General features: G+C 35.9%; 3 protein-coding genes across 14 annotated transcripts in view; 2 read left to right on the top strand and 1 right to left on the bottom strand.

The window, feature by feature from the left end:
- Positions 1–11,522, top strand: part of LOC144967386 (mannosyl-oligosaccharide 1,2-alpha-mannosidase IA-like) — a 25,423-nt gene extending 13,901 nt beyond the window's left edge. The window contains exons 9-11 of the mRNA XM_078904519.1: positions 1–12; positions 7,550–7,722; positions 8,736–11,522. The exon at positions 1–12 is cut by the window's left edge and continues 93 nt beyond it. Of these exons, the coding sequence (XP_078760645.1) occupies positions 1–12; positions 7,550–7,722; positions 8,736–8,969 (419 nt within the window). The 3' untranslated portion in view covers positions 8,970–11,522. The remainder of the gene's footprint in view (positions 13–7,549; positions 7,723–8,735) is intronic.
- A 19,468-nt stretch (positions 11,523–30,990) lies between these two features.
- LOC144967385 (uncharacterized) lies at positions 30,991–87,553 on the bottom strand. Its single transcript, XM_078904517.1, has 13 exons — positions 87,444–87,553; positions 80,324–80,582; positions 79,431–79,546; positions 48,597–48,732; positions 48,097–48,258; positions 46,648–46,832; positions 45,060–45,219; positions 42,911–43,045; positions 39,096–39,347; positions 37,082–37,247; positions 35,735–35,953; positions 33,530–33,726; positions 30,991–33,207 (listed from the first exon to the last, which is right to left on the bottom strand). The coding sequence occupies exons 2-13, from the start codon at positions 80,483–80,485 to the stop codon at positions 32,848–32,850; spliced, it is 2,250 nt and encodes a 749-aa protein (XP_078760643.1). The 5' UTR covers positions 80,486–80,582; positions 87,444–87,553; the 3' UTR covers positions 30,991–32,847.
- On the top strand, positions 60,872–139,618 carry LOC144967384 (uncharacterized). 12 transcript variants are annotated; one of them, XR_013644380.1, is made up of 11 exons: positions 61,446–61,533; positions 78,680–78,780; positions 79,179–79,314; positions 95,691–95,852; positions 101,793–103,823; positions 107,685–107,860; positions 110,648–110,678; positions 115,291–115,401; positions 123,592–123,780; positions 129,428–130,016; positions 137,864–139,618. XR_013644380.1 is itself a non-coding variant. In XM_078904514.1 (10 exons), exons 5-10 carry the CDS (start codon positions 101,834–101,836, stop codon positions 138,124–138,126), a joined length of 2,760 nt encoding a protein of 919 aa, XP_078760640.1. In that variant the 5' UTR covers positions 61,446–61,533; positions 78,680–78,780; positions 79,179–79,314; positions 95,691–95,852; positions 101,793–101,833; the 3' UTR covers positions 138,127–139,618. The 12 variants fall into 12 exon arrangements, 5 of the variants coding, with proteins under 5 accessions (XP_078760640.1, XP_078760638.1, XP_078760639.1 ...); XR_013644379.1 differs by having other exon boundaries at positions 129,342–130,016; positions 137,864–139,269; XR_013644376.1 differs by lacking the exon at positions 95,691–95,852 and having other exon boundaries at positions 60,872–61,533; positions 129,342–130,016.
- The last annotated feature ends 4,561 nt before the right edge of the window (positions 139,619–144,179 follow it).

Here is a 144,179-nt window from a genome sequence, read left to right as displayed (position 1 = left end):
ATCGACAGACAGGTAAATGGCAATAATGATAAAACGCAATTAGTATTGTATCGTAATGCCCCTCCTGCGCAATCAGACTGTTAACACTTTACAAATGGGAGTGACTAACATCCTGCATTAAGATTATACATCAGCGTGCAGCCCTGTGTCTTGTGCTATAAAACAAGTTCCTTGGTTTACAATCCAACTTTGGGCTGCACAGAGTTGAATCATTGGAAAAGGCTCTTTATTCACAATCTCTCACCACACTCAGTTGTAAAATGAGTACTTGGTCGGTAGCTGTGTTATCTGTTTTGAAAAAAAAAATTGTAACTTCTCACAGGCATTCTGTCTGGAACTTCATGTTAAGTGTTGCTGTTGGCTTGGGAGCCCTTGTAAAGTGATTTGCTATTTACATATTTCACTATATAATAGCTCAAGGTTTGTTTTTATTTTGTGTGTGTGTGTGTGTGTGTGTGTGTGTGTGTGTGTGTTTGTAATGTATTCCATCAGAATAAATTCAATAAATAAGCTTTATCATGTAAATGAATCTTGTTTTTAAAAAAAAATTAAAATGAGAGATGATAGAATAAATTTTAAATGTAAATGATAGAAGTATTCATCTTATAAATATTATTATTAAGTACTGAAAGACAAGAATAAATTTTAAATGTAAATGATAGAAGTATTCATCTTATAAATATTATTATTAAGTACTGAAAGACGATAGAAGTAAGTTAGTTTTTAGAGTTTATTATTATAAATTGTTATATAAAATTAAGTCTGTTGCAAGTAAGAAGAAAAGTCTAATTAAAACATTTTCAGTCTCTTACTAAATGTGCGATAGTACGATAAAAGGTGGTGGATTGTTGCACAGACTGTTTTTAAGATATTAGCAATAACCAGGGATGCCACTTTTCCGGTTTTAGCCGGAAATCCCGGTTTTTTTACCACCAGCCGGTTTTAATCCGGAACCTCCGGTTTTTGTCTGTCGTCACTATTCAAAAAAAAAAAAAATTAATTAATTAAAGAAGAAAAAAATCGCGAATCGACATTTGAGCCGGAGCTTTTTCACCGGGTGAATAATTTGGGCTGTCACCGCCGGTCGAATATTTGGGCACCTAAATGGTAGTTTATCTCCGCCCATCCCCATCACAATTCCTCCTTTTAAAAAAAAAAAATTTGATAAATAAACAGTGAGTTTGAGAGTTTCTTAGAAATTTTCCGCTGAATTTGCCGTGTCAAACATTTTCCTCAAACCACAAAATCACCATTATGTCTTATGTCATATTTTGACACCTGTGCAATAGTCTCGTGAAATTTAGTGACGGTCCCGTTTTTATGACGTCGGGCCAGACTGAATGGCACCAGATGTCACAATTGACACAGACGACCAGTGGTGTTCTTTGATTAGCTAGTTGATAGTTGAAGGGGAAGGGGAGGGACAAATTTCTCTCTCTCTCTCTCTCTCTCTCTCTCTCTCTCTCTCTCTCTCTCTCTCTCTCTCTCTCTCTCTCTCTCTCTCCTCTCTCCTCTCTCTTCTCTCTCTCTCCTCTCTCTCTCTCTCTCTCTCTTCTCTCTCTCTCTTATATATATATATTATATATATATATTTATATATATTATATTATTTATTATATATATATATTATATATATATATATATATATTTATATATATATATATATATATATATATATATATATATATTCGCAACCATCCGTTCAATCATCTGGTTATACAGAGATAATACATTAGCCTAGAATAAAGCAATGGTGATTGGCTTAGTTTATTCTTCTTTCTTTTTACCTTTTGACTATGGCTTTAAATTTGTGAGATTCTTGGGTTGTATTTATAAGCCGAATAACCATTAGGTTTCGGTAAAAAATAAAAGATATTGTAGCCTGCTTATCTTTTATTTGAATAGCATTGTAGGCCTTTAACATGTGGAAAGGACAATTCGTTAAATGTTTACAAAAAGTAAATTTATGTTTAATGATAAGAATGGAATTATACTAGTAATAGTAATATATTACATAATACCAATACAAAACTATGTTCCTGTTATTTTTACACTTTGCTTGCGTTTGACCGATAGACGGAGACATTTTCCTCCTTTTTGACAAATTGCTATTATTATCACTGAATTAAAAAACACTCACCAAAACCACTACATCATCTCTACCACCACTACTATTACAACCACCACCACATCATCATCCCTACCAACACTACTACTACAAATAACACCACATCATCCCTACCACCAGTACTACTACAACTACCGCCACATCATCATTCCTACCACAACTATTACAACCACCACCACACAATTTTCTCTAAAAGACCACCACTACTACAACCACCACCACATCATCATCCCTAGAACCACTACTACTAAAACCACCATCAGATCATCATCTCTAAGACCAATACTACTACAACAATCACCACACATCATCATCCCTACCACCACTACTACTACAACCACCACCACATCATCATCCCTACTACAACCACCAAATGTAATTACAATTTAAACTTTTGAAATTCTCCGAGTCGTATCAGAAATTGCTGGAGTCGTATCATAAATTGCTGCTAGTGCTAGACAAATTTTGGATCGCATCTCAATGAATTTGAGTGAAGTTCAAATTTATAGGTTATGGTTGCATGGGTGGGTCATGATCTTCACAATGAAAAACTTTCTCCTTTTATGTGACCAGTCATTCTCACCCCTGATAGCTATTGATATTAATTTGTCTATATTTTGTTTTCAGCACCTTATTTTATCAATTTGAAAACTGTTAACTCTCCTTTCTTTTGTGTGTGATTTGCTCTCAGTTGCAATAATAAGTACTGAAACAATATTCCAAATTTGATATTTTTCAAATCCCTACAAAGCCCTTGACGTTGATTTGTATCTCGTCCGCGCAAGTTTTCAGGCTTTTTTTAATTTTCCTGGTGGCATCCCTGAATAACGTTTTAGATAACCGTATCTTTTTCTTAAACATACAGTGTTCTGAAATACTTGTATCTGTTCATTTGAAGGCTGGTTTTCCAAAACTCCTTAAGTCCATTTTTCTGAGATTTTTGTCCATGAGAAAAATTGAAATGTAAATTATATTTTAAGCATCAAATTACACAAGAATTCCCTGAGATTTGAGTGAATTTAAAGTTTAAATCTGATAAAATAATAGACCGAATGACAATATTTAGGGGAAATAAAATCCTTGATATCTCAAAATGGGAAAAACCAAGTTAGAGAGTTTTGGAAAACCACTCTTCACACAGTGTCCAAATTGCGATACTTTAATACCGCGGCCTCCCCACAGCCCTACCGCGGTTAAGCGATGCCAGATGTGCCAGGTGATGACTCACCCAGTTTCGGCAAGAAAACGAACGACGCGCTTGCTGGACATGCATGTTATAGTAATTGTATGCAATCAACAGTTGGGCATTCCCGTTAAATCAAAACATGCCATTGAAAGCATGTAGGGTGGAAACTGTTAGTAATGATGTATGGTTATGACATGAGAAGTTTCATTAGTCTATGAATGATGGAATGATAGTTGGAACGAAACAAATGTCGGTCATTTTTTAAACTGATTATCATTAAGACTTTTCAATTAAAGTGTCGATTACAAGACAATGAATCCGTGGACATCTGATTTTTTTGTTTAAATTACTCTTAAAACTATTACAATTATAACTCACCCTCAATTTCTCTTGCGAAGTTCATAGTTAATCCAAAAAATGCTCTTAAAGTAGTTATCTATATCCCATTACTGAATTTTTTGAAAGTCTGCATAGAGGTTTACTGAAGCTAGTTTCACAATAATCTTGGAATTGTCAATCTTATAAAATCTTATTTTGTACAAATAATTTTCAATAATCCAAATATGAAATTTTAATCATAATAATTAACTTTATCAAAATGTGCGTATCAGTTTGTTTGTTTTATTTTAAAAGATAATTGAGAATTTCCCTTATTACTTTTTTTTTCGCTTTCTTTGGTGACTTTCCTTGGTTGCGTAGTCGTGGTGATGTATGGAGAATATTTGCTTCCATGATGAGCTTGATTTTTTTAGTGTCACTTTTAACACCACACATTCTTTTGTCCAATTTTCCTATGATTTGGTGACTGGCTTCAGTGCCTTGCTCTCCATGGAGCCCAAGACCAAACCCAAATCTGGCCATGAATGGAACGCAATGGTGCTCCAGTATGTGTTGTTTTGGAATGATCATGTTTGTGAAGTGTGTTCTAAAAAAGTGGAGATAATTATCGATGTTTTCTTGTGTCTTGTGTAACTGGGTTCTGTCTATAGGCTTGGAATGCGAAATGTTATCATGGACAATTTGGTATAGGGTGTTCAGTTGTGTGAATTTAGCTTTGATTTCCCCAGCCAAGTCAATTGTTAATAAATTGCATGTGTGTTTGCATGTTTCTTCCACAACAGCTTCTAATAAGGCCCCTCTGACTTCCGCAGTCAAATACTTGTGACAGTGGTTGCCGACAAAGGCCCGACTATGATAGGCTTGGGGTGTTATCTTGTGTCTGGCTAAAATCGCATCCAGACTCGAGCAGATTGGGCCAGATCTTGAACTGAGGGTTTCAAATCCTAATGCATTATAACTTCTTTTCAATTTTTGTACGATAGTTCGAATCTATGTCTGTCCCTTTCTGTACGACTAAGGATCAAGCATGTTTTTGTGTCTTTCAGTTGTTTTTTCAAATCCCTTCTATGATGCCAATTCTTTCCAAATATTTTCAAACTTTTCCCTCTTTGCGATAGATGCCTGTTATCATCCATGATAATTCTCATGTCTAACTTGTCTACTGCCTGTTTTAAAAGTCTATGGTGCTTGATGACTATCCCTAACATTATGTGAAGGTATGGAGGTACTGCGTGTGTAAGTTCAATGTTTATCAATGGCCATCTCAAGCAATTGTTGAACTTGGGTGCGTGTTTTTTATCTCCATTATGCTTCTCCATCAAGCATGAGGCGTCTTCCTTTATCCCTTCTAGTGTTCTTTGTGGAAATGGGGTTTCTGCTCTTGAACTAAAATATCGTTTTGGCTGTGTACACCACAGACATGGAAAGGTGCCTTGGGGACCTGACAGACCGTACACTTTGGTCAGAAACTCATAATCACCATTGATGAAAATAACAGTAGTTTTACCTCTCCATCTTAAATTGTTCTGAATGTCATTGATCTGGGGCTCTATCTTCTCCATCATTAGTTCTATATTTCCGTAACTGTCCTTGACATATGCCAGTCCTATCACTACGGTATTTGTTGTTGTGTTTGGTTTGCCTACATTCAAAAGCTGCATGGTCAATTTGAATGAGTCCTTTCAGTGGTCCCCACCAAACTTAACCCACACTTCATCACCTGGGATGGTGTCACTGTGTGATGAAATGAGATCTTTACTATTGTATGAATCTAAAAGACCCTCTAACAAAGTACTGATATCATTGACGAAGGCAAATGGTTTTTCGTTTGTCAAGTCTTCGTCTCCAATAAAATTCATGCTTTCCACGGTCACCATATTCCCCGTTATTTCTTTTGATGCACTTCGACTGGCTCCTTCATTTTCCATCTTTATTCCCCTTCCTTTCAGAAACTTTCGTTGTTTCCTGACTTGTCTCCAGGATAATTCCATGCATTCCTTCATTGCCAAAGTGTCATCATGGGGAATGAATGCTTTGTCCTTGATGCCAGCACGCTCAGCGATAATCCGCCTCTTTTTGATGGGTAATTTCTTTAATTCAGATGTCGTCTGTACATTTATAGACTCATCATTCTCACCGGCAACGACATTTCTGATCCTTTCCAAAAGCTTGACACGTTTTCTTTTGGTCGGTGTCTTTGCCTTCTCACTTTCTTTTCGAGGCACACTGACTTGCACTACGGAAAAGCTCCCCACTCTTTGTTTGAACGTGGCAACAGGATTCGTTTTAAACATTGCTTTTAATACTTTCAAAGCTATTTTCTTTTCAGCTTCAGTGATATTGTCCTCTTCATGCTTACGTTTTCTCGGCAATGTATTGATTTCATCGGACTTTTGAGGTGTCATAGCGGTTGCAGCATCACTTGTCTTTTTCGATGGAGTAGAAGATTGAAAGGCCTCCAAATAGTGGCTTGTTCGTTCAAGTATCGACTGCATGAAGGCTGACACTCAAATTCTAATATTTCCTCATATTGTGATGGCTCACGGTGATCTTCCTCTAATGTAGATTCCTCATGGCTTGACTGGGTCATTTCCATAGAGTCATTGGATACTATCGTATCGTCTGACTTTTTAAAGCGTCCATCCAGTGATAAAGTGTGACTACAGACCACACAGTCATCGATAATTGTGTTTGGATTAAAGGGGCACCATAGTGTTCCATTTTGTCTCGCAATGTCAATAGCTCGTTGGCGCAATGACTCAGAGCAGCGTTTTTTAACTGATCTGACTAAATCAATACATTTTCTACAAATATTTTTAGGATGTCTATCTTCACAGTCACCAGTCACATCTACACCAAAAACAAGATAAATATTTTCTCTATGTCCCACACACAAAAAATTTTTCGTCCCAACTTTTTTTCTTTTGTTGATAAGGAGAATCGTGCACAAATCCTACACAGTCTATCTAGGTGGTTTAAATGAACATCCCGTGAATGCTCCATTATATGTAGTTTTTTATGTCTCTTATTTATGTAACCTGATATTTTGGAAGGAATAAACAAATAATAAATCATTTCTGTATGATAACTTCCATTAAAACGCTTAACACATTGTAGATAAAAATGGCAATAAATAGATTTTTTTCTTAACCGCAGGCCCCCTACCCACCTCCCCCGAGAACACATTGAGATAATACATTTGAGCACAAATGTGAATATTTAACATTTATCCCTAAATCGCTCATATCGCGAACTTATTCTAAAACTTATACTAAAGACAAAGACTTCAGAATAGGGAATCACGAAAAAAAATAAAACTTCATGGATCCAAACCAGAGTTTTAATTAAATTAATCACATCACTCACATCAAATTTGATATCATTCCAAGAGCGATAAGCAGTCGTATTTTAACTAATATTATTTTCCAACTTGAAAACCAAGAAACAATAAACATTACACAGAAACAAATCTGAACGTGGTGATAACATGAATAATGAAAATAAAATGAATCGTTCTGAAGGTTTGGTGGGGGAAGGGGGAAAAAGAGGGGTTTTCAAAGCAAATAATTGCATCACAGTGATGCACCACACGCGCATGCCACGCCAACGTCCGGCTTGCATACCTATCGTGTCACGGTCAATTACGTTTTTCCCGAGAGCAAGGGTATCGGGTATCAGGTGGTCAGCCTGATGTGAGGCGATTGAAGTAGCGCTCAGAGTAGAAAATATGACGCTGTGTTCAATTTGTACAAACGAGGGATTTCAATTTGATCTCTATTTGACAGGCCATCGCACAATTGTCAAAACATTGTGGTTTTTAATTGATTATGATTTGTTTGTTTTTTGTTTTTGTTTTTTTACTGTGTTAATTGTTTGCATAATTTATTCTCTAACAGCCACAGGTCTGGGCCCAGAGGCTTTCCGGTTTGAAGGTGGCAGAGACGCCAGGGCATCCCGTCATAATGAGAAATACTACATCCTTCGTCCTGAGGTCATTGAGGGCTGGTTTTACATGTGGAGAATCACCAAGAAACAAAAATACCGAGACTGGGCTTGGGATATGGTTATGGTAAGGCCTTTAATCTACAGACATGATGACTCTAAAATATATGTCTTGAATAGCTGGATATTTGTTCTCAATACTGATTTTCCCAATGTTTGATTATTTTTTCTGGTTATTGTTAACTTTTGCAATCCCATATTATCGTCATCATTCATTTCTCTGATTTTCAAAATTAATTTTCCCTATTTTTGTATTTGTAAAGTTGACAAGTCTGAATGTGACACTGTGTGAATCAGATAGTGGATAGTACACTAGTGTTAGATAAAGATCTGAAAGGTTATAGATTGTGTATAACTACGTGTCAGTTGAGGAAGGCAGAGTTTTTTCGTGGCTGATTTTTCCTTATATTTTTGTTTATGCTTTATTGTTGTATCATACAAAACTGTGTACGAAACTGTTGGTGGCTGCTGGTAGGGTCTTCTAATCTATTTTTCTGTTTCTTGATCATGGAATTCCCTGACATGTTGAACTAAAAACAGTAACATTTTTGAAATGTTCAAAATATGAATCTCAAAATTGAATTTTTAGAAGGGCATGTCCCAGAGTGTTTATTAATATTTTCATTCCAGAACAACATATTATCTCATATGCAACATCTGATTTTAAACATTTTAATGGAGTTGAGCTGGGGGTTTCGACTACCAAAGCTAGTCCCAATAGCTCAGTTGGCAGAACACTCGTTCACCCTCAAAGACATTGGTATCGATTCCATGTTGAGTTAAGATTGTTTTTCTTATCCCCCTGTCCAAACAGCAGTAAATGGGTAGCTAGGTCTGTTAGATCTGATGGAAAGTACTTTTTGATAGATGTTTTCTACCTAAAGGATAGCAAGCATTTGCTATAGTCCATTTAACATCACAGAAACTGGGATTAACTTCAGCTCCTTGGGCCTTTTGGTTTTGTTGGACTTTTTAAAACCGATAACATTGTACATGGTACATTTATAACTACTTTCTCTTTAACTGTAATTTCTAAATGGAATCTTATTTGAATGATGTTTTCATTTTCTTGTATTTCAGTCCCTAGAGAAGCATTGCCGTACAGACAGTGGTTACACCGGTATCCGAGATGTGTACAGTCCTGACCCCAGCAAGGACGATGTGCAACAGAGCTTCTTCCTGGCTGAGACACTCAAGTATTTGTACCTGATTTTCTCAGAGGATTCCCTTATTCCCCTGGATAAATGGGTTCTCAACACAGAGGCACATCCTTTACCCATCCATGGCACCAATCCGGCAGCTGCAGAACCTTGAGGAAAGTTTCAACACAACTGATATAGTTTGATTCATAACGCCTTTTTTTTCATTTCGGCCAGAAAACTTTCACTTAAATAAAGTAATAAAAATAATATAATTCCCTGTATCCATTCCCGCCCAAGGGGAAATTTGTCTTTAGGGTCTATTCCAAGGAAAGACTGGAATAACCCAGGCATCAGCCACAGTGTAACATGGTGACTTGCTCAAGGCCACACAATGCGGTGTGTAGTTGAACTTTGGGTGAGAGGCAAAGACCACACTGCTGAGCCATGCTACCCCTTTATATGTTGGTTGACTAAAATAATCACAAACTTATTGAGAATGTTAAAATCTAACGCTTCAAACGTGTCTCAGGTTTAAGAATTTTGTGTCAAGTTTGTGGTCGTTCTTAATCAATCATTTCATAGAATGAAAGTTTTCTTGCCAAAATGTTAAAAGCTGTTTTGTTAGTGTATTTCAAACAGTTGCCATGCGTTCTTGCTGTAGGTGCGGAGTCCCTGTCAGTGTACTGTATGTATGGTTGGGGTCAGGTTGTGATCAAGTCAATGCTAAGCTATTTGACTGTAAAATTAATGAATGGATATGAACATAACAGCTTTAAAAATGAACAAAATATATAACAAAGAACTTATTGTCTCAAACCCTTATTATTTTTTTCGCCAACAACAAAAAGAATTTGAAAATTATTACAATGAGTGGACGACGTGCTGGGAAAGCTGTGCATTTATATTTCTAGAATTTTAGTATTCTGTCATCATTAATATTGCTTTTGATGTTGGCTTGAAAAGGGGTTTCATTCAGTGTGAAACGTCCTTTGTTATATATTTTGTGTGTGTGTTTTAATGGTGATTTATTCATTTTGCTGAGAGATGTTAGTAATTTAAGGATTAATTAATTTATTATTTATTGATTGACGCTAGTAGACAGAAGGACTGACAATGTCACACATCATTGGAATGGCCTTTTGTATTGACAAATAATACATTGTTGTGTCAAAGGTCAAAAGATGAGGAATAGACACTGGTGCAAGTAGAAATACGAAAGAAAATAAAAGTTGTGTTTGATACAATGCCTGACTAAGCAAATAGAAAAAAAAATTAAGGCCCCCACCCCCTACCAAAAAAAATTATCTTTTAAATAGGATATTTGAGATTCCAATCCGGGAAATATAGTTAATTAATCTTTTTCTTTTTTTTAAATTGTCGCTATTTTGTCAGGCACTTTATCATAGACAACTTTTTTTCTATATTGTTTTGCCTAAGGTCTAATGTTGCCATTCATTATGGATAATGTAAATACCATTCCTAGTAATTAGCATGTGAGTGTGTGTGTGTGTGTGTGTGTGTGTGTGTGTGTGTGTCTGAGCTTGTTTTGAGAAGGGTTTTTAAAATTTAGTTTTGTGGAAGGCTTTAAAATTGTATTAGGTGAGTTGTGTCATTACTACTTGCCTGTTTCACATTTACACGTAACATGCTGTGAAAGGATATATACCAATATTAAGTTATTTCGATAAACTACGGAAGGATTTGATTATCATTAGTTTTTTCTGGATTAAATAATGATAGATGATTTAAAAAACCAGGGACCTGACACAATAATTAAAACAGAAATGGCTATTTATGTTGTCCACAGGTTTTCAAATCCCTCTAGAGCTTATTTATGCTTTTCTTTTGGTGCCAGATTATCAGTTTTTGGAGGAGTTTTCATTATTTTAACCCCTAGATATTGATAAAAGCTAAAAAATATTTACAGCTTTTCAAAATAACGTCTTCACTTTTAAAAGTGTTTGTCAAATCTTATCAAAAAGATACTTTCGCATACAAGGTTGTAACAAAATGTCATGTTTGTAACATTTGACCTCCCTCTTCTACTTCCTAAAGTTAAACATGTGTGGACAAGGTTCCTCTTCATCCACATTTTTATGGCAATTTGAGAAGCTGTAAATGCTATTATCCATTTTTTGTCAGGGCTTCAATTTTGAGGTCTTTTGTGAAACTGAAAGTTGATCTATTTTTTTTCCTATAATTCTGTTAATTACTTAATATAGATTTTCTTTTTTTTGTTGTATTTTTTTTTTTTTTTTTTAAATATTTGTGTTGAATTTTACAAACATATTTTGTTGTAGCCTTGTACTGGTATGGGCATCATCATTTCGGTATTCATCCTACACAGCTGTTGTTATTTGTGTCAACATTTTTGGGTTCGTTATAGACACCATTTGCCTCTCACCATTCCACCCAAGTAGATTTTTTATCATCTTCATCATCATCATTGTCATCTTCATCATCATTGTCGTCTCCATCATCATCATTGTCATCTTCATCATCATTATCATCATATCTCTGTTTTCAGTTATTTTAGGTGATTCTGGCAGACCCCACTTGTGTAATGAGTCTGTATTGTGACAAAAGAGAGTCTGCTATATCAGCCACCCACTGTCATTCTTTGTAAGATTTCCACTTAGGTTGCTCCTCACCCAAAACTTTACATCTTTTTCTTAACCTTAGGGTTTCTTTTCCAGCCCATTCAGACTTTCAAAAAAAAACAAAATCAAAACAACTTGAGTATTTATATAGCACAATATCTACTTAACATGCTCAGACCTCTTTACAACCAGTCCTTGAACAATAGCAACACTTAACATGTAGACCAAGACATAACTCCTGTTAGGGATATTACTTTTCATTTTTGTCAACAGAAACAATGCTGTTAATGGTCAAGTACTTACTTATTTTACACCTGAGTACAGTGAGTGAATGCGGGGGAAGAGTTGTTTTTTCAAGGACTCAACAATGCACCGCTCAAGAGTGGGACTTGAACCCTTGGACTTACCAGTCTGAAGGCGAGTGTCATATTACAAGACCACATGGCCTTTCAAACCTTATGGGATGGAGAACTTACGAGAGTTGTTTGCTCTGGATGGGTGATTTTGACTCCACATAGTGGGCAGGGAGGTACTAATGTGTCTTCTATACCCCTATATCTGTTTTCCAACATGCTTTCTACCTTTGTTTTGGAATGAGATTACTTTGTTTTATCCTGACCCTGGACGATGTCCTTGGCTGGGAGGGAAACAGTCAAATGCGTAGTTATCGTTTTGGGATATGAATATTTTTCCTTTTAAATCATCCCTCTGTTATGTACTGTAATTGTTTTTTTTTTATGAACATATGAATTGTAAACATTTGAGTGTATTCCTCTTCGTGGGTTCTTGTGCTTGTATCTGGATGAGACTTATAGTATACCGATAGTGTGCTCTTGGAATCTACATCTGTTCCCTATTTAAAACTGGTCCCTTTTGTCTTACTTTTTATCTTGTCCTTTTATTTGTAAATCTAGAATGATTTAACTATCCAATTTTCTTCCTTTTTACTGGCGCTGATTTGGGATAAATGTCTTGCATGTGCCATAAAACCTTAAAAACAAAGGTTGTTAGCTTGACCTAAATCTTTTGACTGTTTTAATATCTTCCTTATTTTTTTTGTGCTGAAATGACTTTAAAATGTTCTCTAGCTTTGGATGGAACCTTCCTGTATTTCATAACAGCCAGAGGAGCAGTGGATGGTACACAATACATTAAGATTCATAACCTGTCGGATAGGGGCCCCTCTACACAAATAGGGAATGGCAGATTCGCTCAATTGTTTTGCATTGCATAGAAGCATTAGCATACAAACAGCATCTAGTTTATACCCAAGTCAAAGTGTTAGGCTGCTAGAAGATGTGGACTGTAAAGAATAATAAACTAAAATGAATATAACAGCTTTAAAAAAAAAAGAACGAAATACCTAAAAACGGAACGTTTCGGGCTCAAAATCCTTCTTTAGCCAACAAAAAAAAATATATAGATAAAAAAGACATACATAAATACATTACTAAATCCAAATAGATGACAGAGATATTTTGTAGGTCTTCTCTGTAGAAAAATCTTGGAAAGTAAACCAAGATTTTTCTACAGAGTAGACCTACAAAATTTCTCTGCCGTCTATCTGGAATTTAGTAATGTATTTATGTCTTTATTGTTTTTGTGTTGTTGGCTGAAGAAGGGTTTTGAGCCCGAAATGTTCTGTGTTTAGTATATTGTTCTATTTTGAAGCTGTTATATTCATTTTTGTTTATTACTAGTTATACCCATTAGGTTGATATGAATGGAGGGAAGTTCTGATACTGTCCAACAATGGAGAGTAGATTTTCTTCTTTTTTTTTTCTGAGTGGATGGATTGGACGTGGCTATGTGGTGTAACTATCAGTTACTGCTGCTGTTTGAAGTCAACGATAACATGATATATGGTTATAAATGTTTGGATTATTACTGTTATCATTGTAATAGTTGTTATTGTTATTATTATTATTATTATTATTATTATTATTATTATTATTATTATCATTATCATTAATATCATTATTATTATTATTATATGATTATTTCCATGGCAACTGTGATGTAGGGGTCCATAGTAGACATCTAGTTTGTAAATACAGGATACTACATAACATATCATGGATTGTATCCTTGTGGTCGTTGTTGTTGTTGATGATGTTGTTTTATTTATAGCTTGTTTTCATGAAGCATTTACTTTGCCGATCCCTGCCATGGAAAATAGTCATTATGTAACCATGGGCCCAAGTGTGGATGTACTTGAATGTTTTTGTGTGAGTGAGTGGGTCCATGGGCATTTTATATATATATTCCAACAATGCAAAATCCCGTATGTCACTGACTTAGTGGTAGCAGTGTCATTAAGATTTTGCCCCCAAGTTTTGCTTGGGAATCGAAGATCGATACGAGCAATTCCAAATGCACACAAATTACACTGACAAATTCTATGTGTACATATTCATGTTAGATACACACCAGTCAGCAATCACTATTTTAGTTTAAAACATGGATTTTTATATTATTAAATTCTTGCCATTAAACTGGGTTGCAATTTTCTGTGTATTTACTTAATTCAGTAAGTTACGAAACTTCCGTATTTTTTTTTTTCCAATGACTGGATGGACCAGGGCCGAACGCTCTTCCTTACGGATGTGTAACCGATTAGAAAATGAACCTCTATCCATCCAGTAAGCAACAGGATACAAGTTTTAAAGTAATATCACTCTTTACCTATTGCTATTATTTAATTATAACCTCATTTTATTGAAAATAAGTACGGGTTGTCTGTTGACTGGATTCAAGTGTTCAGAAAGAGGTTGTCAGTGTGTTTGTTTAAAAGTTTCTTAACTCACTCAATCCTAGAGATTTTTGCTGCGTTTTAAAATTGGAAAAAAAAATTGTATTAAAAATGAACATGTACATAGAAAGTTATTTCAACTACCATTAACATGTAAAAATTAAAATCATTAGCTTGATACTATGCCTATTACTTGTCTCGTAAAAATATAATAAATAGGCATGGGTTAAAAGTAACCCGGGTAAACTACGGATATAGTCTGTGTTAGGGTTGAGTGAGTTAAATTTTTTGCCCCCTGAATCTGTATTCCTGATTAAAAGGTACCTTTTTGTAACCAAATATATAAAGGTGTCAAATTAGATATTCTGACTACTATCTCTTACTCCCTAGGCAAAGAGCAAATGACTGCTGTATCTCAATGTATGATTAATTCATGGTGTCTAGATTATTTTTGTGTGTTTGGATTTGAATTTTTAAACCATAATTTAAGAGTAATATTGATGAAAATACCTCGTTTACTTTACCCAAAAGAAAAACTGAGATTTGTTTCGACTGATCCTGAATGTAGTAACTTTTCATTTAATCCACAGTTTTTTTAACCTTTAACAGAATGGGTATGGTTAAACATGTAGCTGACATTACATTGTATCCACTAAGATAGCAGTAGTAACTGCGATGTAGCGTCTCAGACTTAGATTAAGCTCTGTTTCAGCTATCTTGACATTATCAGTAAGACATCACGTCAGGTTAAAGCAAGATCAAGAGCCGTCTAATAAATTGTTAAAATTCTGATATCCTTGGTTGATGTGGAAAAGCTTGTTTGATAGATTTAGTGTAAAGAAAATACAGAAAATAATTGTTGTATTTTGCCTGTGGCTAGCTGTGCATATATGCACGGTCAGTTGCAATGGGATTAAAATGAGTGACAAATGATGATTTTAAAAAAAGATAATGTGATAGCTTTGTTGATTATTTTATTATTATTGTGTGGCTATTGTGGTCCATTGCTATGTCTTTTATTGATATAAATCAAATTTGTTACCTACTTAGAATGTAACATATTATGCATTACATAATGTAGCATATAGGAGTCACTTATTGATCAAATAACCTTGTTACTCGTGGCTGATAACCTCACAAAATGATTCTGGTGTCGATTTAATTGAGAATGAGACCAGTCATCAGTAAGAAGTCATTAGCCTGTACTTAATTTATCACTTTAGATTCCCATAGAGGACATACCATGAAAGATGTGTTGATTGACTATTTATTTGTAAGACATGTTTTATTCAGTGCTGTTACAAGGCTGCTGTAAAATGGCAAATCACTTTTCTTTTCAATTTTTGACCACATAACTCCAATTTGAAGCAAAAGATGTCTGAAGAAGTAAACTAATATAATGCTATAGAAGTTACTGGGTGTGGTTGCCGACCTCCCATAGTGGGCAGGCAGGTAGGTACTTGCTGTCTCTTCTATCCCCCTGTATCTGTTTTCCAATTGCTTTCTGTCTTTGTCTTGGAATGAGATTACTTAGTTTTGTCCTGACCCTGGCCGGAGTCCTTGGTTGGGAGGGAAACAGTTGAATGTATAGTTATAGTTTTGGGAGATGATATTTTTTTCCTTGTAAATCATCTCTCTCTTATGTACTGTTATTTTTTTATTTTAAACTTATGATTTGTAAACATTTGAGTGTATTCCTCTTAGTTGGATCTTGTGCTAGTGTGTGGGTGAGACTTTTAGGTGATCTCAAACTAAGTACACTGATAGTGTGCTCTTAGAATCTACATCTGTTCCCTATTTGAACCGTTTCCCCTTTGTCTTACTTTTTCCTCAAGTCCTTTTAATTGTACTTGTCATCTAGAATGTTCTTACTATCCAATTTTCTTCCTTATTACTGGCGCTGATGTGACCTAAATGTGTTGCAAGCACCGTAAAACACTTTAAAACAAACAAACAAACAAAGAAGTAAACTATATAATGCTATAGAATTTGCAAAATTAAAGTATATCCTTCCAATTAATTACAAAAACAAGCAAATTGGATATCATGTTTAATTTATCAATATATGAAGTAAAAGTTTTCTGGACAAAAAGATAAGAAAGATTATTGACAGAGCTGCCAACTCAGGCATCTTCCTTGGATTTACCTGGAATTTTTAGGGGCCTTGAATAGAGCCCTTTTTTAATTAATTTTTTGTAATTGATGATTTAACGATATTAACACAAGTAATCTAGCTAACCTTAGTCTTAAAATGCTGTTATTCATTTTATAACAACTCATAATCATAATACGTAACTACTGATACAAAATAATTTTAGGTGTTGATTTTCCTATTTCTTGAGACTGGGCAATTTGAATAGTTTTTTTGTTTTTTTCCTTTGTTGTTTCCATGAAAATGCGTGCATATGACTTTGGGAAATCCTGATTTTTAAGTTAAAATTTTGATTTTATTTTGGTCTAACCCTGTTTTATTTATACTATGGGTTGGCAGCTCTGTAGAGTCAGTGTAGCAGACCTGCCTACTATTATGAAAAATTCATAGAATTACGAAATTTTTGCTCCAATTTTTAGAACTTCATGAGCAAACCTCAAAGTCATTAAAGCCTATTCAAAATGAAAGCTGTTGCCAGACTACATAATTTTAAGGATTTTGAAGTGTAATTTAATCTTTGTGAGGGTAGATTGTTGACTTTTCAAATTAAGTATAGCGACTGCAAGTTTTGATAATAATAATAATAATACATGGCATTTGTATCGTACATTTTCATCACTGTGTGATGCTCAATGCACGTTACAAATAAATATACAAAATTTACATGTATAAACTGTATACCACAATTGTATCAATAGTAGCAGTGTATATGATATTGTATCAATATCATGAAAATGTAATGGTACTTACTTACTTACTTATCCGAACCAGCGACCACCTGAGCTCTAGCCCTTCAGTCTTGTGCCATGGCGTAGAATTAGACGTCGTTTGTAAATGAAACGGTAAAAAGGTAGTGCTTTTACAATGATTTCAAACTATCAATAGATTTTGCTTTTCTTATCCTTCTGGAGCAAGTCATTGCCACACAAGGGGTTGGGTGGGGTTCCTACCTCCCATAGCGGGCAGGGAGGTACTTGCAGTGTCTTCTATCCCTTCTTATGTTTTCCAATTGCTTTCTGTCTTTGTCTTGGAATGAGATTGCTTGGTTTTGTCCTGACCTTGGTCGGAGTCCTGAGCTGAGAGGGAAACAGTCGAATGTATAATTATAGTTTTGGGAGATGATATTTTTTTCCTTGTAAATCATCTCTCTGTTATGCATTGTATTATGTTTAGTTTACATATTATATTATATAATTAGTAAACATTTGAGTGTATTCCTTTTAGTTGGGACCCGTGCTTGTGTCTGGATGAGACTGTTTGGTGATCTCAAACTAAGTACTTTGACGGTGTTCTCTTGGAATCTACATCTGTTCCCTATTTGAACCAGTTCCTCTTTGTCTTACCTTTTCTTTTGTGCTTTAATTGTAATTCTAGAACTTTTTACTATCCCATTTTCTTCCTTTTTACTGGCGCTGATATGACCTTAATGTGTTGCAAGCGCCGTAAAACCCTTAAAAACAAAACAAAAACAAACACAAGGGGCCTAGTGTGGGTAAAGGAATGGCTGCCATAAAATTAATAATTATAATTATTTCTAAGAGTAAGCTTCGTTTTATCTCCTAAAATTATGATTTTTTAAATTTTCTAGTGGGCAGGTCTGATGTCGGGCAGAATCCGACTCTGTTTGTTTACATGTTATTGATGATTTAATTGTTCTTAAGGTATTCAAAATCAATTGATCTCATACTTTAAAACAAAATGTTTGCCAATAATTCATTTTCTTTGGCAGCAAAAGAAATAGGATTATTATATGATGTGATTTGGGTGTTTTGATTTTAAAGAGCGGTTTATTAAATACAATCGCAAATGCATTATATTTATATGTGATTGATTGTATAAATGATACATCTTGTGTAATAATGCATTGTAATGTTTGATTGTATGTGTCATATGTGTTGTAAAATGTGATGGTAACTTAACTTGATGTGTATTATTATTATGTGTCAGTGCAATGCAGTTTGAAAACAGTGACAAGTAAATGTGTTGTAATTGATATGTTGTGATATGTGTGTGTGTGTGTGTGTGTGTGTGTGTGTGTGTGTGTGTGTGATACCTTGTAAAGGTTGTACCAGGGATGATTCATTCCATCTCTCACGGACTATGAAGAAAGTTGCCTTTAAAGTATTCAGATGGTTCGAATCAATGATTTAAACAAAAAAAATAATGGATGATACGGTCAGGGACTCAGGGACTGAAGCCCTCTTGATTACAATAGTATATGATAGGAAAATTGCTCACAGTTAGTTTCCTCTAATCCAGATACATTTCAGTTTCAGGGAAAATCTTACTGGTTGAGAGACATCATGGCAAAGATCTTCACATTGCTCACACTGAATTTGATACAAACCAAATGACATGGGGAAAATTGGAAAAGACCACATTTTTAGACCTCATTTCGACATGAACTCAAAAGTAAATATAGAATTCTGAGCATTAGGTGGAAACAATTGATTTAAGGGTGGTTGTCGGGTTGGGTTACATGATCCTCTATCGCCAACATGGGAGGTCACTCTTGCTAAATTTTCCTTTATATGTGTCTTTCTGTATTAGTGTCCGGATTTCACGGCAGTTTCCGTTTTCTTTCCACACCGAAGTAGCTATTCCTGTCTCCAAGAAGAAGCCCACTGAATTGATACAATAAAGGCTCTATACACTTGCAAAGGAAAGGGGAGAGATAAGAGAGATATTTATTTTTTTTTTGCTTGTTCATTTGCAAGGTTTGGCATCTCTGATGTATACTTTTTTTAATCTATAGTTGGCACCCCTACCATAGCCCTGAGAGATCGATGCTAGATCATCTCTAGTATTCAGACCAGTAAAATATACAATGTGAATTAAAGGTGCGAGTTGTATAAATCTATTTTTATTATGTAACTGTCATCGTAATTATATTATGATTATAAGATTTAAATAATATAATTTTTACTTTTTCTTGAGAAATATTTTAATGTGTATTTGCCTATTATTATTTGTTTTGAATTTACAGTCATTATAATCTGACTGGTGTATTCAGTTACAGTTGTATTTAATTTTGGTTTTATAACCACTATAGTGCGCTACTGATCTGAGAGATGGTTCAGTTTTTAAAGATATCCTTAGTGAGAGCTCTTTACCTCAACTGTCTTTTCTCTCCTCTTATATCTTTCCTGACCTCCCATGGTGGTCAGGGAGGCATGTACTATGTTTCTATCTATCTGTTTTCCAACATGCTTTCTGTCTTTGTCTTAGAATGAGATTACTTGGTTTTATCCTGACCCTGGCTGGGAGGGAAACAGTTAAATGTATAGTTTTGGGAGATTATATTTTTTGTCTTGTAAATCACCTCTCTGTTATGCATTGTATTATTTTTTTTTTTACATATGTATGATTTGTAAAGATTTGAGTTTGTTCCTCTAAGTGGGGAACTCTGGGCAGGGTCTTTGACCTCCCATGGTGGGCAGGTCACGCTGTGTATTCTATCCCTTTATCTCTGTTTTCCGAGTTGCGTTCTGTCTTTGTCTTGGAATGGGATTACTTAGTTTTGTCCCAGTCCTTGACTGGGAGGCAAACAGTTAAATGTATAGTTATAGTTTTGGGAGATGATATTTTTTTCCTTGTAAGTCACTCGTGTTATGTATTGTTAGTTATATATTATGTAAACATTTGAGTGTGTACATCTTAGTGGGATGTGCTGGTGTCTGGGTGAGACTTTAAGGTGATCTCAAACGAAGTACATTGATGGTATGCTCTTGGAATCTACATCTGTTCCCTATTTGAACTAAATCCCTTTTGTCTTACTTTATCTTGGGTGCCTGACCTCCCATAGCGGGCAGGGAGGTACATACTGTGTCTTCTATCCCCTTATATCTGTTATCCAACATGCTTTCTGTCTTTGTCTCGGAATGAGATCACTTGGTTTTGTCCTGGCACTGGCCGGAATCCTGGCTGGGAGGAAAACAGTCAAATGCATAGTTATTGTTTTGGGAGATGATATTTTTTTCCTTGTAAATCATCTCTCTGTTATGTATTATTATTTTTATTTTGAATGTATAATGTAAGCATTTGAGTGTGTTCCTCTTTGTTGGATTTTGTGCTTGTGTCTGGATGAGACTTGTAGGTGATTTCAAACTAAGTACATTGGTGGTATGCTCTTGGAATCTACATCTGATCCCTATTTGTTCTCAATTCCCCTTTGTCTTACTTTTTCTTGGGTGCTTTAATTGTAATTCTAGAACTTTTTACTATCCCATTTTCTTCCTTTTTACTGGCGCTGATATAACCTAAATGTGTTGCAAGCGCCGTAAAACCCTTAAAAACAAACAAACATATCTTGGGTGCTTTGATTGTAAATCTAGAATATTTTGACTGTTCCATTTTCTTCTTTTTACTGGCGCTGAAACGACCAAAATGTATTGCAAACGTTGTAAAAACCTTTAAAAAAAAACTAAAAACATAAGTAGGGATCTGTTCTTTTGTCAGGATGAGACATTTAGGTGATCTCAAACTTAGTACACTGATATTGTGCTCTTGGAATCTACATCTGTTCCCCATTTGAACTAATTTCCCTTTGTCACCCTTTTTCTTGGGTGCTTAAATTATATTCTAGAACTTTTTACTATCCCATATTCTTCCTTTTTACTGACGCTGATGTGACCTAAACGTGTTGCAAGCACTGTAAAACCCTAAAAAAACAAACAATCCTCTTATATCAGTCACCTTTTTTTTACCCCCAGGCCTTAGGCAAGGATCCTTTCCGAAGTTTGAAATATTCAGATATATCTTTCTGTTGGAAGTGACATTTTTTGTTTGTTTTGTGCTCTTCTTGTTAATCATTTCTTCATCATTACAAAGGTAATTATTAGCCAATAATATTTCGGACCTTCCACTAATCTGATTTAATTATTGTAGATACGCATGTCTTTTTATTCTTTAAACTTATTTTTTTTGGAGCTGAAATTTGTCGGATTCGGATTTTTTGACTCCAGGTTTGGATTTATAAAATTAACAATTAATAAGAACCATTGGTGAAATTATTCATAATTTTGTAAGAAATTAACATGTGATCAAATTGAAATACATAACATTAATTCTAAATTATTTTGAATTGATAAATTATGGTTGGAAGGTCATATTTTCTGGATTATTTTAAATTTTGGTTACATCAAAAAAATGACATAAATAAACATCTAAAATCAGGAAATCCGTTGATTTCGGAAGAGAAATCACCATATTATACCTTTGAAGGGTCATTTTCTCATGGCCTGTATTTTGAAGTCTTGGAAAATAATGAAGTCAGCTGCTGATCTGATTCCTGTAGATCTGAGGTCACCTAGACATTGTAACTGGGATCGGAGGTCAAAGTACATGAACTTTTGCAAATTAGTTCAGGTGTCTAAGTTTACTTTCGACCTATGTGAATGAGGTCGGAGTTCATATCCAGGGATGTTGTTTTTAAATGGCAAACCCTTATCCATTTTAATTTTCATGGGGCCGTGAGATTCTGTGTCTGTGTGTGTGTATATGTATTTTTGTTTGTGTGTGTGTGTGTGTTTCTTTACAGTGAAAATATCTGTTGTATTATAATGTTATGTGAATAGATATGATTTTATTACGAAATGTTCCATGTAATTATTGACGGTTTTATTGACAAAGCTGATGACGTCATTTTGTGATATAAACGTTAGATCTTCCCACCAATATTTAATGCTACAGGGGTGGATGGCTGGATGCCTAATTAGTTGGGGGGGGGGGGGGGGGATATGTAAGATGGCTATAGCTGTCTCTCTCTCTTTCTCTCTCTCTTTCTCTCTCTCTCTCTCTCTCTCTCTTTTACAAGTCTGTTTGTTTTGGGGTTTTTTTTTGTCTGCTTAAGATATTAAATAGAAATTCTCTTCAATTTCAATTAGGAAAATATGTAGTTTTAAGTCTCTTTTGAACATCAGCTGCAATGTTTATGGGGGGGAAATGAGATGCCAGTAATGGTGTTCGAACCAGTTTCACGGGTTCTGGTTGCTAATGCAATGCTTTATCCACCCTGTCTTCACAGTCCTTTTTGTCTCGCTATAGATATATATATATATATATATTGGGGGGGGGGGGGGGGTGAAGTGGCAGAGTGGTTAAGGCATTGCAATATGACTCAGAAGGTCCCCGGTTGGAGCCTCGCTTCAGGCACTTTAATTTTTTCCTTGGGCAAGATTATTAAACTCCAAATTTGCTCATTTCAGACAACATGGGTAACTCCTGTTCGACATCAAACATCAACATTTTAACTACACATGTGATGTTACAACCTAAAAATATCACAAGCACCTTTAAAGTTTGATAGACATTAGAGAAAAAAAAAGATTTATTTTTGAATTAAAATTTACTGTTGTTGGTAATCATTTTCAGTCCCTTTTTTATTTTTTTACTCTATTATATTTTTCATTTTTTGTTTGCATGTATTGTAGATATGTGTGTTAAAGTAAGTGCTAATAAGATCTGCGAGTTCCGTTCCAATTTCTATAACGTACTATCTGTAAATGCGATCTTCCCCTTTTTGTTGCATTCATTTAGTTTGTTTTGATCTCTTTATCTCTTTTATTTTTTACCTGGGAGAAGGGATGGAGCTTAACAGAATTCATTGGAGGATGGGGGAGTCCAATAATAATGTAAGTTTTTATTATTTGTCTTGAATGTTTAAATTAAATACAGTAAATGGAATTTTATTTAACTTTTGATTTCTCAACGTATTGTCATAAATTTCATCAATAAAATTTGTTATGAAAAAAAAAAATTGGAAAAAAAAAATACAAAGAAGAGGTCAGGGGTTTTTTTTTCTTATTTTTCTAAATTTTAAAATATAGGCCGTTTTATAAAAATTTATTTTCTATATATACGACAAAATGCATAATATTCTGCATACACTGCCGAAACACTTTTCTATTTTTACATTTTGGTCAGAAAGCTTTTATTTCAAATATCGACTGTTGAAAATTACCCCTAATCACCCCCCCCCCCCCCCCCAAAAAAAAAAAAATTAATAATAATTAAAAAAACTTTAGGTACCCTGAACAAACTTTGGAATGCCAAGAAAATTTCAGCCAAAGCGTATATTCAAGAGTAATTTGCTGTCCAGTTCTACTATATGTAGCTGAATCTTAGAGAGGAACAAAACTGTTTGCTGTAAATGAGATATTTTCCGAAACAAGCGTCTAAGAAAAATCTTCCACATTTTTGGTCAAACAAAATAACCACAAAGGGTCTTCTACCATAAACTGAAATGATGAAATGACCTCCATTTCTACAACAACAGTCAAATTTAGAAGATGGATTGGTCAAGAAATGCTCTGTGTGATTAAGGTGAGCATGAAAACAAATGGAATGCAAGTGAGACCTTTTGTGTCACTTGGCAGCAGCTTCTAATGGTGCTCACACTATTATGTTATGACGATCAAACCAATCAGTAAAGTCCCTACCACACCCCTGTACCGTCGCGAACCCGCCCGGAAACTTCATCACAACACACCATTCAACTAGATGCTCTGCGGTATCGGGTTCTAACCCACATCAGGTACTTGTTGGACAGGTGGAAAGTCCCCACTGATGAAGCGACTTTGCCGTGAGGCAGGTCCTCCACTGAAGCCGATTCGCTACCACCCAGTGTCTCCTCCTACTGGTGGAGAAGCCTGTCAACTTCTCACCAAGCTTAGAGTACTTGGCGAGTAGCATTTCTGTGGCAAAAATGATCTCATTGGATGCGACTTAATTAACGAGCTAAAATGCTCCTTGAATTCATTTTTTCTCTCTCTATATACACTCAAACTTCTTTATACTGTTGTCCTGCCAACCTCACATACTGCTAACATTTTTTTCCTGGAATGGATTGTTTATCTATATAAAAATGCCAAAAAAACCTCGTTATAGCGCCACCCACCAACCCAATGGTGAGAACGCTTTATATAAAAAATACTTGATACAACGCCAATACAACTCATCAAAATTTCTTCCAAGTTTTTGATCACAATGAAAAAATAATAAATCTGTTACTGTTAATGTTAGATACTTTCCATTTTCATGTGTTTTTTTTATTTTTTTTTTTATTTGTATAATAGCTGTTTAGAGTTTAGACCTAGTTATTAAAAGTATGATTTCTAATTAAACTCAGACAGTGATTCCAAATACTGGTTGAGTCCTAGACAACATTGACCAAATTCATTATACCGCGATACCCTATTCCACCAATTTTGTCTTGGTCCCAAACATGGTGGTATAACAAAAGTTTCACTGTACCATAGTGACTCCTCGTTGATCCAGTACCCACTGTTCGTGTATGCAGAGTGCATTCTTTACCCGAGGACACAACATAACACCAGAGCCACAGTTTTCTGATCATTATCAAATATCTGGTTACTAACAAGGCTCAACATCGTTTGATTTTATTACAAAGACCAGATACAGTGCCGCTTAGCCAATTTATTTCATGTTTTTGTTTTTAACGGCGCTTGCAACACATGAAGGTCATATCAGCGCCAGTAAAAAGGAAGAAAATGGATAGTGAAAAGTTCTATAATTACAATTAAAGCATCCAAGAAAAGGTAAGACATAGGGGAAATGGTTCAAATAGGAAACTGATCTATCAAAGTATTTAGTTTGAAATCACCCAAAAGTCTCACTCAGACACCAACAAAAGATCCCACTAAGAGGAATACATGTAAATGTTTACAAGTCATATGTTAAAAATAAAAAATAATACAGAAGAGATATCATCCCCCAAAACTATAATTATACATTCGAATGTTTCCCTCCCAGCCAAGGATCAGGACAAAACCCCAAGTCATCTCATTCCAAGACAAAGACAATGCAATTTTGAAAACAGATATAGGGGGATAGAAGACAGTAAGTGCCTCCCTGCCCACTATGGGAGTAGAGGGGGATATAAGACACAAGTACCTCCCTGCTCACTATGGGAGGTCGGGAACCTCAACCAGCAGTTAACTCGTAGTCCTGCCCTGAGCCACAAGGCCTATGGAGCAGGAGTTTATCCTGGTTTTCATAGCATGAAACGGACAATAGCAAATGTTTTTTACCCTTTGGATAGGACACTAGTCAATCGCATAGTACTTTCCACCAGATTTAACAGACTCAGCTACCCTTCACTGCTGAGTGGACAGGGGGATCAAAAAAAAAAAAAGAATCTCGATCTCACCCTGGATCATTCTCAGTCCCTCTGCGTGCGTGTGAAGCAAGTGCTCTACCCAATGAGCTATTGAGGCCCTCCAGCTCAATTCGTTTGTAAGAAATGAGTCAATCAGGTAGTCATTTTTCATCATGTTTTATTTTCTTGTATTTGTGCACAATTTCAATTCGACTTCAATCATGAATTAACAATTATAACATCAAAATTACAGTAAAAGAGTAGAAGAAAAACCCTGTTTCTTTACTGTTTTCTTTTTATCCATTTTTTTACATTACTGATTTGTTTTTCTATTAAAAGAAAAAGGAAGAGAAAAAAATTACTTGATTTTACTTGATACTAACCCGTAAAAGGAAAAAAATCAATTTTAAATTTGACTTAATTAAATGTAACTTGAATCAATTTTAATCAAATAATATATATATAAACTTAACCGTTTTATTTTTATTGTTGTGTATCGTCAAAAAAAAAAATGAATGAATGAATAAATAAATAAATCCTCATGACAAAAAACGTTCTTTTTTAACTTCAATGAGACAGAATTTCTTTCAAATCACAATTTTTACTATTATTTATACATCTGATCAGGATAATGACCTGACCGTTTACAGCAAAAGCAAAAGATAAAAGAAGTAAAGGAAAATAATATCCACTCCTTGTGAAGGCTTTATATAAAATGAATATCAATACATTTTTGTTTTGTTTTTAAGGGTTTTACGGCGCTTGCAACATCTTTAGGTTATATTAGCGCCAGTAAAAAGGAAGAAAATGGGATAGTAAAAAGTTCTAGAATTACAATTAAAGACAAAGGGGAACTGGGAACAAATAGGGATCAGATGTAGATTCCAATTCCAAGAGCATACCACCAATGTACTTAGTTTGAGATCACATCTCATCCGGACACAAGCACAAAATCCAACAAAGAGTAATACCTACACTCAAAGGCTTACATTATAAATTCAAAATAACAAATATAATAATACATAACAGAGAGATGATTTACAAGGAAAAAAATATCTCCCAAAACAATAACTATGCATTTGACTGTTTCCCTCCCAGCCAGGACTCAGGACAAGGACAAAATCAAGTAATCTCATTCCAAGACGAAGACAGAAAGCATGTAAGCATGTTGGAAAAAAGATATAAGGGGATAGAAGACACAGTATGTAGCCTACCTCCCTGCCCACTATGTTGTTTTTGTTTTTAAGGGTTTTATGGCGCTTGCAACACATTAAGGTCATATCAGCGCCAGTAAAAAGGAAGAAAATGGGATAGTCAAAAGTTCTAGAATTACAATTAAAGCACCCAAGAAAAGGTAAGACAAAGGGAAATTTGTTCAAATAGGAAACAGATGTAGATTCCAAGAGCACACTATCAAAGTACTTAGTTTGAGATCACCTAAAAGTCTCATCCACACACAAGCCCAGGCCCCAACTAAGAAGAGGGAACACTCAAATGTTTAAAAATCATATATAATATTTAAACAAAAACAATACAGTGCATAACAGGGAGATGATTTACAAGGAAAAAAATATCATCTCCCAAAACTCTAACTATACATTTGACTGTTTCCCTCCCAGCTAGGGTATCCAGCCAGGGCCAGGACAAAACCAAGTAATCTCATTCCAAGACAAAGACAGAAAGCATGTTGGAAAACAGACATAGGGGGATAGAAGACACAGTATGTACCTCCCTGCCCACTATGGGAGGTCACCTGCCCACTATGGGAGGTCAGGAACCCCACCCAGAATACATTATTATTGACACCTGTCTCATCTACTGGCTGGAGTGCAAAACATTGCATCGTAACCCCCTATTAAACAGGATGACAAATTAGGGAGCAGGCACTGGTGTAAGAGTAAGATAAAAATCTGAAAAGGTCTGTATGGAACAGTGTCGGACAAAGCAGGCGAAAACCATAGGTTTTTTTTTTTCATGTAATCTATCTGCTTCGTCTGACACTAAAAAAAGTAATAAACAAAAATGAATATAACAGTTTCAAAAAAAAGAAGGAAAAACAAAACAAAACATGGAACATTTCGGGCTCAAAACCCTTCTTCAGCCAACAACAAAAAACGATAAAAGACATATATACATTACTAAAATTCATATATAGTAGCAGTAGTAGTAGATCAGGCGACAGATCTGTTTTCGATCTGAATTTTAGTAATGTATTTATTATGTCTTTATTGGGTTTTTTTGTTGTTGTTGGCTGAAGAAGGGTTTTGAGCCCAAAACGTTCCGTGTTTGGTATTTTAGTTCGGTTTTGAAGATTTTTATATTCATTTTTGTTCATTACTTTTTACAGTCCACAGGTTCTAGCAGCTCCGTATCATTTGATCATGCAGGCTGATTTTTGGGGATAGTTTTGTTTTTTTGTTTTTTTTATTTATTTCTCCTTTGTCTGGCACTGTTTCATACTGACCTTTTTTTTTTTTTCAGATTTTAACCCGTAACTGGTGGATTTTGATATTTGACTCTAACCAGATTTGACATTGTTGGCCCAAGTCGACTCACTCTTACTATTTTGTCCCCTATATGGTTACTTTTTTTTAAACAGGGGCTTTACAGCCCAAGTGACACTCTTAGGTCATTTCAGCCCCTGTAAAAATGAGGATAATAGAATTGTCAAATTAAAAACAAAAATTTAAAAAATTTGAATCATATATTAAGCCTTAGATCTAGCTATCAAGCAACGAAAAACTTAAGATGATGAGGACTAGTCAAAAGAGATCAGAAGTAGATCTGAGAGTGATATTATATCCGTACACAGTTAGTCTAAAACCCTTAAAGGTCGGACACAAGTCAAAGTGATACTAGGCTGCTATAAGCTGTGGACTGTAAAAAGAAATAAACAAAAAATGAATATTACAGGTTCAACAAAGAACAAAATACCAAACACAGAACATTTCAGGCTCAAAACCCTTCTTCAGCCAACAACAAAAAACAATAAAGACATAAATACATTACTAAATTCAATCGTTATTTCGTACCCTTAAACAATAAAAAATGCTTTTTTTCTCCCCTGTCAATGAGATCGCTTTGTCACAGACCAGTCAGAACACAATGGTTATTACATTGCGTGAAATCAGTGTTAGTTCATATAGAACAAAAAGCAAAAGAAGGTTATCAGTATCAGTGGATAGAACTCTCAAGGGTCCATTAACTTTCCCTGTTAGCTACTTGTCTGTCAGCGGAGGTTAACTAATGAAATGGATGGGGGTGGGGGCGATTATGGACATTCATGGTCTTAGATATATTTATGGACTTATGTTGGAATAACCTAGAAAACAAAAATATATTCCACTTTATTATTTTCACTTTAAAAATCAGTTGTTTTTTTTTAACATCAGTCCAAATTTGATATTATTGTAATTAATACAAATTTTTTTGTTTTTGTTTTATTTTTTTTGTTTTTAATATCGGAAGACTTGGATCTACTAAATTTAAGTGCCTGTAAATTTTGGTGCATTTAAATAAAAATTTTGGTATTCAAAAATCATCAGCAATATCGCGTGGATTTTAATTAAAATCAAAACTAGATGTGTGCATCTGTGTTCTTGTGTGGTATTATCATATTGGCACTGGATTTTCTTGATTTATTCTTAGTTGTTAAATGGCATTTGAGCACTGATCACGAACAAAACAATGACAACACACATTGGAGAGTGAAAGCGTAACTTGCATACCCTTTGTAAACGGGAGAAATACACATTCCAACGTTGTTGGAACGCATCCTCTCTCAGGCACTGGTCCACACATCACATTGTTGTGTATTCAAGGGTCTGACCACACCCCCTTTCTTTCCGCCATCTTGAAAACCCCGGTAAAACTACTACACCCCTGGATACTGGGTGGGGATCCTGACCTCCCATAGTGGGCAGGGAGGTACAGACTGTGTCTTCTATCCCCTTATATCTGTTTTCCAACATGCTTTCTGTCTTTGTTTTGGAATGAGATTACTTGGTTTTGTCTTGGCCCTGGCCGGAGTCCTAGCTGGGAGGGAAACAGTCAAATGCATAGATATTTTTTTGGGAGATGATATTTTTTTCCTTGTAAATCATCTCTCTGTCATGTATTATCCTATTTATTTTTAATGTATAATGTAAGCATTTGAGTGTATTCCTCCTTGTTGGATTTTGTGCTTGTGTCCGGATGAGACTTATAGGTGATCTCAAACTAAGTACATTGAAGGTATGCTCTTGGAATCTACATCTGATCCCTATTTGTTCCTAGTTCCCCCTTTGTCTTATTTTCTCTTGGTTTCTTTAATTGTAATTCTAGAACTTTTTACTATCCCATTTTCTTCCTTTTTACTGGCGCTGATATGACCGTAATGTGTTGCAAGCGCCGTAAAACCCTTAAAAACAAAAACAAAACAAAACACCCCTGGATAACGACATAATTTTCTGGTCCCGGACGATGTCGTTATCCAAGGGTTGCACTGTACATTACTAAGAAAACAGATCGACAGCAGCTGTGTTCGTGTTTGGTATATTGCTCTTTTTTTTAAGCTGTTATATTCATTTTTGTTTATCACTCTCTGCTCTAAGGGAAATTTTACCCATTTGAGAAATATATCGGGTTAGAGTAATACCAAAACCTGACAGTTGAGGTTAAGGACATGAGACATGAATACAATACAAAATCCACCATACTGAAATAAAAAAAGGTTTCTTTTGTAAAGAAAAAAATATTTGGGATTAGAGGAAAGACTTCAGAATCGTGGAATTCTCATAATCAATAACAATTGACTGTATGGCCGTGCACATGCGCACGCACACACGCATTCACACACACACACACACACATACGCATATCTAATCTAAACACCTCACCTCAGTCTCCTGGCCGCGACGATCATGGAGAAGACATGAGAGCTGATCCTACAGCTATTCTGCACCATTCATCTGTGTTTTCAGCCTTGTGGATGAGTCCATCCATGTCCATACTTTGATGTTGTCGACCCAGTTCTTATTTTGTCAACCTCTCTTTCTCCCATCCACTTATACACACACACACACACACACACACATACACAAACATACTAATTCATATAGATATGGAGAGACAGATGCAGGAATTGGTCATAGAAACCAGAATGACATGAGTTATTATTTTATCATATATCATACACAACAATACTCAATATCAAACATAAAGAAAACAAAACAAATATAATATCAATAAATTAGCACCATGTCTCTACAACACAACTGACCATCTAAAGTAGAATAAAATAGTGTTTTAATCTAGATTCTATCTCTAATCCTTTGAAAAATCATCATTTTATATCATCACCAAAAAACATGGCACATCGACATAATATTTCTTTGCCATTATCACAATCGTGGAACCACTAAAGATAAATGTTTCTAACTAGTTAACCAGGAGTTTAAGAAAATTTAAGCGATAGTAAATAGGAAAACAACAACGAAATACCCTTTATAAATATAATATATAAAACTTTGACCCTCTTGAAAAACTAATTGGTTTTGATTAACAAAAAAAATTCACTAACTAGGAAAAAAATGGGGGGGGGGGGGGGTTGAAAAAAAAACCCATTAAGAATAGAAAAGCGATTGTCTGTGTGGCCAATTTTGGCCAAGTATGTGGCCATCTGGCAGCCCTGCTTCAGACAAAAAGCTGAGTGTCATACAACAGGACCAAAAAGCCGCACCTCCATCAAGGCACAAGTACAGGATATCCGCTAACAGGACATAATATAAATCTACATGAGAATTAGTTAACAAAAAAATAAATAATGATAACTACAATTATTTTTCTTCTTAAAATGGCATTAAAACTTAGTTGCCATTAACAACAACAAGATCAACAACAAGGACATCAAGCCATATATAATACTGTAATGTGTAGTAACTGGTTGAAGAGCTCCACTTGTATAACTTTCAACCATGGAGACACAATAACAAAATGAGCACCAGATTAGACCATCATTTCAAATCAAGTTTCATCATTACTCGCTAAAGAATGGGTGGGATTGGCTCACACTACATTACAACTTGGTAGTTTATTTTGGGTTGTTTTTTTGTTTTTTGTTTTGTTTTGTTTTTGTTTTTTTTTGCTTTTTTTTATGGGGGGGGGGGGGGGGGGGGTAATGTCTTGGTTTATTTGTCATTTTCTTTTGGTAAATCATGTGTAGAATTCATCCAAGTAAAATGTCAAATGATTAAACTTGAATTACTGTTAAGCAAATAAAATAATTGGAAAAAAAACAACTTCTGCTTTCTAAAATGCTGGGGGGACTAGAAATATAAGGGCACTGGAAAAATACCCGGTTTGGATCCGGGCCGAGGCAAGTCCTTTGTTTTCTGTCCGACCAGCAGTGACTGGGTAGCTGGATCTGTCAGCTCTTGCAACACTAACTTTGTGATAGAATAGAGTCCTGTCTAAATTATATCAAGAAAATGTTACAATATGGTAAATGCTAGGGACACCGTGACAGACTTGAGCTCCAAGAACCCTAATGGATCTAAAGGATTTTTGTTGTTGGCCAAGTGCATCCATTGGCAATAACAGCCTTATCGGTCAGTTGTTATGAGATAAACAAAGTGTTTGCACCAAAAAAAAAAAAAAGAAGAAGTTAATTTCTAATTTCAATTCTTTATCGAGTAAAAATAAAATCTGAAACTGTATACACACACACACACACACACACACACGCACACACACACAAACATATTTTTGCTCTGCACCCAAGCACACATATATACACAAACTTTCCAATCATAATTTCTCTCATCGTTTATCTTGTTACAGGTGCACAATGAACCCATTTCACCAAGATAGCCTCGGTGAAGCCCAAATTGCATTGATGTGACTTCTCTTGCTGAAAAGGGTAAGATATGCAAATCCCATGAGAGTAGAAGATAACCCTACACGGGGATTTACAGACCTGCCAACCCTTCACATTCTAAAAGTGGAATCATAACATCAAAAAATAGGAAATTGAGACAAAAAATAGGAAATTTCGTATTAATGGATAATTTCGGTATCAAAATGACTTCCATCTTTGAAACCAAACACATAAAGACAGTAGTCTGGCACAGCTGGCAAAACTACATATATCAGGTGTGTTAGGTAATGGTATGGGCAAGGGGTAATGGAGTGCAATTAATTTTCCTACTTAGCTCCCTCTTGGAATCATTAAAAAAAAAAAAAAACACCTTTATCACACACACCCCCACCCCCTTCCCCCTTTTTTTCTTCTTTTTACGATTATCATCATATTTTAAAAACGGAATTTTAGAGATAATGACGGAATAACAGAAAGGAAAAGTGAAAATAGGAATGATTCCACCAAAAGTGGAAGGGGTTGGCAGGTATGGATTTAGTACCATGGACAGAATGACTTTAGACCTTTGACTTCTAACTCATCTCCAGCAAATAGTTTTTAACCACCCTGGGTAACGGCAAAGTCTTCACACCACGAGCCAAGTCTCTATTCAAAGCTTTGTAGATGGCCAATCTGGACAACTCTTTGAGCGCCCTGGGTCTCTCGCACATGAAGGTCACGATGGCTTGAAGGTCTAAGCTGCCGTCGCACATGACAGAAACGGAGGAGAATGGTCCATACGTGTGACTATTTAGTTTTGAGGCTGGAATGTGGACACCCACTCTTACAGTGGTCAAGCATTCCCGTAGAGTTTTCTCCGACATGGAGTGATAAAACAACAGCAGGATTTTTTGGACAGACGGGTCACGTCGAAGGGCTTCTCTGTCTTTGACCTGGATGGGGCAATAATGTGTCAGTAGAGAAAAATGATTACTTAAATAAATAATTAGAGTGTAGAGGTGAAGGATGGGAAAGGAAACGAGGTAGATCATGAGTACAAAAGTGGAGTTTGAAAAAAAAAAGCATCAAAACCATGTATTATAGAAGAAGAAGAAGAAGAAGAAGAAGAAGAACAACAACAACAACAACAACAACAACAACAACAACAACAACAACTACAACTACAACAAAAATAATAAGAGCAATAGGAATGTGATAAGAAGAGGTAGGTACCTTATAATAATAAAGACATAAATGATAAAAGTGCACCAATACCTCATGAATGTAATGAGCCAATGGCTGGGTGCCAAGTTTCTTGAGGAATATGGAGCTCTGGCAATGGCAGATGATCGGCTCAGCAGGATACGGCTCCAGATCTGGATCAGCTCCCCACTGGAGGAGGGTTTGGATCCATTTCTCCATCATGGTGAACTCGATGGATGAGGAAGCATGGCTGGCCAGACGGACAAACTCTTGAGGATGAAAGGATTGGGGAGAGGTGAGGTAGTTCAATGGAGATAAGAGTATACAAATATGTGAAATCAATTTTCTGAAACTGGCATTACAGAGCTGCCAACCCATAATGCTGTTAAAACAATATTAGACAATTAAAACTGAGAATTTTAACTTTAATGGAGATAAGAGGATACAAATATGAAATCCTTTTTTCTGAAACTGGCATTGCAGAGCTGATAAAACGATATTAATATTAGACAATTAAAACTGAAAATTTTAACTTTAAAATTCAAGCCCCCCCCCCCCCCCCCCCCCCTTCGTTTTACATTCATAAATTAAGAATTCTTAAAACAAATCAATAATCACTCTTGATTGTGAAAGTAATGAAATATTAAGAAATGAAAGTTTTTTGTTATGGAATGCAATAAAAATGAACCATAAATAAAATTTAATGACTCGCAGATTCAGCATTTAAACTGTGTTAGGGAGCGTTCACATATTATGTCAATACTTTGGGGGGGGAGGGGGGGTCTGCCAAATGTTGACAAGTGTTGACATGGGGGAGGGGGGGGGTTCATACCCAAGATTATGTCATCAAAAATTTGGTTATACAAATAGAATAAAAACACACCCAAGAAAAACACTGTAAAAGTTGAAATGAGAGAAAGCAAAAAGTATGTATTTTTTAATAGATTAATATGGTGAATAATAAATGGGAAGAAGGCTCAAAAGAGGTTGAAACTGCTGAACTGCTTACAATCTCATACCCAAATTTTAATAGACCGACAAGACAGCTAGGTTTGATTGTTTTGTTTCAAGTTTAGTCAAGGCAAAGAAAATCCCATAAAATTGAGTTGTTTCTCATATTCTTTTTCCTCTGCAAAACACATGATTACTTTACAAAATGAGTACTAAAAGCAAATTGAGTTTGTATGACAGATTTGTTGATGCATATCTCAAGGCACACCCTGATATTAGGAAACGTCAGTTTGCTTTACATCAAGCTCAAGCCTTGTGGAATGGGCTGAAATCTAATAAAGTTGTGGACCAAGAGAAGGCTGATAAAATGATACTTCAATAAATTAGAATGTTTGAAGTTTACCTTAACACACATTTCATTGTGTTATTTTTTTCAGTAGCATACAAACATGTCTACAATAGGGTTTCCGTGACGTGAAGCGGATTAGTAACATATATGTTATTATTCGGATAGGACATCAGTCTTCACAAATTACTTTTTACCAGATCAGGTGATCCACCTACACCTATTCACTGCTGGGTGGACAGGGGGCCCCCGAAAAAAAAAATGTGGCTGCGATGGGAATCAACTTGAGTTGTCAGGTCTTCAGCCACGCTCTAACAACTGAACTACTCTAAACATGTCTACATCTTCAAAATGGACTTTTTTTTTTTAACATCGTGTAATGCTGGCTACCAGTATTGAACAGTGACAAAGAGGTATATATCAAATTTCACACCTTTTGGCACTCAGTTGTTTTTACCTCTTTTCCTCTGTTCAATATCCACCATCACATGACTTTCAAGAAAAATAGTCCATTTTGATGATGTCATCATATTGGGGGGAGGGGGGGGGGGGGGGGGGTCAAGTCAATGATGACAATTGATGACATGGGGGGGAGAGGGGGTCTAAAAATGCCAATTTTTTGTTGACATAATATGTGAACGCTCCCTTAACATCACTAAATTATCACTATATCATTTTTTCTGGTAGGGTTTTCTAAAGACCTTAAGTAATAGAAAGAAAAAAAAATCCCTCAAAAACGGGATAATCCCAAGGGGATAAATAGGAGTTGACAGTTCTGGGGAAAACAGAGACAGTTGGAACATATAAATATTAAAAGTTAGAATTTACTGAGCTAACTGAATTGGAAAAAAAAAACACCCAAAAATCAGAACTATGGGAAAAGCCAGGGCAGGTTCCTATAGTTTTGATTGTTTTATCTTTAATACCCTCCATATTAAAAAAAAAAAGTAATACCTTGGCATTCCCCCCTCAATTCTTACCTATCAATCCATTCCCGCTGCCTCCCTGTAAATGCTGGTAAATTTTAGTAGTAGTCGGATTTGGATTCAATCCATACTCCAATAGCGTGGATAAGACATCCTTCATCACGTCCGCAAACTGTATCCGTAATGACTGTGGGGAGCTGTGCCTTCGTGGCTCCTGTCTGCCATCCATGGGATGGTGGTCTGACTGGAAGCATCTCAGGCAGATCAGGGCCACTGATGGGGAGTGATAGAAAGAAGAAAAAAAAAAAAAAGATCTCTCACATATGTTTTTGTTTGTATTTTTTGTTTTTAAAGGTTTTACTGCGCTTGCAACACATTAAGGTTATATCAGTGCCAGTAGAAAGGAAGAAAATGGGATAGTAAAAAGCTGTAGATTTACAATTAAAGCACCCAAGAAAAGGTAAAAAATATGGGAATTAGTTCAAATAGGAAACAGATGGAGATTCCAAGAGCACACCATCAAAGTACTTAGTTTGAGATCGCCTAAAAGTCTCATCCAGACGCAAGCACAGGTCCCCACTAAGAGGAATACACTAAAATGTTTACAAATTATTATATATATAAAACACACAAAATTAATACAACGTATAAAACAGAGAGATGATTTACAACGAAAAAATATCATCTCCCAAAACTCTATACATTTGACTGTTTCCCTCCCAGCCAGGACAAAAATTAGTAATCTCATTCCATTACAAAGACAGAGAGCATGTTGGAAAACAGATAAAAGGGGATAGAAGACACAGTAAGTGCCTCCCTGCCCACAATGGGAGGCCAGGAACACCCACCCAGGAAGAAAAAGATATCTCACATACACCCAATATATATTAATATACAAGGTATCAAATTACACAACAAATCATAAAGAGATGGAAATGTGAACGGAAAATTGAAGGCTGGTGCACATACAGCTAATCACGATAAAAAAATTAAGCTGAAACAGAGGGGAAGGGGCTGTCTAGGAATTTGAGATGCTGAGTTTCTACTCACCCCTAGGGGGGGGGGGGGGGGGGGGAGAGAGAGAGAGAGAGAGAGAGAGAGAGAGAGAGGAGAGAGAGAGAGAGAGAGAGAGAGAGAGAGAGAGAGAGAGAGAGATCAGTTGTGCACCAGCCTTCAATTTTCAATTTACATTTCATCTCATTTCATGTTGTTGTCTCTCTATCCCCACCTCCTCCTCCACTCTCTCTCTCCTTCCTTTGCACATATTGCCCCGACCCTTTCTCTCTCTATATATATATACATACCCCATACCCCCCCCCCCCCTCAAGAAAATCTTATAGAAATGCATTTCCCATGACCATTTTTGATGAAAACCTGATGTAACGACTGCAGACGACTTACGTAGGGAGTAGGCAGTCCCTTGGTTCTCCACAGTAAAGTTGGGATCTGCCTTGTTGGAGAGGAGGACGGTAAAGGCTTTGGTCACATGACTGTGTTGACTACAGATATTGGCCAGGTCGTCATAGAGCAGAAGTTGGAGGAGGAGAGTGAGGGGGGTGTGGCCAACCTAAAGATATGGGGGGGGGGGGGGGGGGGGGATAAAAACAATGAAAAACTATTGGAATAATAAAATGACATCAAACGGATAATAAATAAATAGATAAAACATAAATAAATTTTCACTTTTTATACAAAGCATTTCATCAAAAAATCAAAACATTACATCCAGAAATACCGGCAAACAAAGCTATGACAGTAAAAGTGTGGGCACCCTTTTAGAATAATTACCCTACCTGTTCTTTTAAATCAAAACCTCGGAACTAGAACAAGATCCAATGACCAAAAAAAAAACACGTAGATCTACAAAAATGTCAAACTTTATCCAGTGACAGACTGTCCTGATGGACCTTAACTCACTCAACCCTAACACCGACTATATCCGTAATTTACCCTGGTTAAATTTACCCCTTGCCTATTTATTACATTTCTCTGAGACAAATTATAGGCGTAGTATCAAAGCTAATGGTTTAAGTTTTTGCATCTTAATGGTAGTTGAATAAAACTATCTATGTTCATGCTCATTTTAATACATTTTTTCCAATTTTGAAAAGTAGCAAAAGTCTATAGGATTGAGTGAGTTAAGCACGAACGGGTGGAAGCAGCTGAGGCGTCCCAATCCTTCGATAGAGACGCGAAAGGCTCATAAGTCAAGTCATTACATCAAACTAACCAACAGATTCACAGTGTTATATTTATCCGATAGCAGGCTATACAACCACATTTCAATTTCAAAAAGTCAAGAGTCCCTTTTGAAGTCAATCATGTTTCCTTATCGTTATATTATATTTCCATAGAATTAGATGAACTTCTAAAAACAAAACACGAAGAGAGAGAGAGAGAGAGAGAGAGAGAGAGAGAGAGAGAGAGATAGAGAGATAGAGAGAGGGAGAGACAGAGAGAGAGAGAGAGATTGCTAGAATACTTTTTGAATTGATTTTTAAAAATCAGAAGTATGTTGCAATTAAATATTTGAACAATATTTTGAAAAGAAAAAAGGAATGAAACAACAACAACAACAACAACAACAAATAAATAAATATATAAAACAAAAACAATTAACACTTAAAAACATAAAACTGACAACAGCTACAGAGTAAAACAAAAACGCATCCATTTTCCCCATGCCCTTCCCTTTCAGGCATCTTCTCATGCAAAACCACCACTGATATCGTGTCACTTTTGACATTTGGTTTATCTAGGCTGTTATAAAAACGTAAGAGTCAACAAAATTCAACTGAGCACAGGTGTCAAAAAATGACATATGACATGGTAGTGATTTTCCAGAGAATCCACAGCTTAGTCACACAGCAAAATTCAGCTGAAACTCTCTGAGAAAATCCCAAAATCCAGGAATTCCATGGATTATCATTAGTGATCTGGTTTTATAACTCTTTTGAAGCTATGGATAAAATTGCTAATTAAAATTCAAATTTATAAACTGGTTGACAAAACAAATACTAAAACAATTTGCTACATATTTACAAAAGTTTAGGGGGTCCTGATAGGTCAGTTGTTAGAGCACTTGCTTCACACGCAGAGGGAGCGAGATCGATCCCAGGTGCAGTCAAAAAAATTTTCTGACCCCCCCTGTCCACCCAACAGTGAATGGGTAGATGAGTCTGTGTTAGATTTGGTAGAAAGTACTTTGCGATAGAACAGCGTCCGATCCAAATGATAGCAAGTAGTTGCTATTATTTATTTCAAGCTATAGAAACCGGGATAAACTCCGGCCCCATGGGTCGAATGGCTCTGAAGGACTACTTTTTTATTTTACAAAAGTTAAAGTGTTAGAATATAATGAATTTTTTAAAAATTTATATCGTTTGGTATTCAAGAAAAAAAACGTAAGTCTTACAGCACACTTAAAGTTTGGATCAGAACCAAAACGGAGGAGGGTGTCTAAGGCTGATGCCATTGTGGCAAAGTCAATGCGATAATCCGGGATGAAGATGTCCGGCTGGGCTGACTGGATGCATTCACATCGGTCGTGCCTACACACCGCTTTCAAGGCTATGTGGAGCATGCGACTGAGGGGAGTGAGCCCGGGACTGTTCAAGAGGTGTGGGTCAGCGTTGAACTCGAGGATTAACTTGACGGCAGCCAGAACCTGGAACGAGTGAAGAATGGAATGAACAGAAGAACTGTGAGCGAGTACTACTAGCACTGTGTCAGTAATGAGACTTTCATTAATAATAATAATAATAATAATAATAATAATAATAATAATAATAATAATAATAATAATAATAATAATAATAATAATAATAACAACAATAATCAGGCCTGTAAATGGTTGGTGAAAAAATTGTCGGAACTTTTTGAAACACGAAAATAGACACAACAGGACAAAAATATGGACACAATACAGATATGACATGTCAATTGACTAGTCAAATCATGTCACTTTCCCCTACTTATTTATAACGAGATCCTAATTTTATGGTATCAAAAAAAAAATCCCAATTATTTGAGGTCCCAGGTCTGAGTTAGTTGTAAAATGAAAGGAAGTGAACAATTCCTACCCTTTTGAAGGATGTGTATCTAGACGTCAAGTGCTCGACACGGTAAGCTGCGTATCTTCGCTCCTGTGTGTGTTAAATGTTTACGCTGATTCTTTCATTTATTTGGATTAATTCTTAAAGAAGAAGAAGAAGAAGAAGAAGAAGAAGAAGAAGAAGAAGAAGAAGAAGAAGAAGAAGAAGAAGAAGAAGAAGAAGAAGAAGAAGAGATAGAAAAGGAGGAGGTGGTGCGGTGGTGTTAGAGCTTTCGAAGAAGAATATATATTTCGAAGAAAAATAATTATTTCGCATTATTTTTTTGCCGTCTCACATCCGGACGGAACCAAAGAAATATAGAGACTGAGAAATAAGAACTGGAGATATGCATGTGTGTCGGTAGCAAAATAGAGAGAAACCTTCTGGTCCGGTTCGACACAGTTCTGTGTGTGCATTATTTACTGCATAGGTGTGTGTGTGTGTGTGTGTGTGTGTGTGTGTGTGTGTGTGAAGACGACTTGCGCGAACTCTCTCTCGCTGGCTGTGGCACAGTAGCCAGGCAGTGAATACATACACGTCTAGCGGAGCGTGTAGGTGGCATGATAATATTATAGCTAACTGATAAACGGCATGTTTTGTCTTTGATGCGACAAATAAAAAGTTTTTTGTTTTGTTTTTTTAAGTCGGCATTTGAAACGGAATAAAATCCAATTTTTTCGAGGAATGAAATAAAAGTCTTTTATTTTCTTTTTTATTGGTTCTGTTCTTTGGGGTTACGAATTTTATTTTTACTATTATATATATATATATATATTATATATATATATATATATATATATATATATATATAATATATATATATATATTATTTTTTTTTTTTTTTTTTTTTATAGCACTTATAGAGCAAAATCGTACTGTGGGAAATCCGACAATAGACGGAAGATTTACAGGCCTGAATAATCATAATAATAACAATAATAATAATAATAATAATAATAATAATAATAATAATAATAATAATAATAATAATAATAATAATTGACAAACATTGACAGATACCTTACTCACACTCGAGTTGAGTGAACTAATGTAGGATTAACAAAAAGACAAAGTTAGGTTTTATACGAACTGATTGGTATTACATCTTTTTTTTTGTAATTTTCCTCTCCTCATTCACTTTTTGGTGCCCTTGATATCTAATTAATCATCATGCGAAGCTGTCCCATTTCTTTGTTAGGCGATTTAAGTTTACACCTTCTGTCTTTGTTGAGAAACTGACTGACATAAAAATTCTCAAAAGACATTTGATTTTAGAATATTTATGTCCCAAAGAGCCAAGTTATTTCTCTATCCTGACACTGTGACATCCATCAATTTGGTTTGCCTCAAGATCTGTCATCGTAATAACAAAAGTTGCTACCTAGTTATAATAATAATAATAATAATAAGCATATTTTTATATCGCCTTTTGTCAAAACCTCAAAGCACTTTTTTTTTTAAATTAATAACAAAATATTTTAAAATATTTTTTAAAATAACAAAAAAAAAATTATAAATAAGTAAAAAAAAAGGTCATTGTTTACCCAGGTAACAATAATGTTTCAAGTCCAATTCAACCAAAATATCAAAACAATTAAGAGCATAAAACGGGCATCAAGACATCACCAATACAAAAGTCACATACAATACATTTAAATATTTTCTGAAAAGATATGTTTTCAAGTTTTATTTTTAAAATGACTATTGAGCTAAAAAATTTCACAGATTGAGAGAGATAATTCCAAATCGTGGGTCCGAATTTCATAAGAGACCTATCGCCAAAATATTTAAGTAATATCTTATCATAAATTGGACAAATTCGATTTTTTGTAACACTAAGGATCCGAAACAACTGGACCAATCGTCACCAAATTTTGCATGGTGTTTACAATTGACATGAAGATGTTTGCACGTATTGAGATTGATTAGATATCATGATTTTACCGAAAAATCTAATTTGTTTCGTCAAATCTCATCAAATACAGACGCCATCATTTTTAGCATGTGGGCTGTGTGTCAACCATCTGGTTAGCGAGTATGACAATGAGTTGGGAGTACTTGCATTGAATCGATACCAGTTAGTTCCTCTTATTATTTTGAATACAATCAATTTCCTAAAATTTATATGAACCATTTTACTTTCTTAACATCAGGAGAGAACTCTACAATAAATGAGCGAAATGTATAAAAAAAATAATATTTGAGATTTTATATAGCGCATTATCCACTAAACGTGCTCACAGTGCTTTACAAAGGGTAGCTGACCAACAGCAACACATAACATGTAGAACGAGACATGATGCCTGTTAGGCGATATTATAATTTTTTTCTGACAGAGACACCGCTGTTAATGACCAGGAACTCATTTGACACCTGATCTAAAAGCAAGTGTCATACAACAAGACCACATAGCCGCACAAGGAACAGGAACAGCTCATTAAATGAACAGCTATACTTGTAAACATAAAATATCATAACTTTTTTTTAAATCATATCTACAAATAATAATAATCATATGTTGTAACCAAAAAAATTGACGTGTATTGAAACAATAAGCATTTTAGTTATTGTCATTATTATAATTTTATTATTATTATTATTATTATTATTATTATTATTATTATTATTATTATTATTATTATTATTATATTATTATTATTATTATATATTATTATATTATTATTATTATTATTATTATTATTATTATTATTATTATTATTATTATTATTATTATTATTATTATTATTATTATTATTATTATTATTATTATTATTATTATTATTATTATATTATTATTATCATCCCTAACAATCCTAATTCAAATCTCCAAATAAAAATAAGAGGCTTAAATCAGAATTTAAATATTAAAAGATTACATGTGAGGGATCCCAATAGGTAAGTTGGTAGAGAACTCACACACAAGGGAAAAGAATCGATCCCAGATGAAAATATTTATTGTCTGACCACGTCTTCACCCAGCAGGATTGGGTAGCTTGGTCTGTTAGATCTGATGGAAATGCAATAAACTGGCATCTTATCCAAAAGGTAACAAGCAATTTCGATTTCTCCATGGGCCTTATGACTATAAAAGGATAGGAAGGAGTACTACCTGTGTAAACAACGGTAATCCCTTTACCTGATTCTGATAGCTTTCCTGTAGTTGAGGACGTGGACTCTTCCTCTGGGGGTCCACGTAGTTTCCCCCTGTGTATGAGACATGCGATATCAGCATGTGGAGTGGGGTCTCCCCAAGGTGGGTGTAAGCATTTACCTGAATGAAGGAATGGGTGATTAAGGGGTTGGGGTAGGGGGAGGTGATATCATTAGTCAAAGATTAAATGGAGAACTCAAGCATGTGCTATTATCACAGCCTGATCATCAAGCTGCAGATCAGATATAATAAATTGAGCTTTATATAGCGCAATATCCACTAAAAGTGCTCAAAGCGCTTTACAAGGGGTCCCTGGTCAACAGCAACATTTAACATGTAGGACGGGACATGACGCCTGTTAGGCGATATTACAATTTTTCGGACAAAGACAAATGTTAATGGCCAGGTACTCATTTTACACCTGAGTACAGTGAGAGAATGTGAGTAAAGAGCCATTTCCAAGGACTCAACTATGCGCCGAGCGCAAGGCTCGAACCCAGGACCTTCCGATCCGAAAGCGAGTGTCATACCATTAGACCACATAGCCGCAGATACTCTAAACACATTTATCCACTTGCGATCTAAATATAATAGAAATATAGAATAGAATAGAATTCAATTTATTTATCCCGAAGAGGAAATTTTACCTTAGGATCTATTCCAAGAGTCAACAGGAAAAATTCAAGAAATTAGCAGCGGTGAAGCACTGCAAGATGAGCTAGGACGAGATGACTTGCTCAAGGTCACACAGCACTGCGGGATAAATATAACTAGGTATCCTCTGAGTAGCATTGTGCTATGCTGACCTTTTCATGTATCACCAGGTCAATCCAAACAATGTATCCACGACACATTCAAAAGCTGGAGAGCTCCGCTATATGTGGATTGGAGTACATCACTTTGTCCCAAGCAACTAAGAGCAGTGTTTATCAGTGAAAAAAAAAACAAGGGTCCCACACAAGAATATATATATTAAAAAAAAAAAGGTAGGTCCAATGGCTTTAAAATAAAATGAATTGAGCTTTTTTTTTTTTTAGCTTTTATATAGCGTAAAATCCACTAAATGTGCTCAAAGCACTTTACAAGGGGTCCTGGCCAATAACAACATTTAACATGTAGGACGCCTAATGGCGATATCATAATTTTTTCGGACAGAGACAACGCTGTTAACAGCCAGGTACTCATTTTACACATGAGTACAGTGAGAGAATGTGAGTAAAGAGCCTTTTCCAAGGACTCAACTATGCGCTGAGCAAGGCTCGAACTCAGGGCCTTCCGATCCGAAAGCGAGTGTCATACCACTAGACCACATAGCTGCATATAATAGACCTGTAAATGAGCTCTATAAAAATTGACTGAGACTGAGACTGAAACTGTACCTCACTGAAACTCTTCGTATCGTATCAGAAAAATCCAAAGAATCGAGATGAATAGTAAACAGCAAGCTCACTTGAGCAAAACAACGGCAGAAAACCAATTTACGTGGGAATTTATTAGGCTACTTACAATTAGGTACCCACATCAGTGAAGAAACGGTCAACAAATTTGTTTACAATGTGAGGCAATCGAGATGTGCTTGTAGCAATCATATAACTTTCGATTTGAAGGTGTCTTCATAATGCACTTCCGGCATTCGCATTAAACTTTTGAATACTTTTAGTTATGCGAAGTAAATGTGGTCAATTTTGGCTTAGACGAAACAGTGAAATTTATCGCTCGGCAGCTCAGTTAAAATTGGCTACCACTGGGATCAAGACAGGTTTGGAAAGTGAAAAGATAATTTCACGAAGGCTGTGTGAAAATACACTGGGGTGTGTTCAGACACAGCAATTCTAAAAAGCGTCGCTTAGCCGTGGCAATATATCCATCGTAAATATAAACGGCCCCTGAGCTATGCGTAGCGCTGTGGAACATTCCTAATTACTTCACGGTCATTTGACTACGATTCATGAATTCTTTCTTTCTTCTTCATTTCTTTCTTTCCTTTTTAAAAATATTTGAATTTGACGAATTGACTGATTTCAGTTAATTGACTGAGAATTTACAGGTCTAATATAAAATAAAATAAAATGGAATCATTTTTTTTTCATTATCCCTGGATAGAAATCTCACTGACCAGTCATCAAGCTCTCACCTCCTGCTCCAGACCAGTGGTCAATAGATATTTGGTTGTGTCATATATGGTGAAAAGGCCGTCGATGTTCTGACGGTAAAGACGGTGTAACGCTGTTTCCAGGATGCCCTCTGACCTCAGATGAACGTCTGCACCGTTATTCAATAGGATGTTAGCACATCTGGTGATCAATACATATTTATTAATTTTTTTTGTTTGTTTGTTGCTTTAGGTCTCTTCCAACACAATTGAGGTTATATGAGAGACCGCTGAAACAAAAAAACAAGCAATCTAACAAAAATAGTACAAATGTAAATCAAAATCATAACCTAAAGATATCATAAGCTAAATTATAAATAACCAAGAACAAACAGGCAGAAGATTTACAGAAAAAAAAATATCCCCTGTCAAAAATACAATCACAAACCAAAGAAGCAGGATAGGCTAGTAAAGAGAAGAAGAAACGACATCACTATCGGATCGTACACCCATGCGAACATCATAGGTATATGATTCAAGGGTGATGCTCCCATCCAACCACCCGCATATTTATTAATAATGGTAGGAGGGGGTGGTGAGGTAAAATAGAAGAGGGAGAAGGATAAGGATGGGGAGGAAGAGAAGGAGGAGGAAGAGAAGGAGGAGGAAGAGATTGAGGAAGAGGAGGAGAAAGATGAGGATGAGGAGGAAGGAAAGGAGGAGGAGGAGGAGGAGGAGGAGGAGGAGAAAAAGAATATAATGTAAGATGATACATGACGCTGTAAGGAGCTACAATTTTATATCTTTGACACAGACAATGTTACCAGCCAGATGCTCATTTTACACCCGAGTACAGTGAGAGAATGTGATTAAATGCAATTTTCAAGGACTCAACTTTGTGCTCCCTCCAACAGGACTCAAACCAGGGCCTACAGGTCCAGGATGAGTACCATACCACAAGACCACAAAGCCACACAAAGATCTCATTATACTTTGAGGGAGACTTCATAATGCTTCTTTTAACTCACTCAACCCTAACACCGACTATATCCATAGTTTACCCGGGTTAGTTTTACCCCATGCCTATTTATTACATTTTTTTAAGACAAATTATAGGCGCAATTGTATCAAAACTAATGTTGTTAGTTTTAACATGTTAATGGTAGTTGAATAAAACTGTCTTTGTACATGCTCATTTTTAATACATTTTTTTTCCAATTTTGAAAAGTGGCAAAAATCTCTAAGATTGAGTGAGTTAATAAACAATTGATGAGAAATCATCTCCTCATCATCATCATATTCAGAACAATTAAAAAGATAGATAAAATAAAATCCTGATCACTTTATAAGAAAATGTTTTCTCTTAAGGGCTATCTTGAAAAAAATGAAAAGACAAAGAATCTGCTAAAGGGAGAAATAAGCATAAATAAATAAATTCCTTAATTAATACATTAACAAACAAACAAACAAACAAACAAATAAATAAATAAATAAATAAATAAATAAATAAATAAATAAATAAATAAATAAATAAAATAATTAAATTTAAAAAATTAAAAAGCAGTAGATTTGGGTTTGATAGGTATGAGAGTCAAATCTACAAATCTTCTCAATGAAAAAGTGACTCAACTCTTCCCCCCAAGGCACGGCTGCCAGTAACGGGGTGTCGCCATTCATATAGCTGTTGATGTACTCCGGATAGTTGTGGACAAAGAACCGGATGCAATCCGGTGCCCCTGCCTTGCAGGAATCCATCAAAAGGTTCTGATAGTAAACCTCGTTCTTGGCCGATGCTGACTCGTGGTTCATAATGGCCTGGGTGGGGGAGGGAGAGAAGGAGGGGGGGGGGGGGGGGGGGGAGGGGAATGGGTGAGAGGATACATAATGAGTAGGCAAAGCTGCAATAAGTCTGTTATTCATTTTTTTTTAAATAGTAGGCATGCAATAAATCTTCACATTATTATCAGTTTATATTTACTCATTTAGAATATGCTACATAATAGGATTCAATAGTCTGATGTCATGTCCGTCCAGCAACGAGCAGCTTGGTTCTAAACAAAGAAAATCGGTACTTTTTATTCTTCATGCTGGCTAGAACTTTTTCACAAGTCATGTGATCAGAATGTATAAAAGTCAAAACATGACCAGATTTATAATGTTTTTCTCCTTTGGATATACTTTTATGCTCGTCGGAGAAGTATTTCATAAGGGCATCCGCCATTGTTCCGATAGTTTAGAACCAGTTACTAAGTTACTAAGCGTCATTACGAGGGAAGTGACACCATGACTGTTGAAGCCTTTTGAGGCTATACCAAAATGTCATTTACATGACGTTCGCCACAAAAATACTTCTGTACTTTACTAAGTTATTTGGAAAAGCTATGGTAAAAAATCAAGTTCACCAGTTTCTATTTTAATAATCTCAAATAAACCAAAAAACTTGCAATCTAGCTCCAATAAAATAGAAAGACTTTCTCAAAAGGTTAAAAAAAAGTTTGGACAGAGTATCGACTATGTCCATATTATTTCGACACTTCAAAAAGCTATACTATAATTTTGATAGTCAGTTTTTGTTTTATTTTTCACCATTTAACTAGGAGAAACTAATGAGAGTAAAAAATTTTCCTTGGTTTTTCAAAATGACTTATTAAATAGAGTTGGCAAGTAAAACACAACACTGTTGAGGTTCTTTTCTGACACCCCCTCCCCCAACTCAACAGTGATTGGGTAGTTGCAGTGATTGGGTAGTTGGGTCTATTAGATCTGGTGAAAAGACTTTGTGACAGACTTTTAAGTCCTATCAAAAAGGTAGCAAGCAATCCCTGTTGTCTGTTTCATGCAACAGAAACTGGGATAAACTCTGGCCTCATGGCTCAAAAAGGGCTATTTAAAAAAAGGCAAGGTTGTACTTTATTCATGACTGCAGACCTCGGAAATTATCTTTAAAACTGCTAGTACTGAAGACTGTAAATCCACATAACCATTTTATAAATGACTGTACAGTCTTAAAAGAATATTTCTGTCGTTGTATATGACAAAGGGGGCAGATGAAAACAGAAGAAGATTGTGGTTCCCATACCTGTACACAGGTCAGCATGTTGGTGTGTATAGCACACTGGATGGGAGTCACTCTGTGCGTTTTACACAAGTACACAGGATGTTGTGTGAAGCTGAAATAATGCATCTCGTAGCTCACCGGAATATGGGGCTCTGGGTAACACATGCCTCTCTTTAAGTTACACTGCAAATTAAAACATTCAAAATTAAAAACACATAAACAATAAAAACAACGTGAGTTGGTAACAATGGATGGAATGGTCCTCACTTAATCAGGACATGAAAAGGGATAAGAAACAGAGATTTTTGGAGAAATTCTTTTTTTCTCAATCACTGTGTCATCATACAAATTTTCAGATTTTTGTCATGTATCAAATCCAGCTTTCAATTTGAACTTCTCATGGTTTCTGAATAAATTCTTCAGAATAAACTCTAGTCTATAAAAAATGTTGCAGTTTCATAAGTTCTAACCGTCTCCTACAGAACAATAGCTAAACTTGTCAAGCAATGAGTGAACCTCACCTTGGCACCGAGGTCCAGCAGAAGTTTGAGAATGCCCACTTCTCCAAGGTGCGATGCAAGATGAACGGGTGAGCTGCAATAGTAGCGGTCAAGGTCACAGCCATGGGTCACCAGGTACACAATGACTTCTTTACGTCTGGTCATATCAAAAATTTTAAAAAATAAATTTTTTAAGACAATTGCCTGTCAAGGTCATAATGCTGGCTATTCATTAAGAAAAATAGAGTTGACAACACAACTTTTGTCTCCCAGAAATTCCTGACACCAGTCACAAGAATTTCCATGCCGTCATAATGAATTTAGGTGGTCCCAATAGAGTTGGAAGAGCACTCGCTTCACACACAAAGGACCATAATCGACCCTGGGTGCATTCGAGATTCTTTTCTGACCCCCCTGTCCAACCCGCAGTGATCTGGCATAAGTACTTTGTGATAGACTAGTGTCCTATCCAAAGGATAACACAAGCAATTGTCCACTTCATTCCATAGATACCCGGGCAAAGTCCGACTCCATCAGCCTATTTGGCTCTGAAGGACTTCTACCAAAATTGTATGTTTTAGTGATAATGTTGTTGTGGTGGATATAGAAGCAGTCAGTTTTTTTTTTAAAAGGGTAAAACGATAAATTGAATAGAAACATATGATGCTAAGAAGCGGAAAAAACTGGAATAGTGGAATATTAATGCCTGTGACATGGGGCTTTTGTGGGATGTCATGAATTATTATAACATGGGACTCCAGCTTAACGCATGTCTCCGACAGGACGATTTGCTTGTAAATGTCTTACATAAACACATAAAATCAAAAACCACAAACAAGACTTGCTATCTATCTATCCCAATATAACATGATATTGTTCTGAGTTCATGCACATAATGCTTATATGATATGATATGATATTATATGATATTATATTATATTATATTATATTATATTATATTATACTATATTATATTATATTATATTATATTAATTATATCAATTATATATTATATTATTACATTATATTATATTATATTATATTATATTATATTATATTATATTATATATTATACTACAGAAAAGATCATTCTAGCTACCAACACCCTCAAGACTCCCGTATATGTAATCATCTGCTACCATAATCATCTATAGCTCTAGCTAGAGATGTTAATTTCTGCTGCTTATAAAGCCACCACCTCCACTAGCAATCTAAACACTCCACAACCACAAACATCACCAACAACAAAACATCAACAACAAAAACCCAAGCTACCATCATCACCCACCCACCCCCTTCCTCCCCACCACCACCACTATGACAATCACAACATTGCTACTACCATAACAACTACCACTCCTACCGATACCATCGCCACACCACCACCAACGGCGACGACGATGATGACAATGATAATGTTAAAAATTTCTTATACTTATAAGTAATCAATCATTTATTAGTTAATTATTTTATTATTATTATCATTATTATTATTATTATTATTATTATTATTATTATTATTATTATTATTATTATTATTATTATTATTATTATTATTATTATTATTATTATTATCAATAATAACAACAACAACAACAACAACAATATAATAATAATAATATATAATAATAATAATAATAATATAATAATAATAATAATAATAATAATAATATAATGATGATGATGATTACAATGATGATGAATGAGTGTAGTAGTTGAGTAGTAGTACTGTAGCAATAGTATAGTAGTAGTAGTAGTAGTAGTAGTAGTAGTAGTAGTAGTAGTAGTAGTAGTAGTTGTAGTAGTAGTATAGTAGTAGTTAGTAGTGTAGTAGTAAGTAGTAGTAGTAGTAGTAGTAGTAGTAGTAGTAGTAGTAGTAGTAGTAGTAGTAGTAGTAGTAGTAGTAGTAAGTAGTAGTAGTAGTAGTAGTAGTAGTAGTAGTAGTAGTAGGTAGTAGTATAGTAGTAGTAGTAGTGTAGTAGTATGTAGTATAGTAGTAGTAAGTAGCAGTAAGTGGTAGTAGTAGTAGTAGTAGTAGTAGTGTAGTAGTAGTAGTAGTAGTAGTAGTAGTAGTAGTAGTAGTAGTAGTAGTATTAGTAGTAGTAGTAGCAGCAGCAGCAGTAGTAGTAGCAGAGTAGTAGTAGTAGTAGTAGTAGTAGGTAGTAGTAGTAGTAGTAGTAGTAGTAGTAGTAGTAGTAGTAGTAGTAGTAGTAGTAGTAGTAGTAAGTAATAGTAGTAGTAGTAGTAGTAGTAGTAGTAGTAGTAGTAGTAGTAGTAGTAGTAGTAGTAGTAGTAGTATCAGTAGTACCGGCAGCAGCAGCAGCAGCAGTAGTAGTAGTAGTAGTAGTGACTCAGAGCTGCAAACCTACCGCAAAAAAAAAAGAAGGAATTGTTCACTTTTTCACTCGATTGTCCGCCTTTCCGCTTTTTCCCTCATTTTGTCCACTTTTTACTCAACCGTCGGTCTCGGATTGGCTATTTAGTCAATTGTATATTGCGTGGCTCCAAAAAATAATTTTACTCACTTCAATTCAGGTCACATTTTATGTGCTGTGCGATTACACTAATACCGGGTATCGCAGAGACGCCAATATAGAGCAGTAAAGTTAGGTGCCCCAAACGTAAACAAAGGTCGAGAAGCACGTGGCAAACCACATGTTCCTGTCTTGACAGCTCACGTTCCAATGTAAATAATAGAAAAAAATAACCTTTAAAATGTGGCTGTTAGGTGGCAAAAGAAACACATATTCATAAATACTCGATCATGCATCAAATAATGTCTAGATATGGATATTTTATGGAACAAAAGGTAAAATTTTCTAAAATTTATCAAAAGTTACAGTCTATCTATTTTTAGACCAGAGCAAATTATTGCGCTGGTGTGAACAAAACGAGAATTATTCGGAGCCTGATTTTCATAATAATTTAGCCTTATATTATTATTTCTGCAACTGTTAGATTTTATGTAAACATATTTTCAATACTGTAAGTGTATTGCCTACAACTCAAACTACAAAATTGGGAGACCTATATTGTGCGTAAATTATTCCGGTCCCTAACGGAAATCACTAGCAACTTGTTATTGTTTACGTTTGGGGCACCTAACTTTACTGCTCTATTAAATTTGACTCACAGGAGTTTCAGACACCACTCGTAGGAATTTCAATGCCGAAAGAGGAATTTCCGCACACAAGAAAAAGCAATTGGAAGATTATTTGGCATTGTGTTTACATAGTGTATAGTTCTAAACAGATAATTGATTAGAATTATATTATGATACATAAACACATTGCCAAATACAATCCCAAAGTTTCCTTATTTCAAATGAAGTAAAGCACCACAACCTAATGGTAGAGATGGCAGTACTGGTGGTTTTGAGGATGATGTGGTATCGGTGGTTGTAGTAGTAGTGGTAGTGATGATGATATGGTGGTGGTGGTGGTGGTGGTGGTGGTTGAAGTAGTAGTGGTAGTGATGATGATGTGGTGGTGGTGGTTGTAGTAGTAGTGGTAGTGATGATGATATAATGGTGGTGGTGGTGGTTGAAGTAGTAGTTGTAGTGATGTGGTGGTGGTATAGTGGTATTAGTAGTTGTGATAATGATGTGGTGGTGGTTGTAGTGATGTTGATGTGGTGGTGATGGTGGTTGTGGTACAAATGGTAGTGATGATGATGTGATAGTTGTAGTAGTAGTGGTAATGATGATGATATGGTGGTGGTTGTAGTAGTAGTCGTGGAAGTGATGATAATGTGGTGGTGGTGGTGGTTGTATTAGTAGTAGTGGTAATGATACTGCGGTATTGTTGATGGTTGTAGTAGTGGTAGTGATGATGTGGTGGTGGTGGTTGTAGTAGTGGTGGTAATTATGATGATGATGTTGTAGTGGTGATTGTAGTAGTAGTAGTAGTAGTAGTAGTAGTAGTAGTAGTAGTAGTAGTAGTAGTAGTAGTAGTAGTAGTAGTAGTAGTAGTAGTAGTAGTAGTACTAATAGTAGTTATGATGATGTGGTTGTGGTGGTTGTAGTCGCAGTGGTAGTGATGATGATGTGGTGGTGGTGGCGGTTGTATGTAGTACTAGTGATAGTGATGATGATGTGGTGGTGGTGTTCGTAGTAGCAGTGGTAGTGATGATGATGTGGTGGTGGTTGTAGTAGTCGTGGTAGTGATGATGATGTGGTGGTGATGGTGGTTGTAGTACAAATGGTAGTGATGATGATGTGGTGGTGTGATGTGGTGGTGGTGGTTGTGTAGTAGTGGTAGTGATGATGTGGTGGTGGTGATGGCGGTTGTAGTAGTAGTGGTAGTAATGTAGTGGTGGTGGTAGTGGTAGTGATGTTGATGTGGTAGTGGTGGTGGTGGTAGCAGTAGTGGTAGTTGCAGTGATGATGATGTGGTGGTGGTGGTGGTGGTAGCAGTAGTAGTGGTAGTGATGATGATGTGGTGGTGGTTGTAGTAGTATTAGTGGTAGTGATGATGATGTGGTGGTGATGGTTGTAGTAGTGGTGGTATGATGATGTGGTGGTGAGTGTAGTAGTAGTGGTAGTGATGATGTGGTGGTGGTGGTTGTAGTAGTAATGGTAATGATGATGTGGTGGTGGTGGTTGTAGTAGTAGTGGTAATGATGGTGATGTGGTGGTGGTGGTTGTAGTAGTAGTAGTGGTGGTTGCAGTGATGATGTAGTGGTGGTGGTGGTGGTGGTTGTAGTAGTAGTGGTAGTGATGATGATGTGGTGGTGGTTGTAGTAGTAGTGGTATTGATGGTGATGTGGTGGTGGTGGTTGTAGTAGTAGTGTTGGTTGCAGCGATGATGATGTGGTGGTGGTGTTTACAGTAGTAATGGTAGTGACGACGATGTGGTTGTGGTGGTTGTAGTAGTAGTGGTAGTGATGATGATGTGGTGGTCGTGGTTGTAGTAGTAATGGTAGTGATGATGTGGCGGTGGTGGTGTAGTAGTATTGGTAGTGATAATGTGGTGTCGTGGTTGTAGTAGTTGTGGTAGTGATGATGATGTGGTGGTGGTGGTTGTAATAGTGATGGTAGTTGTGGTAGTGACAATGATATGGTGGTGGTGGTTGTAGTAGTAGTTGTGGTGCTGATGATGATGTGGTGGTTGTAGCAGTAGTGATAATGATGATGATGTGATGGTGGTTGCAGTAGTAGTGGTAGTGATGATGGTTGTAATACTAGTGTCAGTGATGATGTGTGGTGGTTGGAGGGGGGGGGGAGCGGTATCCTTGGAACAAATTTACCTCACCGGAATTTCACGGAAGTTGCCCGGAGCCCGGAATGCATCACTGCATTACTATTACTGTGGTATCGAATATATAATTTTATGTAGTTGAGTAATGATTGTAACTCAATACTCACATTTACCAATGAAATCAATGTGTAAAGTGAAGCTGAACAATGATCACTTCACTGCTCCACGTGTGTGATTCAGTCTTTGTTGCTGTTTGGACGTTGGAATGGAACATCTTCTGTGCCTTAGACTTCTAGATTAGACTAACCACTCTCTGCATCTTGAAAGCTCTTCGTCTATTTTTGGGATTTTATTTCGGGCAGTGCATTTTTGGGATAGTTTTTAAATTCTTAGACATTGAACTGTGTTGTGTTAATTCATAATGGATAAGCGTGGACCTGAAGATTCTCTTGAATCACTAGAGCCTCTCTCTAAAAAAAAACAAAAAAAAACAAAGGTAGGCGGAAAATATTCGCAATCGTGGAAACAGGAGTATGAAAAACAGTTTAGTGGAATTCATCGTTCCGATAAGAGTTCAGCAATGGCATTTTGTGCATTCTGTTCCTGCCATTTCAGTTTACGTTCGGGTGGTGCTTATGACATTAAAAAACAATGTGCTACACAAAAACACATCGATGCAAGCAAGGCACCTGCCTCTACACCTTCATTGACATCATTTTTTCAAAGCCAAACCAGTTGAGGAAGATTTCAGTGTTATTAGGGCGGAGGTTATGTTCACAAAGTTTATAGTAGAAAAGAATCTGCCTATTGCCATCGCCGATGATGCAGGCGATCTGTTTAGTCACTGTTTCCTTCGTGTGAGGTGGCAAACAAGTATGGGTGTGGGAGGACAAAGACAACGGCTATCCTTCATCAGATGGCCAATGAAGAAAAAGAAGAAACTGTTAAAGGGATTAATACTTGTGGTGTGTTTTCTCTGAGTACAGAGGGAGGAAATGAGAAACTGTTTCCCGTTATCGTTCAGTATGCTGATAACGAGAAAGAAGAAGTGGTGACATTTAGTTTCTGTTGATAGCTTGTCTAAGAGTACAGCCACTGGTAAATACATCTTTGAACATTTGAAAAAGACATATGTGATCTTAATCTCGATTTGAAGAATTGCATAAGTTTTAGTGCTGACAATGCTTCTGTCATGGTGGGTGAAAAGTCTGGTGTCTCTGCATTTCTCCGCGAGGAAAATGAGAATATTATTGTTGTTGGCTGTCCTTGCCATAGGATTAATTTAGCTGCATTGAAAGCTGCCAATGCACTTCCACACAAACTGTATCAACTTCTAATAGACATTTATTTCTTCCTTAATAAGTCGTCAAAGAGAGTTGTCCGATTGAAGGAACTTCAGGAAATTCTTGGTTGTGGCAGTCACGAAGTGTTAAAACATGTAAATACAAGATGGCTCTCTCTTGGACCTTGTATATCTCGTCTGTTAGAACTCTGGGAACCAATATCGGCCTTGTTTATGGAGTTGTTAGAAGAGACAATTTCAAAGTCAACTTCCTCTAAAGCACAGGGTATTTTGAAGAAGCTTTTAAGTGACGAGGTAAAGGCTTATGCCATGTTTTTGGACAATGTTGTAGGGGTGTTTGGGAATGCTAATGCATTGTTGCAGTCATCAGAGCTTCTAATTAATAAAATGGCTGACATCATGAAGTCCATTATTCATGATTTATGTTTACGTTTTGTAAAACCCTCTTACCTGCAAGGTAAAGATTTGCTGCAAATTGATGTCAATGACACAAAAAATCTCCTGCAATCAAGTGAAATTGATGTTGGGTATAGATGTAGGAAATTGGTGAAGGAAATTGGAGAAGATGCCAAAAAAGAATTTTATAAGTGTGTTAGAGACTACTTGAAGACAGCTGTTGTCTATCTCCAATCAAAGTGTAATTTAGACTCACAACCAATTATGCATACATCTGTTGCTAATCCAGACAACAAAGTCGTGGCTAGGATGGCATCTTTAGAATTTTTTGTGGACACATTTCCATCTTTAGTTACCTGTGAAGAAGGCCAGTGTACTGATGAGGTCATGGATATTCTCTTCAGACAGTTTAGAGATTGGCAATCATCTGCAACGACCCTGCTCAATGGAGAAAGAGTGGATAAATACTGGTTTCGTCTGGCTAGTGCCAAAACACAAACTGGCTCTGCTAAGTTTCATTTGCTTAGTCGTTCCATGCTGGGAATATTTTCCATCTTCCATCCAAATGCAGCATGTGAAAGACTGTTCAGCTTAGCCAGCAGGAATATGACTGATTTTAGGGCCAGCATGTCAAACAAATTGCTAGAGTCCATCAGTATTTGCAAAGCAAAATGGGGTCACTAATCCTTCAAGAACCCTATCTTCAAGGAGCTGCTCATCAAGGCCAAGTCTGCGACTGCAGCTTCCTTGAAAGAGGACTAAACCAGTGTCATATACTGGACTGTATATAATGTAAATATTATGTAAATATTTGAATTAAGTATAAATTAAAATGAGTGAAGTGAAGATTTTAGATGTGCATAAACATGAGCAGAACAAAGAAGTGCAACAGTAACGCTTTGAGACAATTTTATTGATAAACTGAAGGAGTGACTATTATAACAGACTTGGGTGTATGGACATTTATGGATAACTTGCAAATTTAGGGAATGTAAGTACTTTTGTTTGTTTTTTTCGCGTACTTGAATCTTCCTCTTTTCCTTTAAATCTTCCTCTTTTTGGCAACCAATTTCCTCTTTCTGTCAGGAGAGGTTGGCAGCTCTGCTAGTAGTAGTAGTAGTAGTAGTAGTAGTAGTAGTAGTAGTAGTAGTAGTAGTAGTAGTAGTAGTAGTAGTAGTAGTAGTAGTAGTAGTAGTAGTAGTAGTAGTAGTAGTAGGAGTAGTAGTAGTAGTAGTCATGATGGTAGAAGAAGAAGAAGAAGAAGAAGAAGAAGAAGAAGAAGAAGAAGAAGAAGAAGAAGAAGAAGAAGAAGAAGAAGAAGAAGAAGAAGAAGAAGAAGAAGAAGAAGAAGAAGAAGAAGAAGAAGAAGAAGAAGAAGAAGAAGAAGAATTGGTATTTTATAACTGGTTCACCACGGCTAACAAAAATGATAGCATACGATTCTTATACTCTTGCTTTTTGGAATTCCAGAAGTATTCCCAACCACTGACACGAGCTTGGGAGTTCGAATTCCAAAACGCAAAAGTGAAGAAATCATTTATCCTACCCATCAATCAATTCCGATTTCGTCCAATTATTATTGGAAAGCCCTATCCTTAACGGTTTTAGAATTATTATTGTATGTAGTGACAATGCACACATGCCGGAGTAACGCGCTAACCTGCCTACTACACGCAATGTGACTGTTGCACATGTTTCGCTTCAGTGACGACTCACTCCTTTATCGTTATTGATTTAATGTAAACCCACACGCGACACATGCCCTTACAGAGAGAACGACAACATAGCATTGCGCATGCGTCTCTCTTATCAATTGAGGAAATCTATCGTTTGGTTAATGAGATGTCACTTTAAAAATGTTATTATATACTTTTATAAAATAAAGATATAACCAATAAACTTTTTTTGATGAAAAGTTCACGGGTAAATCGTTTCTCAGCGATCTTTTTTCATCAAAATATGTTTATTGTTTATATTTTTATTTTATAAAAGTATGTATTATATAATAACATTTTTAAAGTGATATCTCATTAACCAAACGATATATTTCCTGAGTTGATAACAGAGACACATGCGCAATGCTATGTTGACGTTCTCTCTGTAAGTGCATGTGTACGCGACGAATCGGAAAGTACACAATGGGATATACAGTCGAACCTCGGTATAACAGTGATCGTAGGACCAGCCTAAAAGCTCTGTTATAACCGAGTCCTTTTATAGACGAGTTTCAAGGGAAACAACACAAATGGCCTAAATCACCATTTTATTTTCTCGTTCGTATTGTACAGTCTGCCTCCTTCTCCTCCTCCTCCTCCTACTACTACTACTACTACTACTACTACTACTACTACTACTACTACTACTACTACTACTACTATTACTACTACTACAACTACAACTACTACTACTACTACTACTACTACTACTACTACTACTACTACTACTACTACTACTACTATCGGCCAGTATCAAAGGGAGACTTTTTTAGAAGCAAATTAAACGAAGTCAAATATTCAAAGCAATGTTTCCGCCTTACAAACACCCTTTTTGGAAAGAATAATACACCTGTACTTCCAACGCACAGCGATGACAAAGCTCTTGCAGAGCACTTCTCCGAATTTTTCCTAGACGAAGTTTCAAAAATCCGCGAATCCCTCGACCAACACGACACTGATGAAAATAATCCCAACTTTATCGGTGAAGAAATGACAGTTTTTGAAGAAGTATCTCTTGAAGACGTAAAGTCCTTGACCATGTCATCGCCAAACAAATCTTGCGAACTCGACTATTTTCTAACAAATATGCTGAAAATTTCCATGGACGCTATCAGTCAATCAATACAAGACATCATAAATTCCTCCCTAAAAACGGGTATTTTCCCCGACTGCTTCAAAACTGCACTCATTACACCTCTTCTTAAGAAGCAAGGGCTCGACTCAGACAATTTAAGGAACTAACGGCCAGTATAAAATCTATCTTTCCTATCAAAGTTGCTCGAAAAAATTGTCCTCACACAATTAACAAAACACCTTTCGAAAAACGGACTTCAAGAACAGTTCCAGTCAGCGTATCGCAAAGGACACAGCACAGAAACTGCCTTTATACGAGTAGTGAATGATCTTTTAGGTGTCCTCGACAGTGGAGACATCTCGATTCTCTGTCTCCTGGACCTTTCTTCTGCATTTGAGACAATCAACCACTTAATTCTTGTTGCACGGCTAAAGAACTCTTTCGGCATAAACGGACCGGTTCTCAGCATTTTCCAACCGTATCTCCAAAACCGGAAACAGATAGTTATGATAGGAAATAAAAAAATCCAACGAAAAATAAATTCATTTTGGCGTTCCTCAGGGGTCTGTTTTAGGCCCAGTCTTGTTCGTTTTGTACACATCCCTGTTAGGAAAAATTATTCGTGACAAATGGGCTTGATTATCGTATGTATGCCGACGACAGTCAAATTTACGACACCAATCCAACCAAACAAATTGCAACATCGATTGAAAAATGAGAACAATGCATAAACAACATACAGACTTGGATGTGTACAAATCGTCTCAAATTAAATGGAGACAAGACTGAAGTTCTTGCTATCGGGAGCAAAAACAACATAAAAAAAAAATCGAAAACTCCACGATTACAATCGACAACAACAAAATAAATCTTGTATAGATAGCATGCGCTTGGTTAAGAAGTCTAAATATTGCCATCCGGAAATATAACAGACCAACACAGAAATCTATGTGTAACCTTGATCATATCTAGTCTGGTTAATACCGTTTAGTGAGAATTATAAACGCGGATGGCAAAAAACAATAATAAAGACCAGAGTGACGTCATCTTCGTTCTATCTATACAACGTAAAAAATCTAGGTACCATTCTGGACTCTGACCTGCACATGAAAGATCAAGTGAAAGGCCTTAAAATTGTATTTGAGTTGAAAAAGATCGGCTCCATCAGGGACTTTATTATCCAACAAGCGTGTCAGCAGCTTGTAACTTCTATTTTATTCTCAAAATTGGACTACTGGAATGCTTTACTCTTCAGTGCGACGTCAGAAAACATCAAGAGCCTGCAAAGAGTCCAAAACAATGCTGCACGCCTTATCATGAGAAAAAAGCGACGCGATGAAGCAACACTCCTACTCTTCAACCTTCAGCAATTACCAGTGCGTGAGCGCATCGATTACAAGGCAGCCACTTGCGTTTACAAATGCCCCAACATCATCTTTATTATCATTATTATCATCATCATCATCATCATCATCATCATCATCATCATCATCATCATCATCATTCTTCTTCTCCTTTTTCTACATCTTTTCCTTTTATATATATTTATATATATATATATATATATATATATATATATATATATATATATATACAATATAAATTTTCAGTCACATTTTTTGCCGAGACGACTCGTTTCTGTGTTTTTCCTTTAGTTCACACTTCTTCAGTCGGCATAATCCATGTGTGTATATATATATATATATATATATATATATATATATATATATATATATATATATATATATATATGTGTGTGTGTGTGTGTGTGTGTGTGTGTGTCTGCGTGTGTGCGCGCAAAGGAAGAGAGAGAGAGAGAGAGAGAGAGAGAGAGAGAGAGAGAGAGAGAGAGAGAGCGACAATGAGATGAAGTAATGAAATCAAAACGATATTTATCTCAAGAATAAGGCGGGGGGGGGGGGGGGGCCACGCGACCGCCAATTTTCTCTATCTTTTTTTTTTTTTTTTTTTTTGGAAGAGTCATTCTTGCGTGGTACACCGGTCTTGTATATAAAGCTCGGTTCATCTGATTGGTTTTCAGTCTCGGTCGACATATTATTCAGATCAGTAGAACTTCTAGTGGAAACTTTGGATATTTCTTCTCTGTATATTTTCTGCTTGAGCTCTGCCCGAGTTATGTTACCGTTCCTTATTGATCGAACGGAATCGACGTCACTCAGCTCTTTGTTATTGTTTTTAGCTAGCCATTTTTTTTAATAAATAGTTTTCACTAAATTCTATCAATCAGACTATAAACGTTCAAGGTTACACATGAATGGTGGATAGCTCATACGGTAGAGCCACGCTCTCCCCGGACAGGCGGAGTTGTCGTAGCAGTAAGGTCGCGGGCTCGAAATTGTTATTGCCTTCTGGCACTTTCCTAATTACTTCCTTTCTTGTTCCGTAGTTTTGTGTGTTGGTACGTTATTTTATCCGGCTGGCGAATGTTGTGAGCTTTTTGGATAAACGCATAGCATCAATTGCAGAGGACTTGCAAACATAATATTATTATTAGTAGTAGTAGACGTCATTATTAACGATCTGTCACGAGGCCGTCGGGATTGATGTTAAAAATAGAGATTGGAAATTCCCACAAATATTTTAACCACGGGCGTCAGATCGTTAAAGACACGCGATGAAGTATAACATCATTGGGCAGTCGGCGAACTGGTTGTTTCAAGTTGTTTAACTCACTCAATCCTAGAGAACATGTAAATAGATAGTTTCATTCAACTGTCATAAACATGCATAAATTAGAAACATTAGCTTTGATACTACGCCTTTAATTTGTCTCAGAAAAATGTAATAAATAGGCATGGGGTAAAAGTAACCCGGATACACTACGGATATAGTCGGTGGGATTCAATAGTCGTACCGTCACTTCCTTCCTAATGACGTATGGTAACTTAGTAACACTGGCTCTAAACTATCGGAACAATGGCGGACGCCGTATGAAATATTTCTCCGGCGAGCTTAAAAGCGTATCCAGAGGAAAAAAACCCCATCAATTTGATCATGTTTTGACTTTTACACATTCGGATCACAAGGCATATGAAATGGGAATGAAAAGTTCTCGCCAGCATGAAGAATAAAAAGTAAAGATTTTCTTTGTTTAGAACCAAGATGGCCGCCGTTGCCAGGCGCGTGACATCAGACTTGGTTATGTGCTGGTTATGGATTTATCGATGTTTACGTTTGCGTTCTATAATTAGGCATGTGTGACGGAAGTATGTTTCTATGATACTGTGAAAACTGGGACTAAACATAATGGGTGAGTTAACGCTAGACACGTTATCATGTTTGTTTATAAAGGTTTTTCAGAGCTTGCGACACGTTTACATATCAAGATCAAAACAAAAACTAAAACCAAAAAAATAAAATAAAAAGTCTCTCTCTCTCTCTCTCTCTCTCTCTCTCTCTCTCTCTATCTATCTATCTGTCTTTCACACACACATACACACACACACACGCAAACAGATATACAAACAAACATAAAAGAACAAACACTTGGACATACTTGTTCACACAAAAACCACTAACAAATACATAGACATAGTAGACACAGAATTTCTCGCACGTGAACAATAAAAAAATATATATATAGTTTTGGCCATGATATATGTAACATGTAATTTATAGTAATGTATTGGAGTTATTTGGCTATGTGTGAATGTAGCTGCGTGTAATTATGTTAGAATTCTTTATAGAAAGTATGAAGTTGATGTCACTCGGGTTTTTGTTATTGCTTTTTGCCATCCGGGTTTATGAGTAATTCTCACTAAACTGTATTAACCATACTATAAACGTTCAAGGTTACACACAGTATGGTGTGTTGGTCCAATATACTTCCGGATGGCAATGTTGTGAGCTTCTTAGCAAAGCGCAAACTATATATAAAGTTACGCATTTGGTGTTGTGCATATTTTGCATGTGAGTATGAATGTTGACTGGGCGAACGTTTAAGCCCTCTTTGTTCCCCAGGAACATTGTTAGACGATTGTTTTGTGTTAGTTGGTTACTGAAAGAACTCCGTCCGAGCTGGTCGTATTACAGATTTATTTTTAAATTTACCATATGATTGATAATAAATTGAAGTAACGAAGTCTGAACTCAGTCGTTACAATAAGAACAAAACAACAATAACAACAATAATAATAATAATAATAATAATAATAATAATAATAATAATAATAATAATAATTATTATTATTATTATTATTATTATTATTATTATTATTATTATTATTATTATTATTATTATTGGGGTTATTTCTTTGCAAAAACATTTGCAGATTTTGCGGCCGCAATGCAAATCAGTGATATTTTGCGATTTTTTGCGGCCGCAAGCGATGCAAAAAAAAAACCATCATCATTGCCTTTTTCACTCTGGATCAGAGTATAGGCCACAGTCAAACATTTCCATCCTTTCTATCCTGGGCTAACTTTTTTTTTTAAATCTCGTTCCATGTCTTATCACTTCTCTGTATATCATATCAGCATCTTCAATTCTTCTCCACGTTCCCCGTGGCCTCCCCCTTGATCTTCTGCCCTGAGGGTTCCTTCCAGTCGAATACTTTCTTTGTTATAGTGGCAGTGGCGGTTCTAGCCTATTTACAGTGGTTGGGCAAAGAGGATTCGGTCATATATATATATATATATATATATATATATATATATATATATATATATATATATATATATATATATATATATATATATATGATATATATTTTTTATTTTTTATTTTTTTTTTTTTTTAATAAAAAATTTTTTTTGATTTTTTTTTTCGCCTTTAAACAAAAAATATTTCAACCACCAATAATCACATTCACAATGAAATGACAATACCAGTAGATTTTAATTCTTCCAAACGTAATCAAAAATGAATCACGAAAGAGAATACAACTAAAAAATAAAGCGACGAGACATAATGCGACAACACCTTGACAATACAAGTCCATTTCCTTCACTCGAAAAATTAAAGAGATGCTTTAATCCCTCAACGGCGATATTAATATTGCTTTTACATATTTCTGGTTTTCAGTAGTACGTAGTAACCTTAAAGTTTTCATGGAGAAGCAACAACAGCGATATGACTCGAGTTTCATTCAGAGCTCAAATTGCATAATTTTTACTGCTGTCTTGGTGGTCAGAATGATTGTGCCGGTGGTGATAGTGGTTGGAATAGTGGTAGCGGTGGTGGTGGTGGTGGAGGAGGAGGAGGAAGACGAGGCGGTGAGGGGTAATTATGGTAGTGGTTTTGGTGGTGCTGTTGGTTAGAATGATAGTTGTGGAGACGATGACGGAAATTGTATGGTGATGTTGATATTGTTTTTATTTCTATTGTTGTACTTGTTGTTAATATTGTTGTTGTTGTTGTTAATGATGATGAGGATGATGATGATGATGATGATGATGATGATGATGATGATGATGATTATGATGACAACGACGATGTCGTCGACAATGATGGTTACCATACGATATTACAAAATTTATTCAATCTTAGGCTTTCGCCAATTAATCATACAATTTGATGACCACATACATGAAAGTGGAAAATAATGGCAAATGGGACCAAACAATAAACTGATACCATTAATAACCACCAAAAAAAAATACAACAATAGTAATACCACCAATACGTACAATAATAATAACAATGATAATAATAATAATAATAATAATAATAATAATAACAATAAAATAATAATAATAATAATAATAATAATAATAATAATAATAATAATATTAATAATAATAATAATAATAATAATAATAATAATAATAATAATAATAATAATAATAATAATAATAATAATAATAATAATAATAATAATAATAATAATAATAATAATAATATTACCATCATCATTACTACTACCACCACCGCTACCACTATACCACCATCACCATCATTATTACGTTTCCAATTATTTTTTCTCGTTTTTTAAAATTTGATATCTATCAAAACAGACGAAAATTCCGGTGATTTTTTTTAAAGGGTAGTTAAAATATCTACGATTTTATTAGCCCTGAAAACTACGATTTTTATTTTCCTATCTAAAGTAGGCAGGTCTGCTATGACAAGTATCAGTATCAGTTCCATAGTCAAAATAAGACAAACAAAAACAACGTTTATTTAATATTAGGCTTTCGCCAATACTTCATACAATATAATTAAGACAAAATAATGTTACCAATCTCTCCTCATGTATTCGTTTGACTATCGTCACAATAATTACCGTGTTATCTTTGCTCCTTACCCAACCAATCCCTTGCTTCCCGCCTCTTCATCGCGAACCATCTTATGTATGTATTAGCTTCAGGACGGGCAAGTACGGAATCTGCCCACCCTTCCGTATTTCCTCTATAACTTAGAATTCAACTATCTCCTTACTCAGAAGAGTATTTCTCGTATACTAATTCAATTGTTGAGAAAACCAAAATGGTGGTTGTATTTTATATATTTATTTAGTCGTGACTTTTGAATAAAAGTGTTTTGTTTTATTAGAGGGAATACAATAGAAAATTACACTGTTTTGCAAAATTATTTAGTCTGGCAATAAAAATACAGCGGTAATTACTTTAAGAATAATAAAAAAAAAGAATTAACAAATTAATTTGTTAAAAAACAAAACAAAAAACAACAACAAAAAACAACAACAACAACAACAAACAAATAAGAAAACAATTTAAATAAATGAGTTTTGAGAAACACTAAAGAAAACGAGGGGAAAAAAAAGAAATAATTTAAATGGATAAACAAATATATTAAAACAACACAAACTAATACTAAATTGATATAATATTAGTAAATTAATAAATTTAATTCAATACTGGAACCTCCCCAGCACAAGTAAGGCAATAAATAAGAAAAAGTTCGTTTGCCAAAATCTCTATTTAGTGTACACTGGTTAATAAGGTGGGCTCATTTGAATTAGCCCGACCTAGTACTAGAGAGGCCAGACAGCAAAATCACCGTCAGGCGACGTGACGATGAGATGACGATGTGGGCGGAGTGGAGTGGAGTGGTTGGGGGGGGGGGGGGGTGATAAAAAGAACAGGAGCGTATCCTGGTTTATGTATTACGGGATGCATGGTGATTCGCAATCTATCAAAAATACACACAAATTGATTTCAGTACAAAGTATCAATTTTAAGTAGTAACTTTTGAAATTATCTAATTTAGATTTGATTATTTCGGACCTGGTAATACAGCATATAACTTGAAAAAAACAGGCTGGTATTTGCCCACCCTGCCCATTATTACCAGCCGTCCCTGTATAGTGGAGTCATTCCTTCTAAGGGTGTGTCCAATCCACCCCATCGTCTTCTTCCTATTTCCTCTCCCACTGGTTTCTGCTGTGTTCTTTTCCATACTTCTTCATTCTTAACTCTATCCATCCATTATATTATGAGTTGCTTACGCATGCACCTCTTTACAGTTTCCATAACTATACTTTCCCTAATATTCTCGAGTAGGTACTAGACGGTCTACATTTTTTCTATCCAAATCCCAGTTGTTGTTTTATTCTCTGGCATTGGATTAACTTATCAAGTCCTTTCTTGCACTGCATTCATCCTAACCTAGACAGTAACAGTGTTGCCACTCGTAGGGTAATTACCCTACGGTAGGGTATAATCTCAATTTTTCGCAATATTGTAGGGTACAGCAGAAAACGAGGGACCCTACCCAAAAAGTAGGGTAGAAACATGATCGGCGTAGGGTATTGTAGGGTAGAGGCACAAACAGATTAAGTGACGGTGGGGGTATGCTTCAAATACATTTATTTGAACAATAAGTTGTTTCTAAAAAATAAAAAAGACACTGCTGCAAGATTTGGCAGTTTAAGAATTAGCTCTATCAGTACATCCTTCCTGGCATATTTCTGTTTATAGACAATATCAGCCAATCAAAGTTTAGCTAATATTGCCCGGGGTTTCAGTTTCAGTTTCACTGACGGTTTCCCGGAATTGGGACTGGAATAGTACCAGACATAATCAATTTAGAGATCTGAAACCTAATCATTTTTTGGGGGGAAGTTAATTCTCTTATGTGGACGGTGCAAAACAAGTAAAATTGAACGCACTTTTAATTTTTTTCGTTTTTCGGAAAAGAAATCCTACTTTTTAATATTAATAGGTTCTTTGACGGCTGTCGCCTTCCTAACTCAAAATGTTGAATGAATGCAATGAAAATATAAGGGAAAACTAGAGGAGTGATTAGTCTTAATAAACTCTATTGTCTTTGGTGGTACTGTAGGGTTTTGGTGACCTTTGTAGGGTAAAATCTGGGCTCGTATAGGGTAATACATTCGAATCCCAGTGGCAACGCTGCTTAGTAACTGGCTCTAAACTATCGGCACAATGGCGGACGCCCTTATGAAATATTTCTCCGACGAGCATAAAAGTGTATCCAGGGGAGAAAAACATTATAAATATGATCATGTGTTGAGTTTTATACATTCTGATCACATGACATATAAAAATTTCTAGCCAGCATGAAGAATTAAAAGTACCCATTTTCATTGTTTAGAAACAGGCTGGGCGACGTGACATCAGACTAGTGAATCCAACTGCGACATAGAGTCTTTGGGTTTCCCAGATAATACTGATCCCCAAGTGAGCCAACCTCAAACATCAAAAATGGCAAAAAACAACAACAAAGACCTGAGTGACGTCAACTTCAAATTATCTATAAAACTTTTGTTAGCTTTAGTTGTTCATGTCGGTCGTAATTGTTCACCTGATCTCATTAAATTTTCCCATACATGTATTGAATAGGCCTAATACAATTTTTGTAAAAATTTGGCGACATGTTGTTATCATATTATGATCCATGATCACCGAGGCATGATAGTCAAGCACAACTATACTTTGTAAACAATATATATATATAAATAAATATAAATATATATATATATATATATATATATATATATATATATATATATATATATGTATATATATATATATATATATATATATATATATATATATATATATATATACAGACGCCAACAGTAAATTTGCCTCACAGGAGTTTCAGACACTACTCGTAGGAATTTCAATGCCGAAAGAGGAACTTCCGCACACACGAAAAAGGGATTGGAATGGTATTTGACATTGTGTTTACATAATGTATAGTTATAAATAGATAACAGATTAGAATTATATTATGATACATAAACACATTGCCAAATACAATCCCAAAGTTTCCTAATGGTAGAGATTGTAGTACTGGTGGTAGTGAGGAAGATGTGGTGTTGGTGGTTATTGTAGTAGTGGAAGATGATGAAGATGTGATAGTGGTTGTTGTTGTTGTAGTAGTAGTAGTGTAGTGATGATGATGTGGTGGTGGTATAGTGGTTGTAGTAGTTGTGGTCGTGATGATAATGATGTGGTGGTGGTTGTAGTAGTGGTGGTAGTGATGTTGATGTGGTGGTGGTGGTTGTAGTAGTAATGGTTGTGATGATGATGATCTGGTGGTGGTTGTAGTAGTAGTAGTAGTAGTAGTAGTAGTAGTAGTAGTAGTAGTAGTAGTAGTAGTAGTAGTAGTAGTAGTAGTAGTAGTAGTAGTAGTAGTAGTAGTAGTAGTAGTAGTAGTAGTAGTAGTAGTAGTGTGATGATGTGGTGGTGGTGGTTGTAGTAGTAGTGGTCGTAATGATGATGTGGTGCTGATGGTTGTAGTAGTAGTGGTAGTGATGATGATGATGTTGTAGTGGTGGTTGTAGTAGTAGTGATAGTTGTAGTGATGATGTTGTGGTGGTGGTTGTAGTAGTAGTGGTAGTGATGTGGTGGTGGTGGTTGTAGTAGTAGTGGTAGTGATGATGTGGTGGTGGTGGTTGTTGTAGTAATAATGGTAATGACGATGTAGTGGTGGTTGTAGTAGTAGTGGTAGTGATGATGATATGGTGGTGGTGGTTGTAGTAGTTGCGGTAGTTGCAGTGATGATGATGTGGTGGTGGTTGGAGTAGTAGTGGTAGTGATGATGATGTGGTGGTGGTGGTTGGAGTAGTAGTGGTAGTGATGATGATATGGTGGTGGTGGTTATAGTAGTAGTGGTAGTGATGATGATGTGGTGGTGGTGGTTGTAATAGTGATGGTAGTTGTGGTAGTGATGATGATGTGGTGGTGGTGATTGTAGTAGTAGTTGTGGTACTGATGATGATGTCATGGTGGTGGTGGTTGTAGTAGTAGTGGTAGTGATGATGAGGTGGTGGTGGTGGTTGCAGTAGTAGTGGTAGTGATGATGGTTGTAATACTAGTGGCAGTGATGATGATGTGGTGGTTGGTAGGGGGGGGGGGGGGTATCCTTGGAACAAATTGACCTCACCGGAATTTGACGGAAGTTGCCCGGAGCCCGGAATTTTTGGCTCCAGACTGAAGTTTTTTCCGGTGAAACCGGAGTTTTGGCATCACTGTATATATATATATATATATATATATATATATATATATATATATATATATATATATATATATATATACATATATATATATATACATATACACACACACATATATATATACATATACACACACACACACACACACACATATATATATATATATATATATATATACACACACACATATATATATATATATATATATATATACATATACACACACATATATATATACATACATACACACACACACACACATATATATTGTATGTATATATATGTATGATTCATGTGTGTGTGTGTGTGTGTAATATGTATATGATATTGTGTATATTTAACATTGACCCACCGATTTAGATATTAGAATTTTGGTAATGATTTTTCGTATAATATTATATATTATATATACATATATCACAATACATATATATATATATATATATATATATATATATATATATATATATATATATATATATATATATATATATATATTATATACGCCGACTGAAGAAGTGTAAAAAAAAACACAGAAACGAGTCGTCTCGGCCACAAAAATGTGAGTGAAAATTTGTATTATATATATACATCAAATCTAATGCGACTACACAGTCCTTGAAATGTTACAATATAGATCAACAGTCGTGACGTCACTTCCCTCGTAATGACGCATAGTAAATGGTTCTAAACTATCGGAACAATGGCGGACGCCACTATCTCTATCACCGCCCGTATAAAATACTTCTCCGACAAGTGTATCCAGAGGAGAAAAACATTATAAATCTAATCACGTTTTGACTTTTATACATTCTGATCACACATGTGAAAAAGTTCTAGCCAGCACGAGTACTGATTTTCTTTGTTTAGAACCAAGCTGCTGGTTGCAGGGCGGACGTGACAACAGACTATTGAATCCTATTGCAATGATTTTAAGGAAGGCTGTTTCTCGTGAATTTTTGAGAAATTGAGGCAATCTAATCCTCTTTTGTTGTTCATGTACCGATTTTCTTTAGGCCTTTGCACTGGCAATTCCCTCGACCCCCCCCCCCCCCCCCCCCCCCCCCCCCCTCCCCTCAGATTTCATTATATACTTGCGATCAAAAGAAAGTAGATCTATACACATTTAAAATCGTCGTTACTTTTTTATCCGTTGGCGTAGGCTAATGATTTTCCACTGAGTTGTTTACAAATAGCCCCTCTGTGTTGATGTTTTTGTTTTTTACCTGAAATTCGTTGGTGGATCGATTTGAAATGACAGTTTCAAAGTGTAATATCGGGAATTTCCATCGCCTACGCAGCCAACAAAATACCGAGAACAAAAGCGAGGTTGCAAGGTTGCCAGATGGGATTATTTTAATCCAAACTTCATGAATTGGGTTATTTTTGACATCTTTGGATTGTGGCTTTAGGTTGCAACGCCTTTCTGACGAAAATACTTTTGGCGCTTTAGCTGAAACTGAAACTTGATTGAATTTTGAGAGACAACAGCATAATATAAACTACAACAGACCTATGATTTTTAATTTGACATCTGTGTGTGTGCTTTTATAACCTCAGTGTTTTTGAAAAATATCGATCTTTAATCATTCTAAAAGGTTTAGCAAGTCCACGTGATGATGGAACCTAGTAGACAAATGTTTCAAATAAAGAGTATGATACGATTGAAAAACTAGAAAACACGATGAATAAAACACTAAGGACGAATGAGATGCTCATTCGTCCTTGTGTTTTATTCATCGTGTTTTGTAGATAAAGGGGAAACTCGAAACGTCCACAGTATCTGTCTTCGTCCAATAAATTGAAGCTTACAATTTAATACTCATCGTTATTGTTTATTTTTCCTTCGAGCTTCAACTTCAAGCAACAACGCTTTCATGATACGATTAGGCTTATCTATTGAAAGAAATCACATTATAGGCAACTGATGTTGATGTTGACAGAAGACAGGAGGTTGAAGACATATAAAACATTTTTGATTCTGAAATCGATACTTTCTTATTCAAATCTCTGGGTTTTTTTATATTTGAAAATTTGGATTAATTTTGAAGTGGTTTGGATTGTTTGAAAACTTTTATCTGGCAACCCTGATAATAGAATTCCAAGAATTAATGTCTCACACTCACACAAGTCAGATCACGACAACTGAATAAGTCGTCAAACGCTGGTGGTGCTTTCAGTTTTCATCATCATCATCCTCCTCATCATCATCATCATCATCATAAATTATTTTAAAGTCGCCGCCGTTTTCATCAACTAAGATACAGTACCAGACGAAGACAACTATGTAAAGCGCTGACCCAAGTAAGTTCTTAACAACATCCTCCATCAATCTACCTGAGAGTGAGAATATATCTTCCCATATCTGACATAAAGTTACCGTAAAACAGACTGTCACTAAAATAAACTATCACTAATTAAATTAACCCTCCTCGTTGACACCAGTATACACTATAAGAACGCGCCTCCAAACCCCCCCCCCCAACTTACCCCACTTTCCTAAAAGTCAACACAGACCAGTCCTCATCACCATTGGTCTTATTATTCCATTAACTCCCTCGCTACCAAAACCCAAGTGGAACTTTCAAAAAGCTAAATGGATGAATACACTGAGTATATAGAAAAAGTAGGTGTAAGAATACCACCAAAACAATCGAGTTTTAAAAGATTCACTAAATTGATACTAAGAAGTGCTAAAAAATATATCCCACGTTGTCATCGGTCTACATATATCCCATGTTGGTCTGACACTAGCCAAGCACTCCTTGAAAAATATGAAGAAACACATGATCCTGACACTGCTGACGCGCTCCTCCAATCACTCCAAGAAGGGAGATGCAAAAAATGGAAAGAAACAATAGAATCACTTGATTTTAAACAGTCCAGTAGACAAGCTTGGAACCTACTTAAAAAACTTGATCCAGACACCCTAAAACTACCCAAGCACCTCCAATCAACGTTGAAACAATTGCCAAACAAATCAAACAGCGAAGTGTACACAAATCAAAACATACTTTTGAAAAAGAAATTAGGTGAGATTACCAACGACAATACAAATCTTGCCTCGAAACAGGCTTCTCAGCCAAACCCGTCAACAATCAGGAGATCAAAACTGCCATCAAACAAATAAAAGCTGGGAAAGCAGCTGGAGTAGACGGAATTTTTCCAGACATGATAAGACATCTGGGCCCTAAAGCTACTTCTTGGTTAGCATCTTCATTCTCAGATGTAATAAACACCTCGAAGTACCCACAAACCTGGAAAGATGCAAAAATATTAGCAATCCTGAAGCCTAGTAAGCCCCCCAATGATCCCTCCAGCTACCGCCCCATATCTTTATTATGCTGCTTCTTTAAACTCCTCGAACGCATAATACTAACGAGAATTATGCCCTATCTCGACCCATTTATCCCCATTGAACAGGCAGGTTTTAGATCTGGACGTGACACCACAGAACTAGCCTTAGCTCTAATAACATTTATAGAAGCTGGCTAGGAAAGAAAACTAAAAACGGGAGCTGTTTTCATTGATCTGTCAGCTGCTTACGACACCGTGTGGCATGATGGTCTAATGCACAAACTCTCTAAATACATAACCTGCAGAACAACCCTCAAACTATTGAACAAAATGTCAGGAACAAGAACCTACCATGTTTGTTTTATTTGTTTTTAAGGGTTTTACAGCGCTTGCAACACATTAGGTTATATCAGCGCCAGTAAAAAGGAAGAAAATGGGATAGTAAAAAGTTCTAGAATTACAATTAAAGTGCCCAAGAAAAAGTAAGACATAGGGGAACTGGGAACAAATAGGGATCAGATGTAGATTCCAAGAGCATACCACAAATGTAATTAGTTTGAGATCACCTATAAATCTCATCCGGACACAAGCACAAAATCCAACAAAGAGGAATACACTCAAATGCTTACATTCATCATCATCATGTAGTTCCATATCTGAAGCAGACGTCGGAGGTCATCTTCCGCCAAGCTGATCTATCTCTTGCCAATTCTATTAAAGCAGCGCCACCTTTCTCAGCTTCATCTGTCCAAGTTCTTATCCCTTTCAAATAAGTTATTCTTTGTCTTCCTCTTATTATTTTCCATTCATCTTTCCAGTCAAGGCGAGTACTTCCAAACCAGGGTGGCGGATAATGTGTCCTAAAAATTCCATTTGGCGTTTGATGATTTTTGTTATCAGTGATCTTTTTCTGTTTGCCATTTCTAAAATTTCTTCATTTCTTTTCCTTTCCACCCATGACACCCTCATCATTCTTCTGTAAAACCACATTTCCGCTGCCTCCAGTCTTTTAACCATGGTCTTGTTTATGGTCCAGCTCTCACAGCCATATAGCAGCACAGACAGTACATAGCAATCCAGGACTTTGATTTTTGTTTTCATGTTAATATTCCTGTTTTTCATAATTGTATGCAGCTGGTTGAATGCATTCTTCGCCATACCTATTCTTTTCTTTATTTCACAATCTGATTTTCCATTGGATGTTACATTGAAGCCTAAATATTTGAAACATTCAACTATTCAGCTTACATTATAAATTGAAAATAACAAATATAATAATACATAACAATAACAGAGAGATGATTTACATGGAAAAAAATTTCATCTCCCAAAACAATAACTATGCATTTGACTTTCCCTCCCAGCTAGGACTCCAGCCAGGGCCAGGACAAAACCAAGTAATCTCATTCCAAGACTAAGACAGAAAGCATGTTGGAAAACAGTTATAAGGGGATAGAAGACACAGTATGTACCCCCCTGCCCACTTTGGGAGGTCAGGAACTACCATGTTTGTTTAGGAAATAGGACCAGTAAGAAAAGAACAATAAAAAACGGCGTACCTCAAGGATCTGTACTCGCCCCTACGCTGTTCAACATGTACATACATGATATGCCAAAGACTGACTCCCTGAAATTAGGTTACGCAGATGACTGCATTGGCTCATCAATCTACAAATATAAAAAATATCGAATCAACTTTGGCACACGATACCATCCAACTCCAATCTTTCTTTGAAAAATGGTATCTAAAAATGAATACTACAAAGACAGTGAGCACGCTTTTCCATCTCGATAATCACAAGGCAAACCAAAAACTCGCCATAAACGTTAAAAATTCCATCATCCCATACGACGCAAATCCTAAGTACCTTGGAGTGACTTTAGATCGAACACTCTCATACAAACAACATCTAGAAAATACAGCCAATAAACTATGTAGACGAAACGGAATCGTAAGAAAAATTGCTGGAACATCTTGGGGTGCAACTCCGTCAGTTCTAAGGACATCATCACTTGCTCTCTCGTACAGTGTCGCAAAGTATTGTGCTCCGGTATGGTCCAGATCCTCTCACACACACAAAAAAGACACTCTACTAAACCACACAATGAGAACCGTCTCAGGCACCCTCAAATCAACACCAACCCCATGGCTCCCTGTTATGAGCGCAATCGCCCCACCTCACCTACGTCGAGAATCAGCATGTCAAAAACAGTTCAAACGTCTGACTCCACTCAAAGAAATAATAGAGTCGGCCCCTAAAACAGCTCGCCTCAAATCAAGGAAACCCTATTACAATACCAGAAATGACAATTTCGACCTAGAGGAGGCCTGGCGAGTGGAATGGAAACAAAAACCACCAAAGGCTAGTGAAATTATTGAAGAACCAACGAACATACCACTGCCTGGTTTCCATACTCTTACCAGAAAAGAATGGTCAACATGTAACAGAATAAGATCTAGGCATGGTAGAACAGCCTCAGACTTGCATCGATGGGGTTATACATCATCTCCAAAATGCCCAGCATGCGATGACCCTTGCTAAGACATGGACCACATCATTTTGAAGTGCCCTGCAACAGCACCCCCAGACGGCTACCAAATGGTTCATGAGGCGGACAGTGCTTTCGCGGATTGGGTGAAGCGAAACAATGTGGAGTTGTAGCCATACGAAACTACTACTACTACCTGTCGTTTTATATTTATACTATGTATTGAGTGATGATATTATAAGTGATGGAGGCCATGGTTAATGTTGTAAATTTCAATGAAATTCATAGAAAAATACAAAGTATGCCGTATACTATGTCCCTTAAAAACAATCTTGTATTGAGTGAATGCACATGCTCCCAAATTCAGTCCCTTGATTGATGAACAAATAGTAATCACAAGGACCCATTCCCACTGGAATCTCAATGTTGTGAGTCTTGTTGTTTATATGAAGTACGCGCTTTGGTGAGTCTGGTGAGTAGTGTTCACTGTAGAAATCATTAAGCCCTAAACAATATACACTTGAACAGTCGTCATAATGTAAACAATAACAGCGATTGGTAAACATAGCGAAATACACAGAGAAAGGTCGAATTCATTCACTTTATTGTTTATAAACAAACAACTATGCTTGTCCGAGCACGTATGAAGGTGTAACACAAATTCCATGTTTTGATTGGTCAAACATCAACTGGTTAATTTACCCCCAAAATAGGGAAAATTAAAACCCGAGATACAAGCTCTGCAGAAATGTATGTTGACAAGTCTTACTGAAATCTCCATTAAAAATTTTAAAAGTTTGTATTATTTAATATGCAACAGTGAAAACAAAAACTCCCCTATCCCAAAGGGGAAAAAAATGACCTTGACAATTTATAGACATGCATGTGAGTCCTGACCAAATTGTCTGAACATTTTTGCACATACCATCCTACTGGATCTTGTATTTTGTGACTTAGTCTTAAAATAAAAAGGACACTTAATGCATAATGACTAATAGGCATTAACTCACTCAACCCTAACACTAACACCAACTATCTGAGTATTTGACTGAGTTTACTTTTAGCCAATCATTATTTACATTTTTCTAAGACAAAGTATATATGTATTATTATTATAAAAGCTATCTTGAACTTTAATCTTTACATTGTAGTGAAGCCAATCGAAAATAAAACGTATATATACATTTTCTTTTGGATTGACCTACCGAATATATTTATTTTAAAATGTTTAAAGTACCAAAAATTTCTAGGGAGAAGGGACAGCATGGAGGTAGAGGGCTTGGGTTGTGTGAGTTAAGAAGTCTTGTGAAGGGAGGATGAGTCTCTGACTCAGCAGTTAAAACAGCCGGCAATTGTTTTTATTGAATTTCTTTTTCTTTTGTGTGAATCACTTTGAGTTTGAGATTTCCTTTTTAAAATTTTTATGAATGATTTTCCTTTGCCACCATAATCCAAATGTTGCCGGCCAAAAAATACAAATTGCAGCACCCGGCTGTGCTAGCTTCCCCCCGTACTCCGAAAGAAAATCATCGTTGCAGTCTTTCTCTTCTAACCAAGTCCATTTGAATTTATTTCGAACACCAATCTCAACTGATTTCAGATCCGACGAACAGTCTAAGAATTGTTCAGGCATGATGACAAAAAAGAAACAGTGTAAAAGAGTAAATAATAGATCAAAATATATGACAAATCCAGAAATTTGATAGAGCGAATAAAATTGAAATGTAGCTGCGTTCAATTGAACAAACAAAAGTTACTTGAATGGCGGGCGATAGCTGACAAAAGTATGAAAATGAAAGCTATCAAACTATGCATCTTCAATTATATTGACACACTAGTTTTTTTGACGGTGGAGAGTTGCAGTCATATCGAAGACTAGAGAAGTTTCCCGATGATTGCCAAACGAGCTTAACACCGGTCGCCACCGGTCTAGTATGGGATCGCTGACATGCCGACAAATGATGTCACTCTCAATCAGATTATTTTAGCATAAAAAAATAAGTGATCTGGGAGATCGCAACGGCCATGATAGTCGGAAAACCGACGATTGTCGACACACGTGCAGGTCTAAATTTACCAGAATTTTTCTCTACCAATGACAAAAAATTTTTGTGGACTCAAAGTAGAATCATATATATTAAATATTTTAATCACATTGGGTTGATATTTTATCAGAATATTTTCCTTTTCTAAACTTTAGAAGTCAGTGGAGAAATAAAAAAGTTGAGTATATTTTTGTGGTAAGCAATTTTTTTCAGAGAAAAATGTAATAAGGATTTTATATAGAGCGAATGGCACAGAAATTCATTATGTCACAAAATATTGTTTTGAGTTTAACTGTCTTAATATTTTTTTTTAATGTTTAGATGTAAATACTTAAGATTTTTTTTTCTTTCAGGATTACTTATTATAAGTTGAGTAACATGTAAAATTGACACTAAATAGAAGAAAAAGTTAACACCTGAGACTCTCAGAGAAATGAGATCATTGGTAATTCTGATTAAATTTTGTAAAACACAATTCATTCACTTGATCAAGGATTTGAACAAATTTAAATACTGAGAACGAAGAAGAAGAAGAAATACTGAAACCTGTCCAAACATGCAAAATTATTTTATCAACACTAATTGTGTACCAAAACTCAAAAAATAAAAATAATCAAAGTTCATCTGATTAACCAAAGACACTTCTGCCCTTAGCATTTAATAATTCATGAGTATAATTAAACATGGATCTAGGAATATTGTAACTATTTCTCTATGGATTATTGTAATTCTTATTTTATTTTGAGCAAATTCAATGTCGGCCTAAAAGAAAACATGGTTAAGTTCACTAACACCCCTTTTGAAGGAACTGCATTGGCTGCTGGTCTGAAAAAGACACAAAACTGGCACTATCATCCGTGAAATCTTGAAAAGCCAAATATATACACTTGAGCACGGAAATCTCGAAATCTCAAACTCTGTACAATTCTCCGTTTTAATCCTTCTATTTTGTTAGTATTGGCAAAATGAAAATCTTGAACACTTTCCGGGACCAACACTGTAATCTCGAACAAACTGGACAGGCCCGTCCCTTGCGGTCAGTTGATTTTTTTTTTTTTTCCGAATTGTTTGTGTTGAACGGAAACGAAAGATGCCATCACACTCCCCGTAGCACAAAGTGTCGGTTAATGTGTTATGAGTGTGTGCATATGTGTGGCATATATTATGTGTGTGTGTGTGTGTGCATGCTGAACTGAGGGGTACTTAATCTGAAGTGTCAGTACCATAGCAAATGACCAGTATCGTTGGGGCCTTAGGCAGTAACTGTTACTTATTAAAATGATACAGACAATTTGGGGTGGGGAAGGTGGGATGAGAGCTGTGTGAGAGCAATGCCCTCCCTCTTTCTTTAGCCTGAGGGTATTAAGTGAGGAGTGATAGTGATTTAAGGTATTGGATTCCTAGCAAATGACGTCGCATACTAAGTGTGTAATACACAATGTGATATGCTGACTTTGAATGATCTCAATATCGACCCTTGACAGAGTTTACAATAATGAAAAGTTATCATTATAATGAGACTGTTATCAAGACCACCCACATTTACCTCCCTCATATTCTTTCTCAAATCCTCTGTAAAATACTTAACACGGAAATCTCGAACAAACAGGCCTGGTCCCGACTTGTTCGAGATTTCCATGCTCGAGTGTATATCTTTATTTGACCTCAATCAAAAATATTGGCAATCTCATGTCTTCAATATTGTGATGGTCCACCAAAAACTTTTGAAGAAAAAAACCCCAAAAAACCAGCGAACCAAATATAGTAGATTATAGCTCATTCAGTTCATCATCCAAAATTTCTAATTAAACCCTTCAGTCTTTATAATAATACAAACTTATAGTTTCCAATGCCCGAGTTGCACCAGTGCGACTGCTCTCGAGATGAAAACAACTAGATTTGAATATATATTTCGATAAATAATAGGAGAAACTATTGTAGATTGTAGGACTGGATTAAAGCAAACTCAAACCTCTCCATTAAAAGATTAATGTAATTACAGCAACAATGCATAGGAAAAAGAAGTGATGAAATTCAAATAGCAGAATGCATTTGGAAAAAGAGAGGAAAAACAGCCATTAACAGAAAAATGTATTTTAAGCCAATAATTAAAAATCTACCATAAAAAAATGTTTCTTTGTTTCGTTTTCTTTTCTTATCTTCCCATAAACAGAGATAAAAACAGATGAGATCAATGGATGAAAGCAGGTTTGTCGGAACAGGCTCATCATAGCATGTCAGAATTCCAGAAATAATATGGATAGTGCTTGAAAGGTATTTAAAGCATTTCAGTTGCTTCAAGAATGAGACAGCTTTTTTTCATTACCTACCTAAAAGGATAAATCCGGATGTTAATTGTTAAAGATAATGTTTACAATAACATCAGCATTGTTGTCTCGTCATGATGGATGTTGGACATTCTTGGTGTCAGAAGCAATGTCCCAGTTCTAAAAGTTGCACTACTTCTTGTTTTATCCTGTATTACATGTGAATTGTCTAGAAGGTTGAGATTTTTTTTAAAAATCATTGTAAAGCATTAAGAGCGCAATATTTACCCTGGATAACTATATAAATGCAATCAGATAACTATATAAATATAATCCTCTTTTGATGATAATGATGATGATGATGATGATGATATATTAAAAATATAACCATTCCCATCTTCTTAGATCCTCAGATTAGACCAATTCAGAATGAACCCCGTTGATAGTAATAACAGACACGGAAGAAACAAGACAGGGGGAGGAGAGGGAGGAAGGAAAAGGCAATTCATTTCAAGGGAAATTGAAACACAAGCTGAAATGAGTGAGTAACAGTATTTCATTGTATACCCTCTTCAGTCATAAGATTTTTTTACGATGTTGGTATAGAGAATTTGCACTGTAAATAAAATCAGTGAAACATCATCAGCAACTTCTTACCTGAACAGAACAGCATGTTGGAGGATGTCATAACCGGATTCCTCATCAGCAACACTCAGCCAGTCCTCTCCCTTTGGTAGTCCTTGAAGCAAGGAAAACACTTGTTTATCTGTGTCCTATATGGAAAGAAAATAGTCTATTATAGACACGGATCTGATAAAAAGGTATAAAATTAAAAACATTACATCATTAAATCTTCATCAATGTCCTTAAAAGACAAAGGCACAGGCATATATTCAACTTGTGAGACCTATTTTGGAGTATGCTTGTACTGCATGGGATTCCTACAAAATTAAGGACATAAAAGCCAATAAAGATCAGCTGCAAGATTCACCACAAATTGTCGCAAGACGGAACCAGGGTGTTTGACAGCAGCTCTAGATACACTAAGATGGCCAACATACCGGTCTCTTAGAGAGAACACGTGCATACATCTATTTCACAAGACAGTCAAAAGCAAACACATACAAATCAGCTTTTCCCTCAAACAAGATGTTAATAGAACAAACTACCACATGACATAATAGACATCACAGACCCAACATCATTTCAATGCATTTTCCACATATATACAAAATTACCAGGAGGATTGAATGACTTGAGTGACAGGATTAGTGTGGTGTGATAGGTAACATTTATGTTTATAGGATTTGCGGTGATGGGCACAGTGTACCTTTTGCACCTTATGGACTTGAAGTAGAATGATTCATGGAAAATGTACAAATTTTGTTTACACTACAAATTCTTGAATGAGTTTTACATTCTTAAAAAAAATTAAGCTAAAATTAGAATTTCAGTTTAAAAAAACAACAAAAAAAAGGTTTAGAGTTATGACATTGCTAAAATATTTGACACATTATAAGTCAAAGAAACACAGCTTCAACAAATATTACCTCGCTGGTCTTGAGGAGCTGAATGGCCTTGAGAATGGCAGTCTGGGACTCCTGAGAAGGAGTTGCCAGATGTGGTCCATAGATGAGGTTGATGGGCCATGTTGTCCGTATGTATTGGTAGAGAGAGAAGATATAGCCATACACTACATCCCTGATGGGCATTGCTACACACTCCCAGTCAAGTTTCAGTACTTATTATAGTGAAGGGAATCTTTTTCATCGGAGGCAATTTATAACTTTTGAAAACATCAAGTCATACCTTATGAAAAGAAAAACACAAAAAGATAATGATTTTTAAAATGTTGAAAAAAGAGATGCAATGAAGAGATGAAGCCCTCCATATGATCAATACCTTGATGCAGTTAGAGGGCTTCCGATGGAAATTAATATCCAGGGGGGACTATTGAGGAAACATTTCAAAGGAAAACGGTTTTAAAATACACAATATTACCAATTCTCTAATCCGTACAAGGATGTTTATTGTGCGTTAATACTCCATACGTAAGCCAGTTCTGATGAAGACAAAAAATGATAAAGGAGGAAAATGTAAGCGCCTCATTTTTACAGCCCTAACACCAATTTTAAGAGCAATTCATGGTTTGTGCGTTGCTAAACATTAATCAATCAGAATATTCCCTGTATTTAGCTCTAATGTACTGACTTTGAACCATTTCCTGTAGCATACAAACAAAAATCCTTTACCCCATTGAGTGTGATTAATTACTATAATCTCATAGTAAGAGTTCTGGTTTACTTAATCAATATACAGTGCACATAACTTTGAAAATTATGTTAGTTATCGCATAATTTGTCAAAATTAATCAAATGAATATTTCAATCGTTCCATTTATTACTTGTAATTTTTTTTATGTTGTTTTCTGTTTGTTTTTTTCTGTCCCTGTCACCAACCAATAACCAAGAACCAATGCTCCTGTGAACTTTACAACTATATGAATGAGACGTATAAGAAGTAATAATTTTGAATAACTAGCTTTTTTTTTAATTAATTAAGTGGACAAATGGATGTGTTATTGAGTTATTTATTTCATGAATTCCCCTTTTTTCATCAAGTTTTTTTTATGGCATTTCACGTACAACTCACTTCGCTTCCACTGTGATTATATACAGACGCGCCTGAGTGTAATGAACAAAAGAATCAAAATGGTGATTGTACACAGACACTTGTTCTAAGGACATGAAAGCGTTAGTAATGCACATCAAAATATGAAAAGAAACAAGGAAAGTAAATAAAATATCAATAAGTTTTTTTTAATTTACCCAAATAACAAATCAGTAGAGGCATAGAAGCTTACTATGTATACATAATATACATCGTCATTCAGGTGGATGGCGTGGCCAAATGGTTAAGACATCTGTCTCAGAAGGCTCAAAATCGACGCTGCAGGTTTGATTGCCGATTGCCCCACTGTTTATTTTTTCTTTTACCATTATGTGTTTTTTTGGGGGGTTTTGTTTGTTGTATTTTTTGCATTCTGTCTACAGGATGTTGCAAGAGAAAAACGTCCCACCCCATTTCTTTTAAACTCTCTCTCTCTCTCTTACTCACTCACTCTCTCTCTCTCTCTTCCTCACTCACTCTCCCTCATTTGCTGTCTATAAAACATTGCAAATTGTAATAAACATCTCCACCCTGATCTATTTTTTATTGTTAAAAATTGTTTTTAATCCCTCTCAGAAACAGGAAATGAATATCTCACACAGAAACAGAACAAATAATAAGAGGCAACCAGTCTATAGAAGTAGAAGTCACTTTTATATATTTATCTACCAATTTATTTATTTATTTATTCTCTTAGTTCAAATTGAGTCGGCGGGTTGTTCTCATCGGTGTAATGATCTAGCTGTCAACACAATATTAAGTTATCAATATAATATTTTATTGTTACACTTGAAAAAGAAAATTACACTTAATCACATACACATGGGTCAAAGTTGGCAACTGTCACTTCGCCTGAAAGTGAGGAATGCCATACACAAAAAACCTGAAACAATCCAGCGACCCATCAAGGTGGTAATCAAACAAAATTATGTAAACTTACAAAATCACTAAATATAAAAGTGACTGCAATAGTTGATGAAGTTGTGTAGTATATGATTCAAACTCACCAATATTATAAAATTTACTGGAAATAATACTGTATGCAAATATCAAAGATAGTTTGAAAATATGTATAACCTTGCTATAAATCACAAAAACTTACACTTACACAAGGGAGGGAGGGAGGAAGGGAGAGGGAGAGAGAGAGAGAGAGAGAGAGAGAGAGAGAGAGAGAGAGAGAGAGAGAGAGACAGATAGATAGATAAAGAGAAAGAGAGAGAGAGAGACAGAGAGAGAGAGAGAGAGAGAGAGAGAGAGAGTGAGACAGATAGATAGATAGATAAAGAGAGAGAGAGAGAGAGAGAGAGAGAGAGAGAGAGAGAGAGAGAGAGAGAGAGAGAGAGAGAGAGAGAGAGAGAGAGAGAGAGAGAGAGAGAAGTCAATAGGCCAGGTGGAGTAAAAGAAATCTAGACCCATTTGTCCCTCCCCTTCCCCTCCAACCATCAACTAATCAAAGAACACCTCTGGTCTTCTGTGTCAATTGTGACATCTGGCGCCATTGTGTCTGGCCCGACGTCATAAAAAAAAGGGACCGTCACCAAATTTCATGAGACTGAGCACAGGTGTCAAAATATGACATAAGACATAATGGCAATTTTGTGGTTTTGAGGAAAATGTTTGACACGCAAATTCAACGGAAAATTTCCGAGAAATTCCCAAAATCCTGGAATTCCGCAAAAGATTATCATCACTGAGTAATGGTGGCATATGCAGGTGAACTATCAACTCCTTCAACCGGCAAGACCTGCCTAGAAATTCCCATCATTTCTGGCGTACACCAGCAAACTTTGACCAATGCACATACATTTAAAAAAAAAAAAATATCAAACGAATGAAGCAAAAATTTTTCTTGAAATTGGTTGAAAAATTTCTAGAACATTACAAACTACGTGTATAACATTAACTGACGTAGAAGTCTTTGAAGTAAATAATTAAAAGATGTGGCACAGATGAGAATCCACAGCACCAATTTCAAGCCTACTGAGACGGATGTTTTACCCACTCAGCAACCCTATCTGCATGAATGACGACGCATTCGTTGTATGTATACATAGTAAGCTAATATCCCTCTTCTGATTTGTTGTTTGGGCATTTTTTAAAAACTTTTATTATTATTTTATTTACTTTAATTATATCTTTTCATATATCTATGTGCATTGCGAACATTTTTGTATTCTCGAATGTGATTAAATGTAAAAAAAGAGCAGAATTCTTAAAAAGCGCCTGTGTATAATCAAGGTCTACTTATACTCAGATGGGTCTGGGTCTTTCACAGTTCATTGTGCTGTAAAATAATCACCGGCCTCTCATACAAAACTTGAAGAAAAAAAAGGAATTCAAGAGAAATAAATAAGTCAATGACACAAACATTTATCCATTTAATTACAAAATATTACTTCTTATCCGTCTTATTCTTATAAACAGAAAACAATATTTTTAATATTATCGAGTCAAAAATAGAACAATTTCAATTATTATTATTAGACATCTATGGTTTGTTTTTTGTTTTTTTTTCCAAAAAGATTTCTCTTTAAAGTGAAAGCACACCAAAGAAAATATAAGTTGGCATGCACACAACAAAGTGACTTATGCCTAAATGAGGGGGGAGGCATTTTGTAAGAGACTTATATTACTTCTACTTCTACTCTACAGTTCTCTCACACTCTCGTTCTTTGACTGTGAGCCTTTTTAAGTTTAAATCTCGAGTAAATAAAATGGCCATCTCTATCGCAATAGTACTGCGAATAGTAGATAGCATTCATTTTCGTTATTCGCAGTAGTACTGCAACTAGTAGATATCATTTATTTCAGTTATTTGCAGTCTACTATTATATTTTTTACATTTTTTTTTATTAATTTATTTTTTAAGTATTATTACTATATTATTATCATTTTGCGTTTCGTTGACGATGACGATGTGTCTGCTGTTTTGTAGTGATGGTGGTGTTGATGTGGTAGTTGTGATTGTAGTGGTGGTGTTGATGATGTAGTTGTAGTAGTGGTAGTGATAATGACTATAAGGATAATGATGATGATGTAATGGTGGTGGCAGTTCTGCAGTTTTGATAACGATGTGGTAGCTGTGGTAGTAATGATGATAATGTGATGGTCATGGTTGTAGTAGTGGCAGAGGTAGCGATGATAACAAGGAGGATGATGATGATGTAAAGGTGGTGGTGGTGGTTGCTATAGTTTTTATAACGATGTGGAGGTTGCTGTGGTAGTAGCAGTTATTGATGGTAACTTCTATTATTTGCAGGAGCACTGAACTGGGATATGAGTCATGAGCAACAGCAAGAGAGTGTGAGTGTGTGTGTGTGTGAGAGAGAGAGAGAGAGAGAGAGAGAGAGAGAGAGAGAGAGAGAGAGAGAGAGAGAGAGAGAGAGAGAGAGTTTCCAGGAACTTTATAAAATATATTTAACTGCAATGACTAACCCTATAATAGAAAAATAATCCTAAGATCTCGAGCTAACCCTAATACTAATAGGAAAATAACCCTTTGACTGCTTTGCACTACCTTTCAATATTTCACAAATCAGAATGGCAGCCGAGAATCAAAACAATGGTCCAATAAGGACAATCTATCAAGGTTTGTTCTAGAGTTTTAAAGATGCTTCTATTTGATGACAAATTCAATAAATAAATGCCTGACAAAAGATCAACAGTGAAATTACAAATTAAAAGAATACTGAGGATGTAGGAGCTTTCGGAATGTCTCCCGTAAAGTAAAGGATACAATAAACGGGGATGGAACTATTCTCATTAGAAATTAAAGTAACGAAATGACTACAGTGGAAACCTGATGTAACAGGGATGGTGGGACCAAAGCAAAAGTCCTGTTATAGCCGATCCCCGTTACATCAGAAATACAAGGGAAATAAGCACATGATTGACTTTTTCAAGTGATCTAATACATTGATTACCTCCCTTGCCAAAAAAACTGCATGCGACAGGGATTGTGCGCAATATAAATTATAATACATGTATAGATCTAGGCATAACTTTTCTTTTCTTCTTTTTTTTACCTATTTTTATTTATTTCAAACTTTATTATTCATCAATTTATCACCGTACGATGAATATGGCTTTCCACACCATTATAATGAATATATGTAGTCTCCGGCACTATTATCACCGTACACTGAATATAGCCTTCCACACCATTATCACCGTACGATTAAAATCGTCCACCAAGATATTACCGTACGGTGAAAATAAGTCTCCCACACTATTAACACCGTACAGTGAATATAGCCTGCCACACCGTTATAGTGAATATAGTCTCCCACACTATTATCACCGTACACTGAAAATAGCCTTCCACACCATTATCACCGTACTATGAAAATAGTGTGTCAGGCTATTTTCACCGTAAGATGAAAATCGTTTCCCACACTATTATCACCGTACACTGAATATAGCCTTCCACACCATTATCACCGTACGGTGAAAATCATCCACCAAGATATTACCGTACGGTGAAAAAAGTCTCCTGCACTATTATCACCGTACGGTAAAAATCGTCCACCAAAATATTACCATATGGTGATAAAAGTCTCCCACACTATTATCACTGTGCGTGTGTGAAAATCGTCCACCAAAATATTCCGGGACGGTGAAAAGTCTAGCACTACCACACTATTATCACCGTACGGTGAAAATCGTCCACATAGATATTACTCGTACTCATACTCGTACGCTGAAAAAGAAGTCTCCCACATTATTATCACCGTACGGTGAAAATTGTCCACCAAAATATTACGGGACGGTGAAAAATGTCTCCCACTCCCACACTATTATCACCGGACAGTGAAAATCGTCCACCAAGATATTACGGTACGATGAACAAAGTCTCCCACACTATTATCACCGTACACTGAAAATCGTCCACCATAATATTACGGGACGGTGAAAAAAAGTCTCCCACACTATCATCATCATACGATGAAAATCGTTCACCAAGATATTACCGTACGATGAAAATAGTCTCCTACACACGGTCAGGCTATTATCACCGTACGGTGAAAATAGCGGCTTCCTACTATTAGGCACTTTGATAAAATTTTCAATCTCAAAATATCTCGATTTGACTCAGTCAGGGGGATGGGACTTGAAAAAAACATAAAATTTGATACTTTGTTTCTCTACGACCTACGGTTCCAGAGTTATTTATATTTTTCTATTGAAATTTTTTGTCAATTTTACAGAGAGAATCTGTGATCTCACTGCTGCCTCAAAACCAGCATCTCGCGGCGATCGGGAAATTTTGAGTTTTACAGTCAACATGGCCCACTTATTGTTTTCAGTAATTTTGTTTCAATTAAAAAATAAATGGCAAGTGTTAGGTATCATTTTAATGGTCAGAAAATAAGCTTTATTTTCATATAAATCATTTTCATGGATGAAAAGTATGGAAAAAATTAAGGATAAATGAAAATGGAAAAAAATATGAGGTTTTTGTCCTAAAAAAAGGGGTTGATGGCAGAAAAAATAAAATAATGAGCGAGTGTCTCAATGTTGATGAAATTTGGCAGAGATATTCTTCAATTAATTGTCTATCGATGTATGAAGTATAATTAAAATGTATCCATAATTTAAAAAGTTCTTATAATTCAAATATTTATAATTTTTTTATTACAATAAGCTTTCTGAGAAATACAATCAAGAATTAAGAATGAAATACACCGTTAGAAAGCTTGTTTTGTGCCCTTTACAATGATACCAAAGTTAGTCACATAGGTTCACAAATAACGTCATGGTGACCAAAACAGTAAAGGGTCAAAAATAAAGTTCCAAAAAACGAGTTTCACCTTACAGTGAGCCTTTCGGCGGCCACTGGACTGGAGTTATCAAAGTGCCTACTACTATAAAATAACCAGGCGATCTGGGATAAAACTGTTTCAAAAAGTTTCAAGCGACTAATTGCAGATATGTACGCACAAATAAAATTAAGAAAGAAATAAAAAGTTAGAAAATAATAGCACAAATACATATCATTACCTCGTTTGTTTGTTTTTACTTAGACCCTAGATAGAGTTAGCTACTTTTACTTTCGGTGAGAAGTGTGACGTGAAGTGATCCCAGCCTATGTAATCGCCTGACCAAGTTATGTTTGCCAGATATTTTGCACGCATTTTAGTGAGATGGTGACATGCAAAATATCTGGAAAACATAACTTGGTCAGGTGATGACATAGGCTGGGATCACTTCACTTCACACTTCTCACCGAAACTACGATAAATAAATAAATATTTTTTTGGAAATTGGTGTTAGAAATCCTTACCTGGCAATCAGGGTAGGGATGGTTGATTATGGCCATATTATGCCAGATAGTGTAGGTCTATTTTGTATGCCAGATGCACAGAAGATTAAGCGCTAAATAAAATATAAAATATTGATTCGTGAATTATTCCATCCATTGCACAATTGTTGTGATGTTTACCTACTAGCTATAATATAGAGGGACTGTGCGTTTTATTGGATTTTATTTAATGAAAAGAGGTAGCAATTTGTGATTCTATCACAGTTGAAAAAATAAAATTTAAAATTTTCTAAAGGCGCTGATAGAATGATCCGGAAATTTCCGGAGAATGAAGACAAAGTGGGTTTTCCCAAAACAAACTCAACACGCAATCATAAAACGACTACACGAAATCGAATCGAATGGCGAACGTCGCAGGTGGAATCTGGAATGTCATGTCAGCTGGGTGCGCTAAGTTGATTAGAAGATTATTACGACTACCTATCTTTGTCATAAAAGTTATGAAAAGGAGTGGTGCAGAACACCAGTATGAGATGCTTCCCTGAAACTGGGCTGTTTTGTCTTTGTTCTTTGATTGTTTGTTTGTTGTTTTTTGTTTATGCGTTTTTGGTTTCAACTTTTATTTTCCAATCAATTTGAAGGATGGGGGTAGCGGGGAGATAGATATACAGATTCATACTAAACACACACAAAAAAGGGTAGTTTTTTGGGTTTGTTTGTTTTGTTTTGTTTTGTTTTTCTGTTGTTTTTTTTTTTGTTTTTGTTTTGTTTTTGTTTTTTGTTTGTTTACGTTGTTTTTTTTTTTTTTTTTTTAATTTTTTTTTTTCGGGGGGGGGGGGGGGGGGGGATATCTCATCAGTAAGCTAACCAGTCACTGCGTTTAACTCCGTGCCGCTTAATGAATAGTGGGGTGTGTAGTCAAGGCAAGGTTGTTTTGCTCTATGTTCACTCCTTGGTGGCGGGGTATGCGTTTAAAGTAGGAAGGGATTGCTTCGAGGAAGCAGGTTAAGCCATGGTCCAATGGTACCCAACTCGCGAACGACTTCTGTTTATGAGGTTCAATTCCATGCTAGAGACGTCAACAGAAACCTGTAACAATGAGACTAGGGGGAGGATCATGGGAGACAGAATGGACACTGATAACGGAGACCCTCTGATCATTATTCAAGAAGAGAACAGAGACAATGTTAACGCATAATGACATTCACAAGGTGACATGAATCTAAAATTATGGAAGGACCCAAAGCCAAAATTGATCACATTGTCATCAAAGACAAATGGCGACACTCGCTGGTGGATGTTCCTGTTGCAAGATAGGAAGAGACCACAACCTTCGTATAGCCTAACTGGAACTCAGACTAAGAAAAGCAAACATAGCGATAAGCACAAACGCTTTGATTTAGTAAAACTTAAAGACTCAACTACAAAACAATATTTCAAAATGCCCATAAAGAACTGAGTCATCTTACAGCATTAGTGAATAATGAATATTGCGTGATACATATAATCAGCGACATAAACCATTGGTTTTTGAGAAAATGCCAGATCAGTATGGATAACGACTGAGACATGGTCAGCAATATATGACAGGAAGCAAAAAATCAAGAAAATCTTATGTTGTACCAAATCACCGCGTCTCAAAAAGACGTGCTCAATATTAAGAGAAAGACAGAGATGCAAAAGATCAACTAGGAAGGACAAACGGAAATATGTCGACCAACTTTAGAGAAGCCACAGTCAGCGGCAGATCAAAAAGACAGATGTACCAACCAAGATGTACCCGTAACGGCTGAGGATGGCTCAATAGTTACAGAAGAACACAACTTATTTGAAAATTGGAAATAGCACTTCCATAAAATCTTTAAAAGTCGGTCCCCGAGCACCTTCCTCAATATCAACGAGGCTGATGAGAACCTTGAAGTTGATATGGGTGACATTAAAGTTTGAGAAATTAAGGAGGCAATCAAAAACAAATTAAGAATGGTAAAGCTCCTGGAGATGATGGTATTTGCTCTGAAATGTTAAAGGCAGAAGACATAAAAGATCCCATCTCCTGAGAGATATATTGTAAGATCTCTGGGAACAGGAATCAATATCCAACACTTGGAGGAAAGGGAACCAATATCAAGCTACCAAAGAAAGAAGACAGGTAATTATAATATCTGGAGAGGTATCACTTTAATCTCATTGACCATCAAAGTGTCATCACTCTCAAACGATTCTCAGTAGGAGAAGACAACATACTGCTACAAGAACAGATAGGTTTTAGGAGAGGTAGATCGTGCACAGTGGCGGTTCTAGCCTATTTATAGTGGTGGGGCAAAGATGATTCGGTCATATATATATATATATATATATATATATATATATATATATATATATATATATATATATATATATATATATATATATATATATATAAATATATATATATATATATATTTTTTTTTTTTTTTTTTTATTTTTTATTTTTTTTTTCACCTTAAAAAAAAAAAAAAATATTTCAACCACAAATAATCACACTCACAATGAAATGACAATACCAGTAGATTTTAATTATTCCAAACGTAATCAAAAATGAATCACGAAAGAGAATACAACAAAAAAAAATAAAGCGACGAGACATAATGCGACAACACCTTGACAATACAAGTCCATTTCGTTCACTCGAAAAATTAAAGAGATGCTTTAATCCCTCAACGGCGATATTAATATTTCTGTTACATTACTGGTTTTCAGTAGTCCGTAGTAACTTTAAAGTTTTCATCGAGAAGCAACAACAGCGATATGACTCGAGTTTCATTCAGAGCTCAAATTACATCATTTCTACTGCTCTCTTGGTGGTTAGAATATTTGTGCCGGTGGTGGTAGTGGTTGGAATAGTGGTAGCGGTGGTGGTGGTGGAGGAGGAGGAGGAGGAGGAGGAAGAGGAGACGGTGATGGAGGATGTAATTATAGTAGTGGTTTTGGTGGTGCTGTTGGTTAGAATGATAGTTGTGGAGACGATGACGGAAATTATATGATGATGTTGATATTGTTTTTATTGCTATTGTAGTACTTGTCGTTAATATTGTTGTTGTTTTTGTTAATGATTATGATGACAACGACGATGTCGTCGACAATGATGATTACCATACGATATTACAAAGTTTATTCAATCTTAGGCTTTCGCCAATAAATCATACAATTTGATGACAACATACATGAAGGTGGAAAAAAATGGTAAATGGAACCAAACAATAAACTGATACCATTAATAATCACAAAAAATACCACATTCGTAAAACCACTAATACGTACAATAATAATAATAATAATAATAATAATAATAATAATAATAATAATAATAATAATAATAATAATAATAATAATAATGATAATAATAATAATAATAATAATAATAATAATAATAATAATAATAAAATAATAATAATAATAATAATAATGATGATGATGATGATGATGATGATGATGATAATAATAATAATAATAATAACAATAATAACAATAATAATAATAATAATAATAATAATAATAATAATAATAATAATAATAATAATAATAATAATAATAATAATAATAATAATAATGATAATAATAATAATAACAATAATAATATTACCATCATCATTACTACCACCACCATCATTATTACGTTTCCAATCAGTTTTTCTCGTTTTTTAAAAATTTTATACCTATAATAGACGAAAATTCCGGTGATTTTTTTAAAGGGTAGTTAAAATATCTACGATTTTATTAACCCTGAAAACTACGATTTTTATTTTCCTATTTCAAATAGGCAGGTCTGCTATGACAAGTATCAGTTCCATAGTCAAAAAAAGACAAACAACAACAAAGTTTATTTAATCTTAGGCTTTCGCCAATAATTCATACAATACAATTAAGACACAATAATGCTACCAATCTCTCCTCATGCATTCGTTAGACTATAACAATAACGACCGTGTTATCTTTACTCCTTACCCAACCAACCCCTAGCTTCCCGCCTCTTCATCGCGAACTATCTTATGTATGTATTAGCTTCAGGACGGGCAAGTACGGAATCTGCCCACCCTTACTTTAAACGTATTTATTTCCTCTATAACTTAGTTAGAATTCAACTCTCTCTTTTTTCAGAAGAGTATTTCTCGTATACTAATTCAATTGTTGAGAATACCAAAATGGTGGTTTTATTTTATATATTTATTTAGTCGTGACTTTTGAATAAAAGTGTTTTGTTTTATTAGAGGGAATACAATAGAATATACATTGTTTTGCAAAAATATTTAGCCTGACAATAAAAATACAGCGGTAATTACTTTAAGAATTTGAAAAAAAAAATTTGTTTAAAAAAAAATAAATAAATAAATGAGAAGCACTAAAGTAAACGAGAAAAAAAAAAGAAATAATTTAAACGGATTTAAAAATATAAAAACAACACAAGTTAATACTAACTTGATATAATATTAGTAAATCAATAAATTTAATTCAATACTGGAACCTTCCCAATGTCATTACATCAATGGTACCAGCACAAGTAAGGCAATAAATAAGAAAAAGTTCGTTTGCCAAAATCTCTATTTAGTGTTCACTGGTTTATAAGGTGGGCTCATTTGAATTAGCCCGACCTAGAACTAGAGAGGCCAGACAGCAAACTCGGAGTTCAGCGTCAGGCGACGTGACGATGAGATGACGATGTGGGCGGAGTGGAGTGGGGGGGGGGGGGGTGATAAAAAGAACAGGATCGTATCCTGGTTTATGCATTACGGGTGCATGGTGATTTTCAATCTATCAAAAATACACACAAATTGATTTTAGTACGAAGATCAAGTTTAAGTACTAACTGTTAAAATGATCTAATTTAAATTAGATTATTTCGGACATGGTAATACAGCATAAAACTTGAAAAAACAGGCTGGTATTTGCCCACCCTGCCCATTATTACCAGCCGTCCCTGATCGTGCATAGACCACATTTTTATACTTCGACACATTTGGGAACAATCGAATGAGCGGAACAGCCTCATGTATGTTGCATTTATCACCTTTGAAAATTCTTTCGATAGCGTTAATCGGGTCATCTATGAAAGATACTTAGGTATTATGTTATCCCACAGGATATAGTTAACCTCATCCATTCTGAGTGCAGAATTATTGTTCACAGCAATAGTTTGATAGAACCATTCGTTGTAAACAATGGAGCCAAACAAGGTTGTATTCTCTCACCCATTTTCTTTTCTTTGGCCATTGACAGGCTGATGCGAAACACTATCACAATGAAAACAATGAAGTCTTACATCAATACTTGAGGATTAGGACAAGGCAGATGGCATTGGACTACTCTTCCACAGATTTCAGGATATATATATATATTATGTCAGAAGACTGAAAGTTGCAAAAGGCAGATAATTCAATTGGACTGAAAGTAAACAACAAGAAGACTCAAGTAATGAGGACCAACATGTCAAACAAAGATTCAATGTGCATTGATGGAAATCCTCTTGGGCAGCAAACTAATAACAGATGGTGACTGCAATGGAGAGATCAAAACCAGAATTAGTAACCAGGCATTTGCTTCCCTTAAACAATATTGGAGAGCAACGGGGTTGTATCACAGCCCTTAAATTCAAGATTATTAACAGTGATGTCTTGAGCATTTTGTTCTATGGATCAGACTGTTGGAAGATAACAGAAAGTATCATTATCATCCAAATGCTTGAGGTATTCCAAAACAAATGTTTACGGGTAATCTTCATGGTTTTCTGGCCGAATACAATCTCAAATGAGGACCCGGGAGCTAGAGCAGAGGTGGAGTCTGGAGAGTCTCATTAAAAGGAGAAGGTTGGGGCATGTCTGTAGCAGACTTAAGAAACGCTGGCAAGGAAGATTTGACAACGGACACCCAAAGAAAGAGGAAGTGAGGCCGCTCCAATGAGATCGGAAAACTACCATGGAGAGGCCAGGCACTTGCTGTCCATAGAAGCACAGTAAGCACTGCTTACCCAAGACTTTCAAGTTCATTGCATATAAAACTGCAACGAACGTCTACAAAATATTCCAAAGTCTCATAAATCCGAATGAGACATTGGGAATAGTAGCCTAAAGGAAGAATCAACTGGCTGCTATCGTGACAAACGGCCTGGTGTGACGCGATGAAGAGAGAGAGAGAGAGCGAGAGAGAGAGAGAGAGAGAGAGAGAGAGAGAGAGAGAGAGAGAGAGAGAGAGAGAGATGTATGTTCAGCGTCGTCCCGAACTTCAGACAACGGAATAGTAGTAGTAGTCGATTCTGCAAAAATCGGTAAGATCTCAAACAAGTCTCAAATGGCAGCCTGGCCTGATCGTCCAACCAACAATGCATTTAATTAGGCTGTTCACTAGCCTAAGCAATCCATACTTTATCACCTGATTCCCCAAGAAAATACAGACAACTCATGGGAAATAAATATTAGGTATAAGTAACTTTCTGATTTTCTTAGAATTACCAAGTAAGAAAACTTGAGATATCTCGTTTTTTGTTGAACGAAAGAAAAGTGAAAAGGACAACTTGCCTTAGGCCTTAGGCCTTAGAAATTCAAATCAACACAAAATCTTGTCCATAAAATATAGAGTTGCGTTCGGGAATCAGACGTGTCTGTGCATATCGGTCAAGCCCGTATAATTTCAATTGTCCTCTTTAAAAAAATCACAGTTTTAAGTTAAAATAATTTGGCGCACAATGAAGAAGAGAAAGATCGGTTCGTTAGTTTGTTTTGTTGTTTTTTTTTTAAATTTAAGAGGGGAAGGGGCCCTAGAACTCTAACAGAGGTGCGCCTCAAAAAGACGTTCTATTTTCAAAAACAAACACTGGTTTTTTTATCTGGTTGTTGGAAATTATTAGCTAATTTCTTTGTGAAAAGGTTTAAGTCTCTCATGTTACCTTTTCCTGCAGCGATCTCTGCTTCTTCTAGTCTCTTTTATTATGATGAGTCTTTTTACTTCTTTATTTTGGGTATGTTACTCCTGGACTTTTGCTTTCACTGTTCATGTTTTGTCTGTGTTCAATTTAACTTTCTTTTCTTTTCTTTCATCTATTTTCTTGATTGTGGTCATTTCTCTGAATTCCCAGTATTTCCTCACTTGTCTCCTTTAGCATTTCTTTACATTGTTGCCATTTCACCTCCGCTCATTTACCTGCTCCATTGCATGAGTGCCCATTTCATAATATCCTTGAATCCAGTGTTATCATTGCCAATTTTGGCAATGAAATCTCCCATCATAACTTGCACATCCTTAGGTCGTTGCTAATCGAAAATTGTCTGTAACTGTTTATAGAATTCCCATTTATTATCATCATCTGCTTCATTGGTTGGTGCTATAACATTGAATAATACTGAGTCTAATGTCTGGTTTATTTGTTGAAAAAAGCGCAGTCATGATTCTTGCATTGACTGGTTCCCATCCAATGAGGGAGTGTCTTCCTTCAGGTGTCATCATCAGTGCTACTCCTGTGTGGTGTGCATCCTCTTCCATATGCCTGGAGTACAATATATACTCTTCAGATGCCAATCTTGTTTCTCCAGCCCGATTCCATCGTACTTCTATAATCCAAGTTTCGAGATTTTATATTCTTTAATTTCTTTTGCTTTTTGAACTGCTTTTCCCCCTTCATACATAGTTCTGATATTCCAAGCTGCTATCTTGGAGATGTGCCTGGGAGAAAGAGGAGGGGTGCGGGTGGTTGGATGGGAGCATCACCCTTGAATCGTATACCTATGATGTTCGCATGGATGTACGATCCGATAGTGATGTCGTTTCTTCTTCTCTTTACTAGCCTATCCTGCTTCTTTGGTTTGTGATTGTATTTTTGACAGGGGATATTTTTTTTCCTGTAAATCCTCTGCCTGTTTGTTCTTGGTTATTTATAATTTAGCTTATGATATCTTTAGGTTATGATTTTGATTGACATTTGTACTATTTTTTTTAGATTGCTTGTTTTTTTGTTTCAGCGGTCTCTCATATAACCTCAATTGTGTTGGAAGAGACCTAAAGCAACAAACAAACAAACAAAAAAAAAGAGGAGGGGTCAGCCTTGAAGCTTTCTTTCGGCTTTAACTACACAACGTCATAAGCTCTAATATTGAAGCCTCATCCCTTCCCTGGCTGTAAAGGTAGTGATTATTCGTCGATGCTTTTGTAACTATTGTCTTTTTCACAAGATAGGACTGTTAACCCTATGCTTAACCCCCACACTTGGAGGATCAGGATTGAATTCAGAGGTCTCTCCTAGACCAGTGGCTTTCCAGGCTTATGAGTCTAGTCTACCCAGGTTTTCCTTTGAATTTGGAGTTTTCCTCTCTAAGACGATTGTCAACCAAGGTTGATGAAGGTCGTCTCTCCATAAGTATGAGCTAAAGGGTAGATTAAGTAAGAATAGGATGTACAGAAGACAACACACTACAGAGTGCAGGGTGTCCAGCAAGGTCATAAAGTCGTAAATTTGCATCCATGGTCGTAAAAATGTCGTTAATTTGTTGATTCAAAGAATGGAAATTTTAAAAAGTTCATTGCAGTAGCATCGCAAAATTACGAATGCAAAAAATGACAAGGATTCATTGTGCTGCCGCCATTTTGAAATTCTTAGGCACCTGTCAAACATAGTCTGACCATTGTAGTGCCCCTTGGTGGTCATTTTGCTTCCCCACTGTTGTTGGGAGACTCTTTTGATCAAGTCTCTGGGGTACTCTGACCCCATGTGAACTCACCACAAGATTATACCATTGCTAACAACTTGGACAAACCCCTACAATACCCCTCCCCTTGTCTTTAGAATCTGCTGAACCCATAAGTGTATAAAAAGAAGATAGGCCCATCCCATTCTACCGCTTACCAATCCTGTCACTTCACTGTGCGTGCCCACCATTGACGATAAAATCCTCACTTTCGGGAATTCCCCTTGTTAGTCATTGCCGCATTTTGCTTTCGTTTATCCCATGGTTTATTTATATCCTTTGTGCACTCCTAAATTTTATATAATTACTTTTAAGATTTAAAAAAAAATTAAAATGGAGGGAGGGAGAGATAGAAGGGGAGGGGAGGAGAGAGAGGGGGTGAAAAAAAAAAGGAATAAAAAGAGAGAGAAGAAGGGGGAAGGAGAAAAGAAAGAAAAGAAAGGGGGGGAGGAGGGGAGGTGGGGGGGGAGGAGAGGGGGGAAGAAAGAGAAGGGAGGAGGGGAGGAGGATGAAGAAGAGAGGGAGAGGGGGGGGAGAGAGAAAGAGGGAAGAGATAGATTGGAGAAAAGAGAAAGGAAAAAGAAAGAGGAAGAGAGGAGAAGAGAAGATAGAGAGAGAGAAGAGAAAAAGAAAGGAAAAAGAGAAGAGGGAAGAAAGAAGGAAGAAGTAGGAAGAAAAGATGGAAGAAAGAAAGAAGAGTATAGAGAAAGAAAGAGAAAGAGAGAAAATGAGGTAAGAAGAGATGAGAAAAAAGAGAAAGAGAAGAAAAGAAAAAAAAAAGAGGAGGGAGAGAAGAAGAGAAAGAGAAAGAGAAGGGAAAGATTGAAAAGGGAGAGAAGGAGAAAGAAAAGAAAAGAGAGAAGAGATAGATGAGAGAAAAAAAAGAAAGGAAGAGGAAAAAAGAAAGGAAGAGGGAGGGGGGGAGGGGGGGGGGGGGGGGGGGGGAGGGGGGAAGAAAAAGAAAGGCATAGAGAAAGAATGAAAGAAAGAGTGAGAGGGAGAGAGAGAGGGGAGGGAAGATAGAGAGAGATAGAAAAAGAGAGAAAGAAAGAATTGCTCATTCTGTGATGGACTAAGAACAATATTTACAACAACTGGTTTGAATTTACCATATTTGTGTAAAATGTAATAGTAGACAGGACATTCAACTTCAGTTAATCGCAACATTTTCGCTGATCCCAGGCTGTTGCTATTATCCGGAGTAGACTGTAATAACATCTTCAGAGATTAAGGCACAGCAATAGATTTATAAATAGTAACAGATAGGCTGAGCAGCGGTGCGATAATATCACACAATGGGGACGCATGGATAGGCTGAGCAGCAGGATATATCACACAATGGGGACGCATGGATAGGCTGAGCAGCAGTGCGATAATATCACACAATGGGGACGCATGGATAGGCTGAGCAGCAGTGCTATAATATCACACAATGGGGACGCATGGATAGGCTGAGCAGCGGTGCGATAATATCACACAATGGGGACACATGGATAGGCTGAGCAGCAGTGCGATAATATCACTCAATGGGGACGCATGGATAGGCTGAGCAGTGGGATAATATCACACAATGGGGACACATGGATAGGCTGAGCAGCAGTGTGATAATATCACACAATGGGGACGCATGCCATTAACTCTAAAACCCTCTCTCGCTTCGTTCAGGTGTGGCTGGTTAGCAGCTTTTCTCTCTCTCTCTTCTCTTTCTTTTTCCTTTCTCTTTTTCTCTATCTCTCTCTTTCTTTCTTCTCTCTTTTCTCCCCCCCCCCCCCCCCCCCCCTTCTCTCTCTTCCTTTTTCCTTCTACTTTTCTCCATCTACCTCTTTCCTTCTTTCTCTCACTCTCTCTATCTCTCTCTGTCTCTGTCTCTCTCTCTCTCTCTCTCTCTCTCTCTCTCTCTCTCTCTTTCATTCTTTCTTTTTCCTTTCTCTCTTTCTCAATCTATCCAAACCATTGTCGTCAATCACAAAATAAAGTATATCATCGTCAGTCTCTCCTCACAACTGTCATCGTCTACCTGCTGTCTATACCATGCCCAGCCAACTCGCCTCATATCTTATGGTCACAAACCCGAATTGCCAAATCCTGCCCTCTTTTGTCTCTAACAGGGTTGTGACACACTAATGTAGTATTAAACCCCGGCCCCTTGCGTTTCTTCAACGTGTCATGATTTCACCCATGATGAAATCTAATCATGAGATTTTGTTTGATTGATTCCATGAATTTGCCTCCTTTTGAGGTCGAGAATTTGTTGTGATTAACCAAAGTTTGTTGCAATTAACCAGTGACTTTTATATTGAATGGGTAAATTCAAGAAATCAATCAAACAAAATATCAATTTCATCATGGGTGAAATCATGACAGGTTAAAGAATCGAGAGTGAGCGTGATTTAATGCTACAATAGTGTGTCACCACCTTATTAGAGACAAAGGAAGGCAGGGCTTTGCAGTATGGGTTTGTTATGTCATCTGTGGCCATTAAATAGGAGGCGAGGGGGGCTGGGCATTATCTGGACAACAGGTAGACAATGACAGCTGTAACGAGAGACTGAGCGATATCCTTTGTTTTGGGATTGACTGTGCATTGTGACCAACGAGTTTTTGAGAGCTCTCTCACATCACAGCTAATCTCTTTGACTCTTGCAAAAGAACAAAAGAGTGAAAGTTAATCCAATCTGAATAAGAAGTCGACTTGCATCAAAGCTGCTTTTGCTTAACAAAATCTAAAAAGGTGCTTTTGCTTGTCAAAATCTATACCGGGCCGCCATATATTTTTTATTCCAATCAAATTGCTCAATCTGTGGTAGAATCAGAACAATGTTTACAACTACTGGTTTGAGTTTACCATATTTGTGTAAAATGTTGCAAAAGTGGACAGGAAATTCAACTTCGGTTAATGGAAACATTTTTGCTGATCCCAAGGGGTTGTGATTATCCGGAGTGGACAGTACTCCCAATACTACTACTACTACTACTACTACTACTACTACTACTACTACTACTACTACTACTACTACTACTACTACTACTACTACTACTATACTACTTACTACTACTACTACTACTACTACTACTATACTACTACTACTACTCTACTCTACTACTACTACTACTACTACTTCTACTACTACTACTACTACTACTACTACTACTACTACTACTACTACTACTACTACTACTACTACTACTACTACTACTTCTACTGCTACTACTACTACTACTACTAATACTACTACTACTACCTACTATTACTACCACCACAACTACTACATCTACCACCGGCACAACTACTACACAATACTACTATCGCTTTATTAACACCACTAAAACTACAAATACTTCTATCACTACTATTACTATTATATGTTGCCTTTGTCATCTCATTCAATGAGACATTTAGAAATAAAAAGTATTTCTAAATATGATTTTTACTCCCTGCCTCCACTCTCTGTCTCATATCACATACACACACACACACACACACAAACAGACACACATAAGCATGTAATAACTCATGAAAAAAATCATAAACTCTCTCAAGTTCATATGCATGGAAAGTCGAACAACTTTTTCGATTTTCAATGAGGGTGAACTCGAGAGAGTTAAAGTTATAGGAAATTGTTTTTTTTTAATAGAAGGTTTATGCTTAGGTAAATGTAATATGAGCACAAATCATTGATTTCAGAAGAAAATATATCAATTTCCTAGGTCATAAATTTGACTCTGAAATTTTGCTGGACACCCTGAGAGCGAGTGCGAGGTGAGGGCAGAGCATGTACCACTCGCTGGGGGGTTCTGTCTCCTGCACCTTAAGAGGAAGGGTTCCCACCTACTCCCTAACCTGGTAATACCACAGGCCGGGGACTCCGTCACACCCATAACAAAAATGGTGGAAAACAGGGAGCACCACAGGAAGGTGTTGTTATGGACACAATAATCAAGATTTACCCTAAAAAATGCATGAGGCAATTAGAGTGATAAGGCGGTATGCAATAACCTCTGTCAGACAGGATTTTGCGGCAGTCAGTGCACCTGGAAATGAGAGGTGTTGGGTTCAAAATGCACATCAATTTCCTTTCACCAAGCTGGCTGTCCGGCCCAGACCTTGCAGCTCCCCAATTACTTTAGTTAAGTTAGAATAAATTGTTGTCCTCCATCTTAAGAGGGTCATATGAGGAGCCATGTACATTAACTCATTCAACCCTAACACCGACTATATCCGTTGTTTACCCAGGTTACTTTTACCCCTTGCCTATTTATTAAATTTTTCTGAGAGACAAATTATAGGCGTAGTCTCATGATAAAAATGTTTTTCATTTTTACATGTTAATGGTAGTTGAATAAAACTTTCTATCCACATGCTTATTTTTAATTTAAAAATGTTTTTCCTATTTTGAAAAGTAGCAAAATTCTCTAGGATTGAGTTAGTTAATCAGAGTCAGCTTAGTGAGCCAGAGTAGACAAGAAAGCATCACTAGACTCGGAACTTGAGAGGTGTTGAGATTTAAAGTGCACATCATTTTCCTTGTAATCCAGGCCTCGTATCTTTTTACAGTGTTTTACGCCCTACATTTTATATATGTTTCTAATTTAGGTTTTTATATTATTGTATCTTTCAAATATGGTAGTTAATGAATATATTGGGAAATACAAAAGCAACAATGTAAACAATAAGAAAGACAATTGTCTTTATCTCTTATGAAAAAAGGCAATTAGAGTTATAATTGGGACTCTTGCATTTTAGGATAATAATAAGACAATTTCTCTCCTTACCACCTGCAGCAAAATCGTCACATTTGTTACAAAAACAAAATACATTTTTCTTATTCAGATTAAATTTGTGCATCACAGACTTTGAAGAATGATCTTTGTTTAATTAATAAGAACATAAAGTTGTTTTGTAGAGAGCTTGTATGGGTTTTAAAAAATCATTTTTTTTGTGCTGGGTTAACCTGACATTTTGGGAAAATACTGAAAATGATAGGTAATAAAACAATGTATCACAGTGCAACCTCTCGATAACAACATCCCGATATTGGCATCCCCTGAACAGCAACATGGTGCCCTGGTCCCAATTTTTTAACTATATATTGTTAGCGACAAAAACCTCAATATAACGACATACATTTTAGTAAAAAAAAAAAAGCATGGTTAGCGACATTGATATTACAATAATCTGCAATTGAAATCGATATATAATAATGATAGTAATAATAATAATAATAATAATAATAATAATAATAATAATAATGGTAAATCAGGACAAAAAGGTCAAGAATCAAGAGAAATTTTAATCGAAGGGTTGCCAGGTTTTAAATATCACCAACTCTTTCATCTCTGTTTTTATATGATTTTTTTTTGTTTTCAACTCCATTTTAGACCCAAAGATTCTGCTGCTACTGTTGCAAGTTAATGCTCGAATGAAGAAGGCCATCATTGAATTATTGTTGAAAATGCTTATAGTAGTACTGGTAAAAATATTCGAGGAATGCATAAAAAAGAAGAAATCTACGGAGACTAGGAAAAAACGAGAGACAAATTCTGGTCCTTCTCCTTGCCATGATTCTGTTGGAGACAACAAACAACAAGAACATTCAATGAATGATGGAGCTGATGATCCAACCAGGCAAATACCAAAAATTTACAAACATTATGTGGGGAAGAATAAACCGGTTCAAAGTCATGTCTTGAATTTGAAGCAAAATACAAGTTGTGACTCGATGATATCACAAATTTCTGCTGAAATTGAATATTTACTAAGTATTCTTGGTTTGAAACATTTAAGATATAAATACAATGTTAGGGATGAGAAATGGATTAATTTAGTAAATGGTATTCAAATATTTGTTGTGAATATTGCAAGGATTAAATTTGAGGGCCTGACCTTAATTTCACTTTCACTGGTCTCATCAGTGCCATATGAAAAATTGAATAAATTTCTAATCAAAAAGGCACTCTCTGAATGTCTTGATTATGAAAGTAATGAGCAAGTTATTAATGAAAGTTTTAAAGATTTAGAGCACAAAGGAAACGTAGTAAATGTTAATGAAGAAGATGATGGAGATAATGTACATTATGAGGAAATGATTGTTGATAAAACCTGGACAGCTATTGGCCATGGAAAAAATGAGAAATTTCATGAAATTGACGCGATTGAAATCGAAAGAGATGAATTAAATGTGGATGAAATATCTGGAGATACCTATCATGAAAAAGATGAGGATTTTATTGATGGTGAAACTTCTGGAGACATTAAGAAGATAAGAAATGAGGGAATTACTGTTGATGAAACATCTGGAGTCATTGAAAAGGAAAGAAATGAAGAATTTAATGCTGTTAAACCCGCCAAATACCCTAAAAAGAGAAGAAATGAGGAATTTAATGTAAATGAAACCTCTGGAGAGCTTTGTCATGAAAGAAATGAAGAATTTTATGTTGATGAAACATTGGGAACAGTTGAAGACATTAATAAGGAAAGAAATAAGGAAATTACCTTTGATAAAACCCATGGAAGCATTGAAAAAGCAATAATTGAGGAATCGAAGATTGACGAAAGGAGATACGTAAATCAGTCCAATATTACTCTTTCTCATAAGTCGGTGATTGAAAAATTAATTTTCAAACATTTTTGCATGACTGGCCCTCGGAACAGGCAGAGTTCAGATTTTGATATTTTGGCACTCGACACGCCCAGGAATTTGACTGACAAGGTGAAAAAATCTTGGGAGACTATTCTTCATCCTTGTTCTCATGTCATTCCTGGCAATGATTTCCTGTGTTTATCAACCTTCGTTGTCTTTGATGAGTTAATCCACCCCTTGATGCGATATGAATTTCTTCGCATACGTTCGTACAACCAGTGTAGCACCATGCCCATATATTCTGCCACAGAGCTAGCTCAGCACGGCTTCTATCACACTGGAGTGAATAAAGAAGTGATATGTTTCCACTGTAAGAAGGATTACAATGGCTTTCTGCATGGTCTACGGTTAGATGAAACCGTTCATGAAGAGAACTGTGAGACGGGGAGGGCCCAAAACAATGTGCCTCTTTTCCAAGGAACCCGTGGCTTGACATTTGCCGATTTGACGCACTTCAACAGAAAATATTTGGGTGACGGACACAGTGGAAAATCATTCGTTCAACAACAGTCCTTGGAGGAGAACCATGTTTACTTTATTTACACTTCAGTGACTAGTCAGCCACCTGTGGGGACCCGACCTAGCCCAAATTTTTTGAGAATATTTGATGAGAGAAACAACTTTGACGATGATGAATTCCTTGACTTGAGGGGGGCAGCTTATCCTCAGTTTGCCAGTCAAAAAATTCGTAAAATAACCTTCGGGTCCTGGGATCCAATGCACAGTCAGAAACCAGATGACCTGGTCTCACTTGGATTCTTCTATGCAGGTAACCCTTTTGCTTTTTTTCCACCTTATTTAAGGGGCGGTTTGTGTCTAATTATTAGGAAAATCCTTCGAAAAATTGATTTTGAGATTTTGGTGGAAAATATTTTATTATCCTAGAAATAATATAAGTGAAGTCCAAATTCTTAAAGTAGACTATAAAGGCACGAAAAACAAAGTCGAAAATGGTACAGGTAGTAAGAAAAGTGTGAAAAACGGGAAGCTATTTTGCTATTTTCTCAATATGTCATTTTTCTAAGGGTATGGGATACTGTGTCAAACGTTTCTCAGAATCTATTTAATGAAATTGTCTGAAATTTTCCACAGTTATCACAGAGATAATGTACTGTGTCACCATAGAGAGATTTTTTTGATAAGATATGTGAATTTTGAATTATAATACTAATTCTGAATTTATAACATCAATTTTGTCATAACATTTTGATTCTCCAATTTGTAATGTTCTAATAAAAAATTAATAAGCTAAAGCCGTAAAATCTCTCTATGGTGACACACTATGGTACAATGTTGACAAGAGGGAAGAATATGGAGGTCATGCCTTCATTAGTTTTTGTGGAACGTTTGCCACGAGATTGTTATATTTTTTTGATGTCAGACCCCCAAATTAGGTCGCAAAAAGGGTATCAACACAGATAATTAAAAATTTTCACCATAAATGTTGTTTTTTAACCTATAATGACGATATAGAATGATTAAAACCGCAGAATATTGGTAATTAATTTTTTTTTAGAAAAGACCCAAACCGCCCCTCAAGAAACGGTATCACAACAATGAAGAAGGATAATGATGATGATGATAAAAGTGATAATAATCATAAAAGAAGGCATTTTTATGCACACCGTTGAAAGTGTTTAAAAACTCACCTCTGTTAGAAGTGTAAAAAACACGGTTTTATGCACCTCGGTTTGCGGTGTAAAAAGTCACACCATTTTTATGCACCTCCGTTGGTGGTGCTGGTTAATTAACAAAATTTTTGCTGCTTGAAGGTCGAAGGAAAAAATAACGATAAGTGTTGAATTGTAAGCTTTAATTTATTAGACGAAGACAGATACTGTGGACATTTCGGGTTTCCCCTTTATCAACAAAACATGATGAATAAAACACCAAGGACGAATGAGATATGTGTGAATTGAGTAGTTAAGGTGAATAAACAAAGACAATGATGTGACAGGAAATTTAGAATACCCCTTTGTAAGGTAATACGAAATAAAATATGACAATAAATATTAATAGAATTAATTAACACACTGTTTTTATGTACCACCATTGAGGGTGTAAATGCATGGTGTGGAAATAGACCCACAGAAAAAGAGGCTTCTCATCTTATTTTCTGTGAATAGACCCATGTGCGTCCATGAGTTTTAGATAATTTTAGATTGTAGTTTAGCATGCTGCTTTGTGATTACTGATGTACATTTATACAGTGATAATAATTAAATAATAATAATAATAATAATTTTAAAAATCAAAGGTAAAAAGAAACATGGCACACAAATATTGATCACAATGAACAAAATATAAATAAATAAATAATTTTAGAAAATTAAAATCGAAGTTTTTTAAAACATGGTAAAACAAAACGTTTTTGAAAAGCAACAAAAAAAAAACAACAAACAAACCAAAACAAAATGGGAGAAGAAAACAGTGAAATGAAATAAAACAATAAAAAGACAAAGATGCAGTAAACTAGTGCACAGATGATAATTATACATATTATAAAATGATAACAATCGATGTGTACATATAAGTAACGCATTGATAACACAGTGAATGGTACCGATGTTGTTTTATAAAATAATGATAATAATAATAATAAAAATAATAATTTATTAACTTTTAGTATTAAAAATATTTCCAGTAACTATAACAAAAAAATGATTTCTTTCTCAATAAAATTTATTTTTAAAAATTGTCCATAATGGGAATCGAACCCAGTAACTTCCAGGTCAGAGTCTTGACAGTTTGTCCACTACGTATGCTACAGAGCCACCTGACTGTTCATAACATTTAATGTCTTTCTGGAACATCATTTTACCTTCAATGCAACTTCTATTTTTCTGGTTTTAAATTTCGAATTTTTATTTATTTATTTATTTTTTTTTTTTTCCTAACAAAGATGTACAGTTGTCACAATATAACTTTTGCCGTGTCCAAATACAGAAACACGGCATGGCTGATGAATCACGTGGAATGCGCATGCGTAACGGAGGTGCATAAAAACGATCTGTTTAGATACACTGTCAACAGACGTGCATAAAAACACTACGTAATCATAATCATATGATGATGATGATGTTGATGATGAAGACGATGATGATAGCAATAATGATATTGATAATGATAGGGATGATGATAATGATGGGGAATAATAGTCGCAATGATAAAAATAGCATTGATAACAAGAAGAAGAAGAAGAAGAAGAAGAAGAAGAAGAAGAAGAAGAAGAAGAAGAAGAAGAAGAAGAAAGAAGAATGATTTTTATCAAGTTAGCATTCCGATTTTAATGGAATAGTTAAGTTCCATTTTATATATTTGTGATCCATTAGTCCATTTTAAACCGCCAAAATCTGTCTCGGATATACAATACTAACAAGAATCTTTTATTCAATTTATTATAATTGTTTTACATTGTCACCATAAAACTTATTTGTGGTTGTTCCTTTTTTCATGCACAATATACAAATGTTATTGTGGTGGGCGTGTAATACATGATATATTTTTTTAAAAACCCTATTAGTATTAGGTAGCATGATTTTGATATTTCACTTACAGTATTGTCTGTTGGATTAATTTTTTTAAAAATCAGTTACAATTTTTTTCCAGCAGACAACGTTGTTAATGGCCTGGCATTCAATTTACACCTGAGTGTAGTGAGACAATGTCCGGCTTTTTAGCAATTGAGCGGATCTGCCGGCTTCTCTGGTTGTGATGAGCCAACACAAGCCGGAACTAAAAGAAAAAGATGAAAAAAAACCCCTCACTTTCAGCACTTTTTCAGTCGGACAATTTAGCACTTTTTCAGTCGGACAATTTAGCACTTTTTCAGTCGGACATTATCAAAACATCAACCTATCTACCAGCAAAAGGCTATAACAAAGACCGTAGTTCCTTTCCCCCCTTCTATATATATAATATATATAATATAAGTTTAGTAAGCAATCTGTAGCTTAGATTTCAAGCTTTCTTTTAATGTAATGTTTAACAACGAATTCCTCCTAAAAATGAAAGTTCTGGGTGGGGTTTCTTACTGTTTTCCAATTTGCTTTCTCTGACTTTGTCTTGGAATGAGATTACTTAGTTTTGTCCTGGCCGTGGACTTTGGCTGGGAGGGAAACAGTCAAATGCATAGTTATTGTTTTTGGAGATAATATTATTTTCCTTGTAAATCACCTCTGTTATATATTATTATATTTGTTATTTTTAATGTAAGCATTTGTCTTCCTCTTTGTTGGATCTTGTGCTTGTGTCCTGATGAGACTTATAGCTGATCTCAAACTAAGTACATTGATGGTCGGCTCTTGGGATCTACATTTGATCCCTATTTGTTCCAATTTCCCCTTTTCTTCCTTTTTCTGTGGTACTTTAATTGTAATTCTAGAATTTGACTATCTCATTTTCTTTTATTTTACTGGCACTGATATACAACCTAAATGTGTTGCAAGCGCCGTAAAACCCTTAAAAACAAAAATGAGTTATTACGGAAATTGCAAAACTTTCCAGCCCCACCTTCGTATTTTTATTTTTGTTCATTACTTGTTACAGTCCACAGCTTCTAGCAGCTTAGTATCACTTTGACAGCTAGAAAGTACATGTAATCAAAACTTTAATAAAATACATTTGCCAGGTTATTCTGACTGTGCTCGTTGTTTTTACTGTGGCCTGGGTCTGAAGTATTGGCGTCCAAATGATAACGCAGCCTATCAACATGCTCGTTTTCGACCTCAGTGCAAATACAACCAGTTTGTCAAAGGCCAAGAGTTTATCGACCAAGTTCAGAGGAATATTGCTGCAGAAAATCAGGTAAAGTGACTAAGAGAACACATATGAAAATAAATTTTGATCAGAAATTTTTTTTTTAGATGATGACCTGACACAGCTGTGAATTGCTTGGATAAATTTTGGATAAATTAGATACCAGGGATGCTACTTTTCCGGGTTTTTTTACCACCAGCCGGTTTTAATCCGGAACCTCCGGTTTTTGTCCATCGTCACTATTCAAAAAAAAAAAAAAAGAAATTAAGAAAAAAATCGCGATCGAGATTTGAGCCGGAACTTTTTCGCCGGGTGAATAATTTGGGCTGTTACCGCCTGTCGAATATTTGGGCACCTAAATGGTAGTTTATCTCCGCCCATCCCCATCACAATTCCTCCTTTTTTTTAAAAAAAATTTTGATAAATAAACAATGAGTTTGAGAGTTTCTTAGAAATTTTCCGCTGAATTTGCCGTGTCAAACATTTCCCTCAAAACCACAAAATCACCATTATGTCTTATGTCATATTTTGACACCTGTGCAATAGTCTCGTGAAATTTAGTGACGGTCCCGTTTTTATGACGTCGGGCCAGAATGAATGGCACCAGATGTCACAATTGACACAGACGACCAGTGGTGTTCTTTGATTAGCTAGTTGATGGTTGAAGGGGAAGTTGAGGGACAAATCTCTCTCTCTCTCTCTCTCTCTCTCTCTCTACTATATATATATATATATATATATATATATATATATATATATATATATATATATATATATATATATAATATATATATAGATATTTCTTTCGCAACCATCCGTTCAATCATCTGGTTATACAGAGATAATACATTAGCCTAGAATAAAGCAATGGTGATTGGCTTAGTTTATTCTTCTTTCTTTTTACCTTTTGACTATGGCTTTAAATTTGTGAGATTCTTGGGTTGTATTTATAAGCTGAATAACCATTAGGTTTCGGTAAAAAATAAAAGATATTGTAGCCTGCTTTATAAAGTAAAAATCAAAACAAAACAACACTTTCTGGTCTTTTATTTGAATAACACTGTAGGCCTTTAACATGTGGAAAGGACAATTCATTAAATGTTTACAAAAAGTAAATTTATGTTTAATGATAAGAATGGATTTATACTAGTAATAGTAATATATTACATAATACCAATACAAAACTATGTTCCTGTTATTTTTACACTTTGCTTGCGTTTGACCGATAGACGGAGACATTTTCTCCTTTTTGACAAATTGCTATTATTATCACTGAATAAAAAACACTCACCAAAACCACTACATCATCTCTACCACCACTACTATTACAACCACCACCACATCATCATCCCTACCAACACTACTACTACAAATAACACCACATCATCCCTACCACCAGTACTACTACAACTACCACCACATCATCATTCCTACCACAACTATTACAACCACCACCACACAATTTTCTCTAAAAGACCACCACTACTACAACCACCACCACATCATCATCCCTAGAACCACTACTACTAAAACCACCATCAGATCATCATCTCTAAGACCAATACTACTACAACAATCACCACACATCATCATCCCTACCACCACTACTACTACAACCACCACCACATCATCATCCCTACTACAACCACCAAATGTAATTACAATTTAAACTTTTGAAATTCTCCGAGTCGTATCAGAAATTGCTGGAGTCGTATCAGAAATTGCTGCTAGACAAGTTTTGGATCGCATCTCAATGAATTTGATGAAGTTCAAATTTATAGGTTATGGTTGCATGGGTGGGTCATGATCTTCACAATGAAAAATTTTCTCCTTTTATGTGACCAGTCATTCTCACCCCTGATAGCTATTGATATTAATTTGTCTATATTTTGTTTTCAGCACCTTATTTTATCAATTTGAAAACTGTTAACTCTCCTTTCTTTTGTGTGTTATTTGCTCTCAATTGCAATAATAAGTACTGAAACAATATTCCAAATTTGATATTTTTCAAATCCCTACAAAGCCCTTGACGTTGATTTGTATCTCGTCCGCGCAAGTTTTCAGGCTTTTTTTAATTTGCCTGGTGGCATCCCTGAGATACCTAGAATTGAATTTATAGCCAATGATATAAAACTTGGCTTAAATTAATATGCTGAGTGAGGAGAAAAAAAATAGAACAATAAAAAGTTTATATGATGCTGTAGCAAAAGGTCGTTTTGTAACAGTCACCATGAACGGCCATGATGAAAAGTTGTTTTTTTTTTAATATGGAAATGTCTAGTTATTAACTTTAAATTTTTTTTTTTTTTTTATGGGGCAGGGGGGGGGGGGGGGGGGGGGGGGGTATTAAACAATTTGAGACGGCAATAGTGTAATTTATTGATCCCCTCCTTCCCCTTGTAGAATGTAATTTTTTTTTTAATAGAAAGAGGTAGAGGAATGATTATGTTGTCTGTTGTGTGTCAATACTTTGTAAATATTGTTAAAGCAATATTAAGATCTTTAAAAAAAAAGGGGGGGGGGGGGGAGCAGTTAATTGTTAGGCTTACTGGCCATTTATGATATACTAGCAACAAAAAAAAATGCACCATGTATATATAATATTAATGAGGAAGAATTTTGTAACACAAATGTTTTTTTTTTAAAAACAAGGTATGAATGATTTATATATTAAGCATCATTACAAATCAGCTTTTTAAAAAAAATGTAACCACATGCTCCAGCAAGCTTTTCACTAGGCAACGAGAGGTAGCTTTACACATAACTCTTGCCAGGGTCAACATGCAATCTCTTGCCACTTGGTAGATGATCAATATTCTTTGTTTTATTCCCCAGGGTGCCAGTGCTGGTTCTGATGCCTCATATAGTAAGTTTTGTCAGTAAGATTATGTTTTTTTGTGACTGTTTTTTTCTTCGAGTAGTGCAGTGATCTCTGTTGATAAGCATGGTCATCAGAAATTGCAATTGATTAAAGACTCTTGTTTATAAGCTGCATAACCACAAGGTTGCAGTAATACACACACTAACCGGGCTTGTAGTATAAAAACAAATAGCCAAAAGTTTATTATAATCTCTTGATATAGTGGGTGGCATTATAGGCCTCTAAAATGTTTGATTGGAAATGACAATTGGTTAAATTATATTTACAAAAAGTCAGGATGTCTCTAGTAATGATCAGGATAGATGTGCTTTCAAATTAGTTATATATAACGTAATATTAAGTAGCAATGAATAGCCATGTAATTTTGAATTAGATTTGGGTTTGACAGACAGACCGGTAGATTTTCCTCATTTTTGACAAATTGCCATTATCATCCCTGATATATTCACCTTGTGAGCAGAGTATGCCTGTACTGCATGGGATCCCTACAAAATTAAGGACATAAAAGTCATTGAAAACATTCAGAGATCAGCTGCAAGATGGATCCGGCATGTGTGACAGCAGCTCTAGACACACTAAGATGGCCAACACTCCAGTCTCATAGAGAGAATGTGCGCATACATCTATTTCACAAAACAGTCCAAAGCAAATAACCTGCCATGAACATTCTGATCTACATTAACACTTAAAAAAAACAGATACTGGACCAGGCTTTCATCACACCGACAAATTCCTCCAGCCATTTGCAAAAACAAACACATACAATTACAGCTTTTTCCCTTGAACAATACGTGAATGGAACAAACTACCACATGGCATAATAGACAACACAGACCCAACATCATTTCAACACATTTTCTGCAAATATACAAAAACACCGACAGGATTGAATGACTTGAGTGACAGAATTAGTGTGATGTGATAGGTAACATTTATGTGCATACGATTTCCGGTGGTGGGCACAGTGTGCCTTTTGCATCTTATGAACTTGAACTTGAACGAGATTTCTACAAGCCCTGAAAAACAACAACCCCTTGATATGGACATTGACCACTGGTCCCTGTTTTATTTTTAGAAATACATTATCAGTAATAAAAACCCTAAAAGAGCTACATACTATTTTGTAAAATTCCTATTTCGTGACATCAATTTAGCGGTAATCGGAAGTCAACTTTCTTGCCAAATAGTCAACCTCATTTCTTACCAAAATCATCTCATACTCTTAGCCAAAAAAATGCTTCTTTAATGACCAATGAGATGTCCTCCTCAAGTCTACTTCGAGCCAATGAGATCACTATGTTACCTACCAATGCAGTTGCTATTAAGTACATTTTTTAAAAACTTGCGGTTTTGACATGTCATTGACAGACACTGACAACCCTGCTGACAAATCAAGTATGAACCAAGAATCAGGATATCTGCACTGATCAAGAAAAGTCCTCAACATTGATGTCAAGCATGCCAATCCTCACTGATATCAATAAAAAGATGATGTCATTGAAGGAAATCGCTGCAAAGTAAGGAATTCCCCCTCAACAGTCTGTCAACAATAGTCAAGAACTGGGACAAGATCGAGACGATTAGCCTTGAACCTCAAAGGAAGGAACAAATTTGGCCATCTATGAAGCTGTTCCGCGCCCAGCAGACAAGAGCTTATAAATGCATTGACTTCTGGCCCCATGATCTGCGAGTAGATGTGACATGGTTTAAGCAGACAAGAGCTTATAAATGCATTGACTTCTGGCCCCATCATCTGCGAGTAGGTACTGGTTCGTGCATCACATCATTATATTCACAGGTCTCACCACATCCCCTTTTGCAGGAATTTTGAAAACCCTGGATATCGACATAATTTTCTTGTCTGGGCGATGTTGTTATCCAAAGGTTGCTCTGCAGATTCATTGCAATGTATGCTTTCAGGTCATTTTGATGTCTGTTTCCCTAAATGTAGTATAGTTTATGACAGTGGGCATTGCCTTTCCACTGCCTTTTGTCGAGCTTAGACACTATAAGTAATTAATTGGTAAATCATTTTAGGGAAATCAACAGGTACTGTTTGTTCAGACAAGTGGACGCATTTTCTCCTAGGCCTGAACAGTGTCAGCTTCTCCAATTGTTATCAATAGTAGTTTAGCTCCAGTGGCAGTTGATGCCTGGTCACCATCTACATACCAGCACAGTTTCCTTAAACTCTTCAGAACATGCAAAAAGGTTCGAGGAAACTGTGCCTTGTCAAAAACAACTTGATGGAAAGGAGGGGAAGTGTAATTCAGCGGTATGGTTATTGCTTTGTACCCGAAAGAAACCTAGTTCGAATATTCACGCATTATGTGGCCCGAAGCTAGCCATCTCTCCCTTGTTCAATTTGCGATGATTAGCTGCAGCTGACACCTGGGTTATTCCAGTCTTTCCTTTGAATGGACCAAAGACAAATCTTCGCTGGAGGATGAAGAAAAGAAATTTTATCATTTATTTACTTATTGATATGTTGAAGGAGATAACTATTGACATGTTAAAGTGGTCGGTGTGTGTGTGTGTGTGTCGGGGGGGGGGGGGCTTCTGTATCACAATATTCATTTACTATTGAAGACAACCATTAGCAAATCATGGCGTGTGACATTGAAATAATGAGAATGAATGACGAAGTGATAAGAATAAGCAGAAAGGTGGCTGTTATGCGAAACAGCGAAAGAGTGTGAGTCGCTGTGTGTGTCTGCATGAGTATCATATTCTATATTATATACACCTGCAGTGTAGATAGATACACACATGCGTAACTGTCAATGTCACAGTAAATCATCAGTGGCCGAATTCACCGGTCGCATTAAAAAAATAGACCCTTTAATTAATCTTTTTTTTTGGGTGTGTAGGCTGAATGAAATTAGTTCGAGGAAACCATGCTTCAGGTAAAAATTAGTTCGAGGAAGGAATGGAATGATAGCAAAGAATAATAAGGAAAATTTTCAGGACTTTCGATTAAGTTCGAGGAAACTGTGCTGGAGTGTACTTAGTCTGAGCCAGTATCAAAATCTGGATCCACATCAGTAAATAAACCTTCCTCTTTATCTTAGTCAATGAATATATCAAATTGATTATCATCTACATTTACATCAATTTCAGATTGGTAAAATTTTGATAATTATAAAAATCACTAAAATCTGCTCACTGAGACATGGTTGTCTTTGAAACCATGTAAAATCAACGTTCATGGATTCAAAACATATTTGCTTGACTACTTTTGTCTTGTAATTTACCTGCCTCTAATATTTTCAATACAGGAGTACAGGACATAATTTCTGATAAAAAGAGCAAAAAACGAAAGTGGATTATACCAGCATTAGACGCGGATATTAAAGGCAAATTCAATTGATAAAGATAAAGTGATAATTGTAGGGATTGAAAATTCTTTTTTTTTAAAGTATATTTGTGATCAAGGTGGTTTAATTTCAACAATTCAACAGCTATGGTTTTAATTGTTGTGAAGAAACGGGCACTTGTGTGTGTGCCCTAGATCCGGACAGCCATTGTTTTTTGTGCCATTGTGTGATACCCAACATGGTCTTAGATTTTTTTAATAGCATGTCAATGCTACACCCCGCAATACGAAAATTTTAAGGAAAAACCTTTCTTGTTTCGGATTAACCTGCTTATTCACCTATTTCACTCACTGGGGATGATCTTGGACGAAAAGGTATTCCAACATGTCATAGACAATGCGCAAGGAATAGAGCAGGTGTTGATATGGGATGGAGCAGTATTCCCTAGAGGTTCTTTCACAGACTTTGCTGCAGCATGGGATGGCAGTGCTAAGCCTTTATTGATACCAGTGAAGGCCATGCACCAAATTTAACATTGCATCGAATCATCCTCCTGTGAGGGCCATTTTTAAAATGTTTACCCTATATCATAAATAATTATGTAAAAAAAATTGTAAAAAAAATGGTTTATAAAAAATTGATTAGCACTTGTTATCATAATATCACTTTCCATGACGGTGCAAAATATTAGGTAGTGTAGACTTAATCTTAATGACTGCTAGTATATAACTGAGTTTAGGTGGAGACTATATTTGTAAAAAGACTTATACTTACACAAGGGATTAATGCCCAGATGTTGTAAATTCTTAGTGATTTTTCTGCTTTTAGTTACAGATCTTTGTGTTAATGACCTGCTTGTAGTTTGTGATGGCTGTTGTACAGTATGAGGTGGAAACGTGGCTTCCTATGGCCTGCAGATGGAATAGTGATTCAAACATAGTGAATTTAAGGAAATTTGCTACTGTTCATATTTAATTTTTATAAAATACATATTATCTCATGTATTGGGTGGTCAAAACTTGAATACAAGATTAAATTAGGAATATTTGACACTTTTTCGTTGTTTTACTGCTATTATTATTATTATTATTATTATTATTATTATTATTATTTATTATTATTATTATTATTATTATTATTATTATTATTATTATTATTATTATTTATTATTATTATTTTTGTTGTTGTTGTTATCCTTTTTGTTTTACATCAAAAGTTGATGTAACAGATTGCTTATTTCTATTAAATTAGGGATAAACTAGTGTATTTTCTGTTCCCAGCTCCTAACCTTGAACAGTTGATGATGTCAGATGCGGCCAGACGGGTGTTGGAGGAGGGTTGGGACCAACAGGAAGTCAAGACTGCTGTGCTCAAATTGGTCCAAGACTTGGGTAAGTCTATATAGATCTAAACAAGTTGTAATCCAATTTCAAATTGATACTCCTGGGTGGGGTTCCTGACCTTCCACAGTGGGCGGGGAGGCACTTACTCAGTCTTCTAACCCCTATATCTGTTTTCCAATTTGCTTCTGCCTTTGTCTTGGAATGAGATTACTTGGTTTTGCCCTGACCCTGGCTGGGAGGGAAACAGTCAAATGCATAGAGTTTTTGGAGATGATTTTTTTTTCTCTTTTAAGCACTGTAAACTTTTGAGTGTAATCCTCTTAGTGGGGACCTGTGCTTGTGTTAGGATGAGACATTTGGGTGGTCTCAAACTAAGTACCAAGTATTTTCCTTTTTCTTAGGTGTGCTTTAATTGTTATTCTAGAGCTTTTTACTTTCCAATTTTCTTCCTTTTTACTGGTGCTGATATGACCAAAATGTGTTGCGAGAAGTGTAAAACCCTTAAAATAATAATATAGTGATCAAATTGATACTCTTCTTTTGTGTCAACAGAGGTTGCAAAAATGTTAAAACGATATGTGCATATCATAGAGAAAGAAAATGGAGGTAAAAACAAAACTCTTGAAGATAATGACACAGCTCATAACACATCGCGAGATTAAACAACCTAATTGAGCAACTCAAACGTCACAGAACAGATGAATAAAGGGACATCACTCAGGCCAACGTCATTAGATTGTTCAAAAATATTAAAACAGATAAAGCAAGCGGACCTGATCAAATTTCATCAAATTTATTGAAATCATGTGCAAACGAATTCTTCTATATTTTTACACACATTTTTTTGTTTTTAGATGTCTTGATGGATTGGCACCTGAATATTTGCAGGAACTGATTAAAAAGTATGAACCCACTCGAAATATAAGATCATCTCAGTCCCAACTTCTAAAAGTTACCACCTCAAAATCCACTTTCGGTGAAAAAGCCTTTTCATTCATAGCTCCACGTCTATGGAACGCACTTAGTCCCCGGACAAAGTCCTGTGAAAATTTATCACTTTTCAGGAAATGCCTGAAGACTGAGTTGTTCCGTGAGGCTTATTTTTCATGAAATAGATGTTGCTTGGATTTTGTTTTTATATGCATGCTTATTATGTATCGTGTAGCGTCGTAATTTTCAATTTTGTTGTTTTTAAACATTTTTATTGCTGCAGAGCACAATTAACGTGGATGTTTAGGCGCTATATAAATTCATTATTTACTTACTTACTTACATTTTAATCAGTCCCGAAGAAACTGGCATATTCCAAAAATTTGGTAAACTTCAAAAATAATTCCCGTCCCATAACATCAAAAAGGCAAGGAAAAGAATGATTTTCGTCCTGTAACGCTGACATCCATCCCGATGAATTGTCTAGAAAGGATTATCCAGCAAAGATTTCTACAACAAAGTGCACAACAACATCTAGACAGTGATGCCAAAACTCCGGTTTCACCGGAAAAAACTCCGGTCTGGAGAAAAAAATTCCGGGCTCCGGGCAACTTCCGTCAAATTCCGGTGAGGTCGATTTGTTCCAAGGATACCCCCCCCCCCCATCCACAACATCATCATCACTGCCACTAGTATTACAACCATCATCCTACCACTACTACTGCAACCACCACCACATCATCATCACTACCACTACTACTACAACCACCACCACCACCACCACATCATCATCAGTACCACAACTGCTACTACAACCACTACCACCACCACAACTACCATCACTATTACAACCACCACCACATCATCATCACTACCACTACTACTACAACCACCACCACATCATCATCACTACCACTACTACTACAACCACCACCACATCATCATCACTACCACTACTACTACAACCACCACCACATCATCATCACTACTACTACTACTACAACCACCACCACATCATCATCACTACCACTACTACTACAACCATGACCACATCATCATCACTACCACTACTACTACAACCACCACCACATCATCATCACTACTACTACAAACATCACAACCAAATCGTCATCACTACCACTACTACTGCAACCACCACTACCACATCATCATCAATACCACTACTACTACAACCACCAGCATCACATTATCACTACCACTACTACTACAATCACCACTACCACATCATCATCACGACCTCTACTACTACAACCACCACCACCACATCATCATCACTACCACTACTTCTACAACCACCACCAACACCATTACATCGTCATTACCACTACTACTACAACCACCACCACATCATCATCATTACCACTACTACTGCAACCACCACCTGCACATCATCACTACCACTACTACTACAACCACCACCACCACATCATCATTACCACTACTACTACCACAACCACCACCACCACATCATCACTAGCACTACTACTACAACCACCACCAACACCATTACATCGTCATTACCATTACTACTACAACCACCACCACCACATCATCATTACCACTACTACTACAACCACCACCACCACATCATCATTACCACTACTACTACAACCACCGTCCACCACATCATCACGACCACTACTACTACAACCACCACCACCACATCATCACTACCACTACTACTGCAACCACCACCACCACATCATCATCACTGCAACTACCACTACTACTACAACCACCACTACAACATCACTACCACTACTACAACAACCACCATCACCACATCATCACTACCACTACTATTACAAGCACCACCACCACTTCATCTTAATCACTACAACCACCACCACCACATCATCATCACTACCACTGCTACTACAACCACCATCTTCACCACATCATCATCACTACCACTACTACTACAACAACCACCACTACATCATCATCATCACTACCACTACTACTACAACCACCACCACCACATCATCATCACGAGCACTACTACTACAACCACCACCGCCACCACATCATCACTACCACTACTACTACAACCACCACCACCACATCATCACTACCACTACTACTACAACCACCACCACCACCACATCATCACTACCACTACTACTACAACCACTACCACTACTACTACAACCACCACCACCACATCATCACTACCACTACTACTACAACAACCACCACTACATCATCATCATCACTACCACTACTACTACAAGCATCAGCACCACATCATCATCACGAGCACTACTACTACAACCACCACCGCCACCACATCATCACTACCACTACTACTACAACCACCACCACCACATCATCACTACCACTACTACTACAACCACCACCACCACCACATCATCACTACCACTACTACTACAACCACTACCACTACTACTACAACCACCACCACCACATCATCACTACCACTACTACTACAACCACCACCACCACGTCATCACTACCACTACCACTGCAACCACCACCACCACATCATCATCACTGCAACTACCACTACTACTACAACCACCACTACAACATCACTACCACTACTACTACAACCACCACCCCCACATCATCACTATCACTACTACTACAACAACCACCACCACCACATCATCACTACCACTACTACTACAAGCACCACCGCCACTTCATCACTACCACCACCACTGCTTCTACAACCACCACCACCACATCATCATCACTACCACTGCTACTACAACCACCATCACCACCACATCATCATCACTACCACCACTACTACTACAACCATCAGCACCACATCATCATCATCATGAGCACTACTACTACAACCACCATCATCACTACCACTACTACTACAACCACCACCACCACATCATCATTACCACTACTACTACTACAACCACCATCACCTCATTGTCATCACGACCACAAATACTACAACCACTATACCACCACCACATCATCATCACTACAACTACTACTTCAACCACCACCACCACCATATCATCATCACTACCACTACTACTACAACAACTACTATCACATCTTCATCATCACTACTACTATTACTACAACCACCAACACCATATTACCATCAGTACTACAATCTCTACCATTAGGTTTTGGCTCTTTACTTCATTTGAAATAAGGAAACTTTGGGATTGTATTTGGCATTGTGCTTATGTATCAAAATATAATTCTAATCAGTGATCTATTTAGAACTATACAATATGTAAACACAATATCAAATTCCGTTTGAATTCCTTTTTCTTGTGTGCGGAAATTCCTCTTTCGGCCTTGAAATTCCTACGAGTGGTGTCTGAAACTCCTGTGAGCCAAATTTAAAGTTGGCGTCTCTGTCTAGACAAAAACCAGTTTGATTAGAAATCAGGGCGTGGGGTGGACGACACTATATTAGTGTTTTCTCATAACACTTACAACACTTACAAACACTTAGACACTCCAGAGGTATGTCAGAACCCTATTCGTAGATTTTTTGAGTGCATTCAACACCATCCAGCCTCACCTACTAATCCCTAAACTTCTATCCATGGAGGTAAGTCCCTCGATTGCACTCTGGGTACTAGAATTCTATACAGACCGACCACAATTCGTCACCCTCACGGATGATGAGAACAACAGAGTTGAATCCTCTACCCTTATCATCAACACTGGGGCACCCCAAGGAACTGTTCTTGCTCCAACACTTTTCGTGATATTCACAAATGACTCCATAAGCGGCACAAGTAATGTAAATAATTTAAAGTATCCTGACAATACAGCCATTCAGGCCCTGTTAACAACCGGAGATGTTGTATTGAATTATTTTAACGAAATTGAAAGATTTGTTAAATGGTGTGATAATATCTATCTAGAACTTAATGTAAAGAAAACTAAAGAAACGATATTTGATTTTAGGAAAGATGGTAACATACATGAAAATGTAATTGTTAAAAACAAAAATGTAGAGAGGGTAGAGGAATATAAATATCTCGGTGTAATTGTCAATGAAAGATTAGACTGGACAACTCATTCATGCATAGTACTTAATAGGATGAAGACAAGATTATTCATGATGATAAGACTGTGCTCCATAACAGTTGACACAGCAATTTTATCTCTGTTTTATAAATCTTGCATTGTAAGTCTTTTTGTTTCCTTGTAGCTGCTTGGGGTGGAAATTGTAAAAAATCTGAAGTAATAAAAATAAATATAATAATAAGGCAAGCTAATCGAATGTTAGGAAATAATGGATGGAACAATTTTGAAAATTTTCACAAAGATATTGCTAATGTTAAGATTAACAAAATTCAAAGAGATGAGTGCCACCCTTGTACGACGAAATCAAAAGAAGCCACAGGAGAAACAAGACTAATACACATGAAAAACAATTTTAATTTTTTACTTTCAGCAATACAAAACTTTAGGCTGATTTTTATTACATGAAATTTGAAAGATACGATATTCACTTTAAAATCTATTTATTTATGCATGTTTAAATGTTGCAATATCTATATTATTTATTATTTATTTATACATTCAAAAACCATGCTTTATTTTTATTTTTTATCAACATGTGTTGGCTATGTGTAATCCTTCCCAATCTACTTTTGAAATTCTATTTACATTACGATTCCATTATTACAACTCTAATCTATTTTCATGTCCGATTTTTATAGTATTGCTTGTAACTGCTGTATATTTTATGAATATTTTATTCTATTTGATGTTTATTTTGTTTTTAATTAGCTTTGTATTTTCATCAATTAGTTCATGACAGTGTATAAATATGTGTTAATATAAATATGAATGATGTGTAACATGATAATTTCCATTCAGGATCAAAGCAGTATATCTTATTCTTATCTTATCAAAAACTACATAGCCAAAGAGCTTTCTGCTACTGTGTCAAAACAAAAATTTTAAATATTTATATATTTTATTTTTTTTTGGATCATGAGTATTGTTCCTGTATTTAATCCAATGCCTTCTTCCAGGTGATAACAGATTGAATTCATGAAATAAAATATGCTTTTTTTATTGTTGATGAATGCACATTCTTTCTTTTCCATTGCTTTTTCACGAATTCAGTTAGCGCCTTTAAGGAGGATTGCTGATTATTTTTCGTTGCTTCTTTTGATGGAAGTTGATTTTTTTTTTTTTACTTTCCTCTTTAAGTTTTCACCCAGCAAACCATACAAAGCTAGCCAAAGGCAATTACACTCATAATCAACTTTTTTCTTCATTTTTATTTCTTTCCCCAACTTCAAATGCCCTCTTTTTCCTATGTGTGTATAATATTACAGCAATTTTCTGTGTGTAATTAAGGGTATTTCTGATAGTTCATCCGAGTATTTAAAATTTTCAATTAACTTTCAATTTGTTTTTTTTGGTCCATGTGTAATTCCTAATTCCTCTGTTGCTAAATTTGTAAATTTTTTTTTTCATTTTTTTCCCCCTACCCTTTATAAAGGCATGTGGCGCACAGTTTCCTCTGATTTGGTGATTTGGTCGCTACATCCGTAAGATCTAATGGAAAGTTCTCTGTCTAAGAGTCCCATCAAAAGGGTAGCAAGCAGTTGTTTATATTTTAGTTGTCGCTCTGTGAGAAACTAGGATAAACTCTTGCTCTATGGGTTATGTGGCTCTAAAGGACATTTCTCATTTTCAGGTGCGAAGTGTCTCCTCTATGACATCCTGAAACCAGTAAACGGAGAGTCGGGCAGTTCGTCCACCATGATCAGATGAGACTTGACAGACATGCATGGTGGAGAATCCAACTGTGCTTAAGGCTACAGAATCTGGGATAAACTCTTGTTCCATAGGTTATGTGGCTCTAAATTGACATTTCTCATTTTTAGGTATGGAGGATCTCCTCTACGACATCCTGAAACCAGTAAACAGTTCGTCCACCATGACAAGACCAGACAGACATGCATGGTGGAGAATCCAACTGTGTTTAAGGCTACAGAATCTGAGATAAACTCTTGTTCCTTGGGTTATGTGGCTCTAATTTTCAGGTATGGAGGGTCTCCTCTACGACATCCTGAAACCAGTAAACGGAGAGTCTGGCAGTTCGTCCACCATGACAAGACCAGACAGACATGCATGGTGGAGAATCCAACTGTGTTTAAGGCTACAGAAACTGGGATAAACTCTTGTTCCAGTTATGTGTCTCAAGAAGAAAACACATTGCTCATTTTCAGATGAGGAGTGTCTCCTCTACGACATCCTGAAACCAGTAAACGGAGTGTCTGGCAATTCGTCCACCATGATCAGATGAGACTTGACAGACATGCATGGTGGAGAATCCAACTGTGCTTAAGGGGGGGGGGGGAGCGACACAAAAGGGTCATTTTTTTTTATTTGATGAAATATTCTAAACTTCTATGCACAGTCATAATGTATATGTTTGGGAAGGATGATTGCATATAATTTTTTTTCGAAAAAAGTTGCCCGTTGCTATGGAAACAACACCATATTGGAAAATAAACAAATCTTAAAAAGTCAAAGGCTCTTTTGTTTATCAACCGATTGCCATAATATTTTGGCCAGAGGTAGAAAAAAGGAAAATAAAGAGGCTCTAGAAGCCCGATTTTTAATTTTTTTAATTAGAAACTTTAAAAATCAAGTTCAAAGTTATTACTCGATTATTCCCTTGAAAAAAGTTACATAATTTCAAATTACTCATAAATTTTTTTTTTTTTTCAAAAATCCGGCTATAGAGGACCTGCGTATTTGTATGACACTCATTTGTAGAAAGTTTGAAGAAGATTGGTTGAAAACTGAGGGAGGAGATAGGTTTTTAGTGACGAAAATTACAGTTTTGAGAAAACACATTTAAAAGTCAAAGTAAATGAATTTAGGGAAAAACTCTCCTATCGCTCTCTGATTGGATTGTTACCACATGACATAATTAAGAACAAAGTGATTGGTTGTTGAAGATAGAGGAGAGTTTTTACTTTTCATTGATGTGTTTTTGCCTTTACTTAGTTATAAAAACTATTTGATATTCTTTCATGGAATCAGTCCACTGAAACTAAAAATGGGCAGGATTTAACCATACTATGGGTGAACAAAATACGTTATTTTGGGTAGAAAAAAAACTGAAGATGAAGTTCTCATGCAATTTTTTATGCAGACAAATGGTCACATGACAACATCCTACCAAATCTAATTTTAGCAAATTGGGTCAAAATTCATCCTTTAAAATTTCGCTCCCCCACTTAAATCTACAGAAACTGGGATAAACTCTTTTTCCACGGGTTATTCTTTTCTCATTTTCAGGTGAGGAGTGTCTCATCTACGACATCCTGATGGAGATATTAACCATCCAGAAACCAGCAAATGGGCAGCAGTCTGGCAGTTCATCCACGACGACCAGACAAGACTTGACCGACATGCATGATGGAGAATCCATTGGTCACGACAATGCTGTTGCAATTGGAACCAATTACGCGTCACAGGTTGACATTGGTGAGTGACTACTTGTCAATTAACGGTGATGCACGTTTTCATGGTTTGTACTTGTACACCCTTTTAAGAGTGATTCCTTGCTAATCTCTAGATGAGACACTAAGATTTTTAAAATAGTTGTTTTTTTTTAACCTCAGGAGTGAGAGACCTCCAACGTTTGTCGTCAGTTTATTTATTATCTTCTTTTTACATATCTATATACGCACTAAACATAGGCATATCGATTTTGACCTTAAAGTTATAGGCAAAAATAACTAAATTTTTTTTTTATTAAAAGAAAAGAAAACAGATAAGATAATTCAAGACATAATTTTGAATAAATAAATATGAATAAAAAGTTATTAATAAAACAAAATATAAACAAAATATATTATTACATATAAAAATTCATAAACAAGTGAATACAACACAAATTAACTAAATAAATAAGTAAATAAATTAATTAATTAATTCTCAAATAAATAACAATTAATGATTTAAAACAAAAAACAAAACAAAAAAAACAGCATGAAACCTTGATTTGATATGACTTAACCCTGGTACACTCATAGATAGGGGAATTTAGACAGTAATCAATATTTATAATTTTAGATTTACTTTTATTCAAAGAGAGTCTAGAGAATATCGAAAACTCATTTATTCTTTTGCATGTTTTAAATCTTTTCTATCCTTTAGAAAAAATGTTGCATCGTCGGCATATTATTTAATTATAAATCATGAGTTTTCTAATAGTATTCCTTGAAGGCTTTTTTCCTGTCTTAGTTTACATGTCATTATTTCTACTCCATGATTAAAAATTAAAGGAGATATCGGTAAGCCTTGTCTAACGCCTCTTTGCATATCAAAATCCCCTGATATATGAACTCCATGAGACATTAAGCTTGATTTGCACTCAATACAACAATACCTTACAAATGTATTCCTTTTTTTTTTTCTTTCAATTTTTCAATTTTTGTTTCACTTTCTTTTTGATGATTATTACCAGTGATGCCAAAAATCCGGTTAAACCGGAAAAAACTCCAGTCTGGAGCAAAAAATTCCGGGTTCCGGGCAACCTCCGTCAAATTCCGGTGAGGTCAAATTTGTTCCAAGGATACCCCCGCCCCCTCCAACCACCACATCATCATCACTATCACTATTACAACCCCCACCACCACCACATCATCATCACTACCACTACTACTACAACCATGACACCACATTATCACTACCATTACTACTACAACCACCACCACCACATCATCATCACTACTACTACTACTACTGCTACCACCATCACAACCACATCGTCTTCACTACCACTACTACTGCAACCACCACTACCACATCATCATCACTACCACTACTACTACAACCACAACCACCACCGCTACATCGTCATTACCACTACTACTACAACCACCACCACCACATCATCATTACCACTACTACTACTACAACCACCAGCACCACCACCACATCATCATCTCTACCACTACCTCAACTACCATCACTATTACAACCACCACCACATCATCATCACTACCACTACTACTACAACCCCCGTCACCACCACATCATCATCACTACCACTACTACTACAACCACGACACCACTTTATCACTACCATTACTACTACAACCACCACCACCACATCATCATCACTACTACTACTACAGTGCAACATCGATATAACGACATCGTCGGGACCGGGAAAACGTGTCGTTATAAAGGGATGTCGTTACAGAGAGGTTTCCTATGTGTGTATATCAGGAGGTGTTTTGGGTCTTGTGTAGTGAATGTATACTTTTTAATTTTCCCTCTGTAGTTTATCCGGGCTTGGGACCGGCATGTATCGTACGCATCATCATCATATGCATACATGACCACATTAAAAATGTTTTTTTTTGTTTTGTTTTTTTGGGGTTTTTTTTTTGGTTTTTATTTTGTTTTTTGTTTGTCTTTTTTCATTTTTTTGTTTTTGATTTTTTTTTCAATTTTTTTAAAGAAGTCGTCAATCATTGTCTGTGTTTGTCTGGAGCAAATGATCTCACACACCTTGTCTTCGGTACGATCTAGTAGATCAAAAAGCACTGATCCAGTTTGGATTTGCTGTGCAAAGTGCCTGAGGGTGAGCAGCGCCATATAAGCTTCCTTTCCTGTGACTTGCGGTGGTAGTGGTGTCTCCTCTTCATCCTCATTATCTGACTCTGACGCGGGCTGTTGTTTTGCTTGCAGTATGTCCTCGATGATGTAATCTTATAATAGTTACGAACAATTTCATGGTAGACAAACACCTTCAAGGTTTGTCGGACCAGAAATGTCGTTATACAAGGGTTTTGCTGAAATGTACGTCGCTATAGAGGGGTTTTTATTACTAATGATATATAGTAAAATAAAATGGGACCTGAGTACCATGTCGTTATACAGGGAATGTCACTATAACGGATGTTGTTACATCGGGGTTGCACTGTACTACTACTACTACTACAACCACCACAACCACATCGTCTTCACTACCACTACTACTGCAACCACCTACCACATCATCACTACCACTACTACTACAACCATCACCACCACATCACCATTACCACTACTACTACGACCATCACCACCACATCATCGCTACCACTACTACTACAAACGCCACCACCACATCATCATTACCACTACTACTACACTACCACCACCATATCATTATCATGCGGGTGGTTGGATGGGAGCATCACCCTTGAATCATATACCTATGATGTTCGCATGGGTGTACGATCCGATAGTGATGTCGTTTCTTCTTCTCTTTACTAGCCTATCCTGCTTCTTTGGTTTGTGATTGTATTTTTGACAGGGGATATTTTTTTTTCTGTAAATCTTCTGCCTGTTTTTTCTTGGTTATTTATAATTTAGCTTATGATATCTTTAGGTTATGATTTTGATTTACATTTGTACTATTTTTGTTAGATTGCTTGTTTTTTTGTTTCAGCGGTCTCTCATATAACTTCAATTGTGTTGGAAGAGACCTAAAGCAACAAACAAACAAACATCATTATCACAACCTGTAAAACTACTACAACCACCACCACATCATCATCACTACCACTACTACTACAAACACCACTACCACATCATCATCACTACCATTTGTACTACAACCACCATTACCACCACATCATCACTACCACCACTACTACAACCACAACCACCACCGCTACATCGTCATTACCACTACTACTACAACCACCACCACCAAATCATCATTACCACTACTACTACTACTACAACCACCAGCACCACCACCACAACATCATCACTACCACTACCTCAACTACCATCACTATTACAACCACCACCACCACATCATCATCACTACCACTACTACTACAACCACCACCACCACCACTACCTCAACTACCATCACTACCACTACTACTACTACAACCACCATCACCACATCATCATCACTACCACTACTACTACTACAACCACCACCACCACATCATCATCACTACTACTACTACTACTACTACTACTACTACTACTACTACTACTACTACTACTACTACTACTACTACTACTACTACTACAACTACAACCACCACAACCACATCGTCTTCACTACCACTATTACTGCAACCACCACTACCACATCATCATCAGTACAACTACTACTACAACCACCAGCATCATATCATCAGTACCACTACTACTACAACCACCAGCATCATATCATCACTACCACTACTACTACAACCACCACCGCTACATCGTCATTACCACTATACTACAACCACCACCACCACATCATCATTACCACTACTACTACTACAACCACCACCACTACATCATCACTACCACTACTACTACAACCATCACCACCACATCATCAGTACCACTACTACTACAACCACCAGCATCATATCATCAGTACCACTACTACTACAACCACCAGCATCATATCATCACTACCACTACTACTACAACCACCACCGCTACATCGTCATTACCACTATACTACATCCACCACCACCACATCATCATTACCACTACTACTACAACAACCACCACTACATCATCACTACCACTACTACTACAACCATCACTACCACATCATCATTACCACTACTACTACGACCACCACCACCACATCATCGCTACCACTACAACTACAACTACCACATCATCATTACCACTAGTACTACAACCACCACCACCATATCATTATCACAACCACTAAAACTACTACAACCACCACCACATCATCATCACTACCACTACTACTACAAACACCACTACCACATCACCATCATTACCATTTGTACTACAACGTCCATTACCACCACATCATCACTACCACCACTAGTACAACAACCACTACATCATCACCACTACCATTTGTACTACAACCTCCATCACCACCACATCGTCATTACTACCACCACTACTACAACCACCACCACATCATCATCACTACCACTACTACTACAAGCACCACCAACACCTCATCTTCATCACTACCACCACCCCTACTACTACAACCACCACCACCACATCATCATCACTACCACTACAACCACCATCACCACATCATCATCACTACAACTACTACTACTACAACAACAACCACCACTACAACATCATCATCATCACTACCACTACTACTACAGCCATCAGCACCACATCATCATCACGACCACTACTACTACAACTACCACCACCACATCATCACTGCCACTACTACTGCAACCACCACCACCACATTATCATTACCACTACTACTACTACAACCATCACCACCACATTATCATCACTACCACGACTACTACTACAACCCCCATCACATCATCATCACTACCACTACTACTGCAACCACCACCACCACATCACCATCACTACCATTTGTACTACAACCACCATCAACAACACTACCACCACCACTACTACAATCACCACCACATCATTATCATCACGACCACAACTACTACAACCACTATACCACCACCACATCATCATCACTACAACTACTACTTCAACCACCACCACCACCATATCATCATTACTACCACTACTACTACAACAACCACTATCACATCTTCATCTTCACTACTACTATTACTACAACCACCAACACCACATATCCTCACTACCACCAGTACTACAATCTCTACCATTAGGTTTTGGCACTTTACTTCATTTGAAATAAGGAAACTTTGGGATTGTATTTGGCAATGTGTTAATGTATCATAGTATAATTCTAATCAGTTATCTATTTATAACTATACAATATGTAAACACAATGCCAAATACCATTCTAATTCCTTTTTCTTGTGTGCGGAAATTCCTCTTTCGGCATTGAAATTCCTACGAGTGGTGTCTAAGACTCCTGTGAGCCAAATTTAAAGTTGGCGTCTCTGTTATTACACTTGAAGAGTCTAATAAGTCATTACTTAATGTGGTAGGTGAGTTTCGGATATGAGTGAAATATTCAGACAAGGATGATGTTTCTCTTTCCTTTTTAAAGTTATTTGCTTATTTTGTTTTTTAAGTTCTTATTGCCATAAATGTTTCCCCCTCCCTCCTCACAGACCTGCAACTGTGGGGGCTGGCCGTCAGATACATGCTCCAAGACATCGAAAGAAAATTATTGAAAATAGATTTTTTTATCTACCAGTTTCTGTCCAGTTTGAACCACTGCTCCATGTGTACCACCCTCAATGTCATCTTGATGCTACGTATTTCACCCAAATTCTCTATAAAAATCCAAACAAAACACTAACTCACTCCTTTTACACTATGTTGAGATACTGTTCAAAAGTATTTCTCTGCAAAAATGAAAAATAAAGGGAGAGGAAAATCATGTCAAGATGCCTTTACCAGATATCAACCCATCACATCTCGTACCGACCTCTACGATTACAGCACAATGTTCCTCTGTGTATGAATGATAATCAACCATTGAAATACTATTCATTTCGTTCATCAATGTCTTGGCTACATTTGGGAGAATCAGCGGTTTTAAGATGTTTTCCCCGTACATGCTGCTACCTTTTAATGTGTCTCAAGTATAAAACTGAAGCTGAGCTATGAGACGAACAAATCAGTTTTGTTGTTTTTCTGATGACTCGACAGCTGAAATTGTTCATCATTCATTTGAAAACTCTTATTGCTGTATGGTGGCGTACGGACCCTCTCCTACTGTAGTCACAGTTTTGATACATTCCTCAGGAACGCTTAACCAGCAGAACTTGGAGAATGAATTTGTAAGTATCAACAGTTATGTCTTGGTTTTGCCTTCCTCATTCATTTGGCCAAAGAGGTTGGATGATTCCCTGTACAATGGTTTTCATTCCACTACATTCTACAACGCCCAGTGGGCGTTATTCCACATGTTTTCCAAGGGAAAAAATTAAACTCATGAAAGAATTATACCATCGTTGAAACAGGTAATTAGAATATTACTTGAAAGGAGCAACTGCTTAATTGGAACGATCTGACTGTCACGTCATTTCTTTTTATGTCTTTACAACTGGTTAATTGGAATAATTTCCAAAGTTCCAACAATCTTTGTGTAAGGCAACAGTACAGGAATTGGGATAAACTGACTCCCTGAGCTATTTGAGGACTACTACATCAAACACAATAAAATATCAATGGCAACTTTAAGGTGGAGCATTATTTTGAGTAAGAGTACTGACATGTTTTTTTTTTTTTCAATTATGTGCTTAATTTCCTCTCTGTTACCTCCCTTGATGACTAAATAAAGTTCAAGTTCAAGTGCCTTTTTTTGCAAATAACAAGAAAGAATGAAAAATTTGATTACATATTTAAGCAGATGACTCAGAAAGATGTTGAAATTCATGATAATGTCAGAATTTTTTCATAAATTTTTGCTCTTTGTTAGGTAGTTTTAGCGAGGAATTTAATGTCTGTCGTCAATTGATGCGGTGTGTGTAATGCTACACTGTTATGATATAATTTCATAACAAGGTACTGTTATTGGGGGACAAATTTGAAATGTTCAAATTCAAAGAAAGCATAGTATGAAAAATATAAAGACGTTGTTGGTACAGGTAAAGCTGGCATGGCAGTTTTTGCATTGCTTGCAGCAGTAAAAAATTGCAAAAAATCAATGAAATCTGCAATTTTTTTTGCAAAATTTTGCAAATTTTTCAAACCCCTCCAAAAGAACCCCCCAAAAAAAAACAACCCAAGAACAAACAATAATAATTTTTTTTTAAGGCAATAAAAAAAGACGAATTTTTTTCTTTTAATTTGATAGCTTGTGTAGAACGTGAAAGTTAAAGAGTAAGTTTCTTTTTTACTGTCCCATTTTCTTCCTTTTTACGGATATTACCTTACATTTGTTGTAACCCTTAAAAACAAACAAATACTTTTCTCTTTCATGAACTAATTATGGATTTTTATGAAAATTAATTGTAAATTTTTGCAAATTTTCCTTTTTTTAGCTTGCAAAATTTGGGGGTTTTTTTTTGTGCAAAAAACTGCCATGTCAGGTAAAGGCCAAGAAATTCTAATAAGTGTCAATCAGTTGTGTTACACACATGTTTTTAGACATCAATGACTGCGTGAAGAGTAATATCTCCCAGTTTTTAGTGGGACAAATTTATATTCATAAATTTTGATCATTATCCACATCATTCAACATAACCTTTCATGACAGTACCATGAATAGGGGGGAAAATGCCTTGTTGAACACCACTGAATTGATTAACGAAACCCGCACAATTTGATACACAAATGTGTGTGTTGTTAAGTTACTTGATTATTAATATGAGAACATAATATTACTAATGGGGCATGGAATTTGGTTTTACCACATCATGCATTGACAAGAATAAACCCTTTTCTTTGAGTCCACACCTTTTGGACATCAATATCTTGTGATAATGAATCATAATTGGCAATAGAGTTGAGTCATGAGTAGCTAAGTAGATTTTTGCTGGTCGGATTTGTCAATTATTCATATCTACATTACAATTTCATTGACAATGACAATGATTGTTATGTGCAAAACAAATAACGAGTGGTCATTGGTAAACTATATCCAGTGTTGAGCATGGGGCAAGGGAATGTTTTTTTAAAAAAAGTATAACAACTACTATCATCATCGTCACCACCAACATCATCATCATCATTAGCATGATCTTAAATATCTGACTAGACTAACAGCATCAAAACCAGCGGCATCATTGTTATCACCACTATAATCACCATTGTCATTCTACAAGTACCAACACAGCATTACTACTATTATCATCACTGTCTCTCATCATCATCATCATCATCATCACTATTCCATTAGCTATCAGTTAGGGTAACCACAACTACAAAGTTTTTTCTAAGGTTACATATAAACTTGCATATAACAAACTTTCATATCACGAACTTTGACTAAGTAAAAGTATTGTTAATCCTCTGATCTATTCCATTTCTTTAACAAACAAATTTTGACATGAAACATTAATACAATAAATAACACCAAATCATGATTGTAAATGAGTTTTCATGAGTTTCACTTTGAGTTTTCATGATTTTGACCTTGAGTTTTTATTAATTTCACCTTGATTTTTCACGATTTTCACCTTGAGTGTTCATGATTATGGCCTTGAGTTCCCGTAATTGTCACCCTTTGAGTTTTCATGATTGTGATCTTGAATTTCATGATTTTGACCTTGAGTTTTTATGATTGTCATCCTCAGGTATCAAAATTGCTTTACACGTGGATTTCAAATCACCGACATAAGCTTTGTCAAGTGAGAAAGAAACTTTTCCCATTTTTCTATTTACCCTGAATACCAAAACTGTGGAAAAAATTCCAGATGGGATAGAAAAATACATCACTACCACACCAACCACCACAGCATCATCATTGCCACCACCACTACAACCAGCACATCATCATCATCACTACTACTACAACCGCTATAGGGTTCCTGCAGCCTCCTTAAATTCAAGGACTCCTTAAAAACTACTTGAATTTCATTTTAGGAGAAAACTCCTTGACTTTTTAGAGATCGTGTAAAAAATAATAAATAGAAGTAGTACATAACAATTTGACGAGCAGTGAGATTGCAGTGAAGGTGAACGATGAACGGAATGAAGGCAGTTTTTACACTGTACAGGTGAAACATGCACACATATTTTTTCACACTAAGGTTTTGATAAAAAAGAGCTACATAGTTATTAACTGGTTGTACTGCAATGGATTGCGTCTCTTCTGATTTGAGGATAAAAAGACAGGCGCTTTTGTTATTTCACTACACAAAAAATCAAATGACTTGGATTGACATCATCAATACCACCACTACTACAACCAACACCACATCATCACCACTACAACCAACACTACAACCACAACATCAGTACCAGCTCTAGTACAACAATCACCACTGCATTATCACTACCACCACTATTACAACCACCACCACATTATCATTGCTACCACCACCACCACATCAACACTACTACCACTTCTACCACCATCAAATCTTCGTCATCCCTACCATTACCACAACCACATCATCATCAGTACCACTACATCATTAGCACCATTACTACAACCCCATCATCATCACCACCACCAACATGAATACAACGACTACCACTTTATCATTACCACCATTACTACAGCCACCACATCATCATCATCACTACTTCCACTGTTACACCACAGTGTACACCACATCACCATCATTACCACCACAACTACAAACACCACCATCACATAATTATCACGGCCATAGCTAATACTATTACCAACCCCACCACCACAACACCACACTACTACAACCACCACCACATCATCATCATCATCATCATTACCACAACCACCACCATCACCACCACATCATCATCAATATCACCACTACTACTACAACCACCACCACCACCACCGTATCACCATCAACACTACCACCACAACAACAATCACAACCACCACAAATTCATCATTGTCACTACCAACACTACAACAATAACCACCATGACCAACAACCACCACCACTGCCACTACATCATCATCGTTACTATCACCATTACTACAACCACTACCACCACCACATCATTATCATCACTACAACTACTACAACTACAACCACCACCATCACCACATCATTATCACTACCACCACTATTGCAACCACCACCACATCATTATCATCACTACCACCTATATTACAACTACTACAACCACAACCACCACCAATTCATCGTCGTCACTACCACTACTACTTCAACCACCACCACCACATCATCATCATTTCTACCATCACCACTACAACCATCACCACATCATAATCATCATGCGGGTGGTTGGATGGGAGCATCACCCTTGAATCATATACCTATGATGTTCGCATGGGTGTAAGATCCGATAGTGATGTCGTTTCTTCTTCTCTTTACTAGCCTATCCTGCTTCTTTGGTTTGTGATTGTATTTTTGACAGGGGATATTTTTTTTTCTGTAAATCTTCTGCCTGTTTGTTCTTGGTTATTTATAATTTAGCTTATGATATCTTTAGGTTATGATTTTGATTTACATTTGTACTATTTTTGTTAGATTGCTTGTTTTTTTGTTTCAGCGGTCTCTCATATAACCTCAATTGTGTTGGAAGAGACCTAAAGCAACAAACAAAAAAAAAAAAAAATAATCATCATCATTATCATCTATAACACCACTTCTACAACCACTACAACATCATTTTCATTACCACCACATTATAATGATCACTACCATTTGTAAAGCACTTTCAGCACGTTTAGTGGATATTGCACTATATAGCTCAAGATGTTGTGGGTTTTTTTGTTTTTAACTACCACCACCCATGTATCATCATCACTACAACCACCACATCATTATCACTACCACCACTAGTGCAACCAACACCACCACATCATCATCATCACTACCACCACTACTACAATTGCAAGATCATCACCATCATTACTACCAACATGAATATAACAACCACTACCACTACCATATCAACCTTACCCACCTCTGCTACAATCACCACATCATCATCATAACATCACTACTACCATTACGACAACCACCGCCACTTCATCACGACCACCATTACTACAATTACATCATCTTCATTACCACCCATACTACTTACTACTTACTACATCATAATCATCATTACCGGCACAACTATTTATAATAATAATAATAATAATACTTTATTGCATCCCAAAAAGGAAATTTTTTGTACAGACGTGTTATAATTTACACATAAGATAAAAATACAATGGAAATAGGATGTATATATATAAAAAAGGAGCAGCTCTATAACCAGAGCTGCGCTTTATGATATGAATAATTTCAACACTGTATAATAGTTAAAACTGTCACTATAAATTGAAAATTGAAAAGATTGCAAAACAAATAAATAAATTAATTAATATTTATATTTTTAAAAAGTAAAAATGAGAAATAATTATATAAAATGATTATTGCTTGTTGTTATAAAGCCTAATACTGGACGGCAGAAAAGATTTTCGGTGTCTCTCTGTTTTCGTTGAAATAGAGAAAGGGCGACCACTTCTTTCTGACATAATAATTGATGGTCTTAGTGGATGATACTGGTCATTTAATATTTTAGTTATTTTATTTATACAAAATTTCTCGTATAAAAGATCTACATCGTCAACATCATTTATATAGCGTTTAATGGATTTTTTAATATTTGAATTTATTTAACTATTATTACAACTATAACAATCACAAAATCATCATCACAAACAACCACAACCACATCATCCTTACCACCATTACAGCCACTACTACAACCTCCTCCAACACATCAATATCCCTATCAGTACTACTACAACCACCACCACATCATCATTATCACCTGCACCATTACTACAACCACCACCACACCAACATCACTACCACCACTACTACAACCACAACCATCAAATCATCATCATACCACTACTACTACCGCCAGCACGTCATCATCACTAATATCACTTACTACACCACCATCAGATCATCACATCTTTACACCACTACATCATCATCACCATCTCTACCACAACTACTACAACCACCACTGCCACCATATCATCATCACTAACACCACTACTACAATCATCACCACATCATCATCTGTACCACCATTTCATCATATCATCATCACTACCATCACTACTGCAACCTCCACCATCATTCTAATCATCACTACTACCACTACTACAACCACCAATATATTATTATCACTATCACTACTACTACAACCACCACCCCATCATCATCACCACCACTTCTACAACCACCACCACACCAACATCACTGCCACCACTTCTACAACCACCACCACACCAACATCACTGCCACCACTTCTACAACCACCACCACACCAACATCACTGCCACCACTACTACAACCACCACCACACCAACATCACTGCCACCACTTCTACAACCACCACCAACAAATCAAATCGCTACCATCACCACTTCAACCACCATCTTCATTACTACAACTATCGCCACCAATTCTCTACCACTACAGCCACCATATCATCATCACTGCCACTGCTACTACAACCATCACCACACCAACATTACTACTACTACTACTACTACTACAACCACCACCACACCAACATCACTAACACCACTACTACAACCATCACCACAACATCATCAATGTCACCACTACTCACCACCATCATCATAATCATCACTACCACCACTACTACAACTACTACCAGCATTATTATCACAATCACTTCTTCATCAATTCTACTACTTCATCATCATCCCCGTGGCTTGTGCTCTTAAGCCTCTTTCTGATGGTATCGATCAACATTCTGCCTTTTCTCACCTTCTCCAACACTTCCTCATTCATATACCTGTCTGTCATGATATCCTCAACATTCTTTTATACATCCACATCTCAAATGCCTCTAACCTCCTTGTACATTCTTTGTCAAGCATCCACGTTTCACAACCTTATAAAAGGGTACTTATAACATTTGTTTCTACTACTTTAGGTTGTTGTTTGACACAACTGGTCGCATTTTATGGAACATGTTTTTTCCTATTGCTATTCTTTGTTTTATATCCCCTATGTCACGTGCGTCATGGGTAATGATAGTGCCTTTACTTGTTTGATGGTCTCTCCTTTGCTTGACAAATGGAAGGTTATGTTATTGTCATTCTTTGAGACCACCATGCATTCAGTTTTCTTAACATTTAGTTTCAGGCCCATCTCTTCACTTTTGCACAGTATATCTAAAATTTTCTGCACGTATTTGAGAGTCCCTTTAGGTACCATCATCTGCATATCTTATGCTATTCATATCTGCTCATGACGATGCCTTTCATATTTTCAATTTCTTTGAATATTATTTCACTATACTGTATAAAGTTAAAAAGGTCTGGTGATAATAATTTTTTTTTAAAACTAATAATCAAATATTAACTTTTGTGGCAATTATTTTTTTGATTAAAAGTCCAGTCTTTTAAACAGGAAAAATGACTGCATAAAATGCCCCAAATTCACAGAAGCACAGTTTCCTCTCAAGGCACAATTACCCCATTAGACGATACAATGGAATCCTATTAATAATGACACCTCTGGACAAGAAAAATTGGTTGACTTTAAGCATTATCAGTGGAACACATTGAGATAAAGAATTTAAAAATTTGAGACAATCAAGAGGTGTTGCCTTATAGGGGAAATTGACTTTAAGAGTATAAGGCCCTGATAGCTCAGTTGGTAAAGCACCATGCAAAGGAACTGTGATTGATCCTGGGTGAAGTTGGGATATTTTTTAACCCTCCTTGTCCACCCTGCAGTGACTTGTAGCTGTGTCCATTAGTTGTGGTGGAAACTGGACTAAACTATGGCTGCATGGTCCTAATGGCTCTGAAGCTTTCAAATTCCTTTTAAAAAATTATTGTTACTTTAAGAGTGTTTACTTTAATGATTGTAACCCGTGACATAGTTACCCTGGCTACAGATTATTTTTTTCAGATTTTTTTTTTAAAAGGTGGTTTCTAAGGTTATAATTTTGCTTTCATGGCATCCACTTAATCAATCATTTTACTATTTCCACTTGAATTCCACAGACGGTGCAAATGCAAATTCTCCCAGCAGTTTTACAGAAGTAGACATGGCCCTTAATTCGGATATAGTATTGCGACTCTTAGAGAGAGAACACAACTACAGGACAAAGCGATTGAATTGCATGGTGTGTGGCAATAGTAAGGTCGGATGCATCTACCTGCCATGCGGCCATGTGGTGGCCTGTCAAACATGTGGTGATTTGGCCTCTACCTGCATCTTGTGTCAAAAGGTTATTGCAGCCATCGCAAACATCTACTTGTCATGATTCAGCTACAAGACATCGGTGAGATTATCAAGTTATTATAAGGTTTCGTATTTCAAAATGAATAGAAAAGCATATTAAGCTATGCTGAATTTTTAAATTTATATGTAAAGCGCCATTGAGCATTGTAAATGGATATTTGCGCTTGATAAATTACCCATTACATTGCATTTCATTAATTTCCATCTTCTCCCATTGTTTTTTTTGTTTTTCCATCTTGTTAAAATGAATTACATTTAACATCAATTCATATGCAGGCCACTATTTGGAAATGAGTGTCCCTGATTGCAAATTTTAAATAAGGATTGAGTTAAACCGCCCTTATAGGTCAATACCGTGAAGAGAGGTGGGGTGGCTTTTTGAAAGAATTTTATAAAAGATTTGAACGTGAATTTTGGGCTGTGCTTTCTTCTCATCTGGTTTATGGTGTGGTTGCGTCTCTGAAAAGTTTTTTTTAAAAATATATTCTTATCAATAAAACTCAAGATTTTTTAATTATCTGTAACGCTATATGAAAATCAAAAACTTGCAATGATGTTCTCTTAAAAAACAAGAATAATTTGATTTTGAAACTAGCATCTGAAGGAAATAAAAGAGATTTGGATCAAAGGATTCTTGGCTATTGTCTACATACCATGGGTGCAAGATCTCTAAATCATTTCGCATTTCAAGTGTTTTCTTGCCTAAAATCAATAAAAAATTTACGTTTTCAGGGGGGAGAAGGGAAGGGAATATTTTTGACAAGTTTGGGGGAATGATTTTAATCGAGCAATAAATGAAGCAAAAGTTTTCTGTGTCAAAATGTGAAAAGGAGTTTCACCAGAGCTGCCATAGATAGAACTATTAGATAGATCTAAAGTTTGGTATTATATGACATAAAATAATAATCATTTATATAATTTTAGCCAGGTGAATACTAATTAATATGATGTTTAAAAGATTTGCCTTCAAAGGGTTAGATAGATGACTTGAATTTCTTTGACTAATCTAAAAAGTTAGATAATGTCGCTGAATGATTTTGTTTAACAATTAACAATAAGTATAAAATAGAATACTCAATAGCATCACTGATTTTTTGATTATCATATGAGAATCCAATTGCAATCCAAAATAGAATCCAAACAGACAGGATTTGTAGAATAAAAAGATAAGAATGAGAAAAACCAAGCCAAGCCATTGGAGAAGGAAAAAGCTCAACTGCTACCATATTATCCCTATGAAGAGCACTGCTACTGCGTTCAGAAAAATTGAGTCAAAGGGGAGTGCTTATTTGTTGAAGAGATTATGAACTGTGTGACTGAAACTATGACCTTAACCCTGTCAGCAGCACTCATGTCACATGTTACTATGAACAAGTGATACTAAGCTGCAAGAAGCTGTTAACTGTAAATAGTAGTAAACAAAATGATTATAACAGCTTCAAAAAGAACAAAATACCAAAGACGGAATGTTTCGGGCTCAAAATCCTTCTTCAGCCAACAACCAAAAAAATAAAGACATAAATACATTACTAAATTCCAGAGTGTCCCATTGTAGCTCTTAGAAAAGTTGGCCTCTGTACAATACTAATGTTGTGTTACCAAGTGTGTAATATTATTAGTGCTATCGTTAATAGTTATCTGCATGCAGGACTGCAGTACTGGTAAGGGCTATAAGGGAAAGGGCATTGCACTTGATAGAGATAATATGGTATATTGTAATTCATAATTACTGACTAGAAGAATACATGTAATGAAGCAATATTAAGAGTGTTAAACATGGGATGTAAATGTGTTGAAAGTGATTCAGAACTCGTTTTGAATATGAAAACCATCACGATGCATTCATCAGGCGTTTGCACAACATCACACATTATTTCACGTGATGGATAGAAATATAATGTTGGAATGATTGAAAAATGCACATTAATCATGTTCGGTATTATGTCAGAACAAAACTATTTGAGAAAAAATTTGAGTTGATATTCAAAATAATCAGAAATAAGAAATGTTAAATTGTTTTGTGGTTTGCTTTTTTTTTTTTTTGTTTGGACAAGCAATTCTCACCCTTCTCAATACTGACAATTATTTCAATTCAAATTTTTTGAGTTAAGTATAAAATTTTACTTTGAACATGAGGTTCATATCGACATAATACCGTTTTGAGATAAGTGGCCACTTATATCATCACCACATTTCATTGCAGTTCGTTTAAGATAGCCAGACAGAATTTTGCTTTTTTTTTTTTTTTTTAAATTCTTACTGAAAATTGCCTTTTTTCATTATAAATTCTTGCTGAAAATTGCCTTTTTCATTATAAATTCTTGCTGAAAATTGCCTTTTTCATTAAAAATTCTTGCTGCAGTCTTCAATAATGAAAACTCTTGCTTTTTTGGGCTAGATTCTCTTTTTTTCACCTCTAAATACGTTAGATTCACTTGAGTTTTGCCAAAGATCATTTTTCTGTTTGATCTATAAGTCCTCACCTTAAGCGGATTGCATCTTTTCTATTTTATCCCAGATAAATCCTATTGTATTAATAAATGTATGTCTTCATTGAATACATTGTATCGAGGAGAAAGATACAGAGTGACAAAAATTGACCTATTTCGTTATACAAATAATAAAAATTAAATTACAAAGACACATATGTGACTTCCCAGATCATGGAAAATAACGCTTTATTTATCAATATTGAGCGTGGCTCAGCGGTACAGTCTTTGCTTCGTACCCGAAAGGTACCGAGTTCAATCGACCCGCCGGCTGAGTGGCCTTGAGCTAGCTCACTTTGCAGTGCTGCTCTGCGACTGACACCAGGGTTATTCCAGTCTTTCCTTGGAATAGACCCTAAAGACAAATTTCCCCATGGGGATGAATAAAGGGAATTTTATTTTTTTTTTTTTATTTTTTTTTTTTTTTAAAGTTATAGGTTTTTAAAATTTCACTTTTTGATGATTTGTGAAAAAAAATAAATCATGGTTAGGGAAAGTAAAAAATAGGCTTTGTTTACGTGGATGGTGCTTTGCACTGAAAAAAGCTAGCAGGCCCAATTTTTGCTGTTGTAATGTTTTAAGGCTGTTGATTATAATGGTATAAGTTTTTAACCATTAACTTAAGTTCAAGAGATTGTTCAAATAGGCCTCATTTTTTAATTTTTTTTTTGTTTTTTGATGATTTGTGAAAGAAAAAAATTCTTGTATGGGGGAAGGAAAAAAAAACAGGCATTGCTCACATAAATGGCGCTTTGCGTTGAAACAAGCTAGCAGGCCCAATTTGGGATATTATATGGATGCTGATTTTAATGGTATATATTTTTCACCAATAACTTAAATTCATGAGAAAGAGAAAGAGACCTCATTTTTGTTAACCGTAATGCAAGCACTGTTAAACAGTTATAAACAAACAAAACCTAAACAATGATGATTAGGTTGTGTTTTTTGTTGTTATTTTCTGTGAATTGATTTCTCTATTTATCATATATTTTTACACTGTAGATTTGTAATTAGATCAAGACTGCAACGGCTTTCATCATTTGTTTATTAGATGTTGACTTGATGTAATATGTGACCTTTTGATTCCAGTTCATCCAATTGCTTGTATTATCATTAGGATATATAGAAAATTATGGCCTTGTTTTAGCATTGTTGTAATAAACAATATTTTGCAGTGGCTGGAGAGTATTTTCATTACAACAATGAGATCATGACTATTGGGTTATCAGGCTTGCAAATAAGTACACGGGTTACTGTCATGTACTGAAATCTAGACCTTTTTACTATTTTATTTCTATTCCCATTTACTAGCCCTGAAAAGGCCTAATAGAGTCGGAATTACTACAAAACAACAGACGATGATTTTGCTTCAATTTTTATTTCTGTCCAATTTCTCTTTTTAAATTTTTTATTCTTTTCTTGTTTTAAACGTTACAATAGGAGCCATTTCCTGCACTGTATATCACAGCACAAAGCCAATGGTGGGGATTGCGGAGGTGGTGGGAGGGGTTATTTTTTATGAAATATATAAAATCAATAAAAATAGATAAATTTTTTTTAAAATCAAATAAAAAAATTTAAAAATAGAAAAATAAAAAATTTAAAATAAATAAAAATAAAATATATTTTAAAAAAAAAAAAAAGAGACAAAAAAGATTGCCAATTTTCTGTATATTTACGGAATTCAGATGTTAGAAACCCTCAGTATATTTTTTAATCACCTGCTAAACAGTGTGGCTCAGCGGTACGATCTTTGCTTCGTACCCAAAAGGCACCGAGTTGTTGAATAATGCTGGGGCGAGAATTTTTTTTTCCTTTTCTATTATTATCTTGAAGTTATTTGAGTGTCGAGGTATTATGCTTTGCCAATAAGTCGTTTTTGTAATGTTCGCCACAAAAATTCTCCAATACTAAGTTGTTTGGAAAACCAAAGGAAAAAAATTCACTTTCATCAGTTTATCAGGGTTAAATAATGAAAAATAAACCAAAAACTGACAATCTGGCATCAAAATTATGGTATTTATATCTTTTTAAATGGTCAAAAAAGTGTGGGCAAAGTTGATTCACTATCCACACTTTTTTAAAATATTTGAGAAACAATTTCAGCTATTCTATTTGAGCGGGTGGTTGGATGGGAGCATCACCCTTGAATCATATACCTATGATGTTCGCATGGGTGTACGATCCGATAGTGATGTCGTTTCTTCTTCTCTTTACTAGCCTATCCTGCTTCTTTGGTTTGTGATTGTATTTTTGACAGGGGATATTTTTTTTTCTGTAAATCTTCTGCCTGTTTGTTCTTGGTTATTTATAATTTAGCTTATATCTTTAGTTATGATTTTGATTTACATTTGTACTATTTTTGTTAGATTGCTTGTTTTTTTGTTTCAGCGGTCTCTCATATAACCTCATTTGTGTTGGAAGAGACCTAAAGCAATAAACAAACAAAAAAAAAATATTCTATTTGAGCTAGATCGCCAGTGTTTGGCTTGTTCTGCTGAACATTTTTCCATCTTACCTAGAAAACTTTTATATCAAATATCAACTGATGGAAATGAGAACTGCCAATATGTTGTGCCACTATGTGGTCTTGTGGTAAGACTTGTTTTCGGATTTGCGTATAGTTGAGTCCTTGGAGAAGGCTCTTCACTCACATTCTCTCCTGTACTCGGGTGTAAAATGGGTACCTGGCCGTTAACAGCATTGTCTCCGTCTGAAAAAATTGTAATATCGCCTAACAGGCATCGGTCCCGTCCTATGTGTCAAGTGTTGCTGTTGGCTAGGGACTCCTTGTATAGCGCTTTGAGCATGTTTAGTGGATATTGCGCTATATAATTGCTCAAATTTACCTTTATGTTGTTTTTTTTTTTTGTTGTTTTTTCATTTGCTAAAATATATGCACATTACAAGTTTTACGAGATTTGACAAACCCAATTTTTCTCGGTGATTTTTTTTCATAAATATTGTTTCATTTGTTTTTCTTAAATATTGTTTCATTTGTTTTTCTTAAATATCGTTTCATTTGTTTTCTCTTAAATATTGTTTCATTTGTTTTTCTTAAATATTGTTTCATTTGTTTTTCTTAAACATTGTTTCATTTGTTTTTGTTTAAATATTGTTTCATTTGTTTTTCTTAAATATTGTTTCATTTGTTTTTCTTAAATATTGTTTCATTGGTTTCTGGTATTATATTGAATATGTATACATGTATTTTATAATTGTTCAGGTTTGAACACAAACAATAATAGATAACTTTTAGATATTGATGTTCCATAAAGAAATCATACAAACATTTTTGGCACTCTGCATTTGGAACACCTTTCCATTGCATGCCAGATATCCATAATCAACACCTTTTAAATCTTGGTCAAAATATTTCTTTTCAATTTGGCAGGTCTGTGATTGTTGAATGGAAATATTATATTCTTGTATGAGTTATATTAACAATTGCCTAAAAATAAACTTGAATCTTGAATCTTTATTCCATATGAATCATCTCTGTTTCATACTGTTATAGTTTTTGTTTTGAATATAGTTAGTGAACATTTGAGTATATTCCTCATCCTTGGTTTTTGTGCCTGTGTCT

This window comes from Berghia stephanieae, chromosome 3, assembly GCF_034508935.2.
Source record: "Berghia stephanieae isolate SIO BIC M18660-M18661 chromosome 3, UCSD_Bste_1.3, whole genome shotgun sequence".
Lineage (NCBI taxonomy): Eukaryota > Metazoa > Mollusca > Gastropoda > Nudibranchia > Aeolidiidae > Berghia > Berghia stephanieae.
The sequence above is the reverse complement of the archived record's forward strand: the minus strand, read 5'-3'. Positions and strand labels throughout refer to the sequence as shown.

Bases quoted from the DNA above. Each gene is read 5' to 3' on its own strand.
- LOC144967384 (XM_078904512.1), top strand. From the start codon at position 79,203: ATGAACCCCGTTGATAGTAATAACAGACACGGAAGAAACAAGACAGGG. The intron at 115,402-123,591 runs GTAAGTCTATAT...TCTCATTTTCAG, and splicing joins CAAATTGGTCCAAGACTTGG to GTGAGGAGTGTCTCATCTAC. The intron at 123,781-137,863 runs GTGAGTGACTAC...TGAATTCCACAG, and splicing joins CGCGTCACAGGTTGACATTG to ACGGTGCAAATGCAAATTCT.
- LOC144967385 (XM_078904517.1), bottom strand. From the start codon at position 80,485: ATGCCCATCAGGGATGTAGTGTATGGCTATATCTTCTCTCTCTACCAA. The intron at 79,547-80,323 runs GTAATATTTGTT...CTTTCCATATAG, and splicing joins AGCTCCTCAAGACCAGCGAG to GACACAGATAAACAAGTGTT. The intron at 48,259-48,596 runs GTGAGGTTCACT...TTTAATTTGCAG, and splicing joins TGCTGGACCTCGGTGCCAAG to TGTAACTTAAAGAGAGGCAT.